At 37.6% G+C, this 140,754-nt stretch overlaps 13 protein-coding genes and 1 long non-coding RNA gene across 25 annotated transcripts in view; 8 read left to right on the top strand and 6 right to left on the bottom strand.

Moving 5' to 3' along the window:
• Window positions 1–16,387, top strand: part of LOC109053799 (otoancorin-like) — a 17,702-nt gene extending 1,315 nt beyond the window's left edge. Inside the window, exons 2-30 of the mRNA XM_042740864.1 lie at window positions 522–612; window positions 754–848; window positions 1,838–1,859; window positions 2,273–2,309; window positions 2,419–2,548; window positions 3,121–3,189; window positions 3,391–3,581; window positions 3,696–3,859; window positions 3,978–4,058; window positions 4,370–4,494; window positions 4,647–4,789; window positions 5,548–5,656; window positions 5,750–5,971; window positions 6,057–6,218; window positions 6,361–6,501; window positions 6,589–6,644; window positions 6,926–7,046; window positions 7,134–7,252; window positions 8,466–8,601; window positions 9,579–9,772; window positions 10,028–10,118; window positions 10,464–10,629; window positions 10,741–10,940; window positions 11,078–11,230; window positions 11,844–11,986; window positions 12,116–12,252; window positions 12,354–12,451; window positions 15,196–15,406; window positions 15,616–16,387. Of these exons, the coding sequence (XP_042596798.1) occupies window positions 558–612; window positions 754–848; window positions 1,838–1,859; window positions 2,273–2,309; window positions 2,419–2,548; window positions 3,121–3,189; window positions 3,391–3,581; window positions 3,696–3,859; window positions 3,978–4,058; window positions 4,370–4,494; window positions 4,647–4,789; window positions 5,548–5,656; window positions 5,750–5,971; window positions 6,057–6,218; window positions 6,361–6,501; window positions 6,589–6,644; window positions 6,926–7,046; window positions 7,134–7,252; window positions 8,466–8,601; window positions 9,579–9,772; window positions 10,028–10,118; window positions 10,464–10,629; window positions 10,741–10,940; window positions 11,078–11,230; window positions 11,844–11,986; window positions 12,116–12,252; window positions 12,354–12,451; window positions 15,196–15,406; window positions 15,616–15,695 (3,651 nt within the window). The 5' untranslated portion in view covers window positions 522–557 and the 3' untranslated portion in view covers window positions 15,696–16,387. The remainder of the gene's footprint in view (window positions 1–521; window positions 613–753; window positions 849–1,837; window positions 1,860–2,272; window positions 2,310–2,418; window positions 2,549–3,120; window positions 3,190–3,390; window positions 3,582–3,695; window positions 3,860–3,977; window positions 4,059–4,369; window positions 4,495–4,646; window positions 4,790–5,547; window positions 5,657–5,749; window positions 5,972–6,056; window positions 6,219–6,360; window positions 6,502–6,588; window positions 6,645–6,925; window positions 7,047–7,133; window positions 7,253–8,465; window positions 8,602–9,578; window positions 9,773–10,027; window positions 10,119–10,463; window positions 10,630–10,740; window positions 10,941–11,077; window positions 11,231–11,843; window positions 11,987–12,115; window positions 12,253–12,353; window positions 12,452–15,195; window positions 15,407–15,615) is intronic.
• A 554-nt stretch (window positions 16,388–16,941) lies between these two features.
• On the bottom strand, window positions 16,942–19,741 carry LOC109046667 (zinc finger protein 687a-like). Its single transcript, XM_042740869.1, has 3 exons — window positions 19,619–19,741; window positions 18,127–18,589; window positions 16,942–17,250 (listed from the first exon to the last, which is right to left on the bottom strand). Exons 1-3 carry the CDS (start codon window positions 19,724–19,726, stop codon window positions 17,213–17,215), a joined length of 609 nt encoding a protein of 202 aa, XP_042596803.1. The 5' UTR covers window positions 19,727–19,741; the 3' UTR covers window positions 16,942–17,212.
• Window positions 19,742–19,813: 72 nt separating this feature from the next.
• On the bottom strand, window positions 19,814–28,314 carry LOC109053797 (zinc finger protein 687a). Of its 4 annotated transcripts, XM_042740866.1 has the most exons (10): window positions 28,163–28,314; window positions 27,942–28,005; window positions 25,227–27,276; window positions 22,366–22,444; window positions 22,151–22,235; window positions 21,013–21,197; window positions 20,722–20,913; window positions 20,413–20,575; window positions 20,108–20,329; window positions 19,814–19,945 (listed from the first exon to the last, which is right to left on the bottom strand). In XM_042740866.1, exons 3-10 carry the CDS (start codon window positions 27,259–27,261, stop codon window positions 19,829–19,831), a joined length of 3,078 nt encoding a protein of 1,025 aa, XP_042596800.1. In that variant the 5' UTR covers window positions 27,262–27,276; window positions 27,942–28,005; window positions 28,163–28,314; the 3' UTR covers window positions 19,814–19,828. The 4 variants fall into 4 exon arrangements, with proteins under 4 accessions (XP_042596800.1, XP_042596802.1, XP_042596799.1 ...); XM_042740868.1 differs by lacking the exon at window positions 27,942–28,005 and having other exon boundaries at window positions 28,163–28,313; XM_042740865.1 differs by lacking the exon at window positions 28,163–28,314 and having other exon boundaries at window positions 27,942–28,131.
• A 1,352-nt stretch (window positions 28,315–29,666) lies between these two features.
• setdb1b (SET domain bifurcated histone lysine methyltransferase 1b) lies at window positions 29,667–44,234 on the top strand. Of its 2 annotated transcripts, none has more exons than XM_042740862.1 (22): window positions 29,667–29,905; window positions 31,083–31,314; window positions 32,233–32,396; window positions 32,488–32,531; window positions 32,870–33,167; window positions 33,380–33,581; window positions 33,656–33,729; window positions 33,932–34,122; window positions 34,274–34,403; window positions 35,849–35,984; window positions 36,081–36,212; window positions 36,567–36,855; window positions 36,996–37,348; window positions 38,657–38,773; window positions 38,905–39,074; window positions 39,319–39,510; window positions 40,130–40,294; window positions 41,434–41,609; window positions 41,782–41,869; window positions 42,174–42,412; window positions 42,553–42,641; window positions 43,710–44,234. In XM_042740862.1, the coding sequence occupies exons 2-22, from the start codon at window positions 31,085–31,087 to the stop codon at window positions 43,825–43,827; spliced, it is 3,597 nt and encodes a 1,198-aa protein (XP_042596796.1). In that variant the 5' UTR covers window positions 29,667–29,905; window positions 31,083–31,084; the 3' UTR covers window positions 43,828–44,234. The 2 variants fall into 2 exon arrangements, with proteins under 2 accessions (XP_042596796.1, XP_042596795.1); XM_042740861.1 differs by having other exon boundaries at window positions 29,668–29,905; window positions 39,319–39,561.
• A 138-nt stretch (window positions 44,235–44,372) lies between these two features.
• Window positions 44,373–46,049, top strand: LOC109068536. Its single transcript, XM_042740274.1, has 3 exons — window positions 44,373–44,992; window positions 45,399–45,713; window positions 45,823–46,049. The coding sequence occupies exons 1-3, from the start codon at window positions 44,932–44,934 to the stop codon at window positions 46,047–46,049; spliced, it is 603 nt and encodes a 200-aa protein (XP_042596208.1). The 5' UTR covers window positions 44,373–44,931.
• A 13,915-nt stretch (window positions 46,050–59,964) lies between these two features.
• Window positions 59,965–88,589, top strand: LOC109053808. 5 transcript variants are annotated; one of them, XM_042740859.1, is made up of 8 exons: window positions 59,965–60,433; window positions 78,045–78,179; window positions 82,619–82,741; window positions 86,479–86,793; window positions 86,908–87,213; window positions 87,895–87,954; window positions 88,113–88,193; window positions 88,328–88,586. In XM_042740859.1, exons 3-8 carry the CDS (start codon window positions 82,723–82,725, stop codon window positions 88,381–88,383), a joined length of 837 nt encoding a protein of 278 aa, XP_042596793.1. In that variant the 5' UTR covers window positions 59,965–60,433; window positions 78,045–78,179; window positions 82,619–82,722; the 3' UTR covers window positions 88,384–88,586. The 5 variants fall into 5 exon arrangements, with proteins under 5 accessions (XP_042596793.1, XP_042596792.1, XP_042596794.1 ...); XM_042740858.1 differs by having other exon boundaries at window positions 59,965–60,540; XM_042740860.1 differs by lacking the exons at window positions 59,965–60,433; window positions 78,045–78,179 and having other exon boundaries at window positions 82,348–82,741.
• A 50-nt stretch (window positions 88,590–88,639) lies between these two features.
• Window positions 88,640–92,456, bottom strand: trim108 (tripartite motif containing 108). The gene is made up of 6 exons (XM_042740855.1): window positions 91,957–92,456; window positions 91,622–91,717; window positions 91,194–91,427; window positions 90,940–91,013; window positions 90,721–90,836; window positions 88,640–89,868 (listed from the first exon to the last, which is right to left on the bottom strand). Exons 1-6 carry the CDS (start codon window positions 92,401–92,403, stop codon window positions 89,330–89,332), a joined length of 1,506 nt encoding a protein of 501 aa, XP_042596789.1. The 5' UTR covers window positions 92,404–92,456; the 3' UTR covers window positions 88,640–89,329.
• A 582-nt stretch (window positions 92,457–93,038) lies between these two features.
• Window positions 93,039–97,189, top strand: LOC109053810 (zinc-binding protein A33). The gene is made up of 6 exons (XM_019071120.2): window positions 93,039–93,651; window positions 93,740–93,835; window positions 93,955–94,188; window positions 94,310–94,392; window positions 95,638–95,753; window positions 95,939–97,189. Exons 1-6 carry the CDS (start codon window positions 93,241–93,243, stop codon window positions 96,397–96,399), a joined length of 1,401 nt encoding a protein of 466 aa, XP_018926665.1. The 5' UTR covers window positions 93,039–93,240; the 3' UTR covers window positions 96,400–97,189.
• A 6,246-nt stretch (window positions 97,190–103,435) lies between these two features.
• Window positions 103,436–108,081, top strand: LOC109053795 (CD209 antigen-like protein C). The gene is made up of 6 exons (XM_019071110.2): window positions 103,436–103,807; window positions 103,922–104,023; window positions 105,624–105,779; window positions 105,921–106,072; window positions 106,174–106,295; window positions 107,832–108,081. The coding sequence occupies exons 1-6, from the start codon at window positions 103,711–103,713 to the stop codon at window positions 107,995–107,997; spliced, it is 795 nt and encodes a 264-aa protein (XP_018926655.1). The 5' UTR covers window positions 103,436–103,710; the 3' UTR covers window positions 107,998–108,081.
• Window positions 108,082–108,885: 804 nt separating this feature from the next.
• On the top strand, window positions 108,886–115,691 carry cops7a (COP9 constitutive photomorphogenic homolog subunit 7A). The gene is made up of 8 exons (XM_019071109.2): window positions 108,886–109,043; window positions 109,897–110,019; window positions 111,136–111,211; window positions 111,471–111,559; window positions 111,798–112,000; window positions 112,088–112,193; window positions 113,436–113,605; window positions 115,363–115,691. The coding sequence occupies exons 2-8, from the start codon at window positions 109,897–109,899 to the stop codon at window positions 115,400–115,402; spliced, it is 807 nt and encodes a 268-aa protein (XP_018926654.1). The 5' UTR covers window positions 108,886–109,043; the 3' UTR covers window positions 115,403–115,691.
• Window positions 115,692–116,637: 946 nt separating this feature from the next.
• On the bottom strand, window positions 116,638–124,966 carry LOC109053793 (PILR alpha associated neural protein). 3 transcript variants are annotated; one of them, XM_019071106.2, is made up of 6 exons: window positions 124,614–124,966; window positions 124,134–124,186; window positions 123,553–123,908; window positions 122,279–122,357; window positions 120,109–120,228; window positions 116,638–118,792 (listed from the first exon to the last, which is right to left on the bottom strand). In XM_019071106.2, exons 2-6 carry the CDS (start codon window positions 124,142–124,144, stop codon window positions 118,771–118,773), a joined length of 588 nt encoding a protein of 195 aa, XP_018926651.1. In that variant the 5' UTR covers window positions 124,145–124,186; window positions 124,614–124,966; the 3' UTR covers window positions 116,638–118,770. The 3 variants fall into 3 exon arrangements, with proteins under 3 accessions (XP_018926651.1, XP_018926649.1, XP_042596788.1); XM_019071104.2 differs by lacking the exon at window positions 124,614–124,966 and adding an exon at window positions 124,438–124,607; XM_042740854.1 differs by lacking the exon at window positions 116,638–118,792 and having other exon boundaries at window positions 120,105–120,228.
• A 140-nt stretch (window positions 124,967–125,106) lies between these two features.
• si:ch211-154o6.3 (uncharacterized protein LOC563854 homolog) lies at window positions 125,107–136,015 on the bottom strand. The gene is made up of 13 exons (XM_042740853.1): window positions 135,607–136,015; window positions 135,239–135,354; window positions 134,781–134,935; window positions 134,448–134,571; window positions 134,215–134,336; window positions 133,793–133,879; window positions 132,364–132,453; window positions 132,171–132,259; window positions 131,452–131,680; window positions 128,284–128,406; window positions 128,029–128,194; window positions 125,656–125,741; window positions 125,107–125,442 (listed from the first exon to the last, which is right to left on the bottom strand). The coding sequence occupies exons 1-13, from the start codon at window positions 135,694–135,696 to the stop codon at window positions 125,354–125,356; spliced, it is 1,566 nt and encodes a 521-aa protein (XP_042596787.1). The 5' UTR covers window positions 135,697–136,015; the 3' UTR covers window positions 125,107–125,353.
• A 3,074-nt stretch (window positions 136,016–139,089) lies between these two features.
• The window catches only part of LOC109105863 (zinc finger protein 384-like), an 11,316-nt gene continuing 9,651 nt past the window's right edge, over window positions 139,090–140,754 (top strand). For both annotated transcript variants that reach the window (XM_019119153.2, XM_019119151.2), the window contains exons 1-2: window positions 139,090–139,227; window positions 140,086–140,144. In XM_019119153.2, the coding sequence (XP_018974698.1) occupies window positions 139,212–139,227; window positions 140,086–140,144 (75 nt within the window). In that variant the 5' untranslated portion in view covers window positions 139,090–139,211. The remainder of the gene's footprint in view (window positions 139,228–140,085; window positions 140,145–140,754) is intronic.
• LOC109106694 overlaps window positions 139,227–140,754 on the bottom strand; it is a 36,290-nt gene continuing 34,762 nt past the window's right edge. Inside the window, exon 3 of the long non-coding RNA XR_006156691.1 lies at window positions 139,227–139,504. This is a non-coding gene — a long non-coding RNA (uncharacterized LOC109106694). The remainder of the gene's footprint in view (window positions 139,505–140,754) is intronic.

The following is a 140,754-nucleotide window of genomic DNA, read 5'->3' as shown; positions in this document are numbered from 1 at the left end:
CATAGTAACACTGGAACATAAGATACAAGTTTATGCAATACAAATAGGTCAAATAGGACAGGGACACTGCAAAACAGGAGGAAACTGGTATGGTTCTGTTTTTTTTTTTTTTTTTTTTTTTTTTTTTTTTTTTTTGCAGTAGAAATCTCCATTTAATGTAATATTCTGGTGATTTTATTGTCTTTTATTGCTATTCAAACATTATCCCTATATGTATTTGACATGATGATTTGAGTATCTACAGTTTCATTTTGCTCTTACATGTTTAAATAATGCAGAGGTTTTGTAATATGCAAACACTGATGCAGCTGAATGGAACTGTTTTGCGTGTCATCAGATATGTCTGTATTGTCCGCATGTGATTTACCTCTGTCAGATAATGCCATTGCAGATAATAAAGCTGCCATTCTTCATAAAGTATTTGCAGAAGAGCATTATGTAATATGGTTATTTTGATGTCTGTGTGCGGTCATTGCAATGAATTCGTTGAAATCTTCTAAATCCATATTGAATGTCCATAGAGCCTCATCTGGAGAAAGAGAACGGGGAACAGCAAAATGGGGTTGTATAGAGAGGTTTTGATCCTCTCATTTCTAGTCCAGTGGGCTACAGGTAACTGGTTTAATAGTAGGCTATTACACTTTTTTAATTTCACAATTTTGGATCTTAAACAGAAGAGACACAGTTTTGTGTACAATGTACAAAAATGTCACTAATTTCAGTATAAATGTTCTGTGTTGTTATTATTTACAGTAATGTCCCAGGGTATGAAGGAGATGCCCTTTAACCAGTCAATAATAGGATTTCCTAGACTACCTGCAGACTTCAGAGAAATGGCCAAGAAACTGGTAACTAAGTATCAATAGTTATATCTCATACAGAAATCACAGTGATGTACTAGGATAAATGGTTTGTTTCTTTAACTATGGACCCTACTGAAACACTATTTCTAAATCATAATTTTTCTGAAACAACAATGTAACTTCCACAACATTATGTGGAAATGACACTAGATATCATATATATTAAACAGAGACAATTGAATATTTTTGAATGCTATTTTACGACCAATTCACTCATATAAATTTATATGTTTTGTGAAAAATTTTAAGTATTTTAAAAGGTGGAAAATTCATATAAAACCTACCCCTCACAGAAAACGTACAAAATTAAGTGGGGTTGTGCGAATATGAATTAGCCTCCTCGTAAAATATGTACGAATTGCTGTGAGATTACACTTTTTGCACAATTTGTTAAATTACCGCTTGATTAGAAAAACTCACAATTAAATAATCAGTTTACAGGTAATATTTACCATGATTTTTCTTTGACATGACTTATCACATAAAAAATGACTTATCACAAAAAAGATAAGATATAAAAAAATATATAATTTTCATACAATAAATATTGAAGTTATTGGTTAATTTCACTCTTCTGATTACAAAAAAAATAATCATTTATTTTTTTTATTACGGACTTTCATATTTAAAAATTGAAAGCTGATGTAAGGGAAAAACAACATTCACATTAAGGCATTTGAAAAATATGAAAACAGACTTTTTTGGTCCAAACTTCATATAAAAAAGATAGGAGAAAAGTAACAAAGTAGGGTCATAAAAGTGAAGAAACACCCAAGTATGACATGCAAAATGAATCTATCACTTGAATATGAATTTATTCCTAACTAGTTGATTTTAGCATTGTTCACCAGTCATTAATCAACCATACATTTGCGTGCATGCATGTAAGTCTTATTCCAAACAAACTGCATTTTTTTTGTTTTAGATTGTTTTGTAATGTAATATTTACTTTTATTTCCTTTGTTTCCTGACAGATGAGCACATGCTTCGAGAAAGGTAAAATTTGTACAGCCACATTTTCATTATCTCTTAGCTTGAACACATTTGGCCTACATAATCATGGTATTAAAACTGATTTATGTGTTGCACCTGTGTTTAGTGTAATAAATTAAGGGAGCTAAATTGCATAAACCATAAGCAAATACAAGTGCCCAAGGAAAGATTGTAGGATATATTTGCACATTGCATCCATTCCAGCACTGCCACAACCTGAACAAAATGTATTACTAATCCACCATCATAAATGCAGTATATAATATGAAGTCAGATAACAATTGATCTATAGTTCCTTCCAGTATGCAGAACCAGCAAATATTTGTTCCTTTGTTTCCAGTCATAAAGAGGGACTGTTTGTGTTTCTCAGTCATGGGTTGTGTCTTTTGTTAAATGATGTGGTTGTATTGTTTCAGGTCACCAGATGCCTGTAATGAACAATTCATTGAACAGGTAGACTGCCATTGAACTAATGTTATAGAGCAGCTATATGCCAGGTGTTTTATTTGAATACTAATGATCACATTTCATTGCATGGAAAACTACTACATTTATCTTTCAGCTCATATGGACAGATGATGGAGAACCCCATGTCTATTTTTCCAGAGCTTCTCTCCTCACTTCCTCAGTCTTTCCCCTCTCACTCCAACCCGCAGTTCAATGAAACGGCAGAAAAGCAGGACTCAGTCTGGGTAACTCTCAATATCCCAAACACATGCATATGGTTACCTATAGCTAAAGTAAGACAATTGACCTTTCGCAAAGACCCTCTACCTCTTTACTGTTGCTATGTCTGACAAGCCATGCCACTCCCATGCCACACATCATTTTCTCACGGTGAAAAATACAACAAATCACTGTAGCACCTCAGTTCAAGCGGCACGTGAACCGATCATTTCTTCCTCTTTACTTATAGCACGAAATAAACATGAATGAACACCAGAAGGTATATTTTTTTCAACCGTGGAAAGACGTTGATAAAGATGTCAATCAAACTTCCTATGAAGTGTCAATAACTCTAACCCAAAGCCGAACCCCAATCCAACAATAAAAGTTTTTGCAACTTTACAAATGAATAAATACATTGTTAGTCTCTTTGTGAAATTGCAGGGTTCTTTCAGATTTAGTTAAGAGCTTGGGACATTTACTGGCAAATACATGTTTTTGGCTTACATACAGAAAGATACACAGGAGAGACACCCATATGTCCATATTTTGTCTTTATTTTATGTGCATCCTGATGGGAAATCTACATTAAATTTAGAACATTGCTGAGAAGATGCGGAACTGCACCAACATGGGCCATATGATTGATCTCATGAGGAATAGTACGGTTAGTGCTGGACTACTAGAAAAAAATATAATATGATATCATATAATATAATAATTTTGGTAGCACTTATCTATGTGGTATTCTGTGCTTCATATATGTAGAACTGTTCAAAATGTTTCAAGAAAAATGGCATTAAGACACATTTTTTCCATTCTCTCTCCCTTTTTTTATTTTCTTTTTTTTACATTGGCACACGCTTAGGAAGGTCCTCGTTGTTTCATGCGGGCATTCATGGCTCCTCTTTCCTGGATGACAATAATGCAGAATGGAACTGACCTCAATAAAGAAGATCTAACAAAGCTTATATGGGCGGCTAAACCCTTCTTAGAAACAATGCCTCCATCTAGCTTTGTGTTGCCAGCGTTTTCACAAAGCTCTCACCTGGCTGAAATGTGAGCGTATTGCGTTTTATTAAATTCAAGTGACTAAACATATGGAGTATCTTTATCTTAGTCCTCAATTTTGAAGTAAAATATTGTTTACTTGTTTCTGTCTGTTGTCTAAAGGATGAAGGTGTTTGGTGAGGTGTTCAGCGTTCTGTCTGAGGAACAGAGGAATGCGATCATAGGGTGGATCAAAGAGAGAGTTGCACTAAATGAATTTAAATGCCTTCTGAAAGCACCTGCCTTTAGCATCCAGCCTTCTGGATCACTGCAAAAACCTATCCTCCGTAAGTTTTGAGTGATCTGCAAGCTTTTAACATCAAAACAGACCTGATCATTTTAGATCTGATAATATAATGTAATATAATATAATAATCTATGCATCGATTCTCTTGGCTAATCTAGAAAATGGCCCATCAGTCAAAGCAGTGATGACTGTGATGAATGTACTAGGAGCTCAAGGGATTCAACATCCAATGATGAATGGTAAATGGGAAAGAAGTCAATGAAAGAACTGAAAACTGAAATGGAATGGCAAAGTGGTGAAGAAGAGGAAACATTAGTAAAGAAAAGCAAAATACAAAGACAGACAAGCATATTTCAGAACGTAAAGATTTATACTTTAGATAGAACTGTAATGATACAGTGGATCATGAACAGAAGAATGAAGTAAGCGAAACACCAAAGATAAACAATGCAGAAATACAAAGAGAGGAGATTAATTATATTTAGTAGATATATGAATTATTGATTATTGATAAGTCTTATTTATGCACTTTATACCCTTTTTTTTTTAGCTTCAACATCGGTCCATATATGTCCTTCCAGAATGCCCTGGCTGAACGCTACAGTGTTAACAATGATGGGGCCTTTTCTATCTCGACTGTCTTTAGAAGAAGCAAAGACCATCCCTAAAGATGAGGTCAGAGTCTGTCACATGATATGCAATCCAATGCCATAATTCATATGTGCATTGCTCCATTACCTTTGTGTCTCAGAGCATTCCATACATAATATAAATTCAAAACCACCTATAACTCTGCAAATAACTACAGTAATCTTTCTCTTTGTCAGCTATGTGAGTTTTTTAAGACTCCAGAATTCTCTCCATCATTTCAAAATGTTAATGGAATACAGCCTGCCCTTGGCCGAACACTTTTTCAACGCTTGAAACAAGAGTGTTCCAGCAGCGACAATTTCACTCAAAACCTGGACAGGTCAGGGTTTCCATCATTACTGTGTGTTTAGTGCATATGTTTGGTAAAAGATATTTAGGTTATCAGCATTAATGCACCGGTTCCTCTGGAAGCCTGTTGCCGCTCTGTTTAAATAAATAAATTAAAGTGATTTAAAATATATAAAGTCACACTGTGAGAAATGTTCAATTACAAGAAATGAAGTCACAATTATGAGATATAAAGTTGTACTGTGATACAGAATGTCACATTGTGTGATATAAAGTCACGATTATGAGGAATAAAGATGAAATTTCAAGATATAAAGTCACGCTGTAAAATGTAAGTTGCGATTATACCAAACAAATTAAAAATTTCAAGATATAAATTCACATTGTGAAATTTAAGCCACAGTTATGAGAAAAAAAAGTCTCAAATTTGAGATAAAAAGTCACAGTGTAATGTAAGTTGCAATTATAAGGAAAATATTTACAATTACAAAAAAGTATCAGACAAAGTTAAATTTGTAAGAAACAAATTAATAATTGTTATAAATAAAGTCCCATTGTGAAGTATAAATTTGCGATTACAAACAATATCATTGTATTTATAATATATAAAATTACAACAGTGAGATTTGAAGTCACACTATGAAATATAAAGTTTCAATTGTTTGAAACAGAGTTACAAAATATAGTCTCATTATGTTTTTAGTTTATGTACTCCGATGTGGAAACCTGATATGGCCTCCAAGGATAACATATTCACTCCTGTTTCATCAGTGTCTTGCTTTTTCACAGGCTGGGATCTCTGGCTTGTTTCTTTGATGGTGCACAGTCTCTGAATCTGAATCTTAGTAGAAAACTGCTGTCTCAGATTGATGCCTGTAACAACCCTGAAATAGATAAGGTCAGAACTGCCACTTTATTGAATCGCTGTTGCTCCCAAATTCCTGTAGCATAACCATAATGCTACTTTTTCTTCCACTCAACCCACCCTCAGGTGAAAAGACAGCTAGTACAGAACATTCTGGAGAAAGATAGCAGTTCCTCCTCTCCTGAGATTCTGAAGTCTCTGGGATCCGCTGTGTCTGCACTTCCTCTTTCCCGGCTGTCCCGCTTCTCCTCTGAGGACCTGAACAACACCCTCACCAGCTTGAGTCAGGCCAGTTGGAGCCCAGCTCAAGCTAAAACTCTGGCAAAGAAACTGTTAGAAGCTGCTAAGGTAAGATTTTCAGCTCAGTTTATAGAAATGCGTTTTGTTCCTTATATGGTATACATTGTTTTCACAAGAATCTTTTCTTTTGTAGAATATAAGTGGTGAGAAGTTGTTGTCTCTGGGTACGATGGTGAGAGGGGTGGCCAGTTCCCTCCTCAAGAATGTGAAGGCAGAAGGGCTGCTGGGAAATCAAGCCCTGAACACTATGAGTGAGAAGATGTCATCCCTACAAAGAACAGCACTACTGGAAGCGGTAAGAATAAGATGAGTTCATTCAGAAAGAGATGGAAAAGCTTCCCCAAATAAGAAGAATAAAAAAGTGACCAAACTATCAGTGAAATCCCTCATCCTTGGTTCTGCTCTCTCTCTCTCTCTTGGTTTTATCAAATCCACAGTTCCGTCGTGATGTAAATGCATCTGAACTGGTGAAGCGGCTGCCGGTTTCTCTCCTCTCTTCTCTGTCTCTGTCCACGCTGGAGAAGGCAGACCTCAGCTCTGTGGATCAGCTGCAGGGACGCGGCTGGACTCGTGCTCAAGTATACACACTAGATACAGTAATATAAAAATCCAAATCCATTACCTCTACATTCATGTTTCTCTAATTTCCTTATTTCTCTCTGTAGTCAGCTTTCCTTCTGAAGAAGATTTTGGGTAATAAGATCAACCTTGGTGAATTACGGTGAGACTCTATATTACTGTAGAATATACAGCAACGCTATACGTTATGTAGACATAGAAGAATTCTCTTTTACCTGTTTATGCCTCATAGTCTACACTACGCAATGTTCTGTGAAATCAGTCAACGCTGACTGCTTAGAATCTCCAGACTGGCTTTGACTTTCAACAGCTAGTGTTGAGTTGTCCAGACTGCAAATCAGGGTGAAAATCTGTGCACAAGTTATGTAGTGAATTGCAGCCTTAAATGTAGTATCCTGATCAAGCTCATGGTGTTGTTAACAGGAAGCTGGGTCAGGCTGTACAGGGTGTCACTTGTGAAATGATTGAAAACACCAATCGAACTGATGCTTTGGAAATGGCACAGACACTTAACAATTCCTGCGCATGGCTCTCCAGGGTTCAGGTAAACATCACATTTTCATCATGCTTTCACACAGCGTCTTTCATCAGCCACTTTTCCATGATTAAATATACAATATTTTATTCTTAGATTCGCTGTACTGCTCAAAAACTCTTTGCAAGTCTGGAGGAGCAGAGACCAGGATATTTCAACGACATTAAAAAATCTGAGCTCCAGGCCATCCCAGCTGTGCTGCTCATCCATCTACCGTAAGAACAGAACAGTGCTGTATATGCATAAATGTTAAATGCGTTCAAATTGAATTTAAAGGAGCTGTATGTAAGAAATCTATTTCAATTAATCATAAAATGGCCCTGATGTGTCACTAGACATTAAGAAATCATGTTCATTTCAAATACTTATATCACTGACAACAGTAGTCCGGCCAGGATATTGTCATTTAAAAAGTGGACTTGCAGCACTCAACTGATGTTGATGTTTTCATTTTGTGTTTTGGCCTGACGCGCCTCCCTCCACCTATCTACCAATCACGAAGTCAGTAGTGTTTCGGGATCCGTGTTGCCAGCTTTGCTGTAACCTACCCTAACTCCAGTTGGATAAAAATGTCTAATGTTACTAAATCAAAAAGACCTAGTTATAATTCAGAAATTCGTTGTGACAAAGTCCGAAATAAAACCAGAATTTGTATTGGAGATGCTTTTGAAAGATGGAGACGGCTGAAACGGAGAAGAATTTGAACACAGACGCCAACGTTGCTAATTTTCTCCTGGACAGGTAAGATTCATCTATGCTTGGCTAACTTGTACTTGATATCAATGGACATTTCATATATTCATGACAGTCGAACAAAGTTATGCATCACATCTTTCACATCACATATTTTAGCGTTATGGACGTGTGCTGCAGGGTAAGTAAAGAAATACAGCTGGCCACTTTCACTTATAGCATCAGCTAAATGAATAGCTGTATCTTTGATATTGGTTACACATAGTGACATAGGTTTGTGCTTGTACTTACATTAATGACAGATAAGTTAGACTAACAGTTACCGTTCTGTCTGTCACATACGAGCATAAATATTTACGATTATATTTAACTAATGGCAATTAATCCTTTTTTTAAATACATAATTACTTATCAAAATATCTCTCATGAAGCATAAACATAATTAACAGAAAAAAAAACTTACTGTGTACGTCTGTTCGTCACTTGCCATTGGAAGCTCATTGAAGCAGCCTACGTTTCTGCTGAATCCTGCAGCTCATCTGGCAACCTCAAGTCAGGGGGTAAGGGGAGGGGATACAGCGCTCTACAGTATTTTTATAGTGATTGCAGTACCAGTTTAGGCCACAATCCTACATACGGCTCCTTTAACTTCAGTTTAAATCATATGCTAAGACAGAGTTCTTATTTTTTCACTTGTCCCCTCTCACACTATCCATACTATCATGACACATTCAGAGTGGAGAAGATTCAAAACCTGTCCGATGCTGTGTGTCCCACTTTCATGGAGAAGATGAATCAAGTCAACCTGTCCTCTCTACCGAACAGCTCTCCAGCACGCAGTGCACTTACCAAAAGAGCCATCAGCTGCCTGGTAATATGTGCACACATATACACAGGCTTTTCTTCTCCTGTCCAAAATAACCCACACTCATCTAAAGTTAACATGTTGCTGTTTGCAAGCCATTTCAGTTCTGTAATGTGATGCATTTCTGAGTAAAAAAGAATATTTAACAAGAAATAATGCAGGGTGAGACTTATCCATAATGAACTGATTGGAAGGTGTGCATTACTTACCAGAATCCAGTCAGACTTAATGGGCATCACAGTACACTTTTCGTTCCTTTGACTTACTGTATCCAATGCAAATACAGGAGATAGGAAACATAGGATTATGCAAATTTGCTGCTCTCCAAATCAATATGTCACAGCCTGATCTCTTAGCTGAATTAAAAGAATGCAAACTTTAAATCTGCAGGATTGCAGCGTTGCAGTAAAGTGGAGTAGATTGAATATTTTTCCATTTTACATGTATCATATGTTGAAATGTGTTTTTAAGAAGACACAGCAGAATGTAACTTCATATTATGACAGTTGCAGTGCATTGTGGGAATGGCCCCTTTTCAACTTTTAAAAAACACACCTGGAGATCTTTATTTTCTTTTGTTCTGCTACCCTACATTTCACGCTATTGCATTTCACTGCTCTTTTTTCATTGACTTTCTATGTAAACATGCACTAGTTGGAACTGTTTGACCTTTGTGCATGGGATTGCATCTTGCGCAGCGTCTTTTGCAGTGCCTCATGCATGACCCAGAGTTCTAAAAACACAGTGTTAAAAGTTAAAAGTTAGTAACATGTCTTTTTCAGTCTCACATTTTTGCTTCTAGAAAAGCATACATTTACAGAATTTTTACATGGAAAAACAATAGAAAAGAAACACCGTAGAGTTCAAAATGGCTGATGCATAACATTATCCAGTAGACAAAGCAGACCATGTGACATCAGCAGAAAAGGAAAAGATTCTACTACTGCAGGCATTGTCCTAATCTGTATCCTGCATCTGTGCAGAAGAGGAACGCGTCTGATCTGACTGCGGCAGAGGTTTTGACTCTAGGCCCTCTGGTGTGTGAGTTAGACCCAGCCTGGATTTCCTCTCTGAACCCCACGACTCTAAACTCCACCCTGCAGGCTCTCGCCTCCTGTCAGTATATCCAGCAACAGCACAGAGAGCATCTGTTCAGACTGCTTACGTCCACCTATGGGTAACAGCATGTGCCAAATCACACATAACCCACAATGGCTTCACACAACCCACCTCTGCAGACCTCAGATCCCACAACCCACATTTTCTAGTTGTTTCATTGTTAAAGAGACTGTGTCTGCAGTGGCTTCAAAACAAGTGCATTTTAAACATTTTAAAAATTCCTCACTTTAAACATCCTTCTTCTCTAGCCTTAGGTGCTGCAATTAGAGATTTTGCATTGCTGTTAATGATACATGTGTCTTTTCTTTGAACAGGACACTACTTTATGGTCAGAGGAAGATATGAGGATGCTTGGGCCACTTTTGTTACTTAATGACACTGCCATTGAAAAGCTGCCACCCAAAGTAAGAATCTCAGCAATGCTGTTTACCAGTAGATTATGAAAAAGTAAGATTAAATGATCTTGATGTACATCATTTAAAATGTATTTAATGTAAAATTAATTTAATTAATGTTCAAATAATAAAAAAAAAATCAAACAATAAATAATAAATGATTATTTTTCAAATGACTTTTTCAAGTCAATAACTACAGTATAAAACTCTATCTATTAATCTATCTTTTTTTTACTTATGAATAAATAAATAAATAATTGTTTTCTTAAATTTATTTTAAATGGCCATCATTTTATTATTACTTTCTTTTTAATTTACCCATCCATCCTTCCATTCTGCTCCTCTGTGTTGCAGAGCTGGGTAAAGTCATATTTGTCAGACCTGATGGACAGTTTGCCCAGTCAGCCTGTGCTTCCTCCTCCAAAGGAATTTCGCTCTTGGTTTGATCTCTCTGCACTTCGTCGCAAACTTTTTGACCTCAAAACGAGTAGCACACTACAAAACCGCAGAAAGCGTGAAGGTAGGTGTGCCAGAGAGTGCATACGGAACAAACAGAATAATCAATAGTGGAAATGTTAGTGATATCTAACAATATGCCATTTGTGTTACTTTCTTTCTTTGACACTGGCAGTTATTAGCACAGTGGTGTCCACTCTAATAGAACCCACACTCACATATATTGAGGACCTCAAACAGGGGAATGTATACTGGACTCCCACCCAGTTCAGTAAAATGACTGTGCAGACTTTCAAAGATGTTGTGCCAACATTAGGAGAGATAACCAGCTACAGCACAGAACAACTGGCTGCACTCAGAGCAAAAACCCTGGAGGTACACACACACACACACACAAATACACACAAAAACACAAGTTAAATTCTAAAATATACACAACAGAATCAAAAAAAAAAAAAAACCTTTACAGTTTGACTTCAGTGGTCAAAGACAATGTCTATTGTATATGGCAGGCATGGGGGAGTGTGTCCATGTTGAATGAGTCCCAGATTGCTGATCTGGGCTGCATCTGCCAGAGCTTCAGTGCTGAAGAGCTGGGCAACCTCAGCATTGCCTCACTGGACACTTTGGAGACAATGACCACCTGCAACTTTTCCCAGACACAGGTAATACAAACACACACATTCAGTCACCAAACAGCATCTAGAATTTATATATAAAACATGTAGTAAAAAAAATAATAATAAGTTTATCTTCTTACTTGCACTACTGTGCAAAGGTTTGGGGTCAGTAAGAAATTAACTTTTATTCAACAAGGATGCATTAAATTGACCAAAAGTGACTAAATATGTTTACATTGTTACAAAAACATTTATCTGTTTTAAAATCAACAAACTTTATATTCATAAAATAAAATGTTTCACAGTTACATTATCAACACTGATGATAATAATAATAGGTGTTTCTTGAGCAGCAAATCAGTATATTAGAATGATTTCTGAAGGATCATGACATTGAAGACTGAATTAAAGGTTGCGTCAAAATTAGCTTTGCCATTACAGGAATAAATTACATTTAAAACAGTTTTTTGAAATTGTATTTCACAATATTACTGCTTTTACTGTATTTCTGATCAAATAAATTCAGTCTTAGTTAGCATAAAAAACATCTTTCAAAAACATTTAAAAATCTTGAATTCATTTATTTTTATCATATATTAAATATACAAATTTGTATTAAAAATATACAAAAAACAAATGAAAATGATGAACTCTGCAGAGGACAGCAGTCTGGCAGGCCTTTGAAAGGGTGGCTGGAATCAACGTGTCTAGGTTAGGACAGCTGGAGATGGTGGGTCTGGGACAGTTTATCTGTGGTCTAAAACCTGGCCAGATCGATCAGCTCAATCCCCTCAGCTTCAGGTTAGAAACACTTCCACATTCATGGTTATATTCTCAATTTTTAGTATGTTTGTTTACCCTACAGCACAAACAAATCTGCTGTATACAGACCATGTCATTGTGGTTTCCTGTGATGTGCGTGTTTCTTAGGGAGTCAGTAGAGGCGGTGGGTCGTGCTCCTTGTCCTCTGAACATTAGAGAGCTTCTGAAGGAAAAGGCAGTGGCTGCGTTTGGAAAGTCAAACACCTGGACTGAAGCTCAAGTCAACATAATGGGCAACATTATTGGTGAGTTACAAAGGACACCAAGTGATAAACTTGAATATTTACACGTGACTAGTTCAAGCTTAAAATGTGAGAGCTGGCTTTGTCATTTCATGTGTTTCTAGCTGGTTTAAGTGCTGTCGAGCTGGGAAGTCTAAATTCAACCGTCCTGCCATTCATTCAGCCATCCGCCATCCCTCTCATATCCTCAGATCGCTTAGCTGTAAGTTTACTCTCGTTTGCAAAATTTCATGTTTTATTTCTTGCTGTGCATTTTATATTTGACTACTTCTTAAAGGGATTCTTCACCCAAAAAAGAAAACCCTCGTGCTGTTGTAAATTTCTTTATAAAAATAATCTTTCTCTGTTGATTCCACATAATGCAAATGGATGGCTCCCTCAAAGTTGATGATTCAAAAAACTGTGAAAAATCAAACACAACAGTATCACAATCCCAGTTGATGAATCAACTTCTGAAGTGAAACAATTGTGAGAGGAAAAAATCTTGATATAAGTTATTTGGAAGCACAGAGGACCTTCACTTGTCAAACAATTTCACAACATGCTGAAAGTTGGCCGGATGCAATGGTTTATAGCGTCAAAAGATAAAATTATTTGTATTTTTCTCTCACACACCGATTGTTTCAATTAAAAAGATACAGTCCACAAGAGAAAATAATAGGTGAATTTATAAAAAAAAAAATGACCCCGTTCAAAAGTTTACATCCCCTTGGTTCTTAATACTGTGTTGATACCTGAATGATCCACAAATGTGTTTTTTTTTTTTTTTTTTTTTTAGTGATAGTTGTTCATGAGTCCCTTGTTTGTCCTGAACAGTTACACTACCCACTGTTCTACAGAAAAATCCTTCAGGTCCCACAGATTCTTTGGTTTTTCCAGCATTTTTGTGTATTTGTTTCCAACAATGACTGTATGATTTTGAGATAAATCTTTTCACACCGAAGACAACTGAGGGCCTCGTATGCAACTATTACAGATGTTTCAAATGGTCACCAATGCTCCAGAAAGAAAAACAATGCATGGAGTGGGGGGGGGGGGGGGGGTCAAGGTCCAGGAAAGTATGAAAATCATCAGAATAGTCCATCTGCCATCAGTGATTCAGCCGTAACGTTATGAAGCGACGAGAATACTTTTTGTACACAAAGAAAACAAAAATAATGACTTTATTCAACAATTCCTCTCCTCTGTGTCGTGCCAGCAGTGCTGCTCCAATGCGCGGTTTTCATTCAAACCAAAGCGTAAATGCAGGTGAAAAACGTATCCTTGTGGCGCGACTGACACAGAAGAGCGTAAGTTGTCTGCGTACTAGGGGTTGCACAGACTAATCGACTAGTCGACTTTAATGCTCTGCCATGACGCTTTAAGCTTGTTGCGACTAGTCGCTGGTCCTGTAAAGGGCGCAACAGTATAAAAAATCTCTGAAGGACTTACACATTTACACTCCTTTCCAAACAGGAAATGACAAATAAATGCAGACTCTGAAAGCAAGACGTGTTATTATATTACTGGATGCTCGAAACTAAATGGGAGAATGTACGTTTAAAACAGCTATTTGTACAGGTCAGTTAATCGCTATTCTAATATAATGCGCTGCTGCTCTGTAACGCACACAAATAAGCTTCAGACAGTAGCGCGTATATCACGCGCAGATCGCGCGAACACAGAATCGTTCAGCGCGGAAATGTATTTCCAACACTGTTCTGTGATTTCTCAGTAAAATAGCTTAGAAACTGAAAAGTCCAAGAATATATTTCTTAATAACTAACCCCCACAGCTTCCCTACTAGTAGAGAGACTGCCAAGTAGAATTGATTCACACACGCATTCATATGAATGTAATCTTTACTGTGCTACTTTATCTGTAACGTATCTGATTTAGAACGAGCAGAAATCTGTGAGAAATAAAACGACCCAAAGGCAAAAGAACTGATAAAAATGAGCTGTTATAGGAGCAATAGCCATGTAGGCAGTGCTGTGTCATATGCCATAGCTGTGCACAAGATGTTTGAGTCTCAGCTCCAGAATTATTTGTTCATTAATGACGTCATCAGCAACTAGTCGACTTCTACTCGACTTTCATCATATAAAAGTCGACTTTAAAAAAAAACAGAAGAAGTCAACCCCTACTGCGTACTGCTCAGATTTGTCAAAATGACGCAATGCTTATTTGGAGAGACACAGAGAGGAATTGTTGAATAAAGTTGTTATTTTTGTTGTCTTTGTGTATAAAAAGTATTCTCGTCGCTTCATAACGTTATGGTTGAATCACTGATGGCAGATGGACTATTCTGACGATACTTTTCATACTTTCCTGGACCTTGACACTGTTATTTATTTGGCAGTCTATGGTACAGTCTCAAGTCTACCGGTTTTCATCCAAAATATCTTAAATTGTGTTCCAAAGACAAACAGAGCTTTTTTACGGGTTTGGAATGACATGGGGGGTAAGTGATTAATGACAACATTTTAATTTTGCGGTGGAGTAACCCTTTAAGAACACAGTGTTAAGAATCAAGGGGATGTAAACTTTTGAACAGGGTCATTTTTATCAATTCAACTATTATTTTCTCTTGTGGACTATATGTAAACATCTTTTATGTGAAATATAATATTCAGGTCAGTAATAAATAAACAACATGAATTTTGTATGATCCCTCTTATTTTGGTAAAATAATGAACATTTTGCAGATTCTGAAAGGGGGAAGTAAACTTTTGACCTCAATTGTATTGATTCATCAACTAGAGTCATATGGTTTACCGTCATGTTCACTTTGTGTGGCTTTTGAACTGTCAACTTTGGAGGTACCATACACTTGCATTATATGAACCAAGAGATTGATTGCGGAGGGAAGTTAATGATGGGAGAATTTTGGGTGAATTATCCCTTTAACGGAGTTGCTCTGTAAGTAAAGAAAAAGTGACAGTGACTCTTGTCATTTGTGATCAGGCACTGTCGGTCAGCCAGTTGAAGGCTTTGGGTCCTGACAATGCTGCCGCAGTAACAGAGGCTCAGCGTTCAGGGCTGAGGGCCGATCAAAAGGCTGCATTGGATGAAGCTGTGGGTCTGAAAACTGCACGTGCTGAAGTGCCCACTGGAAACTCCACCGGAATCTCCAATCCAGGCTCCAGTGGATCATCCACACTGCCATTAAAAGGAGGTAAGTGACAGGAAAGGGGTCAGGAAACCTGTTTGGTGATAGTCATCCACAAATTATTCTTAATAATCTCAATGTGACCCAGAATTTTTTTTTTTTTTTTTTTTGGAAAAATCTATTAAATAATGACCATTACATTTAAAGGGATCTTTTAAAAATAATAATGATAATTCTAAAACAAATTTACAAATATGTTTCTCTTTGTACTCCAGGTGCAGCTGTAGAGAGCATGGCAGGATGTGTCCTCCTCATGCAGGCCATTGCACTGCTGTTGTTTGGATACATTCTCTAAGGAGCAGAAGAGTCAAAGGCAATAGGATGTCATGTGTCTGATGGCAGATGCTGATGTATGATTAACCAGCAAACCAGTAGATTTAAGAAATGTTATAATTGCTTTGTTTTAAAACTTTATTTAAAACTAAGTCACTGATTGCACATTTAAACTCAGTGATTAGAGCATAACCAAAGATAGTACAAGATGGTGAGATGGTGGTTTGATAAAATTTGGTACTAGCCGATCTTTAACTTATTAAATGTATTTTAGAGAGAAACTATATTTGATAATACTGCTATTTAGGTATTTTCAAATGCACATCTATTATTGTTCTATGAGAGACAGTTAACACGGTGTATACTTCATTAAAGTGTATCTAAGATGTAGTTTTATTATCAGTTATTTAATTGCAGTTAAATGTTTGTATTAGTTAGAGGTTGTGTTCTATTTCAAATCATTTATACCCAAACATAAGGGTTAATAAAGATCTGATTCTGTACAGAGAGTAAGTGTGAGATTTGAATAGTCAAAGCTGAGACTTTCACACCCTCATGTGGTGTAGAAGCTAACCATAACTGGTTTGCTTCTGATGACCCGAAGTTCATGCCAACCTTTCGTCAGATGCACAAGCCATCTACTTTGTCTGCTGTTGACACATAAAGGGGTTATGTAAATTATTGTAAAGGGGTTATGTAAATTATTCACAGTAGGTATTACGCCTCATTTATTGCCAAAGAGTTTAAGTTAAATAAAATGCATCAAGATATGCACTATACATTATAATTCAAGTCAGTAAGATTTTGTTTTCGACAATTAATACTTTTATTCAGCAAGGACATTTTAATTTGATCAAAAGTGACAGTAAAAGACATTGCTCTAAAACATTTCCATTTCAAATAAATGCTGTGCTTTAAGAACTATTTATCAAAGAAACCTGAAAAAAAATGCACTATGGTTTCCACTAAAATATTAAGCAGCACAACCAATTTCAACATTGATAATAATAAGAAAATATTTAAGCACATTAGAATGATTTCTGAACGATCATGTGACAATGTGATGTGATCATGTGTGTGTGTGTGGGGAGGGGGGTCTTTTTTTGGTATAAAAAAAAGATGTTGTTGCCAGAACTTTACTGTAAAAAAATACAGTAGCAATATTTTAAGTTTTAAAGGACTGAACTTAAAAAATATATACATATTTTTTAAATTATTATTGCTAGGTTTATCAAATGAGCATATACAGTAGACTATAACAAGGCATAGAATAGTAATTTAGCCACTACAGTTTTTTATTTATCTCAACACAAGCCATATGAAACAGTCAGAAAAATTCGGGAGGTTACAGTAAAACACATCTATATTAATCATCTTTAAAAAGAAAACCAGTAGACAAGATATGCAAGGCACCAATAAAACATAATTCCAGCGCAAACATAAAAATAACTCAACTCTTTCAAATCATCTGCAGCCTTTAACAGTAATCTTAACCTTAGACTAAATGAAGAAGGCACTTTTTTGTTCTCATTCTAAAGATCAGCAACTATTCAGCAAGTTTCCTGATTTTAATGCCTCTGTGGAAACACAAATAGAAGAAATACAAACGTTAAACATAAAAATAATTCAAGCACAAAGGAGTCACCTGATTCGGGAGCATTTAGCTGTGCTAAACTGTTAGTAATTACAGTATTTTATCTATATAAGCAGCTGCATTTTGCATTAGAGAAAACGGACTGTTGTACAATGGAAACAGTAGGCACAGGAACTTAGCAGGACTGGTAAACGTGTGTATGTCACTCTGAATATGATGCTCAGTGTCTCTCAACCTCTCAGATCAATTAAGAGCTAGTAGCAACCACTTTTTAGGTTGATCAAACCTAATCAATCCTCTATAGTATTACTTTTCTCCTTCTGTGTTTTTGTCTAGCAGAGTTATTACAAACATGTATTTCCCTGATGCAGTGTATTTCTCTAGTTTTTAGGTGAGAATGTGGAGTGTAAAAAGCCTGTGATAAACCCATATGTTTATAATTCACAGACTCTCAATTACACACACGCTTTATGCTGAATCTTACAAAAACACCCCAAAAATAAATACAAGAAATTATATTTTGCATTAAGAAATTGAAATCTACTTAAATGAAAATTGAGAGAATTCAGTAATGAGAATTGGTGTGCTTAATTAAAAACAAAAAGTCTCAAAGTAAAATACATATCACATTAAAAACTTAAATTATGCTTCATTTTCTTTAAGGAAAACATAATTTCTTATTTTTTGTTGTTGATTTTGGGGTGACATGTTCTTGACAGGTTTCACCCTTTCCTGTCTCTCTACGCTGGTTTGTCTGTTTTGTATGCGGTGATGAAGGCCATGCCGTGAGTTCTGAAGTGTGTATTAAGATCAGCAGGTTTGCTAAAGTAACGTCCACACACCTTACAGGTGTGCTTACCTTCCCCATCCTCCGCCTGTGTCCCCCCTACACTCGAGGGTGACCCTGGGGACCCTGCTGCAACTGCAGAGTCAGAGGTCACAGAATTTGAACCAGTGACAGGAGACGCCCGGGCATGCTCGGAGGGGGAATCACGCACTCGATGGCTGATGAAGAGATGCCTGCTGAGAGAGGAGGAGGATGCGAAACACGCACCGCACTGCTGACACTGAAAGCTGCTCCCCCCGTCACGGTGACAAACAATATGCTGGAGAAACTCTTCTCTGTGCTCTGTGGTAAAGCCACACGGCATGCAGCGGAATCCAGCGGCTTCCTGCTCCTCAGCTGCAGCTCCTCTGCCAGGCCTGGTCAGGCTACTCTCAGCCAATTGGCTTTCTGCTTCAACTGAGGCCCCGCCTAAAGTGCCAGGACCACCATCATGTTCAGACGAGCTGTCAGCTGCATCTGTGATACCAGGAACTGCCTGAAAGTGAAAGAGAGACACTGAAACCGACTTACTGTGCCAAAACTACAGGAAGTCGTTCACTTTCAATTAACTTTACTATGGGTTAAATGTGTCCAGTTACTTGATAAAGTTGTAATAAGTTTGACTTTATGTTTGAGAAAATTAGAATTTGTTTCATAATTGATAAATTTGTGAGATAACTGAATCTACACTGAACTACCTCGAGCTTCTGAAGAGCTGCTTGTCACTAAATTTCATAATTTACAAACTAAACTGAACCAACACTGAACTAACTGGAGCTGAACAATGACACTGTTGTCTTTTTAGAGCTGCTTTACAGCAGAATTTGAATTTTCTCAATTTCTGAAGTTTGCAGCATTGCTTTTTTTATTTTCTGGTTTATTATTGTGAAGCTGCTTTGAAACATTTTTGAAATCGGTATTATACAAAGCACTCTCTCTCGCTCTCGCTCTCTCTCTCTCTCTCTCTCTCTCTATATGTGACCCTGGACCAAAAAAACAGACATAAGTAGCACAGGTATATTTGTAGAAATAACCAACAAAACATTGTATGGGTCAAAATTATCGATTTTTCTTTTATGCCAAAAATCATTAGGATATTAACTAAAGATCATGTTCCATGAAGATATTTTCTAAATTTCCTTCTGTAAATATATCAAAACTTAAGTTTTGATTAGTAATATGAATTGCTAACTTCATTTGAACAACTTTAAAGGTGATTTTCTCAATATTTTGAATTTTTGCACCCTCAGATTCCAGATTTTCAAATAGTTATCTCAGCCAAATATTGTCCTAACAAACCATGCATCAATGCAAATGTTATTTTTCCAGCTTTCAGATGATGTATAAATCTCAGTTTCAAAAAACTGACCCTTATGAATGATCCAGTGTCACATACATGATCAGTGAAAAAACGAGGTGTAATCACATTTTCAAAAGCTGAATGTTACGGTGAACTTCAAAAATCACTGTCAGGTGATCAAGGCTCTGGACGTTTTGTTCATCTTAGAGTCATTTGAGCACTTACCTGTCTCTGTCTGGCTGCTCCTCTGTCATCTCCATGCTGAGCCTGAATATGTTTCTCAAGAATCAGCTTACTGCTGAAACTCCTCTTCCCACCTGTGCAGAGCTTCATAACAAGAAATGACAGTAAATGACTTTGAAAATAAGAGAATGAGTGTTATTTTAAAAACACAAAAGTCCCATGAAAGAAAAGATTCTGCTGAATACTTTTTACTTACTGGCAATAAAACGCTCTTTTGATGCCTTTGTGCTTGACACGAATGTGGCGTCTTAAACTTGACGATGAAGAGAAGGACCCTTCACAAAGAGTACATGGAAACTTCTTCAGTTCTCAACAACAAACAAAATCATGATGAAACATTGTTAGTTTAGGTTTGTTGGTTCAGGACAAATTGGAAACCATTCCAATGTAACAAAGAAAAAACTAATTACAAAATCATTCTAATATCTTGATTTGGTGTTTAAGAATCGTTATTCTTGATGAAGTCCTGACCTTGCCATGCTGCTCAGACATGTGGGTGATGTAGTTCTCTTTGTCTGTGTAGTGCGTCTGACACTGTGAGCAGCTCCAACTCTGGAGAGCAGAGTTCCCATTCTCTCTCGCCATTCTTCCTCTGTCCTCGTCTTCATCCTGTCCCTCCTCCTCCCCATCAGAGCTCTCCATTTTTACCAAGTTGTTCTGTGCTGATGTGTCATAAATGCTAGAGTGAGAGTCCTAAAGACAAATTACAATAAGGTCATACACTCCTAATGTCAATGAATAGAGCTTATTTTTGTCGAACTAAATAGAAAGCAAACCTTAAAATGCTCAAGAAGGGAACCTCTCTGCGTGAACAGCTTGTTACAGTCGGGACATTTAAAGACGTGCATCTTCTGCTTGGCTAAGTGAGTGTCGATATGGACACTGAGCAATGCTTTTTGAGTAAAAACAGTCCGACACATCACACATTTATAGATCTCCCTGTCATAAAAAAAAACAATGGTTATTAGCAACATTCAAATTATTAATTTTTTGGCTAACTGCTTTTAAAAGGGTTGCTTGACTGCAATTCAAGTTTAACTGCAATTTCCTGTAGCTACAGTTTCAAGGTAGTTTCCCCAACTTACTTGGACTGCCTTGCTGTCTCAGGGAGTTCAGGATGCTGGGAGGTGCAGTGGGCTTCAGCACTAGAGGAAGATTTAAAAGCCATGGGGCAGGAGGGGCATTTATGGAAGACCTCACAGTGAGCGGTCTGCATGTGAGTCTTTACAGCATTCAAACTATTCACTCCACCAAACACCAAATGACAACAAGCACATCTGCAATGAAAATGAGAGAGAATGAGTATTAAATTGCTCTTTTAAAAACAATAGATGAAACCAGGGTTTTATTAGTAGTCTGTATGGCTAGGTGGTTACCTATATCCAAGGCGCCGTGAGTAGTGAAGGCAGGTTTGATTCAGATGAGTGTTGAGGTCCTGAAACTGACAGGTGACACCGCATTCAGGGCAAACCAGCGGAGGGAGCTGCTGATGTAACCGCCGGTGAGCCGCAGCACTACATGAGTTCCACAGCGGCATCGGAGGAGAACACTGCATACAACACTAGCGAGAAATCAAAATGTAATATTATTAATTAATATTAAAGGAATAGTTCACACAAAAATGAAAATTCAAGATGTGAGTTTCTTTCTTCACTGAAAAAAAAAAAAACTGAGCGCTACATCACTTGCTTACCGATAGATCCTCAAATGGGCTCAAACTGCTGATAAAAACAACGGAATAATCCACAAGCAATCCACATGACTCCAGTCTGTCAATCTACAACATCTTGTATAGTGAAAATCTGCATGTTTGTAATAAACAAATCCATCATTAAGATGTTTTACTTTAAACCATTATCCTCTCACATCAAAATCCACCAACATATTTGTTAGAATAGTTCTGGACTGATTTCACTTGTAAATGGTGCTTGATCTGTGCATATTCGACGAAACAACTTTTTCACTGGAGAAAGCAATATTATAGATAGAAGACTCAATGGAAGCAATGGTTTGAAGTAAAAAAAAATCTAAATGATTGGTTTGTTTATTTCAAACATACAGCTTTTCACTTCACAAGACATTAATCGAAAGACTGGAGTTGTCCAGATTATTGTGACTGTCTGGACTCTCATTCTGACGGCACCCATTCACCCCAGAGGATCTATTTGTAGAGCAAGCAAATTCAAAATTTCTCTAAATCTGTTTCAATGAAGAAAAAAACTCATCTACATTTTGGATGGCCTGAGGGTGAATATATTTTCAGCAAATTTTAATTTTTAGGAGATATTAACAACTTGAATTTTAATGTATTTTAATGTTAGATAATATTAAATAATAATTCAACATTGTAATGAAAAGTGTTTATAAATTTTTTCGATGCATGTAGGACATTTTTGAAAAAGTGTTAGCAGACCCAATGCAAGTCTAAACTACTGGCCCAAATAAACCACCAAAAAAATAAAATAAAAAAAACTCACTGCTATTGTCCTGAGACCCACACATGCACTCACTCACCGTTTCAGTGCCTCCAGGCTCCACCTCTTGAAAGTGTGCTACTATTTCTGCCTTTCCTTTGAATGGACTCCAACACTCTGGACAGCTGAGAACATTGAGTACACAAACATACCAGGCAGCATCTTAATCACTCAGTCTCCATTCATTTTTGTTTATTTCTCATTCATTCAAACATAAAAAAACTAAATAAACATGATCAGACAGTGTGCTGTTACCTGTTATCAGAAGATTGTGACAGATGGACACCACTTTCTTTAATGGCAGACAGAGCGGAGGCAGCTGGAGAAAGCACACCTGTAATAGAGACTGTACTGTAAGCAGATATTACATATCAGCTAAATCATTCTGAAATGAACATGGGTTAAAGGGTTAGTTCACCCAAATATTAAAATTATGTCATTAATGACTCACCCTCATGTCGTTCCAAACCCGTGAGACCTCCGTTCATCTTCGGAACACAGTATAAGATATTTTAGATTTAGTCCGAGAGCTTTCTGTCCCTCCATTGAGAATGTATGTACGGTATACTGTCCACGTCCAGAAAGGTAATAAAAACATCTTCAAAGTAGTCCATGTGACATCAGAGGGTCCATTAGAATTTTTTGAAGCATCGAAAATACAGTTTGGTCCAAAAATATCAAAAACTACGACTTTATTCAGCATTGACTTCTCTCCCGGGTCTGTTATGAGCGCGTTCACAGCACATCCGGTTCGCGAACGAATCACTCGATGTAACCGGATCTTCTCGAACCAGTTCACCAAATCGAACGGAATCGTTTGAAACGATTCGCGTCAACAATAAGCATTAATCCACAAATGACTTAAGCCTGTTAACTTTTTTAACATGGCTGACACTCCCTCTGAGTTCAAATAAACCAATATCCCAGAGTAATTCATTTACTCAAACAGTACACTGACTGAACCGAGCCAGATAACGAACGAAACATTGACTCGTTCTCGAGCCAAGAACCGTTTCTGTCGGACGCGTCCGATTCGAGAACCGAGGAGCTGATGATACTGCGCATGCATGATTCAGAATGACACACAGCGCGTCTGAACTGAACTGAACTAGTTCTTTTGGTGATTGATTCTGAACTGATTCTGTGCTAATGTTATGAGCGCGGGTAAACCGAAGGCTTGAATCAAGGGCAATCATCGCCAATGAAGTCATTACGTCGAGCGCAAAAGAACTGGTGAAACCGTTTTCGGCAACCGGTTTATTGAATCAAACTGTCCGAAAGAACCGTTTCGCGGAGAAGAACAGAACTTCCCATCACTACAGGTGATCCGAAAACCGATGCAACCGGTTCTTGACTCGAGAACGAGTCAATGTTTCGTTCGTTATCTGGCTCGGTCATCAGTTCAGTCAGTGTACTGTTTGAGTAAATGAATTACTCCGGGATATTGATTTATTTGAACTCAGAGGGAGTGTCAGCCATGTTAAAAAAGTTAACAGCTTAAGTCACTTGTGGATTAATGCTTATTGTTGACGCGAACCGTTTCAAACGATTCAGTTCGATTTGGTGAACTGGTTCAAGAAGATCCGGTTACATCGAGTGATTCGTTCGCGAAACCGGATGTGCTGTGAACGCGCTCATAACAGACCTGGGAGAGAAGTCAATGCTGAATAAAGTCGTAGTTTTTGATATTTTTGGACCAAAATGTATTTTCGATGCTTCAAAAAATTCTAACGCACCCTCTGATGTCACATGGACTACTTTGAAGATGTTTTTATTACCTTTCTGGACGTGGACAGTATACCGTACATACATTCTCAATGGAGGGACAGAAAGCTCTCGGACTAAATCTAAAATATCTTATACTGTGTTCCGAGGATGAACGGAGGTCTCACGGGTTTGGAACGACAACAACACTATAAACCAACTACAAAATATAAATAATCTCCCTAAACTAACCCTTTAATGAAATGTACTAATCTAGATAATCATGGCCAATTATCAACAACACTGTAAACCTTCTATGATTTATAGTTCAGCTCCCTAAAGAGTCCTTTTGCAATGCACTGAGCACAGAGACTGCTCTTTGAAAAAGTGTTCAGAAAGAACAAGCCCCAGCTGAATTATTCTGCATCAATGCTTGAGTCCTTTGTTTTGCAGCGCACAGATTCCCTGTGGATTGAGACAGTGACTGCTCCCTGATCCCTTTGTGTACACCTGCTACTGTTACCCAGAACTATGAGTTTCATGTCTTTTTTTTACTTCTGGAATGTTTTATAAATGTAGTTTGTTCAGACAAAGAAAATAGTAATCTAAAATAAAAAATCTATTTACATCCAGACAAGGATTTCCAAAAATGTTAATAACAAATACCCAAAAAAATAAATATATCATAGAAACAAACACCTTTAAAAAAAAAAAAAAGCAATAAAAAATACTAAAAAACAATAACAATCAAAAGTTTGGGGTCGGTATGATTTTTTCAGTCTCTTATGCTCCCTAAGATTACATTTAATCAAAATATTATACTATTGTGAAATATTATTACAATTTAAAATAACTGATTTCAATTTTAAAACAATTTAAAAAAGTCTTCAGTGTCACCAAATTCTTCAAAAAACATTCAACATAAATAACTATAATAATCAAAATATCAAAAACAAAATAGAAACAGTTAATATTTCTGCAGACTATTTTCAAGATTCATTTATAAAAAGTTCAAAAGAACAGCATTTATCTGAAAATGAAATCTATTGTAACATTATAAATATCTTTCATGTCAATTGTGATCAATTTAGTGCATTCACACTAAATTAATTTTCAAAAATTAAAAAAAAAAAAAATCTTACTGACTTACTGAACCTTTTGAATGGTGGTGTAAAAATACTGTATGAGTTTGTACTGTGTGAGTACAAAGTACACATAAATATGTACTTTTTTCCCCCACAAAACTTTATGCAAATTTGTTTTCTGTTTCTTACACATTTAAAATCTAGGGCTGTCAACAGAATAAAACAATTGTGTCAAAGACATTTAAATGTCCACATCAAAAGAAGGCCTTATAAGTATTATTTTCCTACTGCATCTATAAATACACTAACACTGACAGAGACACAAACCTATAGGCACGGTATCCTGCTGGCCAATCATCTGCTCCACACTGACAGGACTCATGATGAGGTGCGAGCACTGCATAACCAGCCCCTTCTCCTTGTGCTCTCGTGCGTGGAGCAGCAGGCTGCACTTATTAAAGAAAGCCAGGCGTTTGGAGCAGTGGTTACAGGTCACCTCGATCCTCATAGAGCGCCGATCGTAGTGCCTCGCCAGGCTGCGCTCCAGAGCGAACGCATCCCCGCATTCAAGGCAACGGTATCCCGTTGAGGGCACTCGAAGACCCCATTCTGGGGGAGGGGGGATGGAGAGGTCTGGCTGATAACTTGGCAGTGGATTCTTACTGTTCAGGATTTTGTTGAAGGCCTCAACGAGGCTAGACTGACTGCGTGAGATCACAGCTCCCGGGCTGTTTACAATGGAGGCTGGTTTGGCAGTCCCAGGATTCCCGTTCATTGTTTTCTGCCCAAAACTGCGAACCCCAGGCATGGGTGAAGAGGTGATGGAGGGGAGGGTTGATGTTCTGGTGATCTTGACTGCAGTGGTGGAAAGACTGGTGGCCATCTTATTCTGTGCCTTGCTGGCTGCAAATAACATAGCTGTGCTGGCATCCTGAAGGGTGGACACTGGCAACATCGTCAACTTTGAACCCTGAGCTCGCCCTTGAGGAGCATCACCAGACCTCTGAATCCTATGGGCCCCTGCTTGAACTTTAGAGCCACCAGGACCCTTGGAGGTCCCTCTTTTGGGAGCCACTTTAGATACAGTACGTGTGATGTTTCCAGCAGATGTTTTGACAGTCTTGATTCTGACTTTGAGAGGCTTGGAGGAGGTTTTGCTGGAGTTTGTGACATCTTCAGAAGGGGAATCTACCAAACTAGTCTTGGTGGATTTCCCTTGCGTCTCCTCCCCTCCACCATCTTCTGTTTTTAGTTGAAGACCACTATTCTCCTGCACACTTATGCTCATGTCAATAACTTGATCTTGAGGGGCTTCTTCTTTTCTGACCTTCTCTTCTGGCTCATTGGCTTCTTGGTGATTTGATGGCTGAGGTTGAGGGATTTCTGGCTCAGGGCTTTCAGGAGAATCTCTCTCCTCGATTATGTGCTCCACGTCTTTTTCTTCAACTGGCAGATCGCTTGTGGAGGTCAAAGATGTTGGGTTGACGCCGCTCTGTAGAAGTGTTGGATTCTGGACAGATGGCTCTTCGATTTGAGTGTTACTAACTGGTAAGGAAGGGGATGAGGGAGAGGGTGGTTGAAACACACTTGAAGGAGACCGTTGCATGCGTGGTACCTTGGGAGCGGAGCACCGCTGGGAATCCGGGCTTTCTTGTATGACAAGCGCAGGGCTACCGAGGTCTGGTTCAGATTCTTCATCTTCAGATAAGCATCGACGGACTCCTGTCCTCATAGTGCCATTTAATGGTGGTGCTTCCTCACAATCAACTCTTGGAGGAAAGTCTGAACTAATTAAACGTGAAGATAAGACGGGAGGATCAATCATGGGTAAAGTGCTAGAAGGGTGTTTAGAAGAAGTGCCATCCTGGTTGTCATCACTAGAAACACTAGGAGCAGAGAGAGACCAAAGTTGCCCATTGGGCTGCATCCGGGTTAGAGCTGGTGGTGGAGAGGGCTCTGTAGCCCCATCAGAGACAGTTTTGAGTCCATTATAGATGAACGGATCTGGTTGCACCAGGCCATCTTCGCTGAGACCTTTCTGGGGAGACTCATGTGAGGCATCAGCACCAGAAATGTCCCCTTCAGTTCCATTCCCTTCAGTTTTGTCATCAGAATGTACACTGTTTTTTACAATCACACTGACCATGGAGGGGTCATTATGAGGAGCTAAAAGAACAGGCTCAGGGCTTTCTGGAGGTCTCAGGCATGGGCTTCCACTTCTCTCCTTTCCAACAACACCACTGCGCTCATTATGATTACCATCAGTGTCAGACTGAATTGCTTCTTTGGCGTCAATGTCTGGAATGTCAAACGCTGCCAGCAGGTCATCAAAATCTGGTGTCTTCATGTCCCCCATTCCCATGTGGATGACAAATACCTGCATTGCAAGACATCACAAAAAGCACACATGTGATCAATTGTTCATAATGTAGAAAATAAATTACGTAGAAAATGGGTTAATAGCTACATTAAATAGCATAGTAACATTAATCATAGTTAAGAGCTACATTAAATAGCATGAAATAAACGTCAGGGGTTAGACAGGAAGTAGGCAATCAATAACATTAGATCTTATGACATTTTACATTTATGCAGCAGCTTTGCCCAGCTGCAATTTAATCTGTGAATGCACGGAATACCGCGTAGCGCACGCGTTTATAACTTGATCTGCGAATATAACTTTACAGTAACGTAGTCATTTCATATGCTAGCTAAACCAAAAATATTTCAGGCGTCTTTTTCGCGACATTACGGCTAACGTTACCTATTTTCACAGAGAATGTAGTTCTGCAGTAACTGTCAGTCTGCAGGTTGCGATAATGAATCGTATCTGTCAGATATAATAACTGTTAACCTAACTGTTAGCCCAACAGCTACAGCAGATTAGCTTAATGCGCTGCTGACGTCGATAATACAACAAACGAGAAGTTCATATGAAGATGATGGCAATTATTAGTCCGCGTCGATATTTATAGTGACAGCAAAGCAATTAATGTGTGTGTGTTGCTGCTCTATGTGTCCAAGCGTAAAAACTTTCTTTACCTGACAAAATATTCTCGTCTACTCCTGGACTGACCCAGGACGGCGCACAGCATTTGCGTCACCTCTGAAGAAAAACAAGTCGTGCACATGCAAATGTCGAGAAGTGAAAAAAGAGAAAAGAGAGCCGTTGATTTCTGTTTTATTTGCTTGTGTTGAGTTGTTTCGCAAACGGCCGCTGTCATGAAACAATGACGCAGCTATTCATCAAAGCGTAAGGTTACCTGTAGCGAGGGCCTCTTGTGTGACAGCAGCAAAATGAGTTTATGCTCATGATAACCACACACACGGGCAACTTGTTAAATTTGATAACCCTTTCACAACGGAAGAGTCAATGCTGATTTATACAACTTTATACAGCAAATATATGACTGTGTGTGTGTTTTTGAGACGGAGCAAGACCACATTGTTCAGCTACAGTAATCATTCTTTCGAGTCGGATCTTTTGAATGAATTGGCTGAACCGCTTTACAATGTCCTATTCCAAGGGTTAACTCTGTCAACGGATTACAAATTGACGAAATATATCAATCTTAACGTTAAATCTTTAAAACAGCGTTCATTTTTCTTATCATAACAACATTAGTAGTATTTTTCAGATGGTTGTAATGTATGCATAACATGTATACAATGTTTTAAAATCCCTATATTAAAGATTAACGTAGGCAACCTGACGACGTAAAAGAACCGAGTTCACTGAAACGAACTGTTCGAAAGAACCGATTCGCATAAATGAATAGAACTTCTCAGGCTCTGTGGTCGATAGTTGGCAGAGGCGCCGTACAAACAGTCATGTAGTTCAAAAGTCAACCATTGCTTCATTTAATTGGATTACTATTCATGTACCAGTATTTTTCCTAACTTCCTCTCCTTCCACGTGTAGGCTACCTTTGTTTTCAGTGCGTTAATTTTCTTTGTTACATGTTGCATTATTAACTAAGCAAAGTAAACTACTCTATATTTAAACATCACAAGATGCCGCAGTTAACTAATAAACAATAATGTTAGGGCAGTAAATGGAGTCTCATGTGAAATCGATAAAAGCGCACATTTTTTAACACAGCATTCATTTGTTTATCTGTAAAATATTTTAATTTGAGAAAAATGCTGACATGCACCTTTAACATAAATAATAATAATAATAATAATAATAAACATGCAGGATAGTTTTAATGTGACCTTTATATACCAAAATAATTTATCATAAAAAGTCAACAATGAAATCCTTGTTTAAGTAATAATATGTGTACAGTGTTCTTGCATTGGTTGTGGCTATGGGCCTAACACCTATCTAAAACAAAAAAAACGTTTCGTATTTATTAATACTGAGCTGTCAGTATGGTCAGTATTTCAATAAATTGTTTTCATAGATACATTTACATTTACGTTTAATCATTTAGCAGACGCCTTTATCCAAATGACACAAATGAGAACAATAGAAGCAATAATCGGAAGAAACAAGAGAGCAACAGTATGCAAGTGCTGTGAAAAATCTCAGTTAGTCTAGCACAGTACACATAGCTAGGGTTTTTTTTTATTTTCATAGAACAAGTGCTAGCTTTCGTTCGTCAGGTGCTTTAGATGTAATGATAGTTTATATGGACCTAAACTGTGGTTGATTGATTCACTTTGTGCTGTGCAGTCCTGCAGGGCAAGCAGTGTATCGTGGGGGTGTGATCAAGTTTTTTGCTTGTATCCAATTGCTCACTTCAACTGCCACTCACTCATCACGCGAAAGCCGATTGGTCAGCTCGTAGAATCGTCATCGGTCAAACACGTTCATTGAGCCTCATTGCGCGGTGTTCGAGGAACGGTGAATTCGTGTTCAAATAAAAATTAAACTTAAATGCTTCTGGAATAGGAAAAAGCTGTAAACAGTATATTGTTGGTTTTCTGTTCATTTAATTAATGCACGGCAAAAATAGGAAATCCGCAAAAGAGCAGGAGCGATACACACGTTAGGAGAGGTAAGCTAACCCAGTTAGCATCAACACAATTGAATAAAGCTCAATCGATTACTGTATTTTACTTTTGTTTATATATTTACTTTTTAAGATAGCTAAAGGGTGGCATGGATATTTACTCTTTTGAAGCAGAAGTGGACACAAGGATCTGTTTAGCCCTCGCATCCGTGTGTTGCGCGCCGTTTAGGGGTCTTGACTTGCAGGAATTGTGGTTGTTGAAGTGTTGAAACATATAGCGAACATTTTCATGGGTTATGAATATAAATACAGCTTTTCTCCTTATCAGCTGAATGTCAGTTAAAGTGCCGTTTACAGCCATGATATCTACATGATCAGACCGGTTGTGTTTACATATCCCAGACGATTTAAAGTATTACAGAGATGTTACTTTGCCCTTGTGATGTATATTTGCAACAATGTATTTGATGTTGGTGGAGGTCTATATTGTACTTTACAATCAAAGAGAAAATATGAGACTTGTTCCAAACTTGCACTGCAAAGGTGGCTCAGTCAGAAGAGCTTCTGGAGTGGTATTTAATTAAATCTGATGTAGCATTAAAATGTAGCAAACTACAAAGGTATATTATTTTGTTAGTAGACATAATACAGTCTTTTTTTTTTTTCTTTTTTTTTTGGCATTGCAACCTTACAGTGAATTTTTAACAGGCACACTGCTGATGCATTGATTCGACAAGAAGTTTGTGAACTATAGAATGGTCTGTAATTTTTATAGGTATCTTTGTTTAAGTCTTGTAATAAATTAAAAATTGGTTAAAAAAAAACAATTCAGTGCTATAGAGATAACAGAAAAATAGAGCTGTAGCAAAAAAGTAGGAAACTCATAATACACAAGGTTTGGAAAAAAATGCAGAAGTGCAATCTGTAGTTAAAAATCACTGGAGTTGTCAAAAATCTGTCAGATGCATTTTATGTCATCCAGATGGACTTTTGCTAATATCTTGGTGCAGGAAACTATAATACAAAACGTGTTACACATTGTTACTACCAACATTGTAATAATAAAAAGCTGGCTGAAAATAGCAAACTTACCCTTTAATAACTCTCAACTGAAAGTAAATCTTGTGGAATGAAACCCACCAACAAATATACATCTTTTCAAAGGTTTTTTTTTTTTATTCCTGCTGTGACATGTTAACACTGTCTTCCCTTTCTTTCAAAGTTATGGAGGTGGATGCCAGTTTGGCCTCAGGGATGGAGATGGAGTTGGATCCAGAGATGGAGGAGGAGTTAGGAGTGTCTTTGGACGAGCTGCGCAAGTGGATCGAGGAGCAGGTGGACAGCAGCGAAGCCGTGCAGCAGAGGAAAGCTCAGCTGGAGCAGCTGCAGGAATGGGTTGAGCAGAGGGAAAAGGAGGTTGCTAATATGGATGCTCTTTGCTCTAATGCTTCAGAGTAAGTTTAAAGTGTGAGAGATGATGCATTGAGATCAACACAAAGAGACTTCAGTCAAACTGTTTCATGAGAAATATTCAACCCTTAATGCAATATACATATTCTTCATATCATATACATATTCTTCATAACAACTTCTGCGACTGATATGCTAAACAAAATCAGAGTGTCTATTTACACTAAGTGCAAATAGCCCACCTTGTTGCATGGGCAGAAACTATTTACAGTAACTCCGCCCACCAACGTGAGATTGTGATAGTCAATATGACCCAGGTTCGAATCTGCCTTTCGTCAAACTTTTTTTCTCCGTTTTCAAATCTCATATCACATGGGGATGGCAATTTTATTAAATAAAAATGAAGGAAATAATCAGAAAATTTAAAATAAAGTATGGGGTAGGTGTAGGGAGGCGCTTATTGTCCCAAAATGGTGGCATCCGTTTAATAATTTTAAGTAAAATTATAATTTACATTCAGTGTGTTATTGTGTTGTCTTTTATAATGTACTACAATACTGAGGAATTACCACTATAGTATAAATAGCATAAAATCCTGCTATTTCAACATAGTGTGAATAGAATCTATTGCTCTTTGCACTTAGTGTAGATAGCATATCGCAAAAAATACTGCTGTTTTCACTTTGTGTAAATAGAATCCATTGCTGTTTGCACTTAGCAAATAGACAATGCAAAAAAAAAAAAAAATACAAGACAAGTTCAGCGAGTGTAAGATTCTACTCCATCAATAGCTGTAGTCTTTAAAGTTATGACTACAATTACAAGAATATTGATGTGAACGAGCCACTACTTCAGGTTGTGACAACATGATTGATTATCCAAAAGCCACAATTTTATGAGATAAAAATGTCATGTTACTTAATTACAGAGGAAGAAGTCCATACATCTGTCTGTTTTCAAAGGTCTGTGGTTCAGTGTGAAGCTCTGGTGAAGGAAGTGTACAGTAATATGGGTCTAGTGTATCGTGAGAGCAGCTCGGAGGATGAGGGAGGAGGCGGAGCAAAACCTTCTGAGGTCATTGAGATTGATGATGATGATGACGACGATGTCATTGCTGTGGGATGTGGTACGTTAGATGCTATATTTTATGTTATTTCATTTTACAGAAGTGTAAGTGTAAAATATATACAGTAACAGCGCTGTGACTTTCTTTACAGTGGTTCCTCCCAAGAAAGTTGTCACTCCAGCCAAGGACCCAGCGGTAAGAGAAGTGTGTCATTTGTTTCACTTGACAAACCACTTGAAAGACGCAGTGAAGTTTAACCTTCTTTGGCAATTTTTTGTGGACGAATCCAGTCATTTCAATAAAAGCGAAAGATTTCCCCAACACAGATTTTACATCAAGTTCAAATTTGCCATGTTTACCAACAGAAAGCTACTTGTTTTGAAATTGAATTCTTTGTGAGCTTGCTTCATAATTGCCAAAAGACAATGTAATGTGCAAAGGACATTTTTGCCACAATTTCACTAATGTGTCCACACCTTAATGCTATACTGATTCCTTTTCTGTGCTGTGTTGTGTCTGTATTGTATTTAAAGTTTAAGGAGGCTTCAGCTGCTCTTCAAAGAACGTCTCAGCAGGTGCAGAACCTGGCCCAGTCTGTCAACAAAACGGCCCAATCGAGTATAACACCAGCTAAAGCAGTGGCCCCTCCCGCACAATCCCATGGTGCTCTGGCTGTTCCAGCAGTGTTTATGTCCTCAGGCCCAAGGAACGCGCCCACTCAACCTAACCCTAATTTAAAACAGGATAATATCAAGATCAACATGACACTTTTGGGTAAAAAACGAACCAAGACATGGCATCGTGGAACTCTTGTTGCCATCAAACAAGTGGGTAAGTGCATGCAGTTTATTACCTGTATTGAATAATCCTTCTCTGGGATGATGCTGTACATTTCATCCTGCTGTGTGTGTGTGTGTGTGTGTGTGTGTGTGTGTGTGTGTGTGTGTGTGTGTGTGTGTGTGTGTGTGTGTGTGTGTGTGTGTGTGAAGAACAAAATTTCATCAAAAAGCATAAATCATCCTTTTGATATCAAAATTTCACAGGGAACAATTTCAAGTACAAGGTGAAGTTTGAGAATAAAGGGAAGAGTCTTCTCTCTGGGAACCATGTGGCATTTGAATACCACCCAACACTGGAGAGACTGTTTGTTGGTGCCCGCGTTGTCGCCAAGTACAAGGATGGCAATCAAGTCTGGCTCTATGCAGGTGTAGTTGCTGAGATGCCCAACAGCAAGAATCGTATGAGGTGAGATGAACAGAAGATCTTGGGACAGTATGGAAGAATAGAATGCATTGATTACTGATTGAATGTTTTTGCAGGTTCCTGATCTTTTTTGATGATGGTTATGCCTCATATGTGGGCCTGCCTGAGCTCTACCCAATCTGCAGACCATGTAAGAAACTTATATTAATATTAAACACAGCTGATATTTTTAAGTGATTAGATTTTACATTGAAATGTTTGAAGCATCTTTCAAATTGAATAAATAATTATAAAATACCAATAAAAAATAATAAATTAAATAATAAAAATTAATAATAGTAATTACGCTTAATAATTCGTTACAATGGATCTGTCTCTCAATCTGTGTTCAGTAAAAAAGACCTGGGAGGATATTGAGGATGCATCATGCAGAGATTTCATTGAGGAGTACGTCACGTCGTATCCCAACAGACCCATGGTGCTGCTGAAGCCAGGACAAATCATAAAGACGGAATGGGAGGGAACGTGGTGGAAAAGTCGTGTGGAAGAAGTGGATGGCAGCCTTGTGAAAATGCTTTTTCTGGTCAGCTCAGCTACACGTATAGCTAGAAGTGTTATGGTTAAAGATTTTTAAATTCATTTGTTGCTTGATTTCTTTGATCATCCTTCAACATGAGTTGCTGTGTGTTAAATGACATTTGAACATGAGCAATATTGTTTATTTAATGTTGCAGGATGATAAGCGGAGTGAGTGGATTTATCGTGGCTCAACAAGACTAGAACCTATGTTTAATCTGAAAATGAACACAGCTAACAGTCAAGAAAAGAAAATGGCTGGTCAACAAAGACAGCGGCCTAATATGGGTAACAGATTGCTATGCGTTTGTCTTTTATATTTTATGCCTAATCTTTATATTTTATGTAATATTTTATGCACACATAGGCCTGGGTGATAAAATGGTATCGATAGTGCACCTTCATCGATAACAATTTTTAATTTTTTTTTCAATATAACGCACGATAGTTTAATGCTGGTTTTAATTCTATGAGTGACAAGCAGAATGAACACACAAACTCATGCTGAAATGAGTGCTGTGCCTGCCTTGATGAGTATTAGTCGAATTTAAAATAATGTAAAATTTGCATTTGAATGCAAAACCGTTGCAGTTAGGTGTGTGTCAAGGAGTCTTATATCAGTGGTGCACAAGATGTGATAATGATGTAAGTGTCATTGCATTTTAATGTTTTATTGTGTTTTTCATTCAAAATATTAGAGAAATACAGAAGCTCAATGCGGAGAAAACCAAAACCAAGCCCTTCACACAGAACACATATTCTGTGCATTTTTATGGCTGTTTAACTCTCGTCTCACAAAAGAAATGTAACGTTAAAGAAAGTTAAGAGGTTTAACTTTTAGAAAACATGTCTCGAATTTGTGGGGGTTTATTCCATTTCACTTAGTCTCAATACATGATACTGTTTTGTTCATAATTGTTTATGCAATTTGTGAAATTATATTTGATTTATATGTGACCCTGGACCACAAAACCAGTCTTATGTCGCTGGGGTATATTTGTAGCAATAGCCAAAAAAACATTGTATGGGTCAAAATTATAGATTTTACTTTGTGCCAAAAATCTTTAGGATATTAAGTAAAGATCATGTACCACGAAGATATTTTGTAAATTTCCCACAGTAAATATATCAAAACCTAATTTTTGATTAGTAATATGCATTGCTAAGCATTCATTTGGACAACTTTAAAGGCGATTTTCTCAGTATTTAGAATTTTTTTGCACCCTCAGATTTTCAAATAGTTGTATCTCGGCCAAATATTGTTCTATCTAACTTAACAAACCATACATCAATGGAAAGCTTATTTAATCAGCTTTCAAATGATGTATAAATCTCAATTTTGAAAAATTGACACTTAAGACTGGTTTTGTGGTACAGGGTCACATATGTTAATTTAGACGTTATGCACATTTTTTTTATTTTTTTATAGACAGCACTCTCCTGTGGCCTCAGGAGACAAGCCAAAAAAAAATTAACACTTATTTTATCTGCATATAAAACATAAGAAAGGAGATATTTGTTTTAATTTTATTTACATTTTTTTCTATTGCTCTTTGGTTTAAAAACAATTTTTTTTAAAAATCAGAAATTATCGATATCAAATGATATGAAACATTAAGTTGTGATAAATTTTCACTCAGCCCTATGCACACATTTCTTATTACAACTGGCCTTTTAAGAATGAACTGGTCTGTCCAATTCTCATCTTATTAAAACTGTGTATGTGCTTTTAGGAGCATTGAGGACAAAGGGCCCTGTAGTGCAGTACACTAGTGACAACAGTGCTTCTGCTTCCAGTCGGCCTGTAGCCCCACAGATCCCACCACCTCGTCCAGTGGCTCCCGGACCCCCACAGCCTTCCCGCACCGAGTGAGTGCTTCAAGAGCTATTGTTCTTTCAAAATATTTAATTTATTGATCCTGGTCAATGGTTATACCATGTTTATCTCTCTCTCTTCCATTTCAGGAGTCCTAGTCTAAAGAGTCAAATGGCTAAAAAGAGCACTGGTCAGGTTGCACTGCAGCCTCGTCAGGCCGTGACCTCTGACCTCCAGCCCAAAGCACTGATCGGCACTGTTCAGCAAACTAATACCTCCAGGTTAGTGTGACACCCAATCACTTGGTACTTGTCACTTCTGTGATCTATATATCTGCAAAACACTGTATATGCCACATTTTCTTTACTTTGCCTCTCTTTCACCATTTATGCTTGGTATTAGTATCTCAGGTGGTCTGGCCAAGTGGCCTAACACCTTTTTTTTTTTAATACCAATCATTCAATTCAAATCATATTTTTCAGAAATACATGTGTCCACACTGTGTTATCCAACAGTGAAGACTGCCTTCTCAACCATCAGTCAACCAAAATGAAAGTCAAAGTTTTTGTAATGTGATTAATTGTAATATATTTGGGAAACACAATGTTTTAACATCTTGTTATCTTGCTCTGCAGGCTCTTTCTTCTGCAGCCTGGACCTGTGCATACGTTTACACCAATCACACCAGCCCCGCATACTTTGCAGACAACTGTGTCAACCTACACAAGTGAGCGTATTCCTCAGGAGCCATCGTACCAGGCTCCGAATGACAGACTCTTCTACCTTACACACAACTGCACTCCAGACTGTCTAAAGCGCATCAGGCCCACCCGCCCCAACCTGCATCGAGGACGCAACCCACTTCTTACTCCATTGCTCTATGAGTTTCGCCGCATGACTGGCCGCAGACGCCTTAACCGCAAGGTTTGTGCTTGGTTGGGCCTTTTGCCGGTGAAATTTGCCTGAATTAAAAACTATCATTCAACTGTTAAGTGTTTTTCAGTGGTTTATTTGGTACTAATACTCATACTAATTTATATTTACCCTCTTTCTCTCTCACTCAGATGTCATTCCATGTCATCTACAAGTCCCCGTGTGGCTTGAGTCTGAGAAATATGGCAGAAATCCAGCGCTACCTCTTCCAGACACACTGTGACTTCATCTTCTTGGAGATGTTCTGTCTGGACCCCTATGTGCTGGTGGACCGTCGATTCCAACCCCAGAGGCCGTTCTACTTCATCCGGGACATCACTGGCGGTCGCGAAGACATTCCCTTATCCTGTGTGAATGAGATCGACAACACTCCTCCGCCCAGTGTGGCCTACAGCAAAGAGAGGATCCCAGAAGATGGAGTGTTTATTAACACCAGCCCAGACTTCCTGGTGGGCTGTGACTGCACTGACGGCTGCAGAGACAAGTTAGTATCATTGATTGGCTTTCAACAAACACATTCAAAAATGACAGGATAAAGAAAAAAAGCTTCTTTAAAATAAAGAAAAAAAAAAGTAGTTTAGCATAGAGCTGCAGGATTAATTGTTTAAAGATCACAATCTCGATTCAAAACCCACACGGTCGTATTACTAAATGTCAACGATTTGTCTGTGTCTATTAAATCTTTGACAAAGTCATACCAGAACATGGTCAGCTGCCACTGACAGAGAGAGCAGTTATCATGTTTAGGTACGAAACAGCTTCACAAACAGGCTTTTTAACCACACAGTATTATTTCTGTCTTACAATCATTCATATTATCACATAAGTACTGGAATAAAAGACACTGATATCTATGGTAGTGAATAAAATAGAGCAAATCATATTTTGAAAGTAATTGGTGCTTTAAAAACAGTTTGTTGAGTACATTTATTCACCACTAGGTGGTGACAAGTGACAGTTAAAAATGTATTTATCATTAAATCAGTCATTCAAAAGATTTGTTCAAAAATGCTGGTTCATTTAGTAATGAAACAAGTGAAGTATTTTTGAGTGAGTCATTGAATCGTTCATTCAAACAAATGCTTTTTTTTAATAATTCATTAAAATGAATTATTATTATTTTTGTAGACTGCAGCAATTAACGTTTTATCACAGCATTTAGTAAATTACATACTATTTTGCTTAGTTCAGAATCGTGATCTCTATTTGAAACAAATAAACAACAACAACAAAAAAAACATGATTCTCACTTTATCCAGAATCATGCAGCGCTAGTTTGGCATATATATTTTAATCTTATTGAGAATGATTCATCCACGCATATGTGCCTTTTTTGACATTGTAACTTTTAATCTAAATGTCATAACTGGATCTTCCAGGAAAATTACAGCGTTTTATTAAGATTATTAAATGTAATTATCATTTTAAGTTGTTTTTCTGTCAACATTGTGGTACAACTTACATGCAGAAAAAAGGGGGACAAAAACAGGAAATTATATAGAAAGGACCCCTGCAGCCCATCGTGAGATAAAAAAAACAAAACACAAAATAAAATAAATCAAACAAAACATTTTTATGTTCAGATTGTAAAGTATGCAACTTCATGTAATGAAAATAATAGTGTACACTCACATAAAAAGGTAAAAGGAGAAAGTTATTACTTTATTGTTACATCACAACTTTTTCCTAATGATTGGATAAGTTTTTCAAACCATATGAAATTAACATAAATATGAAGACTACACTTCTAAAACCTATTGTCCTTTGTTCTGTACATTTTGTTTGTTTTTAGATCCAAGTGTTCGTGTCACCAGCTGACTCTGCAGGCTACAGGGTGTGCGCCAGGTGGGCAGATCAACCCCAACGCTGGATACCATCACAAGAGACTGGAAGAGTGTCTCCCAACAGGGTCTGTGATATATAACCAACCCTCCATAGTGCCATTATCATGTTGATTTACAGTGAAACCATTCAACTTAATGTCTTCCATCTCCTGTTAATTGTCCTGTCTCTCTTTTTCCCTCTCGTTTGCATTCTCAGGATCTATGAATGTAATAAGCGCTGCCGCTGTAATCCGCAGATGTGCACTAACCGCCTGGTTCAGCACGGTTTGCAGGTCCGACTGCAACTCTTTAAGACCCAAAATAAGGGCTGGGGCATTCGTTGCCTTGATGACGTAGCCAAGGGCTCATTTGTTTGTATCTATGCAGGTAACCCACTCAATACTTTTGGACTTTAATTTAGACTTTAGTTTATTCAAAAGAAAATCGATCCTGTGTTTGGTCTTACCTAAGCTTCTCCCTCTTAAGCCTAAAGCAGTTTGTCCAATGATTTCCACCACTGGGCATTTAAGGGGGTTATAGTAATAATATTATAGTAATGACATATTATAGTTATATACATATATAGTAAAGGATATATTATAGTTATAGTAATTGTTTCTTTCTCTATCAGGTAAAATCCTGACAGATGACTTTGCCGATAAAGAAGGTTTGGAAATGGGTGATGAATACTTTGCCAATCTAGACCACATCGAAAGCGTGGAGAACTTTAAGGAAGGTTACGAGAGTGAGGCCCACTGCTCCGACAGCGAGGGCAGCGGGGTGGACATGAGCAGGGTTAAACTACCTGCTTCCTCCCAACACGGTAAATCCACCACCAAGATGGAGGAGCGTAACAGCAGCACTACCGGCAAAAGTGAGAGACCTATGCACACATCTGACCTCTCTGCTTTTTATAAAAATAAGTGGCTGTGAGGATTTCAATGTTAATGGGGAAAAAAGTAACACCACCCATTTTTTGTAATGTCCTTTGGATCAAGTACAGTAATTGGGAGTCAAAATCATGAATCCTGCTTGCTTTTCAAAGACACCATTGCAATAATCACTTTTACCTAACTGCTCTCTAGGTGAGTTAATGTGAAGTCAGTCCTTCTGAAGTTCACACAGGTCTTCTAGAACGTGTAGTCCATTAGTTTTTTTCTTTTTAACTTTAATTATTTTTGTGAAATATTTTTCAAAAATATTATAAAAGGCCTGCTTATGTGTCTTTAAAATAAATAGCATGTGGTTTGATTTTTTTTTTTTTAATGGCTGATCACATTCACTTTATTTTTAGAGTACTGTAATAGAATTAACATTTTTAGTTTTTCGTTTTATTCTCTTTGATTTTGAGTACAAGTTCATTATCCTCCAGTGTATATTTAGCAGGTGAAGGTTATAATCTTTTCAAATTTATAAAATACTTTTATCCCCCCACTTATTAGGCCAAGATGATTCATCTGAAGACAGTGACGATGACAAAGATGAAGAGTCTAACGAGGATGAGAGCGACAGCTCAGACGACACATTTGTGAAAGACACATATTACTCCACCAGCTCAGTGTGGAGGAGCTACACCACCCGCAGACAGGCCAAAGGAATAAAGGAAGGTGAGGAGAAGACCGATAGATTAAACACTGAGACAGGCCACAAGAGGGCGGGCTTGAGTAGATTCTTATAAATTGTCACAAAACCTGTCAAGGACAAGATCTGAGTAGGATTTTCATGACCATCATTATAATTATTATTATTAAAGGGTCATGAAACCCTGTTTCAGCACTGGTTAGTTCTCCCCACAGTTGCACCTCTGATAACTTTTAAGGCTTATTCTGCAGCATTTAAATAAGCCTTTTGATGGGTTGTGTCACGGAGGTGTCAAAACGATTAGACTTACTAAGTGAATGAACTGTGTGCCGAACGTTTATTACAAAGCAAAAACAAACACTAACAATCAATCAAAGAACATTCCCAAAAGATAATAATAAACGACTCACAGTCTGAAACGTCTATCATAGCAAATCAACACATGCTGTTGTGAATAATTAAGCAAAGCGTCTTCTCATAGGATAAGAACACTCAGTGTCATGAATAATTTAATAGACACTGACGCGTCATCGATGTAGTATAGACCTTTGCCACGTCAACACGATGTAGATTTCAAACCCAGAAGAAGAAAATAGTGCAAAAAAGCCTGTTTTAGACACTTACTAATAATTGTAATTTTATTATTATATTATTTCATAATTTTATTTTTGTGGGTTTTTTCAGTTTATTATTATTATTATTATTATTATCATCATCATCGTCATCGTTATTATTGTTTTACTTCATATAACTTTATTTTTGTGATGAAATGTCTTGCTAATAATAATATTTATAGTAAAAATTTTACTAAACTTTTATATTTTAGCACGTGTTTAATAATAACTAATAATATTTGTTGTTATAATCACATCTTATTTCACATATTAAATTAAATATATTGTTAACTTTCTGCATTTTATTTTGTGGTGAAATGTATTTGGACATGTTTTTGTAAGATTTGCTTTTTTGTGTGTGTGTGTATGTATATATATATATATATATATATATATATATATATATATATATATATATATATATATATATATATATAAATTAGTATCATTTAAATTAATCAGCTGTAAAACCAAATGCTCTGTACATTGAAACTTAATTTGTTCATTTTAGTAACAGTTGACTTTCCCATCATTCTCTGTCTTGGCTGTAGAGAGTCAGGACAGTAAGGATGGACTGAGTGCATCCACAGCTGAGGAGAGGAAGCCGCCTCCGATGCCAGAGGAGACTGGGAAGAGTAAAGTGGCGTCTTGGCTCACCAGCCAGTCTTCCACTTCCAGTGCAAATCAGAGCGTCAAGGTGGAGGGAGGGATGAAGACAGAGAAGAAGGTCAGTTTAATTTTCACACATCTATTCCTTTTTAAGTTTTCACATGAAATGTCTCTCTTTCCAGTCTCTTTGTTCCTCTTTCTTTCTGTCTCACTCTCTGATACACACTCTCTCTATTTTTTCCTCTCATCTTGCACTCTTGTTATAATCTTTCCATCTGTCTTTTGTTTAGGATGTCATGACCCTCTCTGACAGTGATGATGTGCAAACTATAAGCTCAGGATCAGATGACAACAAGGAGAGGGAGAAAAAGACTCAGGGTAAGATGGAGGAAACGAAAAAGTTGCTTGTTTTCCTGTTACATCAGTGGACTTCCTTATGTCACTGTAACGTTTCCTACACTTCAGTCAGATGACTGAATCTGCTTGTACTAGAAACCCTTTTTAACCCTTTATGTCCCTCCTTCTATATTATGAATGAGATGCTCATCCTGGAGGTGTTGTCATAATAAAAGGCTAAGAAAACTAAATTAGCACAATAAGAAGGTTGAATAGCCTTGCATTCATCAATTCTCTGTAACAAGCCATTATACAGGACATTGTTAGATCTCTTTCTCTCTCTCAGCTGTGGTGAAGAGGCAGGTGGCGGTGAAGTCCACGCGTGGCATTGCTTTGAAGCCCCACAGTCTGATGGTGAAAACAGGGGGAGGGGGTGCAGGAGGAGGCGGGTCAGGCCCATCTCATGGACAGGGAGGTGGCGGGGGCGAAAGTGGCCCTAAAAACACCCGCCAGTTCTTTGATGGGGAGGAATCCTGTTATATCATTGATGCCAAACTGGAGGGGAACCTCGGACGCTACCTCAACGTGAGTACAACAGACCCCGATATTATTGATTTAGATTGGACATTTACATAAGTCTAAGATCTCAGGGTATGTTTCTTTTAATTCAGTGATAGTTTGCGACTGCTGTGTTTATATCCTTCCACTGTTTTTTCCCCTCACAGCATAGCTGCAGCCCCAATCTGTTCGTCCAGAACGTGTTTGTGGATACTCATGATCTCCGCTTCCCCTGGGTGGCCTTCTTTGCTAGCAAGTGAGCATAACATATAACTTATTTTATTTTATTGTGCATTTAAATTTAATCATATAAATGTAATAATTTTACCTACCAGTCATTGGCTTGTTTTAATATTTCATTTTATTTTATTTTTTACATTTAATATTGGTGTCTGTGTAACACAGTCATCTACTGTTCACTGAAAGGTCATCTTTAAAAATATGAGTAATTTAATAACACTTGGATGACGAAAATAACAATGCCGACAGTGCGCAGATGGCCGCAATATACTTTGGCCTTTAAGCGATCGGCAACCGGCCATTTTTAGCCTTATTGCAACTCTCTGTTCTGGACTTGCACAAACTGCGTTGCAATGCAATCATTTTCCAAAATGTAATTTATGTGAAAATATGAAGTCTGTTAACGCGTCGCCCGTTAACACAGGCCAGAGACGCTGAAGACGGACAAACAGAGAAAAATACTGTAGCAGGCAGATCACTCACTGTTTATGATGCACGAACTATTGGAAGAAAATCCTCAATATTGATTTGGCGGTTTATATGAATGTGTTTCTGAGGGGAGCTGACTGTCTTCTGAAAAGTTTAAGTTTACGCTTGTCAGAACATTCTGTTTTTGCTTCAAATTGGGTTATCAAACAATCAAAATAATTATAATAATAATATAACTAAATAACTAAAAACGATAAAAAAAAAAAAAAATATATAAATGGAAAATAAATAATAAAAAAATTATTAACTAACTGTAATTACAGATTTAGGTTAATTAAAGATGTCAGTATTTTTTTATTTTTAGGAAACAAATCAAAGAAAAATAAACTAATTCTACTGTTTCTAATATTCTGTATGTTGCTCAAAAACAAAATACATTGTGTACAGTGGGATTTTTTTTTTTTTTTTTTTTTTTTTTTTTTTTTTTTTTACCCAGTCATTTAAAAATAACACATTTCAGAGCTGTAACAGCAATACCGTGAAACCATGATATTTTTGCTTCAGGTTATCATACCGTCAAAATCTCATACCGGTCCATGCCTAGTCAGAATATTTACAGACTATGCGGTCTTTATATTAAGCTGTGTTTCTACAGGCGCATCCGAGCAGGGACGGAGCTGACGTGGGATTATAATTATGAAGTTGGCAGCGTGGAGGGCAAGGAGCTTCTTTGCTGTTGTGGCTCAACAGAATGCAGAGGACGACTGCTGTAACACACAACACACACACACTTAAGATACCTCCTATTCTAGATGTGTCAGTGAACACCTATTTGGAGCTCCTGGAAGTTGGATTTATCCGGTCTGTGCTACTGTTGAGAACTCAGTGGACGCTGACCCCCCACTCCGTCTATCATTATGGTTTATGCAATCCTTTCTGTAAACACCTTTTTCTTTTTTTTATATGCCAATCTCAATACCCCGTTTTGCTTTCATATATGTGGTTCTGATAATGAGGATCTATTTTTTTTTTTCTTTTTTCATTTTACTCATGGTTTTGTGATTGTCATTGTGTGCTTCTGTGTAAATGTGCTATTGTTGGTCAACAAGTTTATGAAAACAGACAAAATTGTACTTTTGTCGCAATTTGAATTAAAGTTCTACAAAGACCAAAAATGTCATCCTGTGTTGTGACACTTGGTTCACATGGCTAAATGTAACACTTATTGTGAATTCAGAGAAAATTTAGCAAGACCACAAGCAAAATTCTGATGAGTCATAAACATATCTTCTGGACACTCCTTTTAAGTGTTTTTTTAATGTGACTAGGTGACTTCAGCACACTGAAAATGTACATCATTGGAAACTGGCAAACCATATTATTTGAAAATGGAAATCTGTTTCTAAGCTCAGTGCAATTAGTCCATCTGACATCCAACCACACATTACTTTTCGCTTGCTCGGTCAAGTGTTCTAAGAAGTTTGATAGCCACTCGATTGCTGTTTAGGTTTTTGTAAAAGAATCATGTGTGACTTTTAATTCAGAAACTTTACAGCACTTGGTACAGCTAACATTCCAGTAATAACTGAATGATTGTATTACTAGAATCAAATGGCATTCAGGAAACTGCTTAAAGAAGTGAAACCAACTGTGGTGCACTTGTACACAAAAGTCTCTACAACGAGGGACGTTTCCTATTCGACAACAGCCAAGACTCTCTAGAGGAGATGTAAACTACTAGAGTTGTAACAAAAAAAACTGAATAGCAGGGTTTAAACATTAAATTGGTCGGATTAGAAGAAGTTAACAATCCCAGGAGGGGCTGATACTGTTTAAATAAAGAGTAGTGATCATATAAAGAAGAGGAACTGACTGAAATGGCTGATAAGCGTCATATGCATCGCCTCGGACTGATAATCCTCTGTTCATTTCTCACAGGTAAAGAATCTGTATTTCTCTACAACGCATGCTATTTCAAATCCTTGTGTAGTTGAATTAGTCTGGGAAAGAGTTTGTTTGAATATCGGCTCAGTTTAATTTTGCAGTTTTTCATGTTTAGATTGCTGAGTTGCGTATAGTATTGCTTACTTTACATACTGTTTACATACTGCACTAATACTGGGCGTAGTGTCACATGCAGAAATATGATGCACATTTCCTTTCATATTAAGAGAATGTTAGTGATTTGAACACTCTTTTCTCTGATAAGAGACTAGTGTATTCTTGATAGTGTGTTGTTTGCCTTAAGCAAGGAAAAAATTGTTTTAAATATTTTGCTTTGTATGCCAATGTGTTTGTGTTTTCATTCTGTATGTTGATTGCTCAACTGTACTTGTGTTTACAGGTACCTTTGGAGTGGATGACACTCACAAGTTCTGCAGTTCTGGTGAAAATGTCCGTCTGCCCTGTAAAAATGCTCTGTCTGACTGTACATCAACTACATGGACCTATACCAGACATTCAGAGGAAGTTGAACTGATTGCTGGAGGGGAAAAGAAGAAAGACACAGAGAGACATGAGAGACTGAGTCTGGGCCCTGACTGCTCTCTGAACATCAAGAAAATCACAAAAGAAGATTATGGATTTTACATCTGCAAACAATATGTGTATGAACAACAATATGGAAGTGTTGCACGTGTTTATCTGCATATTCTTCATGGTAATTTTATGTTTATGTGGTCAATTTATAATAACATATCCTTCTTTTAAACTCAAATGTACAATAAAAATAAAGTCTGTTGGGTCATTTGTTTTATTTTCTGTTTCAGTCTCTCCATCATCCTCACATTCAGAGATCAGACCAGGCAGCTCTGTGACTCTCTTCTGTCAGTTGTATATTGATGGAGTCCCTTGTGATACTTTGGTCCGTGCTGATGGAGTCCAGCTGATCTGGGTGAATCAGGCTGGTGCGAATCTGCAGACAGACTCCAGATATAAAAAAAAACCAAAAATACATATTTCCAAAACACTGACTACAACAATCATAAATGAATAACAAAACATACATACCACCAATAATGCTAAACATAGAAACGAAGTGAAGACCTCAGCTGCATATATTGTCAGGTATCCAGGTGAGGAGACAATCTTTAATCAGTTTAAAATAACCTCACAATCTCATTGACTACCAAAATCATCAGAAGAAACTGGACAAACAGAAGCCTGTTGTACTCTGACAGAAGTAATCTGAACTCAAAGCACTGCTTCAAACAAATGAACTGTGATTAATGATAACAGCCCAACAAATGCTGCTGTACATAATAAAGGAATTTAAACTGAACAGCAAGTATTTGTAACTTTTTATGTAATGTGATGATGAAGTATTCAAATATGATTAATGTAATTATACTTTCATCTGAATTATCTTTCATCCTGCACAGATACCTCTACAAACTCACCAGAATCCCATAAACAAGGTACATGATGATTATGCTGATTAAACCACATGATATTTGTCTAACATAATTCTACAAAAAAAAAATAATAATAATAAATATGTTGGCATAGTTTACAACAGTACAGTTTTGTATTTTCTAAATGACTGTGTTTACATATAGTATGTAGGGACATCAAATATTGCAATGCATTATTTTTTATATTATCATAAGAAACAACACTGTTTGGTGATGGATTTTAAACCATCAAACAGTATTGTAATATAGCAACATTTCCAAAAATTATGCTTTCTAAATTTAAAAATGTTAAATTTTGTAGTTTTTTTTAATCCAGTTGTGCATCATATAAAGAGTTACTGAAATATTTTTGTTCTTTCTCTTGTCTTTCTTTACTTTAGAATTATCATTAAATCAGATTTTTTTTTCATGACTTAAATCTACATAACTTTCCATGTTAGAAAGTGAAGACTAATATTAGCACTACAACATTCAGATCTGAAATAAAAACAAATAAAGCATATTGTCATTCAGCATAAATAGCTCAGATGGCAAATGATACCAATTCTATGTGGCTGATTCCAGACCTAAACTCTGTAAAGCTATAGCTAATTGTCACAGAAATATTGAAAAGGATGGCGCTTTTTATCATTGTATTTGTCTGTGTATAGACAAAGATTTAAGTTTTGAGTTTGAATGCATTTGCAAAATACATTTAAAACAATAGCAAAATGTAATTTAAAAAAATATCAAGAGCAATAAACCACAGGGAATAAATCAGAGGTAGGGTTAAAATTGGCTCGGTAACCCAAAACAGACAACAAAGGGAAAAAAGCAGGTAACCTGGACAAGACAAGATAAAGGAAACACTCATTACAGATGTTTCCTGCACATGACTGTGTCTGCCTGTCCTCTCTCCTTTAGTGACCGTGATCGTGATCTCTGCTGTGACTGCTGCATTAACTGTTGCCCTTGTTTCTGTTCTCTGGGTATTTTGTAAAAAAAGAGCTGGTCAGTTTTTGTATTTCCTCCTTTGTATAATAATAAAAACATAATCAGATCTCACTTAATCATTAGCAATAAACCATCATTTTCAGACTGTATAAATCATAGAAACATACAGATTGTATGTTATGAAAACATAACTATGTTATGAAGCATAACTATAAAGTTATGAAACAGAATTTTAGTTATTATTTGAATGTAATTAGCATTGGAGACATTCTGTGTTTTGCATGTCTGTTTTATCATTACATGAGCACATTACATTTTTATAGATCATAAAAGAGGGACTGACAGCTCTGTGGTGAGTTCAATAATACCAGTTATTTGGATGTGATTACTGCATTTTAAGTTCAGTAAAGTGTGTAATTCATGCAATTACTAATAACTTCTTGTTATCTAAAGGTCAAAGATAGGAATCAACATAAAGGGACCTATGAAACCATCAACATGTCCATTCCTACTATGCCAAACGCCAATGTGAGTTAACAGGATAATGTCTATTTGTCTATTCTATAATGCAATTTACTGTACTGTCAGATGTATTTTACTGTATTTAACTTTATTTACCATGTTTCTATTGGTGTTTAGGAAGAGAAAGATGATGTGACCTATTCTGAGGTTACCACTTCCAGTAAAAAACGAGTACAAATGGACTATGTGAGTAGATAGATACGGCAACACCACATTCACTTGTTCTTCCATCACCACCAAATAACAGCCCTGTTCAGAGAAAATACACCCCCCTTCTCTGATCTATATGCTGATGATATGTAGCTCTGAATCTGCAGATAAATTAAGCTCTAACAACAAGAAGTAATAATAGTTGTAGGTTGAAATGTACACATTTATGACCGACAAAATCTGTGATGTTCTTTCAGAATAATTCTATTGATACAGTGACTTACGCTGTCATCAGAGGAACAGAATATGCACCTCAGGATGGACTTTACTCCTCTGTGAACACCACCACCACCCCTCACAAATAAACATTAATTATGCAAATCATTTCATGACCTCATATTATGAGCAGATATGCAGTTTTTCGCATCTGCAGAGATTTATGCATTTATGAGATTCATTGTATGTTAAGGAACAGAACTTTTATAGTAAATATTTGGTCAGTTCACAGTAAAATTGGCTTGAAGGTTTAGCAGTTGGATTTCCATGTAAAACCATTTTTTCTTTCATGGAGAAGCCCAAAAGTTTTTGTGTCTTCAATTCCATTAAAAACAGAAGTAACTGAACTTGCTCATTATTGATGGAACATTTTAAAAGCAGAATTCACTTTTAAATGAATACTTGTATTAATACAATGTTATTTATTCAAAGATAATTTAAACACCGCAAGTATTTAAAACATTAAGAAAATCTGCAATCATCAGAATTAAACCGATACACATATTATCTCTGACTTTTCAAATGTATCCTGGTATTGTCTTGTGTTCAGTTCCCAAGACTGTGAATATTTAACGATATTCTGTTCAATTGAAAGTGTTAATGGTTTGTTTAATTTTTTTTTTTATTACCTTTCATTTCTTGTGTGTTTCTCGTATGTTTTTATACTGTACATTCATGAATGGATTTATATATTACACTTACTGTGCTATGTTAGTAACATAACAAAGTAAGCGTAACAATGTTACATGTTTTCCAGAGAATTTTCAGAACTCTTTCAAATCATGTGACTGTTCTGTGTGAGAACCAGCGTGAAAAACTGTGTAAGTTTGCCCACACTGGTTAAACAGACATATATAGAAGTGATGATCTGTTTAAGTTTAGACTGAATCATTCCACCCGCAGTTCCTCTTCTTTCTTTTAGCAAGTTGCTTCATACCCTTGAATTCTATATTGATCTCAACTTCTCAGCTGGTGAGGATCTGGACACTCATGCTAGTCTTTATGAGTCTGCATGTGAATTGAAGTTATCACTGGATGCTTTTCATTACCTAATTAATTAAAGTGTGCAAGTTGAATGAATTACTGTTCACATTGCTGTTCAATATTGTCAATTGTAGACAGGGGCGTCGGACAGGGGGTAATAGTGGAACTGAGTAACAGGGGCCCTTGTGAGGGGCCCACTCTGACTACAACACTACTGAATGAGGATCAAAACAGAGAGTGGAGATGTCAGGTTACTCAGAGAAATGAAGTGAACACCTCAGCTGCATACATTGTCAATTATTTAGGTGAATAAATGAATCAGTTTTAGTAGGCCCTCAAATTACCAGAAACTCTATTATTGAAGTATTATTTAATTATCATTATCATTGTACAAGTTTTCATTTAGCTCATTGAATATATACATTCTTTATTAGTCATGGTGCGTCGTTTCAATATTTCTTTAAACATTTAAAGGCTTAAGCACACTGATGTAAGTACAATTGCTTATTTGTTGTCTAACTGGTAAGATCAAATTATGGAGTATCTACTCACATTAATATCAAAACAAATAATGTGAGTAGATACTGTTCATTCTTCTTTTTCCTGTGACACTCTTAATCAGAGTAAATTACCAGGAAACTTTATATAACTTGACTTATTTGTTACATTTGTTACACAAGCTTTTCCCGAAATATATGCACAAAAGGATTTCAGTGCAATAATGTTAAACTTTTTTTTAACAAATCAACCAAAGAATAACAGCAGGAAGGAAAACAGCTAATGCAGCAGCAACAATAATCCCAATCACTGAGGGAGAAACTATATAGGTGCATTCAGATTCAGATGAAAACAATAGCGGAACGTCTGTTGTATATTGATGTAATTTCAAGTACTGACAAGCAAAATAAGAAATTACACTTTTAATAGCAAAATTATATTTATAATGAAAAAAAAATTCAGATTTGTGGAAATTGATTTTACAGACATTTCATTAAGTTTCTATCACTTGCCACTTTATATGTTGTTTTATATGAGGCCATAGAGTAGGCCTATACCTTGTACTAAATGCCCTTAACACATGCACAATTGCTTTGGAATGATATATGATTAAAGAGTAACTTTTCACACAGTAGTTTCATGTTGATTATTTTTGGTAATGTACAAGTGACTGATTTAGTGAAAAGAAAAAAAAAAATTCCAAATTAATCATGACAGTTTGTCATCATCTATACTCTAAAAAAAATCCCAAAGCAAAATGAGTTGTATAGCGATTCTTAAAAAACTCACTGGAATAATAATGACGTTTATACATACCTAGTTCCTCTCAAGATGTTGGTGTAGGTCTTGTTTGCTTCTCAGAGTTTTTTGTGGTAGTTACATCATAACTGTTTCGAAACATTTCGAAATTTCAATAGTTCATGCGAGTTCACTGAGATCGTCCTGCAGCAGCTCCCAGGCCAACAGCACAAGACTCAGTCCAGCTGCTCTGCTCGTGCACATCCCATCATCGGTTCTCTTTCAGTCAATGTACTGTTAGGAGTAACTGAATAACTTGGGATATTGGTTTATTTCGCATCAGAGGGAGTGTAAGGCACGTTTATAAACCGAATAATTTAAGTAATTTGTGGATTAGTGCGTAGTGGAGACGCAAACTGAACTGGTTCGACCGGTTCACTAAGAAGATCCGGTTGAATAGAAAGATTCGTTCGCAATTTGGACATCACTAGACGAGACAGAAACAATAAAACCCATTACAAATGAGACATTTGTTGCATCCAGTGGCAAATTATTTAAATATAAAAAACATACTTACAGGCTGTGAGTCAGAAGCGCCAGACTGTCCTTGCAAAGTTTGAACTGCCCAACTTTATAGAAACAGCCGTTGTGCCACAGATGCATTGCAGGCTACTGGTTCAGTCCTCATCCTCCATAAAATGCGCAGCACACATCTGAATATTTGGGTTGAACTGTTCTGGAACAGTGTTGAAATACAACTTAACCACTGATTTCTAGTCATGTCCTCTTTTGTAAAGCCAAACAAAGTAGCTTCGCTTTCACAATGAAACACACAGCGACTCCACAACACGGCAGCGGCAGCAACAGAGAGAATAACAGTTACGCCTTCTTTCTTTGCGTGAACATCTGGGCACCGTTATGCAAATCTTCCCACATAGTGACGTAGAGATGTGGGGGCGTGTTAGAACGAGCCATTTTAGGGGGGGGGGGGGGTGGTTGATTCTTAACATTTATAAAGAATATCTCTTTGGATTTGAGACTTTAGTCTTTGCAACTTTACAGATCTTCTTTATGCACCAAGAGCAATGGAATCACAAAACATAAACTAAAACTGAAATCGCATCATATGACCCCTTTTATATACTTTCAAGAAAGTGTTTTCATTGGGTTAGTAAAAGCTGTTTTTATGCATGTTTTGGTCTGAGTTTTTTCTGCATTTACACAGTTTTGAACAAAAAGAATCACCAGCACGTTCACACCAAAAAAAAAAAAAATATACAAATCGCGTACTTATGCACTATTCTATGACGTTTTGTAGTATAAATAGAGTGAGTAGTGCGTTCACACTGAAAATTCCAAAAAGAAAAAGTGTACATAAAAACACCCGGATGATGATTAAATAACCACAAAAACGAAGTGTGGATTGTTTGACTCTTCATGCACTCAACTGTCGCATCTTTAATTATGTAACGAAGGGGGAGGGGCTATCAGACTCCAATTATGAATGACAAAATAACCTTATATAATTCATACTAGGGGTTGAACGACTTCTGATTTTTTAAAGTCGACTTTTATGTGATGAAAGTCGAGTCAAAGTCGACTAGTCACTGATGATGTCATTAATGAACAAATAAGTCTGGAGCGAGCGGCAACCTCCCGCTCTCTCTCGTGAAGCCAACGAGGTAGTGACTTAAACTGTAATTCATCGACTGGCCGCTTGAGGCTGGCTGCAAAAGTGAGTCAGTCCCATAGACTCCCCGTGTTAAAATACCCAACTTTACAGCATAAAAAATATGCGTTTACAGCCTGGTTCTAAAAATGATTTTGGTCTATATAGCTAATTTTGCCCTTCATGACAACTGTGAGGGGGTGATTTTTTTTATATAACTCATCTGTGCGTGACGTACGAGCTACTGTCTGTAGCCTATGTGTGTGCATTACAGTGCAGTAGCGCATTAGATTATGAAACCCAGTGATTAAAAAACACTTTATTTAATGTTTGAGTACTGATTTTATTTTTCTTTAGTATAAAACGATATTGTTATCTGTTCCTTTAAGAACATTAGTTTGTATCAGGGTTCGGTTGTAATTTACATGGTGAAAACGTGGTTTTTATAATCATGTTTGGGTTTACCTTGTATTCATTGGACTATAACTCGTTAAACCCACCTAATACAAGGTGAAGGTGGTGTATTATTGGCTCTTGAGAAGTTGAGGGAGGGACAGAGAGATCTGTAGATAAAACAGAGAACGGTGTGTGTGTGAGTGACGAAAATCAAGATTAATCCAAACAGGATGGATTTATTTCATTTGTTTAGACTTTTAAGAGGGAACTAGTAACTACTTCAGCCAGCCGATCGCTGATTAATGTTATTTGTTTTCACAATAGTCTGTGTTTGGCGCAGAGAAAGTAATGCGTCATCAGTCAGCCTTCATTTACATTCAAGCGAGTCCCGTGCAAGTTATTTGAAACTTAAAACAGACTTTGTTACTGTCATTTAGTAGTTAAGTTGCAAACTGTGAGTGATTCAGAGGAGCAGCAGGACTCGACCCCCAAGTAGCGCTCTGAGCCACCGAGGGGTTCAGGGTTCCCCTGGCAATGAGGGATCACTGGGGAGGTCCAGAGGCCTTGTCAGGGATGATCAGCACCCATGATTCGAGGATCCTAAATCGGGAGAACTCATTGGATTAAAGGTACCTCAGATCACATTTTGTTTGGCTCTTCGGAGTGAAGCGGCCAGTTGTCTGTTTATTTTCGTGGCCACAATGATCACCAGCAACGGTACAGGCCTGCAATGGGGGTGAGAGTGAGTGTATGTATGTGTGTGAGTGGGCCCACGTGAGTTAATATGGTTATTTTGCATTGCAATTGCAATATCTAAGGAACAGTTTGATAATGTTTTTCCATTGAACTTGGGATCAAGTTTAAATTGCCTTATTTGTGCATTTAGAGTAACACAGTTAAAAGGTGTAGTGGAAAGAGGGCAATCTGACTAAAGCCTGTTTAATTGCTGTGACTTCTGTAAATTTTGATTTGATTTTTTTCCCTTTTTCTTTTAGATTTATTTTGTTAAATAAACACTATCATAGTGTTAATTTGAGTGATTGCAGTGAAGTCATTATGGGTTAAAGGAAAGTATCTATACAGGTCCTTCTCAAAAAATTAGCATATTGTGATAAAAGTTCATTATTTTCCATAATGTAATGATAAAAATTTAAACTTTCATATATTTTAGATTCATTGCACACCACATGAAATATTTCAGGTCTTTTATTGTTTTAATACTGATGATTTTGGCATACAAATCATGAAAACCCGAAATTCCTATCTCAAAAAATTAGCATATTTCATCCGACCAATAAAAGAAAAGTGTTTTTAATACAAAAAAAGTCAACCTTCAAATAATTATGTTCAGTTATGAACTCAATACTTGGTCGGGAATCCTTTTGCAGAAATGACTGCTTCAATGCGGCGTGGCATGGAGGCAATCAGCCTGTGGCACTGCTGAGGTGTTATGGAGGCCCAGGATGCTTCGATAGCGGCCTTAAGCTCATCCAGAGTGTTGGGTCTTGCGTCTCTCAACTTTCTCTTCACAATAATCCCACAGATTCTCTATGGGGTTCAGGTCAGGAGAGCTGGCAGGCCAATTGAGCACAGTAATACCATGGTCAGTAAACCATTTACCAGTGGTTTTGGCACTGTGAGCAGGTGCCAGGTCGTGCTGAAAAACGAAATCTTCATCTCCATAAAAGCTTTTCAGCAGATGGAAGCATGAAGTGCTCCAAAATCTCCTGATAGCTAGCTGCATTGACCCCTGCCCTTGATAAAACACAGTGGACCAACACCAGCAGCTGACATGGCACCCCAGACCATCACTGACTGTGGGTACTTGACACTGGACTTCAGGCATTTTGGCATTTCCTTCTCCCCAGTATTCCTCCAGACTCTGGCACCTTGATTTCCGAATGACATGCAAAATTTGCTTTGCTTTCATCCGAAAAAAGTACTTTGGACCACTGAGCAACAGTCCAGTGCTGCTTCTCTGTAGCCAAGGTCAGGCGCTTCTGCCGCTGTTTCTGGTTCAAAAACACACGCCTGTGCATGGTGGCTCTGGATGTTTCTACTCCAGACTCAGTCCACTGCTTCCGCAGGTCCCCCAAGGTCTGGAATCGTTCCTACTCCACAATCTTCCTCAGGGTCCGGTCACCTCTTCTCGTTGTGCAGCGTTTTTTGCCACACTTTTTCCTTCCCACAGACTTCCCACTGAGGTGCCTTGATACAGCACTCTGGGAAACAGCCTATTCGTTCAGAAATTTCTTTCTGTGTCTTACCCTCTCTCGCTTGAGGGTGTCAATGATGGCCTTCTGGACAGCAGTCAGGTCGGCAGTCTTACCCATGATTGCGGTTTTGAGTAATGAACCAGGCTGGGAGTTTTTAAAAGCCTCAGGAATCTTTTGCAGGTGTTTAGAGTTAATTAGTTGATTCAGATGATTAGGTTAATAGCTCGTTTAGAGAACCTTTTCATGATATGCTAATTTTTTGAGGAATTTTTGGGTTTTCATGAGCTGTATGCCAAAAATCATCAGTATTAAAACAATAAAAAGACCTGAAATATTTCAGTTGGTGTGCAATGAATCTAAAATATATGAAAGTTTCATTTTTATCATTACATTATGGAAAATAATGAACTTTTATCACAATATGCTAATTTTTTGAGAAGGACCTGTATAACCAGAGTAAAGGGTTTCAATGGTTTCATTGGGTTGATTTAATTTGACCTATAAGGGCAATTTTAAAAGTTAACCTCTTTACTTTCTCAGTGATTGAGGAGAGGGACCTAAGTTTATTTAGTCGAGAGACTATCCCATATCGAACCCAAGTGCCCATCCTAAGTAATCAGGTAAGCCACCCTGAGGAGAAAGATGGTGCTACATAAAGTGGTGGCCCGTACGGGGAAATTTTTTCCCTTTGTATATAACCAGTTCAATATTCAGTTGATTTGATTTAATCGGATATCACATTGACTGTAGCAATGGATCTGAGTGGGACTACTGATCTACAAGCAGAACTTATTTCATGGTGTAGAGAAGCTGTGGTGGATGAAGCTCATGCCATTTTGCTGGTAGGGATTCCAGCCGATACTGATGTAGCACAAATTGAGAGTGCAGCAGAAACAGTGAAAAGTTGGGGAAGAGTACGTGTAAGAGCAACCAAAGAAGGAACTAGCCCCGGGATTTTGAATGCGTTATGTGAGTGTAGGGAGGAGGTTAACCCTAAGACTGTTCCACCTGTATTGCCACATGTTCAGGGGGAAAATCCCTGGAGGGTGGTAGTAATGAGGGAGGGTGACACTTCTCCTGCAGGGTTTTCAGAGAAGCTTGCAAGGTTTCTTGCTAATGAAGGGAAATCTATGCAGGATTTGCAAGGCCTGGTTTCTCTTTCTGGTCACAGTGCTGGCTGTCCAGAGTCAATGATTAGAGCAGTGGGAGACCTGTTAGACAAAATGGGCAGACAAACAACTGACAGTAGTGCATATAGAAGATTACCTACTTTTTCTGGTTCTGTTCCTACTCCCCTAGGAGAAGAGTCTATGGAAAATTGGATGGACCAAGCTCGTATGATGATTTCAGAGTGTGAGTGCTCTGAGAAAGAGAAGAGAAGAAGAATTGTGGAGAGCTTAAAAGGGCCTGCTCTGGATATAGTAAAAGCGGTAAGATTTTCTTGTCCTGATGCTGATGCTCTACAGTACATAGAAGCTTTAGAAAGTACGTTTGGAACCTCGGATTCATGCAAAGATTTGTATTTTGCTTTCCGTCTGAAGCGAACCGTCTTCCAAAGAGACTGGTGGGTCCCTCCTCTACTGTTTCAGTAAAGATCAATGGGCATCCCTGCAAGGCACTGCTAGACAGCGGGTCACAAGTAACAATTGTTTTTGACTCATGGTATTCAAAATACCTGTCTGATGTTCCCCTTCAGCCTCTTTATGGGCTCTCTATTTGGGGACTGAGCTCCTCAAGCTACCCATATAAGGGATACATTGTGATCGATGCCTCCTTTCCTGCAGTTTTCACAGGGGTGGAAGAGACTATCTCCATTTTAGCTTTGGTATGCCCTGAACCACAGGGGTTTCAGCAAGTTCCCGTGATAATCGGGACAAATGCTAGTTTTTTCAGCAGGTTAGCTGCCTTAAGTGGAGATCCACATACTTCTGAAGTGTTGCGTTCCTTCAGGATCCAGTGCAATTACCCTGATGCATGCCTAACTTCCCCGCGAGAGAAAACCACAGACATTCCAGAGGCAAAGGTTAAATGGGATGGGCCCCATGCTCTTATTGTTCCTCCAATAGGTGAAGTATATGTGGACTGTACGATGGAGTATGAGGAACCTATGAAAGAGGATATATTTGTAGTTGAAACCACTGCAGATGATCAGTTACCAGGGGGGTTATTCATTCCTTCTGTTGTGCTGCTGCCTTCCTCAGCTATAAACATGGATACTCTTCAGTTGCCTGTGCATAATGAAACCTTTAAAGAGGTGGCTGTACCTTCTGCCACTGTCATTGCTCACATGTTCCCGACTGATACTGTCACAGAGACTTGCAGAGTGAGAACTATGTCACAGACAATCGATCCAACCTTGTTTAACTTTGGTACATCTGCCATTCCTCCTGAATGGGAAAGAAAATTACGGCAGAAGTTGTCTGAAAGGATCAATGTGTTCTCTCTAGAGAAGTGGGATGTTGGATGGGCAAAAGGGGTGAAACATCTCATTCAATTGCATGACCACAGACCGATCAGAGAGAGATCTCGTCGCATAGCTCCTGCTGACATTGACGATGTTTGTCGACACATAAAAGATTTACTGGCAGCTGGCATAATAAAAGAGTCTCTGAGTCCCTATGCATCACCCATAGTGATTGCTAGAAAGAAGAATGGGAGTGTGCGAATGTGCATTGACTATCGAACACTTAATAGTCGAACGGTTCCTGACCAGTACACTACCCTGAGAATAGACGATGCGTTGGATTGCTTGTCTGGTAGCAAATTGTTTTCAGTGTTAGACTTACAAAGTGGATAATATCAGGTTGCGATGGCAGAGGAGAGCAAAGAAAAGACTGCATTCAAATGCCCACTGGGGTTCTACCAGTTTGAGCGTATGCCCCAAGGAGTCACAATAGTTGATAAGTTCCACGACTACCTGTACGGTGTCAAGTTTGTTGTGAGAACTGATAATAACCTGCCTGCTTACATCTTGACAAGTGCCAAACTGAATGTTACGGGACACCGATGGCTAGCTGCATTAGCCACCTACGATTTCAGTGTACAATGTAAGCCTGGAAAACAAAATGTGGATGCAGATGTACTATCTCGATAACCTAATAACAGGGATGATGAATGGACAGAAATACCGGATTTGGCAGTGAAGGCTGTATGTCATATAACCAGCTCATCTCAAGACGATTAGTCTCCATCGAGGTTAATAGACCAACTCTGTGTCTCGCCACAAGGTATTCCACCAATGTATGCTTGTACGGCGCAACTTGAAACTGGTCAGATGGAGGGGTGGACAAAAGCAGATCTAAGGTCAGCGCAAGATCAAGACCCTATCATTGCTCCAGTAAAAAGAGGGGTAGCTTTGAACAAAGTCATTACCATGCCCAAGAGTTCAAATCCAGCTGTGGTGCTTCTACAATGACAAAGCCAGAAATTAACAATCAGAGACAATCTTCTCTCTAGAGTAACCAGAGATCAAAATGGAAGAGAAAGATGTCAGTTAGTTTTAACTGAGAAGTGTCATTTTCAAGTAATGAAGTCTTTGCATGATGATGCTGGGCATCTAGGGGTTGAGCGGACAGTTGAACTTCTAAGAGATAGGTTCTACTGGCCCAAAATGAACCAGGATGTTGAATTGTATGTAAGAAATTGTGGGAGGTGTATTGCAAGAAAGACGTTACCACAGAGATCTGCCCCACTAAAACACATTACTAGCAGTGGGCCTTTAGACCTTGTATGTATTGACTTCCTTTCTATCGAACCCGATTCAACAGGGATTGCGAATGTCCTGGTCATAACAGATCATTTTACAGGGTATGCACAAGCGTTCCCCACAAAGGATCAAAAAGCTTTGACGGTTGCCAAGGTTCTTTGTGAAAAATTCTTCATGCACTGTGGGCACCCTGCACGAATACATTCTGATCAAGGAAGAGACTTTGAGAGCAGTCTCATTAAGGAGCTCCTTGGGATTTTGGGGATCCGAAAGTCCCGCACGACTCCTTACCACCCACAGGGTGATCCGCAACCGGAGCGGTTTAATCGCACCCTTCTTTCAATGTTAGGGACTCTTGATCCAGCAAAGAAAGTCAAATGGAGCCAGCATATCAGTCAGTTGGTCCACGCTTATAATTGTTCTAAAAATGATGCGACTGGCTACTCACCTTATTATCTCCTCTTCGGACAGGAAGCACGTCTACCTGTAGATCTTTGCTTTGGCATGCACCTGATGGAGATAAGGGAATAACTTATTTGCAGTATGTGGAAAGAATGCAACGTGAACTACAAAAACACAAATTAGAGGACAGGTGGAATCCTGTGCCTTACATTGTGACAGAAAAGTTAAAGAACTTACCGGTATACAACTTGAGACCGCAAACTGGAACAGGACGGGTGAGGACTCTTCATAGAGATCACCTGTTACCAATTGGAGACAGTGTGAGAATTTCTATTCCTAGTGGTACAGTTGAAGACATGAGACCACCAATAACAAGAGCCCAAACCCAAACAGAGGGAAGTCAGGAAGGGGAGTCACCAAAGGAGACAGAAACCCCTGTCTGTAACATTCCAGCTGTGGACACCTCTACTGACCGTCATCCCAAGAGAACAGTAAAACCTGTCATTAAGTTTAGTTGTGATGATCTTGGACAACCCTCAGACAAACCCTTGCCGATTGAATACCAAGGCATGGTCATACATCTTAGAAACTCTCTTGAGATGAAAAGCTGTTGTAACACACTTTGGTGTCATCCTCTGGCCCAGTGTGCTAAGTGTACCAAAGCAAATTATAATTTGGCTATTCTAGCCACAATGCAAACAGGATTTTGAGTTTCCCTATAGCGTCATGAGGACATGAGAGTTTAGAGTGGGGAAAGTGAAACCCAGTGATTTAAAAACCAACTTTATTTAATGTTTGGGTACTGATTTTATTTTTCTTTAGTATAAAATGATATTGTTATCTGTTCCTTTAAGAGCATTAGTTTGTATCAGGGTTCGTTTGTAATTTACACGGTTTTACAATCATGTTTGGGTTTACCTTGTATTTATTGGACTATAACTCGATAAACCCATTACTATTATTGGCTCTTGAGAAGTTGAGGGAGGTACAGAGAGATCGGTGGAAAAAAGAGAGAATGGTGTGTGCAAGGCACTGCTGTGTGTGTGAGTGACAAAAATCAAGATTAATCCAAACAGGATTGATTTATTTCATTTGTTTAGCCTTTTAAGAGGGAACTAGTAACTACTTCAGCCAGCCGATCGCTGATTAATGTTATTTGTTTTCACAATAGTCTGTGTTTGGCGCAGAGAAAGTAATGCGTCATCAGTCAGCCTTCATTTACATTCAAGCGAGTCCCGTGCAAGTTATTTGAAACTTAAAACAGACTTTGTTACTGTCATTTAGTAGTTTACTTGCAAACTGTGAGTGATTCAGAGGAGCGGCAGGACTCGACGCCCAAGTAGCGCTCTGAGCCACCGAGGGGTTCAGAGTTCCCCTGGCAACGAGGGATCGCTGGGGAGGTCCAGACGCCTTGTCAGGGATGATCAGCACCCATGATTCGAGGATCCTAAATCGGGAGAACTCATTGGATTAAAGGTACCTCAGTTTACATTTTGTTTGGCTCTTCGGAGTGAAGCGGCCAGTTGTCTGTTTATTTTCGTGGCCACAATGATCACCAGCAATGGTACAGGCCTGCAACGGGGGTGAGAGTGAGTGTATGTATGTGTGTGAGTGGGCCCACGTGAGTTAATATGGTTATGTTTAGGGCTGGGCGATGTATCGCATGCAATTGTCACGCGCATTTCGTCAGTAAAGCCGGTTCCCTGATTACCGCTAAATTGCCATCACCTGCTTTCAAATGGAGCGGCATTTAATATACAGAGCCGTAGATCACTGAAAAGATACGCAATATCGCGTTCATTATCGAAGGCGATTCATCTGCGATAATGAACGCGATATTGCATAGCTTTTCAGTGATCTACGGCTCTGTATATTAAATGCCGCTCCATTTGAAAGCAGGTGATGGCGATTTAGCGGTAATCAGGGAACCGGCTTTACTGACGAAATGCGCGTGACAATTGCATGCGATACATCGCCCAGCCCTAGTTATGTTGCATTGCAATTGCAATATCTAAGGAACAGTTTGATAATGTTTTTCCATTGAACTTGGGATCAAGTTTAAATTGCCTTATTTGTGCATTTAGAGTAAGATTTAGATTTATTTTGTTAAATAAACACTATCATAGTGTTAATTTGAGTGATTGCAGTGAAGTCATTATGGGTTAAAGGAAAGTATTTATATAACCAGAGTAAAGGGTTTCAATGGTTTCATTGGGTTGATTTAACTCCATTACTCCAGTCACACAATCCTTCAGAAATCATTCTGATATTATGATTTGCTACTCAAAAAACACTAATGATGATTTTGAAAACAGCGGAGTAGAATTTTCAGGTTTCTTTGATGAATAGAAAGTTCAGAAGAACAGCATTTATCTGAAATAGACATCTTTTGTGAAATTATGTCTTTATCATCACTTTTGATCAATTTAAAGCCTTCTTGCTAAATAAAAGTATTAATTTCTATAATTTCTTTTCCAAAAAATAAAAATTATACTGACTGTAAGCTTTTGAATGATATAGTGTATAAAGTTGCAAAAGCTTTTTATTTCACATAAATGCTTATTTTTGGATCCTTCTATTCATCGAAGAATACTGAAAAAAAATGTACTCATCTGTTTTAAATATTGATAACCAGCAAATCAGCATATTAGAATGATTTCTGAAGGATGTGACACTGAAGACTGGAGTAATGATGCTGAAAATTCACCTTTGATCACAGGAATAAATTACAGTTTAAAATACATTCAAATAGAAAACAGTTATTTTAAATAGTAAAAAATATTTCACAATATTACTGCTTTTGCTGTACTTTGGATAAAATAAATGCAGGCTTGGGGAGCAGAAGAGACTTCTTTATAAAACATTAAAAATCTGACTGTTCAAAAACTGTTGACTGGTAGGCTATATAGATTACAGAAATGTTATATTGTAATGTTATATATATATATATATATATATATATATATATATATATATAATGTATATATGTGTGTGTGTGTGTGTGTGTGTGTGTGTGTGTGTGTATCTATATGTATATAACTATATATATATATATATATATATATATATATATATATATATATATATATATATATATATATATATATAAATTTCTGTCCCCCTCACTTCTGAAAAGATGGCTACACCCCTGCTCCTTCATAGAACCTGCCTCAAGCCGCCCGCCTCTGCTCACTTAAGCCGGCTGCAGCTCACTCTAGACCGCGGCTCACTCTAGGACTCCTGCCTCCGCTCACTCAAGGCTGCAGTTTGTGACGCTGTTTCGTTGAGAAAGAAAAAACTACTTTGTTATTGCCTTCCAAAAGAAAATACCACTAGAAATCATGTTTATACCACGTTTATAATGGGTTTATGTTTATGTCTCATCGCTCTGGCCGGAAAAGGCATCACAATATGTTAAGAGGCGTAACATTTCCATCACACACTTGAGGCATTCGGCCAATCACAACGCGCTGTATAGCTGGCCAATCACAGCACACCTCGCTTTTCAGAGCGATAAGCCTTGTGAAAATCGACGTGTTTCAGAAGGCGGGGCATAGAGGAGAAACAATAATGTACAGTATGTGGAAAATAATGTGTTTTTTAACCTTAAACCGTATAAACACATTTCATTACACCAAATACACAAAATAATGTTCTTTTTAGCAGCATCATATGACCGCTTTAATTATACAAAGACCTCATAATATCATGTTTAAGAAATATTAGTCTTATGTAATTGAATATATTTCTTTTCAGTGCCATTGCAAATAATGTATTTGATATATTAAAGGGATAATTCACCCAAAATTTTAAATTCTGTCATCATTTACTCTCCCTCATGTGGTTCCGAACTCATAAGATTTTGAGTTTGGAACCACAAAACCTATTGCCTAGATTTCCAATGGATGGACAAAAATAAAGAGAAAAAAGAGAATATCTTCATAAAAATAACTTTCTTTTTTGTTGTGAAGATGATTTGGAATGGCATGAGGATGATTGAATGATAACAGAATTGTTAGTTTTAGGTGAACTGTCCCTTTACCAAGCAGACCCCTATGATTATAGATTGTTGCATTGTAGTATTTTTGCTCAGTTTGGCACATTTATTTCATATTAACTGTCTGCTTGTTGATAAATCAGTGTCTTTTTTTATAATTCAGGATGATGCATGGAGCTGTATGCTTGCACAAAGTCTAGTGAAAAACAGTTTCTCTCTTAAATTATTCTTATTAAATCATACGTTTTCTTGAGTGATTACTGCAGACTAATTAACTGTCAGTTTGTGCTAATTAGGAAAATAGGCAAAGACACTTGATATAAGCGTTTATAACAGTATGTTAGAAATAATAATTTGGTGTTTGGTCACTTGAACAGCTGCTTTCACTAATGCTGATGACTTTATACTTTATTTGTCAAAAATAAGAAAAAGAAACCGAAACAACAAATGCTTCCACACGCACAACACAATCATCAGACATAAAACAGCATTAAAACTGTGTAACGTTATGGAATAAAATGTCAACCCACGAAGAAGTAATCACTGTCAAGCTTTAGGGTGTTGATTGACTCCATCTATGTTTTGATTATCATTCTGAATCCAGTTTTTTTTTTTTCAGCTTTTTGTTCAAAATGTTCTTTCTTTCTTTCTTTCTTTCTTTCTCTTGTTTATGAAACTTACCCACATTCTAGTGTTTATAAAAAAGAATGCATGAAGCTAGAATAAAATGTTTTTGTTTAAAAGCAGATACCCTGTTCTTTTTTTTGATGTTTTGTATGTTCAGATATTCATATAACAAAATATATATAAATTATTACCTAAATAGGGACATAGTAGTATACTTTAAGTTAACTTTACATCATACTTTAAGAAAACTTATGAGTTTACTTGCAGTATAAAACTACTAAACTAGTATTTACTGAGACTATATTTCACGTATATGTGAGTGTACTAAAAATGCTACAAATATTTAATTAGTAAACTATCAATATACCTAGAAGTTCACTTTTAGTGTAGTTAAAGTACAAACATCTCGGTTACTAATGTCACCACGGTTCCCTGAATAGGGAACGAGATGCTGCGGTGACGTCACCGTATGGGAACACCTCTCGGTGTGACGAATGTCTGAAGCCCTATACCATCTCGCCAATCCTATTGGCCAAATAGCGCTTGGCACCGCCTTACGCATGCGTACGCATCTTATACCCGGGTGCCGTGCGCTATTTCGCTCAGATTTCATGAACTGAAGAGAAGAATGCTATCAGGTATGGAACGGCCGGGACCGCAGCATCTCGTTCCCTATTCAGGGAACCGTGGTTACATACGTAACCGAGATGTTCCCTTTCATAGGTCACTTCGATGCTGCGGTGACGTCACCGTATGGGAACCCTATACCATAACGCCTGACGTACCTGATAGCTGGGATCCAAGGAAGCATCTGCTCAAGCGGAGAGAACCCGGGAGCCAGGAGCCGTCCTTACATCCAGACTGTAAAACTTGATAAAAGTGTTCGATGAGGACCATCCTGCCGCAGCACAGATATCAGTCATAGAAGATCCACTGAGGACAGCCTGAGAGGAAGCAACTGCTCTAGTGGAATGAGCTCTGACTCCTAGAGGCGATGCGAGACCGCGCGCCTCATAGGCTAAAGATATTGCCTCCACCAACCAATGGGACATGCGTTGCTTCGTGACAGCATGGCCTCTATTCTTGTGTCCAAAACAGACAAACAGCTGGTCGGACTCACGCCATGGGGCTGTTCGATCGACATAAGTCTTGAGCGCTCTGACAGGGCAAAGACTTAGATCTCCTGATCCTGTCTCAGCAGGGGGTAAAGCCTCCAAGACCACCTGCTGAAAATGAAAGGGGTTCGAAGCGACCTTAGGGACATAATTAGGCCTCGGTCGCAGCAATACCTTCACAGAGTCCGGTGCAAAGTCCATGCACGACGGCGAAACAGAAAGAGCCTGTAAATCCCCAACTCTCTTAAGGGAGGATAAAGCCATAAGAAGAACTGTCTTCAAGGTCAGGATTTTATCCAGTATGGTTTCCAAGGGCTCAAATGGATGTCCTGATAGACCTTGCAGCACAATAGATAAATCCCATGAAGGAACTCGCACAGGGCGGAAAGGCCTCAGCCGTCGCGCACCTTGTAAAAAGCGAGAAGAGACCAGCGGATGGCGGCCCACTGAAGCACCATCTATATATACGTGGTTAGCTGAAATGGCTGCCACGTAAACCTTCAAAGTTGCTGGCGTTACTCCATCCAAGAGAAACGGTCTTGAAGGAACTCCAGTACTGAAGCTACTGGGCAGTAAACTGGATCCATACTACGAAAACCACACCAGGTCGTAAACAGCTTCCATTTGAAAGCATATAAGCGTCTCGTAGATGCTGCTCTGGAATTCATTACAGTCTCAGAGGTTTCCGCAGAAAGACCGGGACATATTAACTCACTCCGCTCAGAGGCCACGCCCACAGTTTCCACATATCTGGCCTTGGGTGCCAAATCATCCCTCGTGCTTGCGATAGTAAGTCCTGCCCGAGGGGAATCTCCCATGGAGAGCCCGCTACTAGACTGACCAGTTCCGCAAACCACGGCTGTGTGGGCCACCACGGAGCCACCAGCAGCAGCTGCTCCACTCTGTCCAGCCGTATCCTGGACAACACCGCTGGAATTAGACGAATTGGAGGAAAAGCATACAAGCTGGTCCTGGGCCAATCGTGAGCTAATGCATCTAAGCCTAGGGGCGATGGAGGGCATAGGGAGAACCACAGCGGGCAATGCGTAGTCGTGCTCGACGCAAATAAGTCCACTCTCGCCTCTCCAAATATCTGCCATAAAAGGCTCACCGTCTGTGGGTGTAATCTCCACTCCCCCTGCTCCAAAGTCTGTCTGGATAGCAGATCCGCTCCGAAGTTCAAACGTCCGGGGACATGAACCGCTCGGATCGACAGAAATCTGTTCCGAGACCAAAGAAGAATACTCCTCGCCAGCCTGCACAGGGGGCGAGAGCGTAACCCTCCTTGATGATTCAGGTACGACACAACCGCCATGTTGTCTGACCTGAGTAGTACATGACGGCCGGTCAGCAGATTTGAGAAATACTGGAGAGCTAGAAAAACTGCCAGTAGTTCCAAACTGTTTATGTGCCAACCGCGTTGTGTCGCCGTCCACACTCCGTGAGCTGGGCGCCCTTGACAAACAGCTCCCCAACCGGTCAAAGACGCGTCCGTCGTGACATTCTCTCGGGAAGCACAAATCCCCAGCCGAACTCCGGCTAGAAGGAACTCGGTTGACATCCACTGTTTTATTGACATAACACACCTCCGTGTCACCGAAATCGTACGATGCGGAAAACAACGGGGTGAAATGTTCTGACTTTTCGTCCACCACTGAAATGGGCCCAAGACAAGTAAGCCCAGACGGATTACAGGGGATGCCGCTGCCATCAGACCTAACAGCCTGAGGCACAGACTCACCGTCCCTGTGCGACCTACTTTGAAGTGACGCACGCATGACATGAGAGACTGAACGCGCGGGAGAGATAGTCTGGCTGTCATCGCGCGAGAGTCCAAATCTATTCCCAGAAAGGTTATCCGGTTGAATCTGAGACAAAATGGACTTTACCGTTAACATCTTGAATTTGCTCGTCCTGAGTGCAAGATTCAAACGGCGTAGATCCAATATGAGTCGCAAACCGCCCCCTTTTTTTGGTACAACAAAATAGCGGCTGTAAAAACCTGACACCATCTGAGAGGGGTGTACTTCTTCTATAGCCCCTTTCCTCAGCAGAACTGTCATTTCTTGCCGCAGCACCGCGACTTCCTCTGGTTTCACAACCGTGGGAAGAATTCCACGGAAAGGAGGCGGACCTTTTCGAAACTGAATGGTGTATCCAAGACGAATCGTGCGTAACACCCATTGTGAAATGCCGGGCAAGCGTTCCCACGCGGCCCGAAATAGCATCAGTGGTTTCAAGGTTTCCGCCTTTTGCAATGTTTTCATACATGTTAACATGCCCGAATACGGAAAGCTCGCGGCGTCCGTAAGCCGGGGAAGCGCGTGCGTCAAATCCGTTGCATCTCGTTGTGTATAATCCTGAAGCGTGTCTACGGCAGGAGTTAATCCAACAAGATGAACATCGGGCTCTGCCGCTAGCGAAAAAGCGGCAGCTGTGTGAGCCGTCATAAACTGGCCGTCTTTGCCAGACCCTTGGAACGTTCCTCGGATTCTGAAGGCTGAATCGCGCAGAGTGTCTGAGGAAACGCCTGATATGGTTGCTCGATCCAATGCTGCTCGAAGCGCCTTTTGCGGCGAGACAGTCAATGTTTGAGCGTGGGGACTGCAGTGAGAGGGTTGGATGCGCGAAAACTGTCCAACAGCGCTCTCTAGTGGAGGGCACAGTCCCTGGCAAGCAGCGAGAATATCAGGAGCTGCTATTAGGAGCCCGAGAGCGAGAGGCATTAGCCGTCGAGCTCAGGTCCAATCTTTTCCGCTGTCGCTGGCGAGCTGGTGGAAAAGCCTTAGGACCCCAGTCCTTACGAGGGGGCGCCATAGGCGAAGGCTCTTCCCGTGAGGCAGCCCGTTGGCGGTTTGAAGAGGTTGAACGAGACCGCGCGGGCGCCTGCCGCCGTTCAATCTCCCTGGGTCTGCGTGGAATCAGCTGGCGGAAAGCGGCTGATTGCTGTTTCGCTGCGCTAAATTTATCCACCACTGACGTAACTGCCTCTCCAAACAAACCGTCCTTAGAAACGGGCGCGTCCATGAGAAAGGATTTATCCTTTTCTTTGATATCGGTGAGATTCAGCCAAAGGTGGCGCTCAACCGTAATCAAACCAGCCATGGAACAGCCCACTGCCCGAGCAGTATGTTTGGTAGCGCGTAGCGCCAAATCTGTTGCTCGACGCAGCTCTTTCACAGCCTCAGGTGTGATGCCCTCCCCCTCGTCGAGATCTTTTAAAAGCTCCGCTTGGTAGGCCTGGAGGACCGCCATAGAGTGGAGCGATGCGGCCGCCTGGCCAGCAGCCATGTAAGATTTCCCGACGAGGCTAGATGTGACTCGACACGCCTTTGAAGGAAGGAGGGGTCGAGACTTCCATGCCGTGGCCGAATTAGGCGCGAGATGTTCGGCGAGAGTCTCTTCCACCGGAGGCATCGCTGCATAGCCACGGTTCGCCATATCAGAAATGGTGGCGAAATCCGCGGCCGCAACTTCGTGATGCGCGCCGAGTAGGGCTGCTTCCACGACCTCGAAACCTCCTGGTGGAGGTCCGGGAAAAAAGGCAGGGGCCTACGGGGCTGCGCAGGAGCACGACTAGTTAAAAAACGGTCGTCCAGCTTCGATGAAGGTTGGGCCTCGGCCTTCTCAACCTCCCAATCCAGTCCCAGCTTACCCACCGCACGAGAAACCACATCCAACAGCTCGCTGTAGGAGGGGGAAACACGCTTCTCCTGTCCGCTAGGAGGGAGAGGGCTGTCCGTATCAGCCATGAAGTCCTCAGACTCCGAGGCCGCGGTGGATAAAACGTCGTCGTCATACTGCCCACAACCGAAGGAGATAGCATCGTATGCCTCCGGGGTGGGCTGTAAACCCCCGTCCGAGAAAACGACGGGTTAGACGAAGCTGGTTTCCTGCACTCGGGTAGGGGAGAGCGAGCGATGTGGAGAAAACTCCAGCGCCACGCTGTCGTCGTAAGTCAGGTCGCACATGTCTCCCCAAGCCATCGCCTTGTGCGGTGCCTCGGCAGCCGCAGAAGCGACACGGCGGGGGTTGGACGCGGGGGTGACCTTGGAAAACACTTCTACCCTCGAGCGCAGTACTTTAAGTCGCAGGCCATCACAATGGGGACAAGAGGAAAGGCCACTAAGCGCAGACTGCACGTGATGTAATCCCAAACAGACTACGCACCTTTCGTGAGTGTCTCCCTTCGTGATGAACCTGGTACACGGTTCCTTGCACTTCCGAAAGCTCATCGCGTCCGCGAAGAGGAGTTAGCACTGCTCGAAGAAAACCGCTATGAACGCGAGATGATTCCAGGGCACAGATGATTCTCTTTCCTGAAGGAAATGAAATCTGAGCGAAATAGCGCGCGGCACCCGGGTATACGATGCGTACGCATGCGTAAGGCGGTGCCAAGCGCTATTTGGCCAATAGGATACCATAGATGTTACAGGGCTTCAGACATTCGTCACACCAAGAGGTGTTCCCATACAGTGACGTCACCGCAGCATCTAAGTGACCTATGAAAGGGAACTAAAATGTAGATGTAAACTAGTTGTGTACTCAAAGTTTACTACTGTTACACTTAAAGTATAATCAAAAGTATACTTTTATATACTAAAAAAGTGGGCCAATTTAGTCCCAAGGAGTATTGAAATATACTAATAATAATAATACTAGTACACTGATATTTGCATACTTACTACATAAAGTATACTTAAAAATATACTTGAACTTTACTTAAGTATACTTAATAAAATAAACTTGAAGTATACTTCTTTTTGGTAAGGGCCACTGGTACCTGAAACACAAGTACACCTGGATGATCATTATCCACCCATTCTCTGTACCGTTTATACCATTTATCTTCTGTAGGGTCGTGGGGATGCTGGAGCCTATTCCAGCAGGTAGGGGACACCTTCGACAGGTAGCCAGTCCATCACAGAACTAGCATACCCAGGCAAATGTGTTTCTCCAATTCACATATATCGAATGTCTTTAAGTTGTGGATGGAGAACCAGGAACCGTCTTGCTGTGAAGCACAAGTGCGAACTGACAACACATCATCCAGAATAAACGAAACATCACGGAAATGTTACAAGCTCTAGGTGCATGAAGAAGATCTGTAAAGTTGCAAAGACTAAAGTCTCAAATCCAAAGAGATATTTTTTATAAAAGTTAAGACTCTGCCACACCCCCCTAAAACGACTCGTTCTAACACGCCCCCACATATCTACGTCACTATATGGAAATATTTGCATAATTCTACCCAAATGTTCACACAAAGAAAGAAGGCGTGGTTTCAGTAACCGCAGTTAGTGTTGAAGCAGCCATGTCAGGGAGATGCTGTGTGTATCTAGGCTTGGCCTTCCGAAAGTAGATGCATTTAGGAATCTTTAAGATTGCTTACAACAGAACAGCAACGCATTTTATGGACGACCGTTTCGAGAACATAGGAGAGGAGGTAATTCTGACTTTGCTACACAATCTGGCACTTCTGAATCAGCTACTGTAAGTATGATTTGTTATTAGTTTAAGTATTTGCTATTGACTGTTCAAATGCAGAGTTTTGCGCGTTGTGTGTGTGAGTGTATGTGTGTGTGTGTGTGTGAGAGAGAGAGAGAGAGGGTCACACAGTGGAGTCAGCTGTCTTAACCGTCCGTGGCTTGTGCACTGCAAACACATACAAGCATCATCACTGTGTCTGTCACGCGACTCTGTTCCCCTTTCGGGCTTGAACTGATGGTAAAATTAAGGACATTATTAACTGCCTTTACATTTATGTTGAAAGATGAAGCTCGCAATTAGGGAAAGGGGCGTTACATTTCCGACGAGTGCTTGTGGTGTTCGGCCAGTCACAATGCACTGGGTCAGTTGGCCAATCAGAGCAGACTGCGCTTGTCAGAATGAGGGACTTTGTAGAAAACGATGCGTTTGAGAGGCGGGGCATAGAGGACCTACAATAATGTACAGAATTTGAAAAATAATGTGTTTTTGAACATTAAAGCATGTCAACATATTCTGTTACTCCAAATACACAAAATAATGATCTTTAAAAGCATCATATGACCCCTTTAAAGGGCATATAGAACAGTATTTACCTGTAAGAAGTGAGCAGAGAATGAACAGTCCCATCAGACCAACGTGATCTTATGATAATTTGTTTGTATTTTATGTAAAATCTGTTTCTACATTTACTTACGTTTTACAGGCACTAAAACGTACAATACTGATGTATTGTTAGCATCTAAACGTACAAATACTTACTAAATGCATTTAAATGTACAAAACTGACGCATTGACGACACCTAAAAATGAATCTTTATGAATATTGAAATCGCGGCATTAATTTTATTGTTATTACTTTTGTTTATAGTTGTCATATCAATAACTTTATGTTTGTCAATTGCATTATTAAATTGTTTACTTAATATGAAATAACATTTCATTCTGTTATGTGTGATTTCTGCTGCCAGCTCGTTTCCAAAAATTGTTTCTACGTAATGTTAAACAAGACCTCTTTTTAAACCCTTAAAATAAAATTTCTGCAATTGTTTACCCTTTACTTGTCATGTGCCACAAAAGACATTTTCTCCAACATGCTGTGACTGAAAATAGAACTATAAAATACACCAAAAACGCAATATAATCAGGAAATTACATTTAGTCATTTAGCAGATGCTTGTATCTAAAGCGACCTACAAATGTGGACAATGGAAGCAATCAAAATCAATAAAAAAAGCAATGATATGAAAGTACTTAACCATGTCTCAGTTAGCTTAATGCAGTATACGTAGCAAGGTTTTTTTAATTATATAATAAATAAAAAGAAAACAGATAGAATAGAAAAAAGAATGGAGCAAGCTATAGTGCTAGAGACCTTTTTTGCTTTTGTTAATTGTATAATAAATTAAAAATGAATAAAGTGCAAGTCTAAAAGGGGCAAGTAATAGAATTAGAATAGAGAGTGCTAGAGTTAGAGGGTCAAATAAAGATGGAAGAGATGTGTTTTTAGCCGATTCTTGAAGATGACTAAAGACTCAGCTGCTTGGATTGAGTTGGGCAGGTCATTCCACCAGGAGGGAACATTTAATTTAAGAGTCATTGAAAGTGATTTTGTGCCTCTTTGGGATGACACAATAAAGCAACGTTCACTTGCAGAATGTAAGCTTCTAGAGGGCACATAAGTCTGAAGTAATGAATTAAGGGAAAGGGGTGCAGAACCAGTGGTGGTTTTGTAGGCAAACATCAATGCCTTGAATTTTATGCGAGCAGCTACTGATAGCCAGTGCAAATTGATAAACAGAGGTGTGACGCATTCTTTTTCAGCTCATTAAAAAATAATCTTGCTGCCGCGTTCTGGATTAATTGTAAAGGTTTGATAGAACTGGCTGGAAGACCTGCAAAGAGAGCATTGCAATAGTCCAGCCTGGACAGAAAAAGAGCTTGAACAAAGAGTTGTGAAGCATGTTCCGAAGGAAAGGGCCTGATCTTCTTGGTGTATAATAAAGCAAATCTGAAGGACTTGCGATGAAACGATGGGTTTGATGGAACCACAAGTAGTTCTGTCTTGGCAAGGTTGAGTTGAAGGTGATGGTCCTTCGTCCAGCAAGAAATGTCTGTTAGACAAGCTGAGATGCGAGCAGCTATCGTTGGATCATCAGGATGGAATGAGAGGTAGAGCTGAGTGTCACTAGCATAGCAGTGAAATGAAAAGCCATGATTCTGAATGACAGAACCTAGTGATGCCATGAAGACAGAGAAGAGAAGTGGTCCAAGAACTGAGCCCTGAGGCACCCCAGTTGTTAAATGTTGCGACTTGGACACCTCACCCCTCAAATGGCACTTTTCCACTGCATGGTATGGCACGGTACGGTTCACTTTTGGGGATTTTCCACTGGGTACAGTACCTGGTACCTGGTACTTTTTTCAGTACTACCTTGATTGAGGTTCCAAGTGAACCGTAGTGTTACCAAAACGTGTAAAGTCTGCTGATCACTGATTGGACGGAGAGAATCAGCACTACCTGCGTCACTGAACTTGTGACACGAGATACAACAGAACCGCTGGATTCAAATCAGCACAGCCATTGTAGGATCGAATGCAACTGTTTTGAACGAGCGCACCTTTTTTTAACAACCAAAAAAAAAGCAACGGACAGATCCAGTAAGAAAAGTATTGAAGATTTGGAATCTGCTCTTGACAGTCTTAGGGCTTCAACAACTGAGAGCAAGGCAGCTTCGAATGAATGTCCACTTCTGAAACCTGACCGGTTGCTGTTGAGGAGGTTGTTCTGTGTGAGAAATGCAGAGACTTGGTTGAACACAGCTCGTTCAAGTGTTTTTGCAATAAAAGGAAGAAGGGAAGATGAGATGGAATAGGATCAAGCGGACAAGTAGTCGGATGATTAAAAAGGATTTTTTTGGAGACTTCTGCTTCAGAGAGTGGAGAGAAGGATGTGAACGAGTGTATGTTTGCTGGTAAGATCTGTTTGACAGATTGTGGTGTGGAAAATTGTGCACTGATGGTTTTAATTTTATTAATGAAGAATGTGGCAAAGTCATGCGAGAGCATGGGAAAGTTAGACGAATTGTTAATTTTGTTTTAATAGTACAACCTTTTAGAAGTGGCGACATTAGTGGAGAAGGAAGAGAGGAGTGACTGATACACATTAAGGTCAGTAGGATTTTTTCATTTGCGTCATACCCTTTCAGCAGCCCTGATTTTAGAACAATGTTTGTGGAGAGGGATGAAGGGGTGGGACAGGGTGGCCTGGAAGACAAGGGGCAGACAGTGTCTAAACAAGATGGAGCAAAAAGTGTCAGTAGCACTGTTAGCATCAAGAGATGCTAACTGTTTAAGGGGAGGAAGCAAAGATGAAACCATAACAGATAGCCAGGAGGGTGAGAGTGAGCATAGGTTATGTCGAAAGTTACCTTTTTGGATGAATTAGATGTACCCATAGAAGGTAAAAGAATACACCTTCAAGCATTAGAGATAAGCAGACCACTACCTCCATCTCTTCCAGTCAGATGGGGAGTGTGGGAAAATGAGAAATTATTGGAGAGGACTGCAGGAGTAGCATTGTCCTCTGGTTTGATCCACATCTCTGTCAGGGCCATGAGGTTTAGTCTTGATTGACTAGTAATAGATGTAATGATCTGCTTTGTTTACTGCAGACTGATAATTCCAGAGATCAATAGAAAAAGAAAATAGTGTGTTAACAGACATAGGCAAAGTGTGCAGGTCGTTAGAATTGCACTGCCTATAGTGTGTGCTTTGCGAGTGGTAGTAATAGTAGGGATATGGAAACAAGAGTTGGTCATAAAACTGAAACAGAAGTGAAGCAAGGTACAGAAAAGATGAAGAATCAAAAGCCATACTTATGGCCCTTGTCCGTGCACAGTGGAGTCGCATGGCAGAGTCGATGGTCTTTTCTTCAGGCTTAACACGATGAGGGCTTCACATGAGGTCTGCCACGGTATACTTACCTTTTTTTATACCCGTTTGACAAAACGGAAATTGAATTTAGCTTAACACACTTTACTGTTTATCACAACAAAGGGCTAAGCAAGTGCACGAAACACAGACAAGGCGATACAGTATGAGACCAAACGCGACTTCAGCAGGTCATGAAACAATTTTATTTGTGCGCAATAATCCAAATCTTCAGTATCCATATGACTGCGAGGAACAGACCCAAATCAAAGCCTTTATTCAGTGATCTTCATCCCCCAATCAGCATTAAGCAAAGCCTGACTGATGCAGTCTTTACAAATTCAAATGTTGTCTCTTCGAACAACAGGTTTTATGGCTGGAAAATCAAACGCTCAACTTGCTAAAAGAAAGAAGAGGAACTGCTAATGGAATGATCCTGATTTCACATCCATCAGTCTAAACTGGGTTCAGAGATGAGCATTTCTGTATATGTGGGTTGACCAAATGTGGGCAAATTAACCATGTTTATAGTCATTGTATGCATTTGCCATTTGGGACATGATAGAACAGCTATAAATGTTACTTAGTGGTTACTTAGTTTGTTACAGATATTTTAACATGTGTAACAGGAAAGATAAGCATGCGTTATTATGTTTGCTGGGACTGATAATTCTCTGTCCACTTCTCACAGGTTAAGAAATCTGTAAGATATATATTTAATCTGTATAATGTGAACAACTATTTATTTAATAATGATAATAATAATAATAATTTTTAATTTCCTTACTTTGGCACAGAGTCTGGCTAAGACTTAGATTGAACAATTATTTTTGCTGACGTTCATGTTGTGATCTCATGTGCTGTTTGGTACATAGAATGTACTGACACATGACAGTGTTCAGCCATGTTCTATTCTCACTCTCATACGTCTGAAGCATTTTTTTCACGTTAAGGGGATAGTTCAGTCAAAAATAAAATTCTTGTCATCATTTACTCCCTCATGATGCTTCAAACCTGCAAGACTTGAAATAATTTTAATTATTTATTATCAATACATTCTGGATGATCAGTATATACAGTAAGGAGTAAAATCTGGTCAATTATATGTGCTGTGTTGCAGGTATGAATGGAGCAGAAGTGACTCATGTGTTCAGTTCTGGTGAAAATGCCCTGTAATAATGCTCTTTCTGACTGCACATCAACTACATGGAACTATAACTGACATTCAGTGACTGAACTGATGGCTGGAGGGATTAAATTATGGTCATCTGAAAATTAATCTTTTGCCAACACATTCTTTGAGACGAAGACAGTAGGTGTGTTTATATGGAGCATTATTGTAATCAGTTTAGAAGTCCAATCTGAATGAAAATGTTCCATATAAACACCTCAATCGGAATAAAAATGCCCAAACCGAATGAAATTGTAATCCATTTGAGAGGGGTGGGATAAACCTTTCTATAAACCTTACAAAATAAAAATTCTGCCATGTAAATGAGTTAAACCGATTACTTTGCGTCTATGTCATCATGTCAAGCGGTCAGGGGTCATCAGAATGCAAATGTAATACTGACAAGAAGTGAAAGCCAATAGAACGTTCCATTGAAACAGTGGCGCCCAGCAGCAGCCCTGCGCTTCCGCCATTTTGGAGTGAAAGTGACTAGGCACTCCACTAGATTCTTGCTGTTGATATGGCAATTAGTTGCTTTGTTTAAAAAAAAACATTCATTAAAGCTGAAATACAGCCTGAACAAATTGAATTAATACCAACATATGAAATTAAATTAATGACAGAAAAATAAGGAATGTTGGACAATAAATATGTAACAGGAATATAACCGCTTGACAGTAAACTGTTTTTGCAGTATTGTCTTATTAATGTCCGTTAAAGGAAGACTGTAAAAAAAAAAAAAAAACACGTACAGCCACTTTCTCCAAAATTATTTAATTATTTAATTATGACAGACATAGCAATGCATCATGTTCTAATCTAATTTATCATGTTTGTAGTTTGTTCCAGGGGATTAAAGACAGCATGAAACGGAAGTAGCAATTGTCTTTTTTCTCTACTGTGACATCTATTCAAGTGAAACAGCATTTGAAATGAGAGGGCGGGACTTGATTCTGTCCTTCGGGAATTGATTGGATCGTTGGAAGTTGGGGCGTTGCTAATAAAATGGAGGAAGATCTGAATGCCAGTTTGCAGTTAGTTGTAAGGGGATTTCTCTCCACTGGATTCACCGGCGACACCCTAGCATGAAGAAATGTTTTATGTAATGAGGAAGACGACGAAGACAATCAACAGCACAAAACAGTGCACACGTGCGAGAGAGAGAGACTGCCTGAATGACTGAGTGCGTCCTCCATCAGGTTAAGTCATGTTCATAACAAAAAAAAAATATATGTTTATAATGTCCTTAGAGTAATGTTGTGGTAATATCCTAATATCCTTTCAAATTTTGAGGGAAGTATGCTCCCCCACGGCTTGCGTCAGCACTTGTCAATGCATTGTTTTCTATAAAGTGAAGCATCAGCTTCAGTTTTCCCCCCAGCGTTTAACCCTCACATCACTAGTTCCGCCCTTGCGCCATAACCCGTGACCGGAAGAGAAGATGAGTCAATATGAGAGGGAGGGGAGGTTAACGTTTTTGATTCAATATTATGAGGGCACATGAATTTTTATAATAATGAAGTGCACGGATAAATTATTTATAATAAACACTGCAGTATTCCATTAAAAAATAAGAATTTTACATTTTGATTTTATGGTGACTTTAAAGGTGCTGTATGTAAAATTGAGACCAAGTGGTTGAAATAGGTATTGCAGTCCAAATTCAAAATATTGAACTTGACACACACACAGGTTGCCAGATTGATGACACCAACAGGAACGAGCACACTTGACATTGAAAGAAATGAAATATGCTGTGTTTTCTGCCAACTGGCAACCCAGGGTGCTGCAATACAATTGGGTAAACTGGCAGTGGGCGGGTTTCACAAACCAAAACAGAAATCGACATTCCGGCCAGGAACTAGTGATGGGAAGTTTGGATCATTTTAACAACTCAGAGATTTGAGTCTCGTTCAGCAAAATGAACGAATCTTTTTTCGAGTCATTTCGTTCATTTTAGCAAAATGTAATTACAATGTTACGTGTTACTTCCCTAACACATCTATTACTTACGCAAACATTGATCACACTACAAACAATACAAAACTATAATGCTATAAGAAACAGAAAGGATTAGTTCATTTTTTGCCTGTGTCTTCAGTCTATGATTAGCTCACCTCACCCCTTATCTGACAAGTCTTCGGGTTTGAGTCGTTCATTCATCACATGACAGCCCCATAAACTTAACCTATGCAGTCGGAGCCAGAAAGAGAATTGATTAGTTCATCTCTCAAGTCTTTCGAGTTGTTTGTTCTTTTGTCACATGACGTGACAGCATTGGATAGAGAAATTAGTTAATTTACAAACTTCCTTACAAACGGGTGCATAATTATTATTATTATTAGTAGTAGTATCATTATTATAATTATCATTTATTCTTACAGTTACATGATGCGTTTCTGGTCTTAAATTGTAGCTTTTTACTTATTACAGTTTATAAATGTGTGAATTTCTGTCATGATGGTTCTATTCCATAACACTGAATGTTGTAACAAAGGAAATAAAGAGTTGGTTATTATTATTAAGTCTCTTTCCGGCTCAGACTGCATAGGTTTAGCTTATGGGTCTGTCACGTGATGAACGAATGATTCGAAAAACCCAAAGACTCGAAACAAGTGAACTACTTGACTAATTCCATTACAGAACCTATAGGATATTTCGCATGTACGACTGAACAAATCACTTCCCGAGACAACTCATTCTTCCCGAGTCACATTAATGACTGTTTGTCTTATTTATGATGGTTCTTTTTCACAGATGCATCAAGTTGATTCCAGTTATTCTGAGCTCCAGCTGTTGCTGCTCCGATGCAAGAATAAATCACTTTATCCTCATCTTGAACCTGAATGAGCAGATTGGTGGTGGCTCGTCGGGGGAGGCAAAAATTTTGAGGTGAAAATGGGAGGAGGACTATTTAATATTTATAAAATTCACAATTCATTTTGGTTCATGTCTCAGAATGTGTATTTTTGTTTGTAATTTCACAGCTGTAATACCATAATATGTTAATGGAGTTGGAAAGCGCCGCTTTTCTATCACGAATGTGCCGAATCTGCTGATGTAATTACAACCACTAGGTGACAGAGAAGAGGAGGGGGAGGCCGGGGAAAAGATTATTATTATTTTTTTTTAATTATTTTGCATTTCAAGCATCTTAACAAAACAAAATAGGCAAACATTAGCACAACTGTAAGTCCTCACAGACTGAGAGATTCATATTATTCATACTATAAAAGAGAAATAAACCACCAAACAAGACATTAATCCAAATAAAATAAAATAAAAATATATTAGTGCAACCATAAACAATGTAGGGGATTAAACAAAATCACACTTATTAAACAAATCAAATAATTTCTTAGCCTTATCACATCTTATAATTTTCAGGACCTCTGTATACATGGCAAGCTCTTTTTTAAAAACATTAAACTGGGGTACTGTTTTCAGAACTTTACATTTGTGAATAAAGTATTTTAATATGAGAAGTAAACAATTTACAACAGAGTCTACACTTTTATCTTCCAAATGACCTCCCAATTTCAACATGTCCCAAGTAATGGATGGAAAAAGAGATATTCTTTGTTTAATCCAATGACATACTTCAGTCCAAAACGATTTAACCACATAACAATGGAGAAATAAGTGTTCAACAGTTTCTACATCCTTATTACAAAATTGACATATATTACAATCCATGTTAAATCTTAATCTCAAAAATTCCTTATCAGGATAAATATCGTACAAAATTTTAAAGTGCACTTCTTTATATTTTGGTGGAAGAGGAAATAACAAATATTTGCATCTAAATTCATTAACTAATTTCCTATTTAGATGTTGAAAAATATAGTTCCTTCTTATTGGACTAGGATAGCTTTCCTGCATAAGACAATTTCTTATAAACTTATTAATACACTTCTCATCTGCAAAATTTACTTTGCCTAATTTAAGGTCCAAAATCTTGGGAATGATAGTCGAATATGTTAAAATCCCCTTTAGCATATTAAGGAATGGTAAAGGAATACTTTTAATAAGTTTCAAATAAACTTTTTCCTCACATTTAAAATTAAATTTAGTGCAGAAATCATTATAACTAAAGAAGCAGCCATTTTTATCCATAATGTGCAACACTGACCAAATACCCCTTTGCCACCAGTCCTCCAAAAATAAAGATTTTCTTTGAAATAAAATACAACGATTATTCCATAAGGAAACATTATGAGGACTGAAGTTATGTTTAAACAACATTTTCCAATACAGGAGGACTTGTTTATGAAAATTCAACAGTTTCAGTGGAATTTTAGATATCTCAAAGTCACATTGTAAAAAAAAAAAAACTTAATACCTCCAATTTTTTTAAACAAACTGGATGGAATTGCAAACCAGTATAAATGCTCATTTCTAACAAAAGACTGAAGCCATTTGAGTTTAAGTACTCCATTCATAATATCAAAATCTATTGCCTTTAACCCACCATCCTCATATTCTCTTATTATATAATTTTTCCTTATATAGTGATACCAAAATTAAGTTTATTAATTGCTTTTATCTTTCTGGAAGAAATTGGCAATGAAAAACCTGGGTAAATTAATCTAGAAAGACTTTCAATATTCGATAGCAATATTCTCCCGAAAATTGTTATATCTCTCTGTAACCAAGAGTTCATAACTGATTTACATTTTTCAATTTTTTTTTGTCAATATTTAACAGTTCAGTTCTCTCTACATCTTTTAAATATTTCTCCTACTTCTTAATTGAAACATTATATAATGATGTCAAAGGGAGCTTGTGAATAGTCATCAATACACATTTTGAAGTATTTAGCTTTAATCCTGATGCTTTGGCAAAACACTCTACAGAATGAAGTGCTAATGGGATTTCATATGATCTTTTAGAAAAAGGGTTGTATCGTCAGCAAGCTGATTTATAATAAAATGGTGTTCCATAAAATTAATACCAGTGATATTCTCATTTTTGACTAGAATAGCTAGCAGTTCCGCAACCATAATAAATAACAGAGGTGAACTCCCACAGCCTTGTCTAATGCCTCTGTTCACCTGAAATCTTGGACAAGTTCCCTTGGGAAGAGCCACTGAACTATTTATGTCATTGTAAAGCATTTCGATGATATTTATAAATTTTGGCCCAAAACCAAAATGACTGAGTGTCTGAAAAAGAAACGGATGTTCTACCATATCAAACGCTTTAAAGAAATCTAAAAATAAAATAAAACCATCATTTTCAATTAAATGACTATAATCTATGATATCAAGCACCAAACGAATATTGTTATGAATTGATCTACCATTAAGGAACCCTGATTGAGTCTCACTAATTATTTGAGGAAGTCCCACCCTTAACCTGGCAGCAATCACTCCGGAAAATATTTTGTAATCAGTGTTAAGGAGCGTAATAGGCTGTAGATTATCTAAAATCCTTTTGTCTTTTCCATGTTTTGGAATCAGAATAATAAGACCCTGCTTCATAGTAGGCAATAGATTATTATATATAATACAATCTTGTAGTGCTTCAAACAATAACATTTTAAAATCTTCCCAAAAGAACTTGTAAAAGTCTGAGGTTAGGCCATCTGGCCCAGGAGATTTACCAGTTTTCCTTTTTTTTTAAGGCTAAATCTAATTCTTGAATGGTCAAATCGGATTCACAAATTTCTTTAAACAAATTCTCAACTGTAGGGATAAAATTTTTTATTTTCTTTAAAGAAATGTTCAGAATCATCACTGGAGTAAGCTGAAGTATATAAATTTGAATAGAACTGAAACACCCCTCTTGCAATAATATTGTTATCAGAACATTCATTTTGATTTATCAATAAACTATCTACAGCATTTCTTAATTGACATCTTTTTTCAAGATTACAAAAGTATGAGCTATTTTTCTCCCCCTCCTCCATCCATTTTGCTCTTGACCTCACATATGCACCCTTTGCCTTCGTTATATAAAGTTCATCTAATAAAGAATGTAAATGAATAAGTTTTTTTCTTATCTTCATCTGATAGAATAATTTGCAACAGCAAAAATTAATCTCATTTATTAAACTAATTTCTTTCGCTAATCTCTTTTTCTTAAGATTTTTCCCGTAAGTTATTGAAAATTCTCTAAGTTTATATTTTAAAAACTCCCATTTACTACCACTTGGCATACATTTCCTACCAATATCAGTTATAATCTTTTTTATATAAGTACAGTAGTCATCCTGAGTTAATAGATCAGCATTAAATTTCCAATACCCTTTAGAATTACTAGATTCACCCTTTTGTTTTAAACTTAAATCAATTACACAATGATCAGTTAATGGAGCATTAGAGATAGAGCAATTATATACATGCTTATAGACAGCCTCAGTGCCAAGCCAATAATCAATTCTTGATCTCACATTTGCATTGGATTTAAACCAAGTAAATCGTCTACTGCCTGGATTCTGAGTTCTCCAGATATCAATCAGAAGATTTGAAGAGCAAAAATTTTGAAAATGTCATTGACTCTGGAAAAAATTAAATTTGGAAGGATATCTAGCCACTCATCTGAAGTTAAATAAAAAAATCCCCTCCAATTAGAATAAACTCTGTAATAATCTTCAACTCATTTAAAATGTCTGTAATTGAAAAGAGCATATTACTATTCTGATTAGGATTATTATATCCGTACACATTTATCAAAATAAAGAAAAACTTGTCTAAACTGAGAACGATTGCTAGCCAATGACCCTCGTCATCACCTTTGTGATAAATTATCTTACCGGGACAATTATGCAAACAAATAGCAACTCCCGCAGATCGATTTGTGCCATGGCTAAAAAATGTGTCATCACCCCATTGATTACGCCAGAAAGGAGCGTCTGAGTCTTCCGAGTGTGTTTCCTGAAGAAAAATTAAGTTAGATTTTTGACTTTTGCAAAAAAGAAAAATACCTTTCCTTTTAACTGAATCTTTCAGATCCCTACAGTTTAAAGACGAAAACGAAACATTAGATAATAACGAGAACATAGAACCAGTCGTTAACTCTGATGTTTAACTATTACATGTAATAAACTGTGTAAACACTAGAAGAAAGTTTCAACGAAATAACAGAGTCCCTCATCTCTTATCGTCCATCTCACTTATCAAGTGAAAATCACTGTCCATATACCCATTAATTTTCTGAGATACGTTTTCCATTTATGAAACCTGAAAGGTCCACGAAATCCATCTTTCCTGGCTTGTTCAATCTTCAGCCACGATGCACGTCTTGCTAGTCTATCTTCTCTTGTCAGGTCCTCCGCGACTCTGATTCCAGCATCCCTGCACACCGCTGAATCCTTCGTTCTTTTCCAGATCTCATCTCTGATTCCTCTACGCGCAAAGAGGACGATCACCTCCCTGGGTCTGTTGGCCTCTTTTTTTTCCCCACCCGATGCACAACATCTACAGCATCATACATGTTGGAGGAGAATTCAGGTAATTTTAACAATAAGTTGGATCACATCTTCCCGAATGTTCTCGTTGGGGTTTTCGTTCATTTATCTAATGCGAAGGCACCATCTCCTCTTGTAGCTTTCCTGGTCTAGAACACAAATTCTCAGACTGTCGTTTTTTTTTGATGAGCGTCTCCACTTGCTTTTCCAACATGCTCACCTTCTCTTTACACTCTTTTACCTCTTCCGCATTAATTTGAACCGCTTTCGCCACACTTGCAATCATAGCGCTATGCTGTTTCAGCTGCATGCTAATATCTTCGTGCTGAGCATACACTTTAACTCTGAGTGCTTTAATTGCGTCAAGAATAGCGCCATTAGACACATCACCAGTCAGATCATTTCCACTCGATTTTTTAGCTTTTTTCCTACTTTGAGATTTAAACGGAGTGGATGGGTTGGAATCAGTTCCCTGTTCTCTTTTACCTGAAACGTCATCAGTGTCCATTGAGTAGCAGTGTTCCTCCATCTTCAAAATTAGGAGCGATTACAAAAATGCCTCCGTTGGTAAAAAAAAAAAAAAAAAAAAAAGCCAATCCGCATCGAGTGTTCACTTTCAGAGCTGAGGAGTGTTGAGAAAAGAAATTCATGTCGTCATGTCACTCCGCAAGTAGTCCAATCATTTGTCACGATTGAAGTTCAAAGTGTACGCGCACCGTTATGAATGCGCACACACCCAACCATCTACTCACGTGAACAGCTTCAGTTGACTGACGAAGACAGTGAACACGGATGATTCAGGTAATCAAATCCAATATATTGTCTTTCATTTTTATATGCAGGTCTAGTAAAATTTAACCAATCTATTCATTTTTGTCATGATTCCATAACATTAATGTTAAACGATTCTGGGCTAACTTAGCAAAGTAATGCCATGATGGTTATTGCTTACTTCTAGCTAGAAAGCTTAGCAGCTTCTACAAGGCTCGAAATTGCCAACATTTTTGTCGCATATGCTCCTGAAATTTAATATGTGCGACCTAAAAATATATTTGGGAGTAGGCCTAACGTTATATGTGCGGAGCATATGAGCATATCTGTCCACTAATGACACGTCCGATTTGCGAACTAATGACTCCTTTGAACCGATTCACTTTAATGAATGCTTAAAACTGATCTGGGTCGAGTTTCCCGATAACGATAACCGATTAGCTCTGAAGAGCGCTCTCTACGTGCAAGGTTACAAACGCTCGCCGCAATTCCACGCGCTTTTCCCAAAACATTTACTTGAAATGAACGCGTTCTACGTGCTACTTAAGAGTCGCTGTACATTCGCGAAATTCGTGCTGAAATATAACCTATGGAATCGTATTCTGAACGTTCAACCTAATAGTCGTCATCTGTTTTGGATCAGCAATCATAGAAGTCTATAATAAAGCACATACCTACAGGCGGAGGCACTGACAAAATGACTGAACAAAAACACAAGAAAAGATACCTTTCAAAAATATAGAGGGAAATAAAGATGTTATTTTTAATAGATGTAAAGGACACCATAGAAATAAGGAAAAACAAAACATCTGGGAGGACAAGAAATGCCCAATAAATGGCTAGTTTTTGTGCAGGTCAGCAGCAAGTCATTGACAGATTTTTTGGAATTCATCCCTTCATTTAAACAAAAAACAAGTACAATAAAGTACAATCAAAACCTTATATTATACTCACGTTGTAGATAAAAGTGTAATCTGCCAGTTGTCCTGCAGGTGACCTCATAAATCATAAATCACAAATCGTCAGTCATGGTAAGTGCACCGTATAGTTTCCTGCTTTTTTGTCCTTTGCCAATCACACCTATGATGTATACAGTATATTGTATTGAAACTTCTTTTCTTCATCAGCATGAGTGAAATGCAGCTGTTTATAGAGAAAAAAAAAACAAGAAAAGAGAAATGATATACAGCCAAGTATGGTGACCCATACTCAGAATTCGTGCTCTGCATTTAACCAATCCAAAGTGCACACACACAGCAGTGAACACACACACACACCGTGAACACACACCCGGAGCAGTGGGCAGCCATTTATGCTGCGGCGCCTGGGGAGCAGTTGGGGGTTCAGTGCCTTGCTCAAGGGCACCTTAGTCATGGTATCGCCGGCCCGAGACTCAAACCCACAACCTTAGGGTTAGGATTCAAACTCTCTAAACACTAGGCCACAACTTCCCCTTTTAAGTGTCAGGACTTAACAGTTGGTGAGGAAGTGAACACCCACAGGAGGAGCCGATGATGTTTAAGGGAAGAGCTGTAACCATATAGTGTAAAGAAAGACTGACAGAAACAGAAAATGGCTGAAAAGTGTCAAATGTGTCTACTGGGACTGATCATTCTCTGTTCACTTCTCACAGGTAAGGAAATCTGCATATGATCTATAAGATAAAAGATGATGTGAACAACCATCTATACAAACAATTTAGTTTAATTATTCTGACGTAGTGTCTGATGTTTAAATATGTACAGTTTTATTTTAATGAAAGTCATTAAGTCATTTTCTCAGAGTCATGTGGTGTAAATACTGTTTTATTCCTTAATGCGTGTTTAGAATTGTGCATATACTGCTGTCACACTCAAAATTCTCTTGCAAAGCTCTATTTATGTTAAAGGAATTATAAAGTAAACTCTGGAGTATTCCAGAAAGCAGGTTATGTAGCAAATCTGGGTTAGTTTAGTTGCCTTTGGGGAAGTTGTGGCCTAATGGTTAGAGAGTCGGACTCGCAATCCAAGGGTTGTGAGTTCGAGTCTCGGGCCGGCAGGAATTGTAGGTGGGGGGGTGTGAATGTACAGGGCTCTCTCCACCCTCAATACCACGACTGAGGTGCCCTTGAGCAAGGCACCGAACTCCCAACTTCTCCCCGGCGCCGCAGCATAAATTTGTTTACGGTGTGTGTGTGTTCACTGCTGTGTGTGTGCACTTTGGATGGGTTAAAAGCAGAGCACAAATTCCGAGTATGGGTTACCATACTTGGCTGTATGTCACGTCACTTTCACTTTCATAATTTTGGCTCCTATAGCTTTCAGAGTATGTAGCAATAGCAACCTATTCTCTGAACAAAATTTGACCGGAGCAGCCGGTCACACAATATTATATTACATATTTTATCTATATTTTATATACAATCTATTTTAATTCTAAAGCACAATTAAAACAAAAAGCAATGTTTATTTTACTCTATTTATTTTATTCTCATCTCACACAGCATGGATCTGCATTCATACTAATGTAATTCATACTAATGAATTACAAACAATACAATTTGTTTCGTAGTAATAAAAAACTGATTAAAGAAAAAAGATTTGGGTTACTCAGCAGAGAGTTCGAGGTTTGTGTAACAGTTAACCCTGCTTTCTGCAATACTACCCTGAACTCATGTGTTCAACACCAGTTTGCTCTGCCTTTTTCATATGTTTGACAAGACAAAAAAGAGTGTATTTACAGACTGTATTTCATCATGAAAGTATCTGCATAAGTAATTAACCCAGATTATTATTATTATTAAGTTGGCTTGAGAAAGCCAACTTAATAAAATGCTATTTAAACTTCATATTATTCTTATTCTGAGAATCTATCTATCTTTTCAAACTTCTTTAACTCAACACCTTCAAACTACAAGCTTTTTAAAACACTGCAAATAGGTTTTCTCAAGCCAGCTTCAAAGTTTGCTCACAATCTGTAATTGTCTATTATTATTGTTATTGTTATTATTATTATTATTATTATTCATAGGTACCACTGGAGTGGATGACACTCACAAGTTCTGCAGTTCTGGTGAAAATGTCCGTCTGCCCTGTAATAATGCTCTTTCTGACTGTACATCAACTACATGGATCTATAGCAGACGTTCAGAGACAGTTGAACTGATTGCTGGAGGGGAAAAGAAGAATGATATAGAGAGACATGAGAGACTGAGTCTGGGCCCTGACTGCTCTCTGAACATCAAGAAAATCACAAAAGAAGATTATGGATTTTACATCTGCAATCAATATGTGAATGAACAACTACAAGGAACTGATGCACGTTTTTATCTGCATTTTCTTCATGGTCAGTGTTTCTGTGAATATTATGATTATATGTTGATTTGTTGTAACAGTGGTATTGTTGTCCCTGAAAAGACTGAAATCAGTCATTTAATCTCTGTTTTATTTTCTGTTTCAGTCTTTCCATCATCCACACAGTCAAAGATCAGACCAGGCAGCTCTGTGACTCTCTTCTGTCATTTGTATATTGATGGAGTCTCTTGTGATACTTTAGTCCGTGCTGATGGAGTTCAGCTGATCTGGGTGAATCAGGCTGGTGCGAATCTGCAGGCAGACTCCAGATATCAGATATCACCACCAGGACAGTGTATCAGCACTCTGACTACAACACTCCTGGATGAAGATCACAACAGAGAGTGGAGATGTCAGGTTACTCAGAGAAACGAAGTGAAGACCTCAGCTGCATATATTGTCAGGTATTCAGGTAAAAAACAAAATTTCTTTAATCAGTATCAGAAGACTCTCCGATAAGGAAACATGACATGATTGATAACTAATGTTATTCATTCAGGACAAACTTAAGTTTATAGGCTGCAGCTCACTGTATTTTACTCTCATACAAATGATAACTGTGAATAACTTTATAATAATGTATTTATATTGTAAGCAGGGCCGTTTCTGAGCATAAAGGGTTCCTCAGCAAAGTCCTACTTACTTCCATTATCACTGAACAGAATTTTGGAGGCAATATCATCAGTGATGCCTTCATAGCTTTACATGTCTACACTTTAGTTACTGTAAATAGATAGCAAAATACTATGATACTATGATGCAATTAAAAGTATGAACATGATCATGATGGTAGATGATCACTGACATACATAATCAGTCTCTCACTTCTCTTGCACTGGCTTTTTATAATTAAATAATGCAATTAAGCCAAATGGGGATTAAATGAATCTTTATGACTGGTTTTTGCATCTCTACAAAACGATGCATCTGAACTAAATTCCTCCAAACTGTGTAGATATATAGATCATTACCTCAAACACTGAGATGACTTCAGCTGCACACATACCTGCTGTTAATAATATAACAATGTATTTATGCATGTCTTATTGATGTCACATTATGTTTGAACTGAACTAATAATCATGATACACAGATTCAGCTGACAGCACATCAGAGCCTGTAGTCTTTATGACTGCTGGACCATTATTCAGAGGTATGAAATGACTTTGCATGCACTAAAATTAAAATCTGAATTTGAAAACGGCTTGTCAATAATTGTTCATTGCTTCATACCATTTTAATAAGCAATTTACAGTTTCACAGATTCATCCTCTCTTTTCTCTAACATCTGTCCACACATCTTTCCTGCAGTGATTGTGATTATTTTTGAGATTGCAGTGTTTGCTGCTCCTACTGTGATTCTCCTTCAGATCATCTGTTCAAGAAGAGCTGGTGAGTTTTGAACATCACAGAATCTGATGATTCACATTGTTCTTTAACAATCTGCAACTATGTCAGTGTGGAAAAAAAAACACTTATTTGAGAAGTCAGTAAATTGTTTTTATTTATTTATTTCATTTATTTAGGAAGGAAGAACTCTCACCACCCAAAGGAAATAGAGATGTCTACAGTATTACAATGAAATAACTTCTATAAATGTACTATATATATAAAGATTACAGCACAATTTATTTGAATGTTTATGGATATTGCATACAGCTTTTAATGTCATTTTCCAGTGCTCTATATTGTACCTACTGCTTTTAAATATTATATTAAATACAGTAATCAACAAAGCAAGACACGTACCTTAATAAATGTATAATTGTTTACACAAAAATCATAATATAAATTATCATTTTATTTTTATCTTTAAAATAAATTAAACTTCTACAATAATATTTTAAATGTTTTAATAGTCCAATTTATTTCTCACATGATACTGTATATTTTACAGATGTTTTTTTTTTCTACAGATCATTTCAGTGCAGAGTCAAATCCTTACCTATGTTTCCTCTTAACCCCAAATAAGAAAATACATAAATAATTGTACTCCCCACCCACAACATGCTTCAACATCATTTTATGTTAAGTATTTTGGATAAATTAGTAATATTTACATAAAATAAAAGAGAACATACTGTAGTATTTATTGATTTCATATACCAGATGCAACTGGATAAAATTAAAGACAGATAAAGTATGCTCATCAAACACCATTTACAAGAAAAGCAGAAAACCACTCGTATCTCTTGGCAGGATAACTTTAAGCTGAAATAAGCCATCTAAAACTGATATACATGTAAAAAATGAAGAAAACCTGATTGTTAATTACTCTTTTGTTGGTCAAACTCAGACATCCTGGCCTTCAATTGAGAAATTCATTTAAAGAATGAATGAATATTTATCCTTGTCATTGAAACCAACTTAAATTGTAGTTCATATTTTCATGATGTGTGATTTAGCAGACGCCGCTGTAAGCTCAAAACATCTTTATTATAATCTGATCTTTGATGACTTAGATATCCCCTATGTCTCAAATCTAAGACGTTTGCATTGCAGTGTCTCCAAAATGTGCAGCTAGCATGTCAGCGTTTGCCCGTGTTAAACTCATACGAGCAGACAGTGAGAGGATCGCTGTTTATTCCATCCAGATACAGTCCTGGAACCAGAGTAAGACAGCAAGGCTGCTTTGAGCTGTAGTTTATCTGGACTAAGCGAGACATGTTGTCAGCATTATAGAACGAAACCTGCTTTCTCTCACAGTCCAGATACAACCCTATTTTCTGTGGTTTGTCTCGAGTATTCAATGTAGTGTCCTTTCCATCACAGGACAGAACATATCCTTTACTGTGTTTAAGGTGGAGCAGGATCTCACTCTCAGCTGACTTTGCTGCACTCAGCTGTTTTTCTGCTCCCATCTTAACTCCCACAGTCCAGTCTGGTTTTTCTCTGACCTCTATTTCCCAGTAGTGCTGGCCAGCTTGGAAGTTTTCCTCTGAAACTGTACCAGGGTTGAAGTCTTTATACAGACCGGTCACTCTGTCAGCTTGTCGGATTCTGGCGCCCCCTGGAGACACTTTTAAGTATGACTGTCCAGGATTTTTCAGGGTCAGACTCTCAGGAACTACAGCACAGACAGACACAAACATTATTAAAAGACAAATTACTTGTTGAATTAGAAGTTTTAGTAATTCTTACAAGACAACACTGTGTTACACGTTCTGTTTACAGTTTGTTTTAAACCCAAAATCATAAAATAATATAAAAATTAAAAAATGTAGCTTTTACATTTATTTCCTCAAACCACTAAATTTACAGATTTCCTCCATTCAAACTTGGTTTACTTTTTAAGACATTAAGGTTAAAGTATGAAAATCGCCTGTCGGTTTACATTATTAAAATGTTTGAGTTTCAATATGTGACTGAATGAATGTCATTGTGATATAATTTGCATATTTTTCACTGATGTCTGATGTGTTTGTAGTGAATTGTGATGGGTCTTAGCTACCTTTACAAAAGCTGCCAAATGTCAATGATAACAATGAGGATGTTAAAAATAAAAAGAGAAAGGGGGTCTTTTAGAAATCTAGTTTAAAACCTATGTGCCAAGTTCTTAGAACTGTAATATTTATATTATATATATTTTTTATTGATTGATTTATAGATTGATTGATTCATGAATTCTAATAGATTTTATACACAAGATTTTAAAAATATATAATTAGTAGAATTATTAGTATTTAATGTATTTTTGTATTGTTTAAAAGATCTGCCCCCCCCAAAAAAATAAATAGGCATGTAGTTCTCACACACAGCTGACAGAAAACAAGACAAACACAGGATCGTGACGAGCACAGTACCAAAGTCTAAAATTTAACCCCACATAAAACTTTAGCACCTTACTTTACAAGTGCTGGCATTTTCCATGAATGCAAATCTTGTTTCGATTTAGCTGAATTTTACAATGTGTGTTCACCTGGTTTGATGGATCCCAGCATCTCCTTCCACACAAAGAACTGCAGGTGAGTTTCATGAGGGCCAAGAAAGAGAGAGTCGGGAAGCACAGTAAGATCTTTCACTCTTGATGTGTACCTGAAAGTTATAGAGAACGTCAGCATAGCGCAGCTGCGTTTCTACCCTACACACTGATATCATTCAGATCTAGATAACTGTAACATCACTGTGCTTTATTTACTTGATATTTGATGGTGTCATGTCGGCTTTCTGCTTCATGTTCTTTGTCATTGGAAATCCTTTTTCATTCCACCACTGCAGACAAATACACTTTATTTATTATGTACAATGTAAAGCATAACTGTAATTGAAAAGGTAATACATTATAATAAATCCTAATAGATTATAAATAAATGGTGATTACTGTTTAAAAAAAAAAACTGTCCCTTTAAAAAACAGAACCCTTTAAAAATAACACTGTCATGTAATTGTGACCTGTAGAAAGTGATCAGGTTGCTCAATCTCCAGGGCTGACTGCAGAATAATCTCCTTCTCTTTGTTCTCCATGAACCGTCTGTTTATCACAGACTGATTATTCTGCATGAATTCTATAACTTTCTTCTCCTCCTCCTCCAACTGTTTCTTCACCTCATCCTCTTTTTGTCTTAAGAACTGGTGCATTTCTTTAAACTGAGCAGAGATTCGGGCTGATAAAGTTTTGGATTTATCCTAAACAGAGAAATAACAAAAAAACATTCATATATTGTGGCTATAAAATAGTGGTTTGCTGTGTTTTCATTCTTACCTTGAGGAGCTATTTCTACCATATACCCCATATTCTACCACACTGTATATATATATATATATATATATATATACACACACACACACATATATACATATACATACACACACTTTGATACCTCAGTTTTGGTGATCTCAGTCGTCTGTTGTTGGATCATGTAATCCAGCTGTCCATTTTCTTTGGCAAGAAAACCCAGCGCAGTCTTCAGCTCCCCCTACAGAAAAAGCCATGACAGGCAGATTTAAAAAACACTGACAAAGAACAATGAAGCTTCTCTGAATATCTGAAATGAAACAAGCCTTGGATTAAAATTTAGAAACCTAATTATGCCATGAATAACATTGCACAAATAGCATAGGCTGAAAGACACTTGAAAGCAAGAAAGGAGCTTTTAAGCTGCAGTGCCTTCATCAGGAAGTCAGAATCGACTCATATGTAAATGGCGTTGTTTACCTTGCTGATCTGTGCAGCTTCTTTCACTGGTTTAAAGACGTGTCCTTTATGTTTGTCTCCATCCCTGCAGATGACACACACCAGCTTCTGATCAGTCTCACAGAACAGTTTAAATTTCTCATCGTGTTCCGAACACATCAACATCCCTTCCATTTCTGAAAGCTTTAAGGTTGCATTTCCTTCTTTAGGTGTAGATTCATCCAATTTAAGCTCGACAAGGTGCTCTCTCACAGTGGAGGTCATGTTCCTCAATAAACGGCTGGATTTCAGGTCTTCTTCATCATAGGGACTTTGGCATTCTGGGCAGGCGCTTGGTCCCAGACTGGCCTGCATGTGGCCCGTGATACACTTTCTGCAGAACGAATGTTCACAAGAAAGTGTAACTGGATCGGTAAAATCGCTCAAGCACACTGAGCACTTTATCTGTAAAGACAAAGCTGAATGCATTTTTGCTTCCTTCCTCAACTGTGTTCTGTCAACACCTTGTTTCTTAAGCAAACACTTTCAGTTTCATATTTGGTTTGCATAAATAAGTAGGGTTCCTCCCACAGGTTATATAACTTGGAAAGAAACCGAACTGGAATATCACACATTATACCTACATACCTATCTTTCAAAATAGAATACAGACTCAGATAGTATTGTATTAGAACAAATACTTTTCGGTCAGTGCTTGTACTAAGCAAAGACAGTTCCATTGTTAATTTCTATCCACAACCTTTTACATGCAATTTTTATAATAACAGCTGAACAAATATTTTGAACTTTTTTGCACCCCACAAAAATCACCCAATGTATTTAGGGAGAAATTATGGTTGTGAAAATCCATAAACCATTTTCAACATTTGTAACACAAAGTTCTCAGCTAAGCTGCTTTTTTCTTTTTTATCATCAATACTGGGCTACTGTGTTATTCATTGGTTTGTCATATTAGTTATGAGATATATATAGTGTCATATTTGTCATATTTGATTTGAGAGATATATATAGTGATATATTACCAGTGACCTAATAAATGCTGTAAAACTGTTGCACCTTTTCAGTTCTTAACATCTAATGCATTAACTAATACTAATTAATTTAACCTTGTTTTAAATTGTTTTTAAGTGTTTTTTAAACGTTCTTGAATTCAGAAGTATGTAAAACATTCTCTTCTCTGATGTGAGAGGGTGTGTTTTTACTCAATAAAGGACTAGCCAAACATTGCAGCCTTATTGTTCCATCAGGAAAGACTGTACATACTAGTCTGACTACAACAGGTGAAGCTTTCTGTTTTTGTTGAACATGGCTTCAACACTTTCTCTCTACCTCATGTGTCCAGTGTGTTTGAGTGACTTCAACGATCCAGTAAGTTTACCTTGTGAGCACGTTTTCTGCCGACAGTGTATTACAAGTTATTTGGAATCACATGAAGGTGCTCACAAATGCCCGGAATGCAGACAAAACTTCACCAGACAGGATCTTAAAGGTAACCGAGTGCTGAAAAATGTTGTGGATGTCTTACAACAACAAAAACTCAAGACAAGACAACAGACTCCAAAGAATGCTCAAGAAATGCTGTGCTCTGAGCATATGGAACCACTTAAACTTTTCTGTGAGAATGACCAGAGATTGGTTTGCCTCATCTGCAAGGAGGGAGAGAAACACTGTGGACACAGTTTCAAGCCTGTAAAGGAAGCTATGGAGATCAGTGAGGTTGTTAATTATTTATTAATTTAACTAATAAGATGCAACACGATGAAACTGAGATTAAAATATTGTGTTGTTGCCCTTGTTCATTTAGAAGGTGGTGAGGGAAGCACTAAGATTTATTTTACATGACAACAAACAAATGGATGACATGATCTTGAGTCAGATGCTTGAAATCAAAACGTCTAAGGTAAGGTTATGAAAATACATTACTATGATGTTGTTTCCTCATGTTTTTTGTCTGCCACTCTCAACTTTTTTGTCTGTCTGTCACATTTCTTCTACTATTACTAAAATGTAAATCCACAGGAAAGGGCCAAACGACTTGAGGAAAAGATGCATGTTCAGTTTAACAAAATGCATGACTTCTTGAGAAAAAAAGAGGAAGAAATGGTAAGGCAACTCCACAGACAAGCAAGCAGTGCTGAAGTAACAATGAAGCAAAATGCATCATTTTTATCAAAGTTGCAAATAAATGGAAACAACCAGGAGTCCATATTAGAGTCAGGACTACAGATGAGCCAACCTGAGAGGTTTTTAGAGGTAAATTCATTATATTCTCTTAAACACAAATACAAAAACCAGTACCATGTTTGAACTATAATTTATTAGTAATTGCATGGTAGATTTAATTAAGCTTCAAAACTGTTTCCAATGTTTCCAGTGGTGGAGTGAAAAGGGTTTCCCTTTGGTTGATACAATCACACTCAGTGAGAACAAAGACATCAAGTCTGCTCTGCCAACCAAGTAAGACGTAAAATGCATTTTGACAAACATTTCTTGCTTGCTTTGCCTTTTGTCCTCCACAATTTTTTGAATTTGTATGCACTTGAAATGCTGACTGCACCACAGTAGCTGTCACAATTTGTCGTAATGAACTTCTTATTTGTGTGTGAAGCCTGTAGGGGTCTGTTTGGCTGCATTTACTTTGTGCTTTCTTTAGTATAACACGACTGCAAGATCATGTTTCACTTATTGACCATGTATGAATGGATGGGTGAATGAATAGCTGCACGTACAATATTACAACATTACAACAACATTACTTTTGGAGGAAACGCATTATGGGCTATAGTAAACAATTATATTTCAGCTTTTTATTCTTAACCAGCTGTTATGCAGAAGTAGAAGTAGCATGTATTAAATATGATAGTTTGATATTTTTCACAGCAATAGTTTTGAATGATTGTGATATTTTCAATGCACCCAAAGCTTACATCACATCCAAAAGTCCCACATCCCACAGTGTGGTTCTTGGACCCACTATCTCTCCTAGAAAGGTCTCCTTGGGAGATTCCAACCAGTGGTGACCTTCTGTCACAGTTGCGGGGCTCAATAAAGGACCCCTGCTTCAAAATGTGGAAACTGTGGGTTTGGCCCAGAGCTGGCCCACTCCTAAATTCTTATCTATTAACTAAGGTTGATGGGACCTAAGAAGCTGTCTCCTCATGGAAAGTGTACACTCTGAAGTGGCAACTCTTCATGTGAACAGCGCCCTTTAGACCCAGACAAGGAATGAAGAATGAGGAATCTTTCAGAGAAGCTTCCAATATATTCCAATAAACAAATAGGTTTTCCATCGATTCCTCCATCCTCATTTTCTTTCCTTGCATTCTTTCCTAACATTCTAAAGGGGGTGGAGTTAAGATGCAAGGAAAGAAGCAATGAAAGGAATCAATGATGCAAAAAATAAAATACTTTCAGACAGAAGATGGAAACAGGTGCTGCAACACTGTAAATTATGTAAAAGCCATTGAATTCTAGAAGATAAGAACATTTGTCAACCAATCAGATTCAAGGATTCAACAACCCCATATATGAATTAAAAATAATGTTTTTTGAACATTAAATTTTGCAAACCTATTCTAGTAGACCACCACAGAATCATCAATCTTTAAATAAATTGCCAGAATTAAAAGCTAGGCTATAAATGAACTACACCACATTCGCACTGTGAAGCTTAAATACATTTGAAACAATTCTTTTCCACAGATTTAAATCGAGACTTGATGGTACTCGAGTGATTTCTGACCACTTCACCCTTGGCCCTTATGAAACTGACCTGCCACTAATTGTTTGGAGAGACATGCTAGGCTCAGTTAAACAAGGTGAGTTGAGCCTAAAGCAACATCTCACACAGTAATGTTTTATGTAACATCATTTAACATTCTTTGTTTCTTGCTGAGTTTCTGTTGTTACACTTCATAGGTCATCGGATTTATGTAAACATGAGTTTATTATTTATTACGTTTCATTGGAGAATGTTTGTTTCCTGACATCTTTTTTTCTTTAGACCTATCAGATACATCTACAATAGACAAAGACCTGAAACTGACTATTAAAAAAGAGAGCCATCTGCAGTCTCAAGGGGAAGATTACTTTGCCAAATTTCAGAAGTTTCACAATGGTTATAAGGACAATTATGTGGAGAACATACACCCTGGTCAGGTGTACTGGGAGGTTGATGTAGGAGCTGAAGCAGGATGGGAACATGGACTTACAGTTCGATTTTACCCAAAGGAGAAAAAAGGTTCTGTCTGGCAGACATTGTTTTCTAAAAGTTTTGAGAACATATCTCTTTCTGTAAAGAATGACAGACTGTATGCTGTAAGGGCAGGTGAAGAAACCCTAATCGTCACCCAGATTATACCCAGCAGAGTCGGGGTTTATGTAGACAGTGAGAAACGTCAGGTTGTATTTTGCAATGCAGACAATATGTCTCTCCTTCACACAGTGTGGTGTGGAGATAAATAGATTAATATAGAAATCAAAAATTCCATTTACTAAACCTGCTTTAAATTTTAAGTGACATTTATAAACCATTTAGTCTGAGAAACGGTCTGGTCATCCTATTAATTTTGATATAAATTATAATTATTGTATAAATTGTGATTATTGTTATAAATCAATTTTGTTATTGTTATAAATCTTCCTCAGTCTGCCTATGCTGGTAGAAGACTGTTACAGTAATACAGTTTTGGGTACTAGACTAAAACTCTGATTCTGGGTATCAGATAAAGCTTTGGTTTTAAGTAACATCAGACAAAATTTAGATTTGCTGACAATCTAACAAAATAAACAATTTGTCCAACAAAATGTCATATGATGTGGCTTGTCATGTTTAAACTGGATGTTGGTGTGTATATTTCCTACTTTTTTAAAATAAATGTTTGTACAGGGATTTTGGTTCATATACTCTGAGGAGTCCTTGCTCCTACAAAGGCTCATGTATTAACTGGCATATTCAAAAATGATGAAGACATCTGTAATATTTAAGTGAAAGAATAAAAGTTCATCCTGTTAAGGCCTGGAATACTACATCTGACCACATTTTAAGTGCATAGTAATTGTTGTATAAATTGTGATTATTGTTATATGGGTACTATGTTATATGTTTTGGGTACTAGACAAAAACTCTGATTCTGGTACCAGACAAAACTTTGTTAACAGGTTTTGGGTACCAGACAAAATTTATATGTGCTGACAGGATGTACATAATTGCATTTTGCCCTGATGTGGATTACTTTTTGCATTCTTTAATAAAAGCTGCAATTGGATCTTGTTTGAGAGCACTTTGTGACAATATACTATAAATCTGACAACATCTAAAGTAAATATTAAACCTCTAGTAGATACCCGACCCTGTTCCTGGAGATCTAACTTCCTGCAGAGTTCAGTTCCAACCCTGATCAAACACACCTGTCTGTAATTATCAAGTGCTCCTTCAGATCCTAATTGGTTGGCTCAGTTGTGTTTGATCAGGGTTGGAACTGAACTCTGCAGAAAGGTACATCTCCAGGAACAGGGTTGGGCACCCCTGCTCTAGGACATGGATTTTGAAGTCCAGGGACCACAAAGTGGTGCTGGGGGTACAGAGAAATGTTGATTGAAAATAGAAAGAAAGAAAACATAGCATACTATTTTTTCACACAGTATCGTATGTGAAATAATTTGAGAACAATCTATATAGTAATAGTAGTACTAAAATTTTGGGTATTTTAAGTTTTCTTAGAGTTATGTAGATGGAGGAAAACTTTAACACATTTTTAAACCTGATAAGGAGGAATAAAATCAATTCTTCTCAAAATGTTTCAAAGCTTGCAGAACTGAACTCATGCAACTTAAGAGCACTTAATGACGTTTTAAGGATGTCTGCTGGAGTCTTTTTATCTTAAAGGATGTGCTGAAGAATGGACTGGAGTTTTTTGCCAAAGACAACAAAGAACTGAATTATATGGTACAAACCATTGAATGTTATGGGGCAAACGAGACGAGAGATGTATGGATCCCTATGCAAGGCTTTTATTTACAGACGTGGTCATAAAACAGGCATGGGTTCAACAATGGCAAACAGGTAAATGGAGGGCAAGACACAAGAGAAGTCCAGTGAACAGGTGTGGTCAATCTCTGGCAAACAATGTCCAAACAGGGTAATCCAAAGGGTAAATCTAAAACACAGGCGATGGTCCAGGTGAGGGGTAAACAGTATCCGAACAGGATGAGATGAGAGGGGGAATCCAGAACAGGCGATATATTTCAGGGCAGGCAGAGATCATATAGAAATGAGATATGTAATTATAATTGCACTAGTAAGAAATCTGATTAGAGATACCTCTAAATACTTTATGACTAGTCAAAACTCCATTTAAGATATCTGTAATTACGTCATAGATATATTCAATAGACGCGTCACACATACGCAAAGGTAATTAGAGATATCTCTAATTCAGTTTTGACGAGTCACAATTATATTCGAAGATATCTGAAATGTGCCTGCTCCTAGTCGAATCTGCTGTTGTGTGATGTGAGACAAAATTTACTCAGCTCCTCCCAGAGCTCTTCCCTGCCTAATCTTTAGTGCTAACTGCTAACAACATAAGTCTGCTTTTGTTGTCACGGAGAGAAAAGCTACTGGATAAAGTGCTTCAGGGATTATTAAATAATATCTGAATGCAGCCATATGTGGTAAAAGGTCTCCAGCATGCATGTATGTATAGTGCTGTGATTTAAATTGAATCATGTTGCAAAACGGACCAAATGCAGTGTAATGTTCAATAAATGCAGAAAACCACAAACTGCTCGTATGAATTTATTATATATTTAGACATAATGGAGAACCAAAGGAATTATACAACAAAAACATGAAAAATAGATAAATGCATGACGGACAAGAACGATGCTTCATTATCAGATGCAGTCAAAAAAAGGAGAAGGCTGATTTTAAAAAGATTACAATTTAATAAAAGTTTAACTGGAATTGGTGACATCTATTAGTAGGTTACATTATGTTGTGTATGGATTCAGGTTCACTTGTGTCATTATGGCAGCTTGTTTCGATGGACCAAATGCTGTGTAATGTTCAATAAAGGCATAAAACCACAAACTGCTCGTCTGAATGTATTTATTATATATTTAGACATAATGAGAAGCTATGGAATTATACCAAAAAAAAAAAAAAAAAAAAAAACACATACATGAAAAATAGTACAAATAAATGCATGACACACCAGAACAATGCCTCATAATCAGATGCAGTCAAAAAAGGTGAGGGCTGATTTTAAAAAGATTACAATTTAATAATTGTAATCTGGCAGTTTATAATAAAGTTTAGAATAAAACTTATAATAAAGTTTATCTGGCTTGGATGACATTTATTAATAGGTTACATTGTGTATGAATTCAGGTTAACTTGTGTCATTATGGCAGCTTGTTTCCAACATGGAATGAAAAATAAAAGTAATTTGCAGCTTTTTATCTTACCATTCATTCTGACTTTTTTCTCAGAATTGCAAGATATAAGCAATGCGAGTTATAAATTGTATAACTGGGATATTGCTAGATATTGAGATGTTGCTATTTATTTATTTATGTATCAATTAATTATTTATTTATTTCTTTATTTAGTGGCGGAAACAAGCTTCCATAGGAAATAGCCCACAAGGTGGGAGTATTGTATTGTATTATAGCAAGAGATCCATGATGATGATATTCTGCTGTGTTCAGTGAGGAGCGCCAAATGTATTCTTTTAGGCAGTGGCTATTTGCACTAGTGTAAATAGCAAATCGATTCTATTTACACTAAGTGCAAATAGCGTATTTTCTTAGCGATAGATGTTATTTACACCTAGTGCAATGGTTCCTATTTACACTAAGTGAAAATAGTATTTTTTAACGATATGCTATTTACACAGTGCAAATAGCAATACAGTAGATTCTATTTACACTGTTAAAATGGCAAGATTTTCTGGTATTTATACTACTTACTTCAAATAGTGGCAGTTATCTGCACCTTAGTATTGTAGTTCATTATAAAACAGTATGCAATAATAATGTATTGAATGTGAATTATAATTTTAATTCAACTTTTTAAATGGATGCCACCTTATTAGGACAAAAAAGCCCTCCCTACACCTACCCTAATCCTAACCAATATTTATTTTCAATGTTTTAATTATTTCCTTCATTTTTATTGACATTAAATGCCTTTCCGATATGATATGAGATTTGAAAAGGGAGAAAAAATGTTCGGCAAAAGGTCAGTCGCGTCAAAAAGCAAATACTCTAACCTATACTCCACTGAAACTGTTGATTATTTAGCATAATTTTTCAGTCTTGACTGACCTAATCACACGTTGGTGGGCGGATAGCATAAACAAGGGGGGCTATTTGCACTTAGTGTAAATAGACACTCTGATTCTTTTAAACATTATATCAAATGTTGCAACAGCTGACATGTGTTCGTTTATAAATAAAGGCTAACAAAATTTAATCCACACCACACACGTCTCAACATTACGATATAAAACATCACAAAAGCCTATTTAATCCTCTTTGTATAGCCTACCACTTTTACACATGCTCCAGCTACATTTTTATTTCCATACTTTTGAATTACTTCTGTATAAAACAGTTTAAAATCACCCAAAGACACAGGACCTTTATTATACAACTCTTAGACAAAATTGCGGCTGACAGCAGTTTCCAAGCTAGGATTGGTTAAATAAAAGGTGTATTTGCATGCACATTGTAGATATCTATAAATTATTTTGACTAGTCAAATTGTTAATTCCAGATATCTACATTGCAATTACGCCTAGTCACAAAGCTAAATGCAGATATCTACAAATATAGTTCTTCCTGGCCAAAAATCTGATTGGGATATCCATAATTCAATTGCAGATATCTTTAAATGAGTTTTGACTAGTCAAAATTCCAATTCAAGATATCTACAACTGTAATTTGACTAGTCAAAAATGAATTGCAAAAATCCACAAATGTATTTTGGATATCTTAAAAATTTTTGAATTAAAGACTAGTCAAATTATATTTATGCAGTCAAATCTAAGTTTTAAATGCTAAAATGGCTTGCCATAGATTTATACATCTGAGTCGAAACTACGCCGTAGGTTATGCGTAGAACGTGCAGGCTATGGTGTAGCCTGACGTGCACCTCTCCAAAAATGTCACAGCGCATCAAATCTACACGGACCGCAAGGGCTGTGATTGGTCTGCTAGTACCCCTCCCTCCGTATGTATTTGAGTTTTGTGTGTGTTTTTTGCACTTTAATATATTTTAATTTTACACATTCTTATTTAAAATAAAACAAAGCAAAAAACAAGTGTCTTATTTATTATAAAACGTAGCATTACATCACTTTGTTGTTCGTGACAAACAGTTGTTCTGTCATGGTACGTTACAAGTCCTTGCGTGGATTGAAAGAATGCCATCTTCTGCTGTTCCGTAGTCATCTCTTTTTTTGTAATAAATTATCTGTTCTTTGATATTTATTTGCCGCAGTCACGGCTGATGCTTCTCCGACAAGCTGCTTCATCTTGGGCTTTTGTTGAGGTACTGCGGGTAACACAAGCAACATGCCTGTGGACACTGCAGACTAGCAGTAACACGTCGCCGCGGACAACTACACAGAAGTATAAATGAAAACTGACACACAGCCTACAGCATAGAGGCCACAGTGTATGTCTGAGGCAGAAGTATAAATCAGCCTTAAGCCTCAAAGAATGAACCCTTTTGTGAATCATTTGGATGAAAAGCTTCAATGCTTCATAAGGGTTTCATCTCGCCATTACTAGTAAGAACTAAGGCAGAGATCAAGCTCTGTAAATTAGCTATTTCTAGGAGAGGCAGATACGCTGAACAACACTCGGAAGTGAGAGAGAGGAACTCCATGGCTTATGTAGGGTGTGTGATGGCAGCAGCTGTGTGTCTAATCAGTGCAGTGGATGCTGGGATATGTAGTCTGGGATTACATGCAACAGTTTGTGTACTGTGAGAGTCAATGTAACAAACAGGTGACCTTGGACAGGATTTGTGACACTGAAAATGTATAGATTAAGGTAAAACAATTTTTTTATTAGTAGTAGTAGTAGTGGAGCAGAAATAGTATTGCTCTCAGAACAGATCTCTTGTGAATTTGGAGAAGATGCAGCTGATTTTGAGACAGAAGGAAGAGGAAGTGAAGAAACAGCTGGAGACACAGAAAAGGAATGCAGATGCCATGCAGACTAACCTTTTTATGATAAACGAACAGCTGCAAGAGGCAGATAAACATCTGCTGTCTGCACTGAGAATGACTCCAGCTGAGCACTTTCTACAGGTCATATAAAAATAACATGACTTCATTTGTCCTATTGACATATCTTTACATGACACAGTACATACTTTATAAATATGCAGAAAGGTCCATATAAACTTCTGCAATTAAAGTCTTACATTTACATGTACACTTACTCAATTAGCAGACACTTTTCTGAGAAGCAACAAATGAGAAAATCACAAATGTTTTTGTCTCATAAAATGTATTTATTCAGTTTTTCTTTTCTTGATTCAGGGAATGTCCTTTTTTGCACTCCTATCTCAAAGTGATAAGAAAGTGACTCCTATCTGGGGAATGGCTCAATCCCAGCCGGGTAGTGGAAGTGTGGGAACATTTAAACTCTGTAAAACTGGATTTTTGGAAGATGGAGACAGAAAAGCGACAATAAATTCATAGAGCTCTGGCAGAAACCAGGCCAGATGAATTAGCATAAATTCTGAGTCATGGGCTGATCAATAGTCTGCGTCATGATTTTGTGACACTGCTGCATCATGCTTTTGGCTCGTTTTATCTACACAGTTTGATGTCACATCAGTCTCTGAGAGTTGCACAAGAGAATCTGCTAAATCTTTCAGTGATATAACCAGTGTTCAGCCCTTACCACTGAAGGTATTTTTTTGTTTTTTTGAGCTTTTCGACCAAAACACTGACTAATGGAATGACAACAAAAGATATGTAAAGCGTTTTTTCCCCACCCTTTTAAAAGTTTTGCTTTTTTCCTATCTTAACTATGCATTATGCATTAACTATGCATTTTTATTTATATTTAGCATAATTTTTCCCCCTGGTTTCTGTGAACCAGTTGAAAAGAATGGCTGTAATTACTTCAATAATTAGATGTCAGATTTGCCAGAAAATGAAATTAATAGTGTAATTATATGTTTCACTTCTTATAAATTAGGTTGCTTTTAATGTGGACTCCATGTAAATTATGTAAAGCTTTCATCTTAAGTTAAACACAAAACACAAAACATGTTTTGATGTTTTGTGTACAGATGGATTTCTCAACATGTTCAGTATGAAATATTTTACAGGAATACATGCGGGGTGAGGGGACTAAATATTTTTACTATCATGAACAAACTGTTCTTTTTATTGGCTGGAATGATCTAGTGACTCATTGAACTCATAGTGCAGCCCTGAAATGTGCACATGATCACAGACACAGGGGGAGGGAGACAACGGGAGATAAATGTTAGAGCCCAGTGATCTGTGAAAAGGAGCAGTTCATACAAGTCTGAGCAGAAACACTCAGCTTGAACTTTCTCTTCTTAATTTCTCCCAGGGAAGCTCACTTTTGATTGCTCTCTTCCTTGTGGACTGTTATTTCTTTATTAGTGATCTGGAGGACAGGACTAGAAGATAAAGACATTACTCTTGTCATACAGAAGCTCTGTTGTTAAATAAAGAAGACAGTGTTTGACAAATTTGCTGAACTTTTTGTTTAAAGATGGAAGATATTGAAAATTACACCAGTTTACAAGAGTTCACAGAGGATATCTCTCATAGTGGAAACAGACCTATACTCACATCGCAAGGCAAACAAGGTAATGTATGTGTGTATATGTGAGTGTGTGAGGGGTGAAAGATAAATGTAGAGAAATGTGGGACAAGTCAGAGTAATAATCAAATAATCTGACGATGATTTTGTGTTTCATCAGGTGTTCACAAAGGGGCGAAGTGTTTGAGGGCGCGGGCTTCTATTGTACTGCTCATTGCTCTATTGACCTCAGTTTGTGTAAACATAGTACTGGGCATTCTCTGTAAGTAAACACACATTATGCACGTAAGCACCCCTCTGAAACTCTGGTGCAGAGGGTTTCATCACAGATAGAAGAGACTAGACTAGAGATACACCAATATCAAGATGCTGGACAATACTATTAAAATTTTATCTTCTCTAAATAAATGTAAAAAAAAAAAAATGCACCAAAAACTAAAATCACATTTTAAATTTTGGAAATCACAACATTACAATGTTTTGATGTCTAATGTACAGTATAAAAAAATATTCAATTTGAGAATTGCTATTTAAATGTGATTATTAAATTATTAAATGTGTTATTAAATTCATGTTTACATTATTTTGACGTTTGCTTAAAAGTTGTTGTTTTTTTAATTATTTAAAGTGTTACTAAATTAAGGTAACACTTAGGTAATGTAAATGTATAATATGGGAAATGAGCATACACAGCCAATATCAAATATGGTACTGATATTTTGTAGAATAGAATAGAATAGAATAGAATAGAATAGAATAGAATAGAATAGAATAGAATAGGGGATGAATGGATATTAAACTTTTGTGAGATACTAATATGCTGATATTAAAATTCTGTATTATTTGTCTAAATATTGAAATTATGTATAAATATAAATGTGACCCTGGACCACAAAACCAGTCATAAGGGTAATTTTTTCAAAATTGAGATTTATACACCATATGAAAGCTTTCCTTTGATGTATGGTTTGTTAGGATAGGACAATATTTGGCCGAGATACAACTAAAAAATCTAAATACTGAGAAAATCACCTTTAAAGTTGTCCAAATGAAGTTCTTAGCAATGCATATTACTAATCAAAAATTAAGTTTTTATATATTTATGGTAGGAACTTTACAAAATATCTTCATAGAACATGATCTTTACTTAATATCCTAATGATTTTTGGCATAAAAGAAAAATCTATAATTTTGACCCATACAATGTTTTTTTGGCTATTGCTACAAATACACCACAGTGACTTAAGACTGGTTTTGTGGTCCAGGGTCACAAATAATAAAAAAAAAAAAAAAAAATGGAAATGAAAATGAAAATTGATTTAGGCATTGAAAAAGTATAATGTACAAGAAAAATTAGTGGTCATTGAGAATTGTGTGTTGTGTTATTGTGTTATTAAATGAATAGTGTTTTTAATAGTGTCAATTTAGGTGAGCATAGGATGATGGCAAAGGTGATCTACATGTAACAAAAATATGGAAAATAAGTATAAAAAATATTGACAAATACCGATAAATACAATTTTATAATATAGCCAAATAAGTGATATTGAACAATATATTGCATATCCCTACATAAGAATAGAATAGAATAGAATAGAATAGAATAGAATAGAATAGAATAGAATAGAATAGAATAGAATAGAATAGCCTTTTTTGCTATTGACTGGTAAAATGTTTTGTATACAGCATCAGGAGGATATGCATGCAGAAATAATTTCAAATATAAATTCTAGATATCCCTGATAGGCAATGATAATAAATAGCTGATTTGCTGGTAGCTAACTGGTCACTTATAAATGTATAAATTCTTTGCATGGCTGCTGGGGTAACATATTGATATATACAACTCTGTCTCTCTGCAGTGGTAAACAGTCGCAGATCATCTGTCACTGTAAAGCCAGTCAAGAATGATGAGTCTGAGGCTGCGTCTCTAACTCTCAAACTCACCGCCATGCAGGAGCGTTTCTCCCGCCTTTGCTCTGTATACACAACCCTTGGACAGACTTGTTCAAAACAAGGTGAGGAAACAAAAATATTTGTGTATGAACAGCCTATCTTTGAATAATATTTGATGCCCAATGGTCAAACTTGTTTTGTTATTTTTTCTTTCTTCCTTCCTTCCTTTCACCCATTCATCCATTAACATCTATCATCTGCAGTGATCAAATGTAGGCCTTGCCCAGAAGAATGGCTGCATTTAGAAGGGAGGTGTTATTTCTTTAGTGAGGATAAACTTGACTGGCAGCACAGCAAAGAGAGCTGCGCGTCTATGGGTGGCTATCTGACTATACTGCACAGCCACCAACAACATGTAAGTGTGTGGCAGTGCTTGTGAATGGACTTCTTACATATACAATATGAACATTTTATAAATATGGCTGTCATATTTATATATTTTCGTTTTTATTACAGCACACACTTGAGAGTGTCGCACGCAATCGTGGTGGATTTGACTATCATTACTGGATTGGTTTATCAGACACTGAGACTGAGGGAGTGTGGAAATGGGTGGACAATACGGTGGTTAATACAACGTACGCACACACACACACACACACACACACACACACACACACACACACACACGTTTACTTAGCTATCTAAATGGGGAAACTCCCCAATGTTTTTTTATACTGTACAAACTGTATACTCTATTGCCCTACACCTAAACCTCCCCCTTACAGCAAACTTTCTGCATTTTTACAATTTCAAAATAATGTTTACTTTAATTTAATACCAGTTTTACAAATAAGTACATCCCCCAAAGGGAGGTTTTTGGAGATTTTGTCAGGGTTAGCTCACTTTTGGGTACGTATTTGTCCCTAAAATATGGTTCAGTAGGAACACACACACACACACACACACACAGAGATAATCTGAACAAAAATAATACCGACTAGGGGTTTTCACATTTTCAATGTACATACATGTTTTAATGCATTAATCGTTTTTTATTTTTTATTTGTCTTGTACCTTTCTACAGAGCTTTTCCTCACCACTGTCGCCTTTAACTTGCTAAACTTCCCAGTTTATTTATTTATTTGTTTGTTTATTCATCCCTTCATTCGTTCGTTCATTCTAATATTGGTGTAAACATATTTTGTTTTGGACAAAAGCCAATTGCTTAAGTATAATGTATACTTTTTTTTTCTCACACAGTATATGTGTGACCCTGGAGCACAAAACCAGTCATAAGAAGCATGGGTATATTTGTAGCAATAGTCTAAAATACATTGTATGGATCAAAATTATAGATTTTTCTTTTATGCTAAAAATCATTAGGATATTAAGTAAAGATTTTTTGTCAATTTCCTACCATAAATATATCAAAACGTAGTTTTTGATTAGTAATATGCATTGCTAAGAACTTCATTAGAAAAATTTTAATGCAGTTTTCTCAATATTTAGATTTTTTTTTTTTTTTGGTTTTCCCTTATGAAACAGAAGTTTATTCAAGTGTGCTATTAGTATACTTCTTTTAAAGTATACTTAAAAATAAGAAAGTATGCTTTTAGTTTACTTTTTATGTACTCCTCAGAAATATACTTAAAATGACATTTAAGTATACTTGACTTATACTTACAAAAAGTCTAAATATACTTGAACTTTACTTAAGTATACTTAATAAAATAAACTTGAAGTATACTACTTTTTGGTAAGGGTTTCTCAGATTCCAGATTTTCAAATAGTTGTATCTCGGCCAAATATTGTCCTATCCTAACAAACCATTCATCAATAGAAAGCTTATTTATTCAGCATTCAGGTGATATAAATATCAATTACAAAAAAAAAAAAAAGATCTTTATGACTGGTTTTGTGGTCTTGGGTCACTTATATAGAGCTGTACATAAAAATATAGCCTACAGCTACATTTATAGTTTATGTCCCTTCAGATTTGGGAGTCCTTGGTTCTTAAAAAGATCTGAAACCCCTGAATTTGGACAAGTAAAACCAAAGCAGGGATTTGTCTAAAAAAGTCTCAGTGACAGTCAAGGCATTGGTGGTTATTTAAATGCAAATTGGTGTCTGAGGTGGTATTAATATCATGTTTTCCTGATTGTTCTCTGTAGCTTCTGGAGTGAAGGGAATAAAGAGCCCGATAACCACCAGTCAGGTGGGATTCATGGAGAAGACTGTGCAGTGCTGGACTCTCGCTCCAAAACCTGGTTTGATGTGCCCTGTGATTTCAATTACAAACGAATCTGTGAGATGGATCCTATCACCATTAACGTTTGATTTGAAGAGAAAATGCATAAAAATGAATCTCTATTTTTCTATTGCCTTCATTCTTTTTAATAAACAGTAAAAAAGAAATTCTCAGATTCAGTTTAGTTTGTGTGTCTTTGATTTGACTTGAGATTTGGGACTCTTAAAACACTGCATAATAATGGTTTTTTTACCTCTCATCATCACCCCGTTTGCTTCAGGCACCAAAGAAAAAAAAAAGATTTTAAGTTTTATGCAATCAAACTTATCCAGGCACTTTTTGCAATAACCAATTTGCTGGAAAAAGATAATATCATAGACGAGTCTAAGCAGGCCTGCTGGTCTCAACTGGTCTTCTAGTCTGGTGAGGATGATCTGTTGGCTGGTTTTAGTAAGGTTTCAGGCACTTCTGAGCTGGTCAGTCTGAGAAACCAAGACTGACAAACCATCAGGTTTATTTAAGAAGAGAACAAGAAGAATTCAATAAAAAACAGAATTCAACACAAGATCATGACATTACACAAGATTTAGAAAACCATCAAGACTGACAAACCATCAGGTTTATTTAAGAAGAGAACAAGAAGAATTCAATAAAAAACAGAATTCAACACAAGATCATGACATTACACAAGATTTAGAAAATTTGTTTCGCAACTTTTTAAGCTATTCTGCATCTTTACACAACTCCTTTACAGATACATCAAATTTTTGGACACAGCTGACTGCATTTATGTAAAGATAAGTTATAATACATACATTTTTTTATTTAAATACTTAATATAAATGCATATTGGTTTTGTAAACAAATGTAATACAAATGTCATTATTTCTTTCCAAACTACTACTACTTAATCACTGGCTTATTTTCGTTGAGAAGGCTTCCTAAGACGCTATAATTCTCATAACCACACGGTGGCGATGCATATCCGCTCACTCTCGCAATCGCTCTGTGGTCACGCCCACTCTTCAACCTCTCCGCCAATCAGAGAGCACGTTTTCATGTCGCAGCACGCTTGCTAGCGGAAGTAGCAGTGGCACCACAGTTGGCACAAACAACCTCAGTCTTGATAAATAGGGTATGTATACCGCTTTTTCTGCACGTTTCACAACGCAAATTGCAGTCGCATGTTAATATTTAACATTTAAGCGTACTTAGCAAAGTATGTAACGATGCGTGTTCATGTAAGACCTTAGTTTACCAACGACAAGGCCTAGCTGCTGGTGTGTTGATGTAACGTTACTTCATACCGGTGCTGAACACTGAGCACGAGCTGACTAGTTTATTCTCTTAAACGTATGTTTATTAGTATTAAACAACACAGAATGCTTTTAGACTCCAGTTAATAAAGTGAACGTACGGTTAGACTATGGAGTCATGTCCTAAAGCTTAGTAACTTTATCGAGGAACACAATTAACACTTTTGTTCACTAATAAAACATTGTGTTTTCAAATGTGTTGTTACTCTACATGCATGCGTGTTAGTTATCATCTGCAGTCTCCTAAATAATCTATATAATCTAAATAGTCAAGTGCATTTAAATACATCTCTTCCTGGCTGTCTCAGAGCTGTAATCTTCTAGTGCACTTGGCAGTCTTGTTTTAATCATCATGAAAGTGCATCACGCATAACTTCGCCATGAAAGTGTAGTTATTTTTACCACGAGCCACCTGTCATATTAAATTCCTGCATCAAAGTGTCGTCGAAAACATATTGCTGTGGATCAACAGCAATTTAACAAGCCCACTGAAACGTGTTTATTGTACATGAGTTATTGAGGTTTGCAAGTACAGATTTAATAAGAACAGCTCTTGCATCTTGAACATAGTCCTGAACATTTGTCAAACTTGTTCTTTAGATTTGAATATCCGCCTCATGTTTTCAGAAGCTGGGATCTGGATTGTTTAAGCTCTTTCTTTCTGTCTGTCAGATGGAGGTGGATCAGCTGCTGTCTCTCTCAGGTTCAGCACTGGCTCAGGCCATCAGCTCTCTGCTGGAAACCCCAGGCCTCTATGTTTTCTCAGACATACTAGAACTGCCCAACGTCCGCGAGGTGAGTTTTTGTGCTGAAAAATCTATTTCAGTTTGACTTGATGACTTTACATGAGTTCTGTGTCAAACGTTATTACTTTAATGGCAGCGTTGGTGTGTCATATTTAATGCCAAGGCGATTAATCATTTGTTCAAGCTCTGAGCTATTTTTTCTTTCTTGATGTGTTTTGCCATAGTGTCTAAAACCAAATTCAATCTCAGTCAAATGAGATTAGTGTTGTATATTCTTACAAAGTTTTCAAGAGCATATTACACTAATATCATTTGAATAGGATGTACAAAAAAATCATAAATTTTATGGTTTGATCCACATTTAAACTGACAGGCAGTCAGGTAGCAATTACAATTAAGATATTCTTTATATTTGACGTCAGTATTCATTTATATAGATACTTATATTAGATTATATATTAAATTGAAATTTTGTAATACTGAAAGAAAAAATGAAAGTTTGCATTTTCTTCACAGTTTTGACCGAAGTCTCTCGTGCTTACCAAGGCTGCATTTATTTGATCCAAATAAAAACATGAAATATTAGAATAATTTTAAGAATTTTTAAAATGTAATTCATCCTGGTAAAGGCAAAGCTGAATTTTTAGCCTTCAGTGTCACACGATCCTTCAGAAATCATTCTAATATGCTGATTTACTACTTAAGAAACATTTCTTCTTATTATCATTGTTAAAAAGCTGTGCGGCTTCATATTTTTGTGAAAAATACCCTACATTTATTTCATGATTGTTTGACTAGAAAAGCACTTATTTGAAATAGAATCTATTATGATTTTGTTAATGTCTTTACTGTCATTTTATTTGCTGGATAAAAGTAAAGTACAGACTCCAAACTTTTGAACATAACATATATATTTATTGCATTATATATTATTATACTGATATTTGTTTGGAGTGCTATAATAAAAACAAATTGGCAAGTCAACAGATGTCATCATCAGTGCATTACATGCACGTTTCTCTGCCACATATTGCACAGAGATCCCAGAGTACTCCTGTACCACACCGCCATTCCTACAGAGCCCAGCTAAAGTGTTTACCTGCTCAACACAAAATATTTCAACACTTTCTCATATCAATCATTGTCTGCACTTCCCTCTCTCTAGCTGGAGACGGGTCCCCACGCACCAGTGTACCAGCTTCTCAATCTTTTTGCGTATGGAACCTACTGCGACTATAAAGGTAACCATGACAACAAATGATCTGACCAGATATTGGCCCCCCGAGGCGGCAGGTTCATTCCCTGCTCTGACTCAGAATGAGACTGTATATGCTGCCCTTTGCCTTGCTAAATAAGTTAACTCCTATGAGGGGGAAGCACGAGTCTCTGGCCCATGTTCTGTTGCAGATTTTACCAGAGCTTTAATGTAATCAGTTGTTTTCCTCCCGGCTGTGCGGATGGTTATGATGTATGTTAATTTAATGCATGTCTGCCATTTAGAGAGGGCAGCCTCACTTCCTGAACTCACACCCGCCCAGAAGAACAAACTCCGTCACCTGTCAATCATCAGCCTGGCCTCCAATCTAAAGGTAGTGATTCATCCGTTCTCGACTGCGGGTTTATTAGCACTGTTTTTAATGAGTTCCGTTATGATCAGCACACAGCTGTTAACAATATGGGCTATTAGTGTTATTGACTGCATGATTGACGAAACCAATATTCTCTTATCAAGCCTTTGTAATATTACTAGAACAAATGAGAAGTTTTAACTTACCCCAGAGCATAGAATTCAGAAGAAATTAAGCTAACACCTCTTTCTGTGGATAGTGTCTGCCGTATTCACTACTGCTCCAGCAGTTAGAGCTGAAGAATGTGCGTGAGCTGGAAGACCTGCTGATCGAGGCTGTTTACAGTGACATTATCCATGGGAAGCTGGACCAGAGGAACCAGCAGGTCGAGGTAGATTGCAGTATAGGTCGCGACCTGGGCCCCAACGAATTACCCAACATTGTCAACACACTGCAGGAGTGGTAAGCTTTGATTGTGTTTGTGTCAGTATGCTGTGATGGATTCTGTTGCTGGTGGTATTAAATATTCTGTGTGTTTGTCTCTCCCAGGTGTGCAGGCTGTGAAGCAGTTCTGTGTGGCATTGAGGAGCAAGTGTCAAGAGCCAATCAGTACAGAGAGAGCCAGCTCAAGGTCAAAGTTCAAGTGGAAACAGAGGTTTGTGTGTGAATCTTTATCCTTCCTAAGTGACATACAGTATGAAGTCTATAAGAAGAAAGAAAAAGTATTCATGTGATTTTGACTTTTTTTAGTATCATTTGGAGTTTCAAATGACCCTTAAATGTAATATAATGTAAAAGTCAAGTTAAAAGTAACATTTTTATTTTCCCCTTACACTTTGTATATAACTGAGTGTACACAATTAATCATTATTTTCCAGGTTTCAGAATATATTTGATATTTAACAATAGTTAAATAGCTGTCTCTCTATAGATATACATTTTATATAAATAATAAAAATTGTGCCAAACTACTTTGAAAACTATGAAATTCATTCTTTTGAAGCTTTTTTTTTCTTCATTATGATTTCAGGACAGTTGCATCACCCTGACTTTTTTTTTTTTTACTCCCCCCAAGAATATCAAAATGAATGTCAACTCCGGAATCTAAAGAATGTTAATCATTGAAGAAGTATATTCAAGTGATTTTGTATATGATTTGCAAACAAAAAATAAGCATTAGTTCATCGGCCCACGTATAAAAGCAGTTTTATGTGTTTAAATGTTAAATGAAACATTAAGTATATAAAGGCTATGTTTAGAATAGATAGTGTTTGCTTAGTTTGTGATTGGACTGCCAAAAGTTACAGGGATTTTACAAGGATTTTTTGTTATTTTAATATGCTCCTTAAGGTTCAGTTATAATGTTAATAAATTATTTTGCACAAAAAGTCACCTGTTAATGGACTGAATGCCAGTAGATGGGGCCTATGGTGCAATGATGGATAACTATTCTTTAACGTCTTGTTTTTTGCAGCGGTCATATGCAAATATATTTGCCTGTATAATGTTACAAATCCCACAATATCCAAACGAGCCGTTTTTGGAACTTGATTAAATAAATGCTTTGTTTTTAATGAGTAGGACATTTTAAGCTATTAAACTTAAAGGATGTTTTAATGGTCAAAGCAGATTTAATTTCTCATTTCATGGCCCTTTAAGACATTTTTACACAAAATTAGATCAATATTCAGACTGACCATATTTATTGGTTATTTTAGTATAAAGCATAGTGTTGTTTTAAGTGTTAACTATATATTTAATTTTATAGTAGACAATTTAGAGTATACTGTGTTATAATATAGCATCTTTTTCACTGTATGTTTAAAGAATTAATTTTAATTTCTCTTTGACAGCTCCAGGATTCAATGACAAGTTTTTTTCTCACCTGTTTATTTAGGTATCAAACCTACAAAAAACCCTCAAGGCAAGTTCTGCTTCCCCATCATCTGGCCCCGCCCCTGCTGGAGCAGCATCCAATCAAGATGCAGACCAGCCAGCTGAGCCAAGAGACCCCGCCTCCTCTCAGGAACCACGGCAACCAGGAAAAAAGAGCTCAAAGGTCAAAGGGTAAGAAAACTGGATTTTAGGGTTTCCTGCTTCAGGATCCCTTCCAGTGGCTTTCTATTATGTGCCGTAACTCTAGAAAACATCACAGTGGATTATATTAAAAAACCCTGTGGAGTTTTGTGCTATTAAAGCTGCTAGTCTCACTACCCATAAATCATACATCTCAGGGAGTTAATATTTACTAATGGCATTTTTAAGCACATAGAATATGATTTATGAGTATTTGTGTGTGCCGTTTCGATGAGCTTATGTACTGCTTCCTGCCTTTAGTTAAGTGTGATGTATTAAGAAATCACCCACAGGCTTATAGTCCTAATTAAGCCTCAGTGAGTTTAAAATTGTCTCTGTCCTGGTTTGGAAATCTCATGTCAGGATGTGCTCTGGAAAGAGAGGGGCTTTTGATCACCACTGCCTTTTCTTTGTCACTGAAGAATGTCAGTTAAGAAGAGGTATAATTTATTCAGGGCTGATCTGACACAGATTAATCTGAGTCCAAGGCTTTAAAGGAATCTCAGTGGAGAGTCGTCATTAATATTTTAGGACTATTCCTTGTCCGTGTGGGAAGCTGCTGCTAATTTTCCGATAATAATTATGCAGTTATTAATATATGATTAGGAAAATACATTAAAGACAAGTCCTGGCTCAGCTACATGTTAAGATCATTCGCATTTGAGGCATAATGAAATTAATTTAGACTTGTACCTTTTTAAAACATTCAAAATTAGCATCAATAGGGCCAGATAATAAAAGATATAGTTCACCCAAAAATTTTAATTTGCTGAAAATGTACTCACCCACAGGCCATCCAAGATGTAAAGAAGTTTATTTTTCTTTGGAACTGATCTGGAGAAATGTAGCATTACATCACTTGCTCACCAATGGATCCTCTGCAGTGAATGGGTGCCGTCAGAATGAGAGTCCAAACAGCTGATAAAAACATTTCAATAAAGTGATTGACATGACTCCAGTCCATCAGTTGACGTCTTGTGAAGTCAAAGATGTGTGTTTGTTAGAAATAATCCATCAAGGTGTTTTAACTTTAAACTGTTACTTCTGGCCAAAATCCCAGTCCATACCAGACGGCACCCATTCACTGTAGAGCACTGGTTCTCAATTCCAGTCCTTGCGCCCGCCTGCTCTGCACATTTTGTATGTTTCTCTTATGGCTTCAGACGTTTGTTCTATTCGAACGTAAGTGCCCTGCGAAGTGGACATCACAGGATATTCCGCCATGATTCAAGGTAGAAGTGAACGTATATGTTCCATTCAAAGTGCATTGAAGCGTGCGAGACGTGAATTTAAATTCTATTTATTTACAGAGGTATATGATGTCACACTTGTCCGTGTGTGAAGACGTTGCACAACGCAAATCCATGAATGAATGTTCTGAAGTGAGGTAAACTTCAACAGATTTCCCCTGCTCAGGGAGTAGGGAGCAATGAACACTGTGTAGGGAGCATGTAAATGGGAACACAGTTCATGCACGGAGCTCACTTCTAACGAGCTGATTCTCTGAATCAGGTGTATTAACAAAGAGAGACATGCAAAATATGCAGAGCTGGGGGGCGCAAAGACTGGAATTGAGAACCGCTGCTGTAGAGGATCCATTGGTGAGCAAGTGATGTAATTTTCAGGAAATTTTCATTTTTGGGTGAACTAATCCTTCAACATTAAAATATGCACCATTTATAGCCACAAGGAAGATCATTATAATATCAAATTCTCACTGAACAGTTCCTTCTCTCTGTATTTTTCAGGCTTCGTGGGAGCGGAAAGATTTGGTCAAAGTCGAATTGATCTCAAGCCCTGAGTTCAATCTTCAGTTACCCACTCACAGACAGATATTTTGTGGACTGCTTGCTTGGATAGACAGATAAATACCACTTTGCCAGTTCTCAGACACAATCCACCATCATAGTCTAATACAACTTTTACACAACGCTGGGTGCGTGTTTATGTACATGTGTGCTGTAAATGTCATTTAATTTGACTCATACTCCTTTTCCTTTGCGTGTTTGTTTTTTGTTCATTATTAAATCTGGATGTAAATTGATGAAGCCAATGAATAAATGATATCCATCTGTCACCCTGTGAAATTTCTGGCTTTCATGTTTCCTTTCCTCTAATGTTAAGTGCTGCTAAATGTTTCGTCTCAATGGGGAGCATGTCTGTTAAGAGGTCATGACATTAATTAGCCACACTTTAATGTTGGAGCCCTGAAATAACATCCTGGTTTCCTCTCTTCCTCTCAGCACATACGCTTTTTCCTACCACTGTGTTGTGCGGAATGCCCTTTATCCAGCCATAAAGCCTGACTAAAGCACTGTTTCTCTCTGTCCTGCATAATGGTCTGTAATGGTAGCGATTAACTTGTGGTAGCCACTTAGAAATGAGGACAACAATAAAAAGCAGAGAGCGATGATCTGCTTTTACATTAACCCCTGCCTCCTCTCTTTCTCTCTGCACAAATCCATCCACCTCAAAATCCATGATCCTTTTTACGCACACACCCACTTCTGTTTCTCTCTATAAATAGTGGTGTTAATTTCAGTCGGTGTGACTGAGGTTCGCTGTTTCTTAGTCTCTCAGCTCTGAGCAGATGGAAGCTGTGAACTCTTGCGGCTTACGTACAGTGTGTGTGTGTCTGAAGTGAACGTGTGAAGCATCTTTGTGTCCTGGTGTTTTGTTGCTGTGCGATGGCTAATGAGTGTTTGCGGTGTCCCTTTGGCCTGGCTGTTTGGCATGCGTGATTGCATGAGTCACTGTCATATAGGAAGTCCTTTCAAACACCACACCAAAGAAACCCGTTTTAAAACACCAGAGATGGCTTTTTATTGACTTCATAGTACATTGAATCACATATTTAAGGCAGTGCTACATAACTGATATGAAACCTCTAAACATATCTCACATGATGTAGCTTCTTGTGCATGATGTGAAAAATTACGAGAGAATTCAATCGGATGTGCCCATAAACTATAATGGCACATTAGTTTCTTTTTCCCCTCTCCGTTGTAATTATTTATTTATTGTTTTTCATGAGTTACATGGTTGTTTGAGAGGGGATGATTATGATTTCCTTGGAAAATTCAGCTTATATTACTTCTGGTTTAAAGTGAGAATGTAACAATATGTAAAAGTGATCATCTTAATATATGTTCTTGGTAATATTGTGAACAATTCCTCTGAAACAACTTTCCTTTTACTAAGACAGACCACACAGGCTACAGAATGCAAAGTCAGGTTCTGGAAGTAAAAATCCCACTCAATTTCTCCATACGGGAACTGGTTTTTAATGCTAACTTAATATACCATCAAGGACAGACCTACTGTGAGCTACGAGGTTGTTACAGATTTCTGTTGAAGCACTCAACCTGCATTATTGAGACTTGTTTTTAGTGAAAATCTAAATCACTCACGACTCTTACAGAGAAATCTCCAATAATCAGAGAATCGTGATAAGCAAATGGTGCCAAAAGAACACTTCACCACCTGCACATTACCATGAAGCACTGCCAAAACTGAATTAGAGTCAGTCTCACTAAACTCTCAAATGACTTAAATATTTGTATAATATGCATACTTTGCCATAAACATGAAATATATCACTTCTATATATAATCAACATCTTTAAAGTCAATGGTTTTATATCTCCGCATTATTTTTAATTCCATTATGTCATTCACAATCCATATTGGAAGTACAGTCTTGCACCTTTTGTCTGATTTTCAAATACTTTTTTGCTTCAAATGAAAGTTTGTAATGTTGTAAATAACCTTGTTGATTTGGTTCATGTCTTGACTTTATTTTAGACCCCTTTTGGAAAAAAGAATGGGAAAAATACTTCAGAAATTAAGCCCGCTGATAAAGTGGGCGGACACTGTTGCGCTATATTGGATAACGCTAACCATTGATTAGCCAATTAGCTATCCACACACTGACTTTGCAAATTTGCATTCAGTCAGACTATATTCTGCGATAGAAAGACAATTTTTCACACTTGTCCTTAAAAACACACTTCCTTAATTTTTCCTGTTGAGTATTCACTTTCATTATCAAATTAGTCAAAAATACAGAAGTAAACCTGGTAGCAACACTGACTTCAGGACATATTTAAAAATGTTGTTATCATCTAAAAACCCAAACCCTCCTGATAGTTGCGGTTCATAACCAAGACGCTAGCCATGGGTTGTTAGCGTAGCGATACATCAAACAAACCTGTGTGGCGTGTTTTTTAATTGCTTATCAAACTAAAAAAATGCCATGAAAGCACCAAGCTTATTTTTCAGTACTTCATCATACATGTCCTAAATTGTGCTTTCCATTAACTCAACATGAAAACACCACACACACACCAGTCACTGTGGTAAGTGCTAGCTCTCCGCTAACCAAAAAAGACCCCCGAGAAGAGCTATATGGCCATGATTTAGAAGTATAAAGCTAATAAGAAGCATAACAACACGCTCGGAATAGAATTACGTAGGTTTTCACGAACACCTCAACAGATGTTGAGTCAGATTTACAAAAACGACCATCTGATAATTAGTGTAAATTATAAGGTAACACTGCAGAGGTGTTTCCAGATAACAGCTGACGTCATTGCAGTCTGCTGTTGCCATGGAACACGGAGCGATATGAAACAAAACACTATAAACAAATCATGTGAATTATATTTAACTCTTCAAAATAATTGCAGTCATTCATTAAGCTCAAATAAATGCTACACAAAGTGCGATAAAGGCAGCGGTAGGCGGCTGTAACCTTTGTATGCATGAGAGAGAGGCTACTGCAAGCATGTCACGATGCCGGTTACTAAATTAATGACTACATACATCACAGCTTATTCCAGGATCAGAAGCTAATGATTGTTTTTATGGTAGAGGACATAGCATTCCCAGAGCCCTTGTGAATGGCTGCGTTGAGCTAATGAGAATAATACTGTACAAACAGCACTGGAAGAAAGAGGTACAGCCAGAAACGAAGAGCCACTGGACCACAAAACCTCACAGTCTCAATCAGAGTGCCCAAACAGATGTATTCATTCATATATCCACATGTGTCTATCTACATGTTATGTACATTCACATGGCTTGCCCACGTGTTCTCACCAACGGCCACACCGAAGCCCGCGGGATTTGATTATCATGCTCGGAAGAGTCAGCTCTTCAAAGATTGACCACTGGTATCCTGCAGCGTGGGGTAAAGAGATGAAGAAAGAGACGGCAACTTAAATTAATAAGAGTCTCACTCTATTATCGACTCTGAGATTAATTCTGAAATGCACAGAGCAGCAGGAAAGGGTCTGATTTCATGGATGGCACGCTTTCTTTCGCTCTCTGCATCTCTCCTGTTGAAATATTCACAACAATTGAGGAAAAACCTCCACAACAATGCCTAACTGGCTGTTTTGTATTGCAAGGCATTACCACTGATCTAACAGCACTAACATACTGATGTACACACAGAGTCAGCATACATACAAACGTTATCTGCATTTTTAAAATTAAATAGTTAATTCAATTAATTGAACACATTTTCAATGAATGCACATTTTTAAAAGAATCTGACCAATTTTGTAACAAAAAAGACAAATATAATATTTTAGTCATTAAGTAATTAGGTTTAAACCTCATCAACACATTCAACTGTATAAACAGTTATCACTAAAATAATAAATAGATAAAAAAACAGGTACATTTTGCATCACTAAATGAGTTAATGGAAGAATAATAATGTAATATTACTATTAATTAAAAACTTCATTTACCAATTACTTGTTTAATATATGTATATATTTATTATTTATTTACATACATATATCTAACCATTATAAATGCAGAGCCTAAAATGAAATTATTTAAAATTCAGTGTGTGTGATAACTGCAGGAACTAAAATACCGGTTTAATATTTATTTTATATTAAATGACTCTATAAAGGAATAATAAATTAATATTTATTAATGTATTTCCAACAATATATGCAGGAAAGAAAATACAGTAAAATCAAGTTCAAATAGTTAGGCCACTTATTGTACATTTTCCACTTAGTTTTTCGTGTTATGAAAAAATAGGCCTAGCATTTTAATCTTATCATTTATTTTATGTAATAATAATTTAAACTTCAAATTATCATTTTATTCTTGCAACAATATATTAATACATAATACACAGTGATTTTATATAGGTATATACATAATCTTTCCCTAAACCTAAACATTCTTCTTTTGCTGAATAGAATACCTTTTGAACGTTTTGACTTTTTAATAAGGATCCACAGACACCCTGACGTGATTTTTAACGAACAAATCAGTCATTTAACATAGCCCCTAGTTGTGTTTATTTATTTGTTGGGAACATTTTCTTTTATTTATGTTGTTCCCTTTGCCAAGGCTTAGCAGTCTTGTTATCTCTGGCTTTCCCTTTTTCACACAACACGCACACACAAAGAACTAAAACCAGTCTTGGCACCCTGTCCCACAGGCTTACAGGCACAAGCACGCTACCTCTCTCTGTCGGCGAAGGATGGAGTGCTGTGCAGTGTCTGCCTGCTGTCCTCCTGAGCTATGGAGCGAGGGATGGCGAGGGAGAGAGGCGGAGGACGCTGCGAGAGACTGCGGTCGTAACTGAATGAAAGAAAGAGAGAGAGAGAAAGAGAGTGAGAGATTAGGACGACAGCCAGTGAACGAATCGAGAATATAGAGACTGAAGAAGGTGAGAAAGAGGCATGAAAAGGGAGATTAAAGAGTAGAACGGGAAAGAAGGCAAACACTTCAGTGACACTGACGGGAAGTTCATTCACTCGCTTGTTTAATTTAATAGACCGCCTTCAGCGAAAGAAAAAAGCGGGGGAAATTAAAGCACACGAAAGAGAGAGAGAGAGAGACGCTAAAATATTCAGTTAAAATCATATTTGTCCAGCAACCATGAGGAAGACAAAGTGTCGCAGACGCGGTGTGACGTCCCATGTAATATTAATACCCCTCACCTACTCGCACTTATCTCCAGTAACTCAGGAGCGAGTTTACGGCACCTCTGCTCTGATGGGATGACGGACGGAGGGCTGGGGGTTGTTAAATGAGCGAGAGGATGTCTGTCAAGGCAAGTGTGTGAAATGCAGAGATTAATTGCGGAGATGTAGCTTGTGTATGCAATAAAATCGCCCTCGGCTCCCTCAGATGAACGTCGGTCTGATCTTACGTGAGCGCCGGCCTCATATTAACATAAACCTGTCGGGAGTTTGCGATGTGACAGTTTTAAACCTCTCTATCGATCTTACAAACAAGCTCACAAACATTCTCATAATGTCTGATTTGTAGTATCTGCACCATTGCTTTGCCGCAGCATAAAAATGATGTGATTGGCTGATAAAACATAACTATTTTATGAGTTGGCGATTTCGTATATGAATTTGTGATTCGTACAGAAACATTCCTCTTTTAGAATGTAAGATTGAAGGTCCACCCCTAAAGCCGAAAGGATACTTCACTTGTCTGCTAAGTTTAGTTTGATTCCAAGGGCCTGAAGAGGGAGAGGGGCCCAAACACGAATTCTATCGAGGGCGCCGCAGCTGGCCCGTGTACTGTCTGTGCTATGTAATTTTCGTCAACACACTTCGGTGATGTCTGCGGGCATAATAGCACTTGTGCATGTAAATGAAAATAATGATTTGAACACATCTATCCACACTAACAACTAAACTACACTTGGAAAGGCTTGCACTGCCAACTGTGCGTGGAAAAATAAGTATACCTGGGCCTTAAACCTATCCACTACTTTGATAGCATTTGTGAACACATGCATTTGACTCATGCGAACTAGAAAGTTTCCAGTGCCCAATGTCTGCACTATTTCTCTCCAGAAGTCATAAAATGTCTTCAATTAGAGTTGCGGGTATCTCTTAACCCCCTCACACAAGTACTTGTCATCATGGCTGTCTATTGTTGTTGTTGCGCTTTTGTTGTTGTTTTATCTCTTGTGATTTTTTATCGACTATGAAACAGCAGGCCTTGCCATCTTGTGGACAAACTAGTGCAAAAAAAGCTGAGCGTGGTTAGAAAAATCAGGCTTCACGTAGGCCTACAGTATGTATGTACGCATACTATGTTGATGACATAATGTATGTCAAAGCGAACAACGCATACCCTAGTATACACGTAAAAGAGAAGTGTTTGACATGTTGCAATGAAACTGAATTCAGCGAAGGGAAGGTTCTAGCATAAACTAAGGCAGGTAGTAATAAATCACACTCATAACCTGTCACCCCAGTATTTATAGTTACTCTCAGGATGATATGGTCCGTTCCTCAGCTCTATATCATTTTAATGATCATCTATGCGATCGAATGCTGCCGTCCGAGTAAATATAAATGCATTCCTGTGCCTGATGGCCCTCGACGCTCCGGGCTACATTTCTAATTAAACCAGCACAATAAAACACTGTAAGGTGTCCACACTGTTAGTGTCTGCAGAGTCAGAATATCCATAGATGGCATTTTTAACAGTTCTGCAGGGAACTCTTACTGAACAGAAGAATCCTCGACTGAAAGTTTGTGGAAATCTGTGGTGTGAACCCATTATGACACACTGACTGTTCAGTCACTCACACAAGGAAGCAAGCTGTCTCAAGGGATGTATGACAAAACCATGCAGGCAGAGGAGTGGTGAAATGTCTCACCAGAGTTTAGCAGAGATGACGACCGCAGAGAGAATCAGCAGAGATGAGATCGTCACTGTCACATAAAACTGTGGGTCCACTGAAGAAAGAAATAGCACAGGAGAAATATAATTAGACAAAGTGAGGGGACACTTTGAACAGATGTTTGAATTAAACCTATGTGATGTTAAATTCTACTTTGAATTGGAATGATAGGAAGGGGATGTGCAGAATTGCAATTCAAATTAATTCAACACAGTCACACAACAGAAATAGGGCCATAAAAACAATAGACATGGAAGAAGACGTCTCCCCTTTAAATGTGGGTTTTTAATGACTGATTACTAAATGTTTTCGTATGGACCCACAAAATCTTGAATATTTGTTTACATCCTTGACAAGAAAATCTATTTGGTTGGATTTTTTAAGACTTTGAATTTTTTTTTACATTCTATCAAATAAAGCTCCTTTCATCATGGTTCACTTAAAATAAGAAAATAATTTAAATGTGTGTATAATAATTGTAACATATTTAATTAAATCTCATAATATATGTAATTATATATAAAATGCAATGAAAAAATATTTAATATAATTATATATAAATTATTTGTATAAATATGCATATCAAATATTAAATAAAATGTAAAATATACAAATGTATACTTACATTTCAAACATCAAATAACAGTATCACCTAATCTGAAAATATTGTGTGTGTATGATGTCATGAACAGCAGTTGTATGAAATCCATTCTTAAAAACATCATGCATTCCTCAAACCGTAGAGCATTGCAACACCAAGGTCATGGGTTGAATTCCCATGCTGTGCATTAACCCAGTGTAACATATATCTTGAAAGGCAATGCAAGTTGCTTTTGATAAAAAGTGTCTGCCAAATGCAGAACTCTGAATTCTGGCCTGTTTGCTACCTCAATTCAAATGCAAGAACTGAAATGGAATTTCATTCCCAGTTCGCTTCCAAATGGCCCACATGCCTATAAAAAAGCAATTAAAGGAAACATTAAGATGTAGAAAAAGTGTGAAGAAAGACTTGCAACAAGGAGCTGTTTCAGGAGAGAAGAGCGAGAGAAATGTGAGGGCGAAAAGGGTGGGCAGAGTGTCATAATCAGGTAAAATTGTATTGATTGGATTGATGCCTGCCTCCTGCTCAATAGGAGAGAAATCTAAGCTCTCCTCAGGCGCAGATTTTCTACTATGAGGAACCAGCATGAGCCTAGAGCCCTGTCAGCGATGCAGCTCTCAGATAAAGAACTCATTTCATGGATACCAACCTTCCTCGGTGCCCTGCTCTTCTGTCTCTATCTTGTCCCTCTCTCCTGTAGTCGGGCGTTGCGTTTGATTGGCGGCCGCGCTTCGACGGTGCGACCAGTCCTCGGGCGTAGTCACCCTCAAACCCTCCGTCTCCAGACTGGACAGCAAGTGATGGGTTTCGTCCTCCAGGGGCTGCGTGGGACCCCAGTCCACTGCCCACAGCTGAGTGGTGCTGGCCTGCGCCGTGACTGGCATCTGCTTTTCGCCCAACTCCTCCCACTTCCTGTCATCTGTGTCACCAGTGGCAGTGCAAAAAATTACAGTGACCAGCAGGAAGCTCCAAAGGGGAATGAATCCAATGTGGGGAGAGATGGAGCTGGGGAAGGAGAGACAAAGCAACGAAAAGACGGAAGGAGGGATTGAAAAGGAAAAGCTAGAGATTGGAAAAAACACATAACTGAGAGGCGTGAATCGAGCACAGATGGAAAGAGACTTAAAGCAGAAGCTGATGCAACCCAACAGGCTGCAGGAAACTAACTGGTCAGATCTGAGAGCACAGTGCAACCAAAACAGTCTGTTCGGCACTCTCGCTTTGCCTTACCATTGCTTCATCGCTTCAGCCTGTTCACTGACTCCTCGCCGCTCCAATCATCTCTTAAATGAGAATGACATAAAGAGAAGGATGAGAAGAGAAACAGAGCTGGAAGGGGGAGGGTTCAGTCTTGACACTGACTAAAAGACCATAAACAGATGGCTGTAGTGGAGAAATACCCTGCTGGCTCAGAGACAACACAAATAAAAACACACACGTACTGTAAGCATGCACACTCATCCGGATCAAAAAGGATCACACTCATCAAGAACCAAACCACAAGATCCACAGAAAAACACATATGCAAACACACCTGTGGATGCGTTCCACCGTGTCAAGCCTCTTCCCGAGCCGTCAAACAAAACTCAACATCTGTATCCAGATTTACGGCACACTCTGACTTCCAGGCAACACTCACAAATACACCTACACACAGTTGGAAACATGCAGATTCAAACTCTCAAGACAGATATCGGCTCACATGCCTACCTCATGCCACTGAAGAAGGGAGTGGGAGAGAGACAGAGCGCCTGGAAGTAGGGAAAAGCATTGGTTGCCGTAGCGACAGAGACAAGTAGAAATTGCACGAGTGAGAAATAGAGTGCGGAAGAGGGAGGGAGAGAGAGAGAAAGAGTGAGAGAGAGCCAGAGGAGGGAGGGAGGAAAGGAGGATTGGAGGAAAGATTGAAATACTAATTATGCATCTTAACTGGTTCAAATTAAATAGGCAGCGAGGAGAAAATAAATGAATTTTGAAGGCGAAAATAGCCGGACGGAATAAAAGAAGCGGCTTATTAATATTCCGAAGACCAGCTGAAGTAAATAAAAAGTATTCGGAAAGGACAAATGAAAAGAGGCAGCAGCAGGAAAATCGATATACATTAATGTAGCGTTGGACGGGAGCCCTACATGATGAACAACGCTATATATATTTATAGACAGAAGTGTCAGCGATGAAAAATACTCTTGCACGTACACAGACATAACATGGTAGGTTTTATTGGATCAATGTTTACATAGAAAACAGTCTGCTGTTTCTCTCCTCCTTCTGTTTCTTCCCTTCTGCCAGTCAATCTGTTCCACTTCAGTCCCTTCGCGTGATTTCTTGCACTCCATCGTCTCCCCTTGACCTTGCCTTTGCTTTCTCTTCCTTTCCAGTTTGTTCTTTTTAACCCTCCTCAATCTCCTTCCCCTCGCTCTCTCTTTTTTTTCATTTACCCCTCCTCTCGCTCACTGAAGAACACAACGCAGCCATGAAGAAATCGCAGGTTCCTCTGTTTCAGATGCATCCTGGGGTATGGAGTCTTCATCATCGTCCACTGGAGGGAAAAAAACGATATTATCGTAAAGGCTGTCAAATGTTTTATAGCATCACTTTTTAAATGTTGTTAACTCATTTATTTGAGAACATTGCAAAATAAAGTCCATAAAGTGTGTGAAAAAGTTGTTTTTATTATTAAATTACTGCAGATTTTCTTTGGACTGGAATTTTTCAACATAGGTTAAAAATCATCTTTGGCTCTCTCTCTTACCCTCACTTTGTTCGTCTTCTGAGTCTCTGTCGGATTCCAGAAGACTATCTTCTAATCGGTTGTCTCGTCTCACTGTGACATCGCCTCTAGAGGAAAAACAACAGAAGACCATCAGTGCAGGCCACTTGGGTCACACTGTTTACAAGGACAGAAGGATGTTTAACTCAGCCTGAAGCAAAAGGCAAAGCTGCTCTGCTGACAACAGCGCGCCATCAATGGGATTGGAATGACTTCATTATACAAACTGCTTTTGAAGTAGCAAGTATATCATTAAGAGTTAGGCAGAGGCAGATCAACTTAAAAATCTTCTTTATATCTGGCTTAAGGTGTCACATTAGCAGCATTTCAATGTATTGTCTATTTTCAATAGTGAAGCGAAACATGAAAATATGACTGGATTTATTATATGAAAGTTTGCCAAACAATGTTAAGTGTGACTGCACCCAAGCTGGCGTTGGGCCCAGTGCAAGAGAGGGAGCGGGGCCCCCCCATCAGTCCTTTCATGGTCCCGTTCCAGGTTAGGGGGTGGGGGGTTACCCCCTCAGTCTGTTCACGATTACATTTGTCCCACTCGGTTGTCCCATTCCAGGTACCCCTCGATTCATTAGCGATCACGTTTGTCCCATTCTGTTCATTCATGATTGTGTTCCAGGTCCCCCCTCGGTTCGTTTGAGATCATGTTTGTCCCATTGCATTCTTTGTGATCATGTTCTAGGTACCCCTTGGTTCGTTTGCGATCACGTTTGTCCCACTCGGTTAGTTTGGATCACGTTCCAGGTCCCACTCGGTTCATTTGCGACCAATTTTTCCAACTTGCCTCGTCTGTGATCGCGTTCCAGGTCCCACTCAGTTCGTTTACATATGCGTTTGTCCCTGTCAGTTTGTTTGTGATCGCATTCCAGGTCCTCATCGGTCCTCATCCTCATTCCGTTCCGGGTCCTCATCGGTCCGTTCATGATTGTGTTGGTTAGGTGGGGGGGGGGTGTCCCCCTTGGTCCATTCGCCGCAGGGCCTGGTACGGCCACACCAGTTGCACCACCCTAATGATGGCCCTAACTGCACCTTTAGTTGTTCAGCAGTTACTCCTGGTGACCCAACACAGCACCAAAATTGTTTAAGTGTTCTGCATAAAAAATAACTGCTTAAACCAGCATAATCTGGTTTTAGTTGGTTAAATCTGATGGTGTTTAGTTGGTTTTGCTGGGGGACCAGCTTAAAAGTGTTTAAAACCACTCCAAAAGCCAGCCTGATCAGTCAAGCCTGACCAGGCTGGAAAACCAGCTAAGACCAGCAAACCAGGTTAGGCTGGTTTAAGATGTTTTTTTCCAGTAGTGTTTACAAACGTAAACACAAATGTCCTTGAAATTAAACATTGTTATTAATACTGACATAAAATGTTGGCCTCTGCTTAATTTGGATAGGTTCCAAGTGTCAGAATATTGAAAGCAAAGTCTTTGGTTTTGGTTTTTACATTGGACATCGAGTAGTGGCCCAAAACAGCACCAAAACTCTTTATTGCTCTGTTGAAAAACCCAATTAAACCGGTCTAAGCTGGTTTTAGATGATTTAATCTGGTCTTCCATGCAGCCCAGCTGAAAGGTGCCCAAAACTACTGGAAAACCAGTGCACATACCAGACAAGGCTGTGAGACCAGTTAAGACCAGAAACTAACAGCTATGTAAGCAAAAAATGTCCTTGAAATTAAACATTGATATTAATATCGCCATGAAATGTTGGCATCTGCCTAATTTGGATAGCTTCCAAGTGACAGATTAAGCTCCAAAATACAAGCTGCAGAGTCTTTGACATCAACAACAAATTAAATGGGAATCGTTTTCTCTCCCGTTTAAAAACCTAAGTCTTTTTTCACAAATCTAAAAATGCAGAATTATATGGCTAGTTGCATTTGATTATTTGCATCCAACATTTTTTTCCTGTAACCCACCAGCTGAGACCTGCAGCTCTAGACAGAATTGTAGTTACAAAGTAATCAATATTTTTTACACAAAGTGATCATCGGCTCGGCATCTAGCACTCGATGTGAGCTACGACTCTCATTGTCAATTAAACTGTGCCCGGAGCATTTCTGCAGACTTCTCATTAATAAGCATCCCAAAGATACTATATTCCAGCCAGTATCTCATTACTAATGTACATATTGATATACTGACTAAATGAAACATTGAGCAGAGTGTCTTATATTAGTAATTATGTGTCAGAGAATGTCTACGAATTGATATATACAGTAATACATTATATAAAGTAGGTTGTGAAGGGATAAGTAATGGGCAGAAAGGGTTGTGAAGCACATCTCTTAGAGAAAGTGAATTTGAGATACATGAAATAGACCTCTACATCTGGAAAAAAACACACCTCTTTTTAAAACTTCCAGGAAGCTGCTCCCAAACAATGAGGTTACGACCCCCTGTGACCCAACGATGGTCCCCGCTTGCTGTTAGCCACGCAGCAAAACAAAGAATCCTGGGAAGATCTGAAGAAGTGAGTGAAACCAGGTATTTGCACTGGGGAAGTGAGAACACTGAAAGTGTGAGAGAAAGAAAAAAAGGTGATTATACAACTCACAGTTTTCAAAGGTGTTAAAATAAAATTGATGTTAAATTCACTCACGGTTAATTGTGCTCTCTCCGTTAATAATGTCAAAACAAGAGCCAATCAAAAGGCCGGGTATTTGATTGACGCAATCTGTGACACCAGCAGTGCTGCTGTGATTGGTTAGTCTGGTCATCACGCCTGCACATGATTGGAGAGAGCAAATATGCATCATTAGGGGCACTTTCTAACATTTATCCACTGAAACACAAATAAACCATAAACAATAAGTAATTAAACTCAAATAATCTGTCTATTTATAGACTCCATACTTACTCTGTCAATAGCTGCCGACTTTGCTGTGTGTTTTATGCCACTAATACCAATTTTTTTTTTTTGTCTGTAAGAAGCTCATTAATTCTTTGAGAGCTCCAGCTACGAGTTGTTTGATGAACTGGGGTCATTATGAATCTCAGCGCTCTCGATTAGAGTGTCACATCATGGTGTGCTCCTACCAGTAACTCTGATTTATCTGATGTAATTGTTTACAGGTTTTTTTTTTCTTTTGAGATAATGGCCTTTAGCACAAATATCCTGTGAGAAAACGGGATTAAAATGAGAAAGTGGCTGATGTTTTTTTTTACATTTTCCTCTGCCCTGGGCAAACAGCCCCCACTGCTGTCTGTGTTCTCTGAGCCACTGGGACTTTAACACAGATTATATTTGCAGCTCTGAGCGAACAGACTCAGTCAAGATGTATTCCATTAATAAATCTGTTAAATAGCCCTGAGTCAAAGAACAAATGAAGGTCCATTGGGGGTTGTAAAATATTTATTGCGACAGAATCCTGCATATCTATAAGAGGTGCTTTATAAAATAAGATGTTGACTAAATATTTGTGCTGATGGCAGATCATAGGATTATGTTGATTTAACATGTTTATTTGGTGTGCATAAGTACAAAAAAAATTTGGGCCTATTCATCTGCACACTTTTATCTAATGTCTTTGAAATATCTTTTTCTAGTTTTCCTAATTTGAGGGATGCTTTTATCAAATATTTGACATATGAGATTAACAGTGATTTATTCGATTGTAAATTTAAGTAAATATATTTAAATATACATAAAGTTAATATTATTTATACATATAATTATTACTGTTAGTCAGTCAAGGTTTTTTTTTTAAGATCAAAAATATTTTTGAGCAGTTCTATAACAGCAAGGAGGCAAAGGGGGCAGTGTCTCCTCAAAATATATTGGATGCGTAAAAAAGTGCTCTTTCAGGTATTACTTTAATCAGCATATTTGTGATATTTGGCTTAAATTGATTGCTGTTAAACTTTTTAACTTTATGAAGGACAATATTTTCCTAACCTGAATAAATGTAAATGTCACTATTTACATCAAATTCTAAAATTTGATCAATACATTAAGTAAGAATAATAAGACACTATATGTTTGTTACTATTCAAATGAAATCAGTATCAACAAACTCCATCTTTCCACTACACAGGAAACACAGAAGCTGCATCGAAAGTGCCATTTAGATGTATTTACTCAGACTGTTTAATGAAGATAAGAGGTTCCATAAATTAATTTAATCAAAACTGCAAATGTATAAATAATGTTTTTGATTAATGTTTTACTTTTTTTATTGACATACAAATATGAAATGTTGGAAAAATGCAATGATACTTTTAAATATGAAATTAAACCATCAGTAGGTGGTGGCAAATCACTTTCTTAATGAGTGAATCACTGATTCAACCGATTCGTTCTAACGGCTGATTCATTCAATAAATAGAGCAAGTGACTTTCTTTATGAATGGCTCACTGAGTCATTGACTCGTTTTAAAAATAATGAAACATCCAGTAAATGAACTACTCTTATACTCTCGACTTTTCTACAACTTCGTAAATTAGAACTATTTTCATTAGCGAAATGGAGCAAAAATGATCAATACTGTGTCTAAAATGTAAGTCAGTTAATATCACTTGTTTACTGAACTAAAGTTGTATAAAATCAATATCACATTTGCAATCATGCTAAAAGTAGGGAAAACATCACTCTTGGTCATTTGATGTTGCATATATTATATAGAATATTTATATTTTTTCTACCGCAGTTTGTTTGTTCATGTTTGTTTCTTTGTGTGTGCTGTTGCTCTTATAGTCTTGATTTCTCTGCGAGTCAGACCAGCTGCACGAGCCTCAGCTGATGCGACCTTGATACTGTCAATACATTATCTGTTATTAGTCACCGTTTACACTGAAAGTAATAAAATCAGAATCATTCTCAAAAAAATTTCCGTGCTGCCCTAGTTATTGTTTGTTATTAAAATTTTAATCAGGTTACTTGTCTGGTCAGGCAAGTAAAATTCTCTTTCACTTGCCCCTTCACAAAACCCACTAGTCCTGGACAAGCGGACAAGTGTTAATGTGGAGCCCTGCACCTCTTGTGTTCATGCTCATTCCATCCGTTTGAATGAACAATATAATGATGTAAATAGGAAAACTAATTTAAAAAGTAAGTAAAAAACTTGCACACTTGGGGGCCGATGCCAATACCGATATTAAAAAATAAAAAAACCAATAAAACCAACAAATATTCCAAAATTCTATACTATAATACAATACAGTATAGTCAAAATCGTTAAACTTTTTATATATATTGGCGACAGGCTCATATCAGCTGATAATATTGGATAAACAATATATCGGTTCGGGCTAAAAAAAATAAAGATGTACCTATCAATAATAAACAGATCTCTAATGAATCACAATGTCTGTGACCAATATTTACCGAAATCATAAAAAAGAATATCTTAACATGAGAAAACATTTAACATTTCAATTTCACAAAGAAATATGCATCATTTTGTCTGAGAAATAATAAAAGGACACCATTTCATTTAGAATTTGTCTTAAATCTCATTTTCTAAAATAATTAATATATAAATAAATTGTAAGAAAATCGTATGGTGTAATTTGTATTGTGAATTTTATTGCATCGTAAGTTTATTGAATCGTTACATCCCGATATGCTACTAGTTTTTGCTGATCATTTTATCCGGGCTAGTTAAATTCATTTTGGGCTACCAAAACCTGAAGAATGCCTGCCCGAAGGGCTACCAGGGATTTTGTGTGCCCTGTATATATATATATAATTATTAAATTAATAAATATAATCCTAATCCTAATTCATATTAATATTAAACTTAGATAAAAATGTATTCAATATTTTACCTGTTCTCCAATTTAGGATTCGTATGCTGGCCTTTCCACACGAGAGGAACACACGGTCACCGCGGGGGCTCAGAATCAGCCTCCCGTTCACCCCGTCATCCCCACCGCACCCTGTGACTTCTGCCCCCCAGATGTGCAACCTGCGGAGGGGCTCCGTCCATTCATCGGACACCTCCCACACACACACACATCCCTCTGCGGAGCCGCTGAACAGCAGAGGACCCTGGGACTGTGGAGAGAACGAAGGGTAAATGCCACTGTGTTTCCATGACAACTTGTGCCAACTAACAGTATTAAATATGGAAAGAGAGTCACCGCTGTTTGATGCTACAGTATTTTGTTTCTTATCTCAACCTATTTCTTATCTCAATTGCTACATGATCTATTTATTTCTATTCTGTATCTATTGATTTCTTTATATTATATTGCTCTGTCCAGTTTCATTTCACAAAATTCATTAATCACTAACTAAAAAGAGACAGAGATTGCATTAGAAAAATGTTTAAATGTTGGCATTTAATAGCTTGTAGATCTCTGTGAACTTTAGACTGTGTTTAAAGATCGCGAGGACAAAACTGCTCTCAAGGGATTCCTCTCCAGGCAACACTTCAGCTTTGAGCGGAGGCACAATCTTTTTTTTTTAACATGTGCTGCTCTAAAGGGCAGACTCTGAATGTTCTAGATGCCAGCACAGTTCTGTTGCCATGGCACTCGCCCACCTGTAGTGTGGTGACTGCATCCAGGTGTGCGTTCTCTGACTGACAGTTCTCCAGCGAGCTCCAGCTCCACACCTGCAGCTTCCCAGCATCTAGTATAAGATCAATAACACTGAGCCTCAGATGCACCTGATATGTCAAGACTGATGCAAGGCATGGTCAACTCAACCTCACTCTCACACACACGGATACCTACCTGAACCTGTAACAATGAAGCCCTCTCCTTCAGGAATGAAGCACAGGCTTGAGACTGCATTGAATGTGTAGATGGATTTGATGCACTGACCTGCAGGAATAACAGCATGTGATGCAAACCCCAAACACACTTGAGTTTAATTCACCCTCATTGGCAGGGGATGAAAAAAGCTGTGGTGTCCAAAAAAACGAGTGAGTAGTACCCTCTCCACCAGTTATATAATGACAGAGTCAGATAATGGACACTCAGAACAACAGCACATCTACTGTACACGCTCTATCCTTTACCATTTGAATTTTAAAAATATTTAAAATGGTTACTTTTAATTTGACAATACATTTCTAATGCTACATTACATTTTAAGCAGGAACCCCCAACTGCTCTCTGGGCGCCGCAGCATAAATGGCTGCCCACTGCTCCGGGTGTGTGTTCATGGTGTGTGTGTGCACTTTGGATGGGTTAAAAGCAGAGCACAAATTCGGAGTATGGTTCACCGTACTTGGCTGTATGTCATGTCACTTGAGTCAAGTCACTAACTTTAAAGGCATTCGTCACAATCACAACAGAAGGATTTAATTAGCTTTATTAATTTTGCAGCAAAAGATATATGATTACATAATTCATTTTGACTAGTTATGCTTTTTTTATTTCCTAATACGCAGAAAAAAAAATTTCCCAACTGATTCATCATTCTATATCAAACACCACACAGGTTTCAAATAGCTTCACGAAAATAAAATATTCACTTCAAAATTTGTATATAACAAATATGTAATACACTAAAGCCACACAGTTTTAGTAATGACTGTAATAACAAATATAATTATATTACAATTTCATAGTGTTGTGATATTTTTGTCTGTACTAGTCTGTGAAATGGCAGTTTTAGATCATAAAAATCAGCATATATTTATAATAAACAACCATAAGTATGAGATAGGTATGATTTCTTTTATGTTTTTGAAAGGCCCTTTTGCTCACCAAGACAGCATTTATTTAATCAAAAATACAGTAAAACATGAATACTGTAAAGTATCACAATTAAAAATAACTGTTTTCCATTTATATATATACACTTTTTTTTTTTTTTTTTTATGAAATCATTCTAATGCTGATTTGGTGCACAATAAACATTTTGGAACTTCAGACGAGAATTAATTTCAAGTCTAATTAATTAAATAGTTTTGTATTTGCATTCCTCCTTATAATCAAATTAGTATTCAACAGTTCTACCTTATAATTTAAAGGACATTCATAATTCTTAAGCTGCTCAACCTTTATTTGAAAATGATTGCTTAGGCCACACATTCACGTGTGTGTGTGTGTGTGTGTGTGTGTGTGTGTGTGTGTGTGTGTGTGTGTGTGTGTGTGTGTGTGTGTTTGTGTGTGTGTTTGTGTGTGTGTTTGTGTGTGTAAGAGAAAGACTCACCCGAGCTCAAAGCCCAAATTCTCACACAACAGTCTGTGGAACCACTTAAAATAAATCTTTCCTTGTCAGCCAAGTCAAATACACGTGCTGTGGAAAAACAGATCAAGAGAATGAAAGTTTAAGACAGAGAACAAGAAATAAAGAGTGATTTCAGGACATGAGAAAATTGAGAACGAAGGACAAAGGAAGTGAAGAACAAATGCACTGACAAAACAGCAAGACAAGGAGTGATGGAGAGCAAAAGGGACAGATGGAAAGGAGGGCATAAGTAGCTGGAACAATAGAGGTGAGAGAAAAGACAGAGCATAAAGGATGGGTGAACAATCGCGGGTACATCTGTATCAGCCGGCTGGCCTCGTCAACAGGATCAATTATTCTTTACTTTCCCAGGCTTGAGAGAGTGTGTGTCTGTGTGTGTGTACCCAATCTACTGCAGTACTCTGGAGGTGGTGCACTGAGACAGGTGACTCCACCGCTGTGACCTCCCAAATTGCGCTGCTCCGTTGCCGTGGGAACGTGCCACACTTTAACTGTTGTATCTCGTTAAATTGGAAGAAACAGTTGGTGAAGAGCAGAGAAGAGAGAGAGGCGTTAACGGATACGTCAGCAATTTCACAGTCAGTTAGAGTCATAAACTGTTTACTCTTTCCGGTACCTGCCAGAAATCACAAGATTGTCGACGGCGACCGCACAGGTGATGATGTCACTATGACCCTCCAGAGTTCTGAGACGAAACTTGGCCTTTTCCCATGCTTGTTTGCGAGATTTGAACTCGGGATCTGCAGCGTATGAAGACAAGCAAACGGTTTCATACAAACTGAGGTCATGTTTTTTTTCCTCTCCCATGAATGCTGATAAACTAACCATATGTTATATCATCGCATGAGACAGCCATAAGGCAGAACTTCCTGTGAAAGACAAGCAGGCTTGAAATCCACATCTGTGCGAGTAACTGTAATTGTGTGTGTGATTAGTGCACTAATTTGACCTTCTTGTTCTTCTGCACTGGGGCTGACGGGGAGATGCGTCGCTCCTCTGCCATCTGTCTGGCTTCCATCGCTTCTTTCATTCTCTCGTCTCTCCTCTCGAGCAATCTTCAGCGCAGGACGACAGGCAACGACAAGTGGCTCTGTGACCTCCTCGCTATCATGAAAAATAAACATCAACAAGCAAAAAAATATCACTGTGAATTATTCTCATGCCTGACCATACTGCTTGTCTTGTTATACCTTTGTTGTAACAAGTATATTATTAAATAACAATGTGTGAGAGAGAAAGCCCGGGTGTGGGAGTTCAAGGATAGAGTTTTTAAAGAAATATGATGAATCAATTCTGCCTAGATGCCAGAGAGCAGAAGACTTGCCATGAGCAGAGGTCTAGAGTTTAATCTTACGCGCCCTGGCCGTCTCGATCTCTCTCCTTCCCTACCTAGTCCCTCATTCTTACACTTGTCTTTTCATTTTATCCTCCTCCTTTCCCACAATCCCTTGAGTTTGCTGGGGGCCAGAATGCTGCAGAAGAAGCTCAGCCAATCTGGAGCGAAGCTCCGCCTTCTTCGAGACCTACAAAGAGTGATGTGTGATAATCATAAAGGACAAAATTTTAATTATGGTTTAACTGAATACCTTAGTTATCCTTAAAATGATGTGTTTCTAATCAGTGAATCATTCTTGAGTGATTTTTTTATGTGTGATCTGAACTGAACATACATGGTCTCTACTAAAGAGTCAATGTGCAAAAATGCTTCACTGTTCTGAGTGCAGAAGTAACACAAAAATGTAACGCGAGTGAATATGAGCATGATAATTCTGTACCTTTATTTTTTCCTCGGGAGTGAGGGAAATTTTGATCTCCAAGTTTTCAATTTGCCTTAACTTCTTTTGGAGTTTCCTCACCTCCCCCATCTGACTTCAGTGTGTAAACAAACTCAGTGCCGATGTAAATTCAAACTGCAAGGATTCTTCGTCTGGTCACTGAGCTCTTTTTTAGACGTGCGTGCTTTCATCGATGTTTTTATATGAAGTGATTCCACGGTTGATAGCTAGACAAGGGTTAACGGATTTGTTGTTTTTCTACTCCAGACTACGCTCACGGATACTGTAAGTAGACGTGTCCGCGAACCTCCTCAGCCGGAAATCAACGGCTGTAAGAAGTGACCTCATCTGAAGGAAGCATGTCTGTGAATCTCTCTGGCGACATCGCGCGGATTCAGCAGAACGCTTTTCGTTTGTTGCTCCTAGTGTAAACATTATTAATATAAATGACATTTCTTATCGCTGAGAAGCGACAGCGACACATTAAGATATTTAAACAAGCAAATTTATTTTTGATCAGAAAATTTCTCTAAAAAGGTTTTATTTTTATTAAACTTTGAAAATATATATAAAATGGTTCAGACAGTTCTCATTTTTGACAGTGAAATAAAAAAAGAAATACAACAGTAACTACATAGCATACATAATGAATAAAGCATAATTGGTCAAAATAATAAACAAAAATGTACAAATGAAATGAAAAATAGGTGTACGTAGGCCTAGATTCAAATATAAAACAGAATTTAATATGTCGTAGATTTCCATAGTACTTATGGCAACTTAAGGGGAGACACTGCAGGGAAAAACTGTTTTTCTCATGCACCTGTCAAGTTTGAGATTTTGGACTTTTTGCTTCATTAAGAGGTTTTTTTCCCTTCTTCTTTTTCAGACTAGTGGAAAGGAAACATTCAAAAGACACTGTTAAGTGTTTATTTTATAGCTGTCTGTGTCAATAGATTTCAATTACAATACATATTTTTAATGACCGTTTTCTCAAAGTGAGTTTTTTCTCCTACACTGAGCCAAAAATCTCCACTTCAGTAGCATTTTATGGAGGACTAAACCTGCAAAAACAATCAATCAATAAATAAATAAGCAAATAAATAAATAAATGTGTGTGTATAAATACATCCATTCTTGGATGAAATGATGAAAATATAAAAAAACGTGTAATGATAGTAGCCAAATAAATTAAATAAATTGGGGCAAATGGGAAATGTTTAAGGAAATGCTAAACTCATCTTAACTCTTTTCTTTTAATCACTCATTTATTTCTGAATGTGGTTTCACATTTATTTTTCCTCTGCACAACATGAGAGGGTGTCAACCATGGACTTGGTCGGTCGTGTCTGACAGGAAATGCATGTAAATCCAGTATAGCCTACGTAAAGTCACTTTTGCAGTTCAACAAAGCAAAATACATAGAATAACTGAGCCGTATGGTCCGTACAGTATCTGTGGCTTTACAAACGACCCAACTGAACGACCAGAGGTGTCGTTTCCCGGCGTTCGAGATTCTCAAGGGACCTTCTCTAAAGTTACATACGACATTGGTATAGCCTACACTTTTCTCACTTCAAGAGAATTTGAAGAGAATGACTTACAGTAACACTACCAACTGTAAAGAGTTCATATAGATCTTAATTATAATGCACACTTTTAAGATTTTTATTATTTATTCAAATAAACTGTCAAATTGTATGTAAATATTGCTATTTGTTCTTTATCAAATATGGGCTCAAGCACAAATTATGCCATAATTTAATAGCATTTGAGGAGAATTACTTACAGTCATAAAACCAACTTTAAAGTGTTCATGTAGGTGTCAAATATATTGCACACCTTTTAGATTTTTGATATTTATTCAAATAAACTGTAAATTCATATCTACACTGTAAAAAAACTTCCTGTAGGAATTACAGTAACTAGCTGCCAGCAGTTTACTCGTAACTTACTGTAATTTTATTTTATAGCAAAAATACTTAATTTTGCTGTACTCTGTGCAATGACAATAAAGGAATCTAATCTAGTGTATTTTTTATTTATTTTACAGTGTCTTTTAAGTTGCCATAAATGTATTTACAGTAAAATAATGTTCAACTGTAAAATATTTTAATATTGTATTAATGTTTTGGTCTTTTCTCGAGTAATGCAACAGAAAACAACAGAAAATATACTGTTTTACTGTAAAGTTTACTGAAATTGGTTTGGTTCACTTTTTAGTTACTGTAAAGCTATATGCACAAATTGTAAAATGAGCAGTTCCTTTAAACATCAAAGAAAAAAACAAACACACACAAAAAATATATATAGCTGCAAGCAGCGATTACCGGGGTTCAAGCACTTTAAGGCCTTTAAGGTGGTATGCTTTTAGGGTCTAGGCCAACCTAGATGTATGGCTGACAGTAAAAGACAGAGAATAGGCTCACAGACACATACACACAAAAACGAAATGGTTAAACTATTATATTAATACTGAATAAGCATATTTACATATAGTGTTTTCTGTCCGTTCTAAGCATTTTCTGAATTATGGAGTGACAAAAATTTGATAACCAAAATTCCCTCTTTAAAAACTTTTGACTCTAATATGTCAAAAGAAAAATATATAAAATAAAAATAATAATTATAATAATATTTAAGAATTCTGAAACTGACATCATCCAGTAGTGTTTAGAGTTTTGTACTAGAAATCTATGAAAATTAGCGCATATTTCATTAAATAATGACAATTTTTATTTCCTTTTTCTTTTCTTTTTTTTTTGCCATTTTCAATGTAATCAATCAGCTGGGTAAGTTAGTAAGGCGATAACTATTCATTTTTTTTCTTTTGTTTGTTTGTTTGTTTTCACCTTATTCACCTGCAGTGTCTCGCCTTAACTGAGGATTTGATTTTATAATATATAAATTGCAATACAATACAATTTTCACGCCATTTTATTAGATTTATTATATATATATATATATATATATATATATATATATATATATATTATATATATATATATATATATATATATATATATATTTTAAAATTCCCTAATATTTCCCTGGCTATTGAAACCTTGTACATTTCCCATTCACATTTAATTGAGACAGGTGGGAAAGCCGCAGGTTCTTGGTTGGACATAAATTGTTGTGTAGTAGGCTATATCTATCATTCAATTTGGAAACATGCATTTGTAGTGAAAAATCGAAACCTTAGAAAATAAATAAATATTCTTTCAGATTACATTTAAAGGACTACAATACTGAAAAAAGTGCTAATCTTTAAGAGAAAAACTAAACGAAAAATCTGGACCTTGTGTATATGTGCGAATTATTTCTTAACAATATGAAGTTGACGAGAATAATTAACATCCTAAAACTATTTTCCCGGACATGTTTGACCTTACTGGACGGAAATGACGTCAGGACGCACGGGCAGCATTCGCGCCGCTCGGGAGGAAGTGCTGTGTAGACAGTTCGGCTAACTCCGTAAGAAAATTAAAAAAATAGAAAGAAAAAAAAAAACAGAAGGACTCATTGAAATTCTTCAATCGGGTGGGTTCGGAAAGACTTCGCAAACTACCCCGGTCGGAGGAAATCCCCGGCGGGCGAAGTAAATGTCTTTGAGAGCTGGTAATCGTGCTTTATTTTTCACTTTGAAGCTTGTTTTTGGCTGTTGGCGTGAGCCGCTGGCGCTGCTGTCGCCCGATCGCCGACACTCATATGCCGGAAGTCTGCGTAAAACGCCTCGGTCCCAGCGTCGACGTTTTTTCCCCACTTGTTCTGTTTTTTTCTATCGTTTTTCTCCTTTCCTTTTTTATTTTAGCAGGCAGTAGCGTGAACGCGCGGGTCACGTCATGCTGTGGGCTGCAGGTCCGCCTTCGTCATCGTTCAGTAGATTCGCCGCAGCCTGTCAGTAATATTCAGATATTTAGATGGGATGGGTTATTTGTAAATAAACATTTGAACATTTTTAATGTAATCAAAAAAAACATGATTTCACAGTGCAATGTTTTTAATAAAGAATAAAGCAAAGCACATTCTCTTTTCTGCAACGACATGATAAATCGCACCTAGATGAACACACGAGCTGCTGTGAACCCGCCATCTGTAACAGTACATCTAAACACAGAGACGGCCTTATCTCAGTCAGTCTGGCTTATTTTGAACCAAATCAACTGACAAGAAGTCAGACTTACTGAAATAAACCTGGCTTATTTGGTACACTTGTTTTATGAGACAGCCCCCAGCTCTTCCTGGATAAATTTCATATTGTCCAATTCCATATATAATATATAATATAATATAATTACTATTGTTATTATTTTCTTTGTGAATCTTTTGTCGAATTATATCCCCCAAGGTATTTTTTTTTTAATTGAAATGTATAATGTATAACTCTCCCTGTCCGTAACCTCTCACTTTAAAAGGTCAAAGGTTATAGTGTGTGCACAGTTTTTGCTTATCAAAATGTTTACTTTGTTGTGTCAGGGGTGATGGAGGATTCCCATTTTAATTCTTCATATTTCTGGTCCCCTGTACAGGGACAGGTAAGCACACTGATACACACATTTAAACTGTCTACATTTGAATTGTATGCCTGGCCTGTGTTAGCATTAATATATTACAAACATAATGTATTTGCATGCTTTATATTGTATTTTACAGTATATACACTACCGTTCAAAAATTTTGGTTCAGTAACCAAAAAATCAAATAAAAAAAATATATATATTAATTAAAACTGATAGTAAAACATTTTACGTTGTCACAAAAAAATTATTAAATGCTGTTCAGTTTCAAATAAATATTGTTTTTTTTTTTTTCTATTTATCAATGAAATATGAAAGCAAATATATCACATTATAAGATTATTTTCATAAGAATATGAAGCAGCACATCTGTTTGCAATATTGATAATAAAAATAAATGTTTATTGAGCACCAAATCAGCATATTAGAATTATTTCTGAAGTATGTTACACAGAAGACTAGAGTAGTGAAAATTTAATATATTAAAAAAGAAAAAAGTTATTTTAAATTGTAAAAAGATTTCTCAGTTTTACTTTTTTAATTGTATTTTTGATCAAATAAATGCAGCCTTAGTGAACATATAAGACCTCTTAATATATATATATATATATATATATATATATATATG

Source organism: Cyprinus carpio, chromosome B16, assembly GCF_018340385.1.
Source record: "Cyprinus carpio isolate SPL01 chromosome B16, ASM1834038v1, whole genome shotgun sequence".
NCBI lineage: Eukaryota > Metazoa > Chordata > Actinopteri > Cypriniformes > Cyprinidae > Cyprinus > Cyprinus carpio.
This window is presented reverse-complemented; position numbering and strand designations above follow the sequence as displayed.

Coding starts and splice junctions, on each gene's coding strand:
- LOC109046667 (XM_042740869.1), bottom strand. CDS start 19,726: ATGAAGCTCTGCACAGGTGGGAAGAGGAGTTTCAGCAGTAAGCTGATT. Junction 18,590..19,618: donor GAGCAGCCAGACAGAGACAG/GTAAGTGCTCAA, acceptor TTTCACTTTCAG/GCAGTTCCTGGTATCACAGA. Junction 17,251..18,126: donor ACAGGCGGAGGATGGGGAAG/GTAAGCACACCT, acceptor GTGTTTCCACAG/AGGCATTAAAATCAGGAAAC.
- LOC109053797 (XM_042740866.1), bottom strand. CDS start 27,261: ATGGGAATGGGGGACATGAAGACACCAGATTTTGATGACCTGCTGGCA. Junction 22,445..25,226: donor GCAGGATACCGTGCCTATAG/GTTTGTGTCTCT, acceptor TCTCTATTACAG/GTGTGCTTTCTCCAGCTGCC. Junction 21,198..22,150: donor AGCCTGGAGGCACTGAAACG/GTGAGTGAGTGC, acceptor ATTTCTCGCTAG/TGTTGTATGCAGTGTTCTCC.
- setdb1b (XM_042740861.1), top strand. CDS start 31,085: ATGGAGGTGGATGCCAGTTTGGCCTCAGGGATGGAGATGGAGTTGGAT. Junction 35,985..36,080: donor CCACAGCCTTCCCGCACCGA/GTGAGTGCTTCA, acceptor CTTCCATTTCAG/GAGTCCTAGTCTAAAGAGTC. Junction 40,295..41,433: donor GGCCAAAGGAATAAAGGAAG/GTGAGGAGAAGA, acceptor TCTTGGCTGTAG/AGAGTCAGGACAGTAAGGAT.
- LOC109068536 (XM_042740274.1), top strand. CDS start 44,932: ATGGCTGATAAGCGTCATATGCATCGCCTCGGACTGATAATCCTCTGT. Junction 44,993..45,398: donor CCTCTGTTCATTTCTCACAG/GTAAAGAATCTG, acceptor TTGTGTTTACAG/GTACCTTTGGAGTGGATGAC. Junction 45,714..45,822: donor TTATCTGCATATTCTTCATG/GTAATTTTATGT, acceptor TTTCTGTTTCAG/TCTCTCCATCATCCTCACAT.
- LOC109053808 (XM_042740856.1), top strand. CDS start 85,042: ATGGCTGAAAAGTGTCAAATGTGTCTACTGGGACTGATCATTCTCTGT. Junction 85,103..86,478: donor TCTCTGTTCACTTCTCACAG/GTAAGGAAATCT, acceptor TATTATTCATAG/GTACCACTGGAGTGGATGAC. Junction 87,955..88,112: donor TGCTGGACCATTATTCAGAG/GTATGAAATGAC, acceptor TCTTTCCTGCAG/TGATTGTGATTATTTTTGAG.
- trim108 (XM_042740855.1), bottom strand. CDS start 92,403: ATGCATTCAGCTTTGTCTTTACAGATAAAGTGCTCAGTGTGCTTGAGC. Junction 91,014..91,193: donor AACCTGATCACTTTCTACAG/GTCACAATTACA, acceptor ATTTGTCTGCAG/TGGTGGAATGAAAAAGGATT. Junction 90,837..90,939: donor ATGACACCATCAAATATCAA/GTAAATAAAGCA, acceptor TATAACTTTCAG/GTACACATCAAGAGTGAAAG.
- LOC109053810 (XM_019071120.2), top strand. CDS start 93,241: ATGGCTTCAACACTTTCTCTCTACCTCATGTGTCCAGTGTGTTTGAGT. Junction 94,189..94,309: donor AACCTGAGAGGTTTTTAGAG/GTAAATTCATTA, acceptor CAATGTTTCCAG/TGGTGGAGTGAAAAGGGTTT. Junction 94,393..95,637: donor AAGTCTGCTCTGCCAACCAA/GTAAGACGTAAA, acceptor TCTTTTCCACAG/ATTTAAATCGAGACTTGATG.
- LOC109053795 (XM_019071110.2), top strand. CDS start 103,711: ATGGAAGATATTGAAAATTACACCAGTTTACAAGAGTTCACAGAGGAT. Junction 103,808..103,921: donor CACATCGCAAGGCAAACAAG/GTAATGTATGTG, acceptor GTGTTTCATCAG/GTGTTCACAAAGGGGCGAAG. Junction 106,073..106,173: donor TGCACAGCCACCAACAACAT/GTAAGTGTGTGG, acceptor TTTTTATTACAG/CACACACTTGAGAGTGTCGC.
- cops7a (XM_019071109.2), top strand. CDS start 109,897: ATGGAGGTGGATCAGCTGCTGTCTCTCTCAGGTTCAGCACTGGCTCAG. Junction 111,560..111,797: donor GCCTGGCCTCCAATCTAAAG/GTAGTGATTCAT, acceptor TTCTGTGGATAG/TGTCTGCCGTATTCACTACT. Junction 112,001..112,087: donor GTCAACACACTGCAGGAGTG/GTAAGCTTTGAT, acceptor TGTCTCTCCCAG/GTGTGCAGGCTGTGAAGCAG.
- LOC109053793 (XM_019071106.2), bottom strand. Junction 122,358..123,552: donor AGAGCAGGGCACCGAGGAAG/GTTGGTATCCAT, acceptor TTCTTTCTTCAG/TGGACCCACAGTTTTATGTG. Junction 118,793..120,108: donor TCCTTCGCCGACAGAGAGAG/GTAGCGTGCTTG, acceptor CCCACGCTGCAG/GATACCAGTGGTCAATCTTT.
- si:ch211-154o6.3 (XM_042740853.1), bottom strand. CDS start 135,696: ATGGGGGAGGTGAGGAAACTCCAAAAGAAGTTAAGGCAAATTGAAAAC. Junction 131,681..132,170: donor ATGCAGTCACCACACTACAG/GTGGGCGAGTGC, acceptor TTCTCTCCACAG/TCCCAGGGTCCTCTGCTGTT. Junction 125,443..125,655: donor AGAAGACGAACAAAGTGAGG/GTAAGAGAGAGA, acceptor TTTTCCCTCCAG/TGGACGATGATGAAGACTCC.